The sequence below is a fragment of the Epinephelus lanceolatus genome, chromosome 7, assembly GCF_041903045.1.
Source record: "Epinephelus lanceolatus isolate andai-2023 chromosome 7, ASM4190304v1, whole genome shotgun sequence".
NCBI classification, from domain to species: Eukaryota; Metazoa; Chordata; class Actinopteri; order Perciformes; family Serranidae; genus Epinephelus; species Epinephelus lanceolatus.
This window is the reverse complement of record NC_135740.1, coordinates 16,172,225-16,316,403: the sequence shown is the minus strand read 5'-3', so window position 1 is coordinate 16,316,403 and position 144,179 is coordinate 16,172,225. Positions and strand designations below refer to the sequence as shown.

At 41.0% G+C, this 144,179-nt stretch overlaps 6 protein-coding genes across 8 annotated transcripts; 3 read left to right on the top strand and 3 right to left on the bottom strand.

The window, feature by feature from the left end:
- Positions 1 to 29,888: 29,888 nt before the first annotated feature.
- On the bottom strand, positions 29,889 to 46,032 carry lonrf4 (LON peptidase N-terminal domain and ring finger 4). Its single transcript, XM_033633298.2, has 12 exons — positions 45,205 to 46,032; positions 42,210 to 42,328; positions 41,532 to 41,654; positions 40,485 to 40,670; positions 40,248 to 40,374; positions 39,956 to 40,031; positions 39,619 to 39,733; positions 38,521 to 38,642; positions 38,215 to 38,373; positions 36,177 to 36,339; positions 35,898 to 36,047; positions 29,889 to 33,837 (listed from the first exon to the last, which is right to left on the bottom strand). The coding sequence occupies exons 1-12, from the start codon at positions 45,500 to 45,502 to the stop codon at positions 33,688 to 33,690; spliced, it is 1,788 nt and encodes a 595-aa protein (XP_033489189.1). The 5' UTR covers positions 45,503 to 46,032; the 3' UTR covers positions 29,889 to 33,687.
- Positions 46,033 to 47,178: 1,146 nt separating this feature from the next.
- med7 (mediator complex subunit 7) lies at positions 47,179 to 49,785 on the bottom strand. Its single transcript, XM_033632760.2, has 2 exons — positions 49,653 to 49,785; positions 47,179 to 48,201 (listed from the first exon to the last, which is right to left on the bottom strand). Exon 2 carries the CDS (start codon positions 48,190 to 48,192, stop codon positions 47,428 to 47,430), a length of 765 nt encoding a protein of 254 aa, XP_033488651.1. The 5' UTR covers positions 48,193 to 48,201; positions 49,653 to 49,785; the 3' UTR covers positions 47,179 to 47,427.
- A 2,518-nt stretch (positions 49,786 to 52,303) lies between these two features.
- On the top strand, positions 52,304 to 60,783 carry itk (IL2 inducible T cell kinase). Its single transcript, XM_033632609.2, has 17 exons — positions 52,304 to 52,562; positions 52,722 to 52,826; positions 52,947 to 53,028; positions 53,147 to 53,272; positions 53,473 to 53,510; positions 53,958 to 54,109; positions 54,250 to 54,315; positions 54,423 to 54,477; positions 54,943 to 55,022; positions 55,306 to 55,448; positions 57,133 to 57,207; positions 57,552 to 57,720; positions 57,806 to 58,022; positions 58,105 to 58,169; positions 58,288 to 58,406; positions 60,097 to 60,254; positions 60,361 to 60,783. Exons 1-17 carry the CDS (start codon positions 52,425 to 52,427, stop codon positions 60,424 to 60,426), a joined length of 1,854 nt encoding a protein of 617 aa, XP_033488500.1. The 5' UTR covers positions 52,304 to 52,424; the 3' UTR covers positions 60,427 to 60,783.
- A 3,656-nt stretch (positions 60,784 to 64,439) lies between these two features.
- Positions 64,440 to 91,744, top strand: cyfip2 (cytoplasmic FMR1 interacting protein 2). Of its 2 annotated transcripts, XM_033633133.2 has the most exons (30): positions 64,440 to 64,619; positions 72,549 to 72,698; positions 72,801 to 72,890; positions 73,638 to 73,715; positions 74,287 to 74,388; positions 74,561 to 74,742; positions 74,837 to 74,933; positions 76,845 to 76,973; positions 77,085 to 77,189; positions 77,283 to 77,371; positions 77,503 to 77,740; positions 77,902 to 78,054; positions 78,317 to 78,456; positions 78,560 to 78,707; positions 79,134 to 79,287; positions 79,387 to 79,543; positions 79,632 to 79,728; positions 80,056 to 80,132; positions 80,218 to 80,326; positions 80,460 to 80,579; positions 80,680 to 80,879; positions 80,966 to 81,053; positions 81,178 to 81,321; positions 81,459 to 81,549; positions 85,804 to 85,934; positions 87,435 to 87,507; positions 87,646 to 87,740; positions 88,549 to 88,787; positions 89,516 to 89,663; positions 89,759 to 91,744. In XM_033633133.2, the coding sequence occupies exons 2-30, from the start codon at positions 72,582 to 72,584 to the stop codon at positions 89,924 to 89,926; spliced, it is 3,759 nt and encodes a 1,252-aa protein (XP_033489024.1). In that variant the 5' UTR covers positions 64,440 to 64,619; positions 72,549 to 72,581; the 3' UTR covers positions 89,927 to 91,744. The 2 variants fall into 2 exon arrangements, with proteins under 2 accessions (XP_033489024.1, XP_033489025.1); XM_033633134.2 differs by lacking the exons at positions 87,435 to 87,507; positions 87,646 to 87,740; positions 88,549 to 88,787; positions 89,516 to 89,663; positions 89,759 to 91,744 and adding an exon at positions 86,350 to 87,295.
- Positions 91,745 to 92,761: 1,017 nt separating this feature from the next.
- Positions 92,762 to 101,825, top strand: hmmr (hyaluronan-mediated motility receptor (RHAMM)). 2 transcript variants are annotated; one of them, XM_033632578.2, is made up of 20 exons: positions 92,762 to 92,920; positions 93,190 to 93,288; positions 93,397 to 93,473; positions 93,603 to 93,680; positions 93,832 to 94,020; positions 94,103 to 94,189; positions 94,331 to 94,442; positions 94,530 to 94,595; positions 94,697 to 94,770; positions 94,857 to 94,927; positions 95,009 to 95,376; positions 95,681 to 95,829; positions 95,926 to 96,161; positions 98,349 to 98,465; positions 98,578 to 98,778; positions 98,877 to 99,602; positions 99,694 to 99,766; positions 100,684 to 100,860; positions 100,983 to 101,136; positions 101,305 to 101,825. In XM_033632578.2, exons 1-20 carry the CDS (start codon positions 92,875 to 92,877, stop codon positions 101,319 to 101,321), a joined length of 3,117 nt encoding a protein of 1,038 aa, XP_033488469.1. In that variant the 5' UTR covers positions 92,762 to 92,874; the 3' UTR covers positions 101,322 to 101,825. The 2 variants fall into 2 exon arrangements, with proteins under 2 accessions (XP_033488469.1, XP_033488470.1); XM_033632579.2 differs by lacking the exon at positions 101,305 to 101,825 and having other exon boundaries at positions 100,983 to 101,141.
- Positions 101,826 to 102,041: 216 nt separating this feature from the next.
- Positions 102,042 to 103,178, bottom strand: insb (preproinsulin b). The gene is made up of 2 exons (XM_033633788.2): positions 102,989 to 103,178; positions 102,042 to 102,318 (listed from the first exon to the last, which is right to left on the bottom strand). The coding sequence occupies exons 1-2, from the start codon at positions 103,176 to 103,178 to the stop codon at positions 102,173 to 102,175; spliced, it is 336 nt and encodes a 111-aa protein (XP_033489679.1). The 3' UTR covers positions 102,042 to 102,172.
- Positions 103,179 to 144,179: the final 41,001 nt, after the last annotated feature.

Here is a 144,179-nt window from a genome sequence, read left to right as displayed (position 1 = left end):
CTCGTCTCTCATCCATCCAGCCCTCAGGCCATTTCTTTCAGACTGGCACTCGCAGCAGGATGAGATCTGAAGACAGCATCTAACGGCACATTGCCATTGCACAGAAATTGCCTCAGGACAGTCTTAGTGCTTTCTTGATTTCCAAACATATCTAGCTACTGGTACTGTGAAGGAATTTTTAATCATACCGAAATGTTTGACTCTGTGTCTCATAAGAACGTGTAATTTGTGCATTGACATGTAGTTAACCTGAGACACATCAGCAGCCTTCGCACTTAGCATGTTTTATGTTGAGAGGCTCCTGCCTGTCTGGAAGATAAGATGTCGCCCTTGATGCTCCCAAGTAACACACACACTCTGTCTGACTCTTGTCTGGTGATGTGATAACACTGCATTAAGCTAAAATGATTGTTTCATGGTATTATCATGTCTCTATCCATGCACATGTGCTGTGCCAAAGGCTTCCCTTATATCAGATTTTTTTTCTCTTTTTAAAGAGGATTTTTTATGGCTTTTATTGCCTATATTATAGACAGCTGTAGAGTTACAAGGAAGGCTGCAGAGAGAAGGGAAGACACACAGCAAAGAGCAGCAGGTCAAATTCCAACATAGGTTGCTGTCGCTGCATGCTAAGGTGAGCTAGAGGTCGTCCCTCTGAAATCATATTTGTATTATAATTTAACTTATATATTCAAGTCAGAACAACTGAGGCTTGACGTTATTTCATTATTCATGAAAATGAAGACTGACAAGAGTACAAGTTTTTCCACATCACACATGCATGCTAATCTAACTACACACGTATATATATCGAAAATGTGAAAAGTGATGTTAGTGCAACTTTAGCATCTAAATGCTGCTTTCACTCCTGGACAAAGACTGTTCTTGATTAGCCAAGTCCGTCGCGCGACTTCAGTCTGACTGTACCAATGACTGTACATCAAGATGGATGACACATCTCCACTTCCTCCCTCTGTACAGAAATGCCAGAATATACCAGATATGGCAGCTGCCATCTTGTGTTGGGATGTCACTGGGAGGCAGAGTCTGTGTGTTAGCAATATCTGTGGTACTGAGGTCCCTCAGCCTGACCAATCGCTAACAGTGCCACTGATGGCGATTGCACTGATAGGCACCGAATAACTGCATCAGATAACTAATTAAAACCAAACTTATCAGAAAAGTGACGGATGCATACAGTACAGGCCAAAAGTTTGGACACACCTTCTCATTCAATGCGTTTTCTTTATTTTCATGACTATTTACATTGTAGATTCTCACTGAAGGCATCAAAACTATGAATGAACACATGTGGAGTTATGTACTTAACAAAAAAAGGTGAAATCACTGAAAACATGTTTTATATTCTAGTTTCTTCAAAATAGCCACCCTTTGCTCTGATTACTGCTTTGCACACTCTTGGCATTCTCTCCATGAGCTTCAAGAGGTAGTCACCTGAAATGGTTTCCACTTCACAGGTGTGCCTTATCAGAGTTAATTAGTGGAATTTCTTGCTTTATCAATGGGGTTGGGACCATCAGTTGTGTTGTGCAGAAGTCAGGTTAATACACAGCCGACAGCCCTATTGGACAACTGTTAAAATTCATATTATGGCAAGAACCAATCAGCTAACTAAAGAAAAACGAGTGGCCATCATTACTTTAAGAAATGAAGGTCAGTCAGTCCGGAAAATTGCAAAAACTTTAAATGTGTCCCCAAGTGGAGTCGCAAAAACCATCAAGCGCTACAACGAAACTGGCACACATGAGGACCGACCCAGGAAAGGAAGACCAAGAGTCACCTCTGCTTCTGAGGATAAGTTCATCCGAGTCACCAGCCTCAGAAATCGCAAGTTAACAGCAGCTCAGATCAGAGACCAGATGAATGCCACACAGAGTTCTAGCAGCAGACCCATCTCTAGAACAACTGTTAAGAGGAGACTGCGCCAATCAGGCCTTCATGGTCAAATAGCTGCTAGGAAACCACTGCTAAGGAGAGGCAACAAGCAGAAGAGATTTGTTTGGGCCAAGAAACACAAGGAATGGACATTAGACCAGTGGAAATCTGTGCTTTGGTCTGATGAGTCCAAATTTGAGATCTTTGGTTCCAACCGCCGTGTCTTTGTGAGACGCAGAAAAGGTGAACGGATGGATTCCACATGCCTGGTTCCCACTGTGAAGCATGGAGGAGGAGGTGTGATGGTGTGGGGGTGTTTTGCTGGTGACACTGTTGGGGATTTATTCAAAATTGAAGGCACACTGAACCAGCATGGCTACCACAGCATCCTGCAGCGACATGCCATCCCATCCGGTTTGCGTTTAGTTGGACGATCATTTATTTTTCAAGAGGACAATGACCCCAAACACACCTCCAGGCTGTGTAAGGGCTATTTGACCAAGAAGGAGAGTGATGGAGTGCTGCGGCAGATGACCTGGCCTCCACAGTCACCGGACCTGAACCCAGTCGAGATGGTTTGGGGTGAGCTGGACCGCAGAGTGAAGGCAAAGGGGCCAACAAGTACTAAACACCTCTGGGAACTCCTTCAAGACTGTTGGAAAACCATTTCAGGTGACTACCTCTTGAAGCTCATGGAGAGAATGCCAAGAGTGTGCAAAGCAGTAATCAGAGCAAAGGGTGGCTATTTTGAAGAAACTAGAATATAAAACATGTTTTCAGTGATTTCACCTTTTTTTGTTAAGTACATAACTCCACATGTGTTCATTCATAGTTTTGATGCCTTCAGTGAGAATCTACAATGTAAATAGTCATGAAAATAAAGAAAACGCATTGAATGAGAAGGTGTGTCCAAACTTTTGGCCTGTACTGTATAAATTAGCGTGATAAGAACTAACTTAGGGGCCGTACACATGTGTCGTCTTTAACCGCCTGGAAAACGCAAGGTTGGGCAATGGGTGCTACTTTTGTGCCAGCTTTCAAGACTGCAGTGGCAAGTTGCGTCTGAGGTTGCTAAGCAACCTCAACAAGCACAGTACCATAGCCTGTTTACCTGAAATCCTGAGTGTGGAGCTGATCTTCTTCAGGATGCTGTTTATAAGTGTGTAGGCCTATCATCCTTGGGAGAGATGTAAAGCTCAGGTAGTCCTGCACCAAAAAAACCTTCTGTTGGCTGTGATTGGTTGTTCCTCATCACATGACATGCATTGTGCACTGCTGCGTTGCAAAAGTTGAACTCGGTTTATCTCGAAGGGCAGCCGTCGAGCCCTGAAAAATGGGTGCTAGGGAATGTGTGTGTGTGTGTGTGTGTGTGTGTGTGTGTGCGTGCGCACCGCTCTGGCGTTACACTTAAAACAATGAGTTTGAGGGCGCAAAAAACATGGCATGTGTACGGCCCCTTTAATGACAGAAACTATCTTTGGGAAAAATTTATTTGACATGTACTTCAATCTTTTAGTTTGGCCTGTGTCGCATTTGGTAACATAAAGTGGACACAGTGTATGACCCATGCTCCGGCCAGCCACTAGGGGGCGAGACAGTTTGGTTTCACTATCATAATCTTTTGAGTGTTCATACCTGGCAACGTGTGTTTCTGTCAGCAGGAGTCTCGCCAACTGCATTACGACCTGTGTGTGCACACCACAAGATTTTAAGCCCTCGCCAAGAGATCAAAATAACGCGGTGACGTCACCAAACTTGGAGACGACAAATTGTAAAGGCCCAGTGTTGAATCAGGGCTGGGACTCGTTGTGGCAGACTATCTACCGACTCACCTCCGACCCAAGGTGGCTCTCAAGAGCCTCTGCGACGTCAAAATCGTGGTGAAAACTGTGTAATGTGAACTAGACTTTATAGGGAGCTGTCATGTCGTCCATCTTTAAATACGGTCCCTGAACTGAGCACAGTTGCACTTGCTAAAGACTTGACCACAACCCAGAAATGTTTAAATCCTACATATGTTGTCTTTGAAATTGTGTTCATTTGTAAATTACCTTCCGTCCCCGAGAAGTGAAGGTTATGGGTAAGAATGGGTAAAAAGTTTCAAATTCAAGCTACAAGTCAGAACTATAACCCCATTTTCATTGTTTCAATTTAAATTCATTGTGCTGCAAACACGGCTGGATTGTCCCGACCTCTCGTAAAAAAAAATCCACTTTTGTTGTTAGCTTGTCTCAAACAGTAGTCTGCTGTCTGCTGCTTTACAGACGTCTCGCCTAGGTGTCATTGCATCCACCATCCCATCCTCCTGATGAGAAACACAGCTCATACAATGTAATCTGAACATGTCGTATGTATGAGACGTACAAATGTAACATATACGTGTTTTGCAGAAACGCACAATGCCAACATTTTACTCTGGCGACTGGGCTCTCTGACTGCACTACACAGATACCACCCTGGCCTGAGGCAGGACACTCTTAAATATTGCCTCAGCACTTCAGTGGTCAGTACACACACCAAGGCTCACAGTTTGAAGCTTCGCATATCCCATTAGCTGCAGATTTATAACTCTTCCTTCTATTGCTCTTTAAATGAAAACGTATGAGGTTATGATGAGTTATTATCCAGTTGGCGCTTTAATCGTCCTCCCACGTCTCAGTGGTGTTGAGGGTCACCCAGGGACTGACTGAAAGGGACAGTCAATCACGAGACAGAGCCTGTTAGTCCGATGCTCTCAAGATTAACTGCCCCTGTTTGAGATATGTGCCTCCTCATTGTTGGGCGAGCAGAAAAAGTTGCTCTGCTGCCAGACCTCCTGAAGTTAAGGGAAAGCTCGTGCCCTGAACCCAACTTCTCTTCCTCTGTTTCCCATCTGTCCATCTTGGTGGACGGAGGCAGACGACGGCCTTGAGGGGAAGATGAATGGAGGCAGTAAACGGGCGCTGGATACAGAAAGAACAGGAGAGAGAGAGGGAGAGATGTATGGCAGGCCACATCGCCTCAGACAGAATGACAGATGAGGGGATTATGGAGCAGGGCCTCTTTCCACAGTGATCAAAGTTAGGGAGGCTCCCTGCACAACCCAGGTAGACTCCCAGCCAATCACTCTGGTGCATAGGGTCAAAATCCAAGCAGCAGGAAATACCCTCCATTTCAAAGTAATATTTCACTCAATAGGCCAGAATTCCCTACTTAAATCTCTTCACTGCAAAGCAATGCTTCAATTGTCATTTCCATTTGCTGAAAAGGAACAGCTTTTTGACAATAAGAGACATTTTTCATTCTACCAGTCAGTGCAAGCTGGTGCATTTGCTGGGAGCTGTGAGTGGGCAATCTCTTCAGTTTTAGCAGACAGCTTTTCTGTTCCCATTCTCAGTGCCAGAGTTCACTCGAAAGACACTCACATCACTATAGAAACATTCTTAACTCTGAATTTCAGCCTTCTTCTTCAATACGCTATGCATATTTAGTAGGCACACAAATCAAATTTGCCAAGACAGTCACATTACCTAAAATGCATTACTGCAGTAATGGCGCATTCAGACTAATGCATTTATCTGCATCTGTATGAATCTGTGTGTGAGCTCCTGGAGGGAGCATGCATATATGCATGCATGCATACATGAGTGCATGTGCAGGTGTGTATGCATCAGTGTGTGGAGTGTGCAGGTGTGATCGTGATTTTTGGTAAACACACGGTGTGAAGTAAACCCTGCATAATGGATTCAGCCCCAGTAAGAGTAATCAGTGAACCCTGAGCTCAGCCTATTGAAGTTTAATAACATTCTGAATGTCAGAACACATGACAGCAGAGAAACATAATCCCCTCTCCCTGTAGAGAGAGGCCACAAAGTAACTCTCCCTCCCTCTTTCTCTCTTTCTATCCCCCTCCCTCCTCTCTCTCTCTCTGTCACAAACTGTATACACACACACATCAACACTGCTAAAACCTTTCAGATTAGCGGGTGTGATTTAAACAGCATTTAAAAAGCAGTAAATAAGGGAGAGTTCCAGTTGAACAGAGTTCACATATCCCCTATCCCCTGCGGGGGATTGAGATATGTTTGTTGGAATGAAAGTAACACGACGCCCTCTGTGGCATCGTTGTGTTTTGGGCTGTGTGACTGTGTGGCTTGTATCAATGTTAAATACCTCTTGTCTGTGAAATCCTGACTTGTTGATAACCGAGCCTTGAAATCCCTGTCGGGTTTCTGCTCAGATCGTAATGATTGAAGCTACGCTAACATGGGACAACAAATCATAATTGACCCTTTGCTAAGCCCCGACCCCTTGTTTACTGTTGTCAAGCCTGTCAAGCTTTGTACCCGGCATTTTGGTATGGCATTTTCAACGATATCAGTGACAGATATTTCAAAGGATAGGGAAGCAAATTTCTGGAATAGAAGTTCTGAAATATCAGAGAGAAGTAGAAAGAAAGGATTACAAGGAGCAGGAGTATTGTGAATGGATATTTAAATATAAAGCTCACCACTCTTAACACAGGCATCAGGCATCACGTTTCGACAATTTCCATGACGGACAAACATACTATTTTATTTCATTTCATTTATTGGACTCACTGCCATACACGGCGTGGCTAAAGTACAACCAATGTTATGATGTTGTCTGATTGTAACAACAAAATTACTCCAAACATAGATGGACAGTTTAAAGGCGCTGTATGTAAGAATGTGGCCAAAACGGTTACTGCACTCAAATTCAAAATACTGCCGTGAGTCGTGTCCGCCCCCCCTCCCCTACAGATTCAAGGTTGCTGGACAGCGGCACGCTGGAGACTGATTTGTTTGCCCACAGGCGGCTGTCGTGGCAGGGCTGCGTCGCTGCATCCTTGATCTTCGGTTTTCCAGCAGACCGTTCGAGCAAGTCCGGCTTCTCTGCTGCTAACACTGCTGCCGGGATACAGCTGAGGAGACTGCTAATGCTATGTACCGGGACACTGCTAACACTGCTGCCGGGATACAGCTGTGGAGAAGCCGGCTGCTAATGCTATGTACCAGGGCACTGCTAACGCTGCTGCCAGGATACAGCTGAGGAGGAGCCGGCTGCTAATGTTATGTACCGGGACACTGCTAATGCTGCTTGCCGTGCTGCTGTAGCTCAGTCGTAACTGTAACTGATGCTGAGACTCTACTGACTGTGTGACTGGTAGACGGCGGTGGGTGGCGCAACAGGCCAAAACACAAATTCAAAACATAAACATGATTTGCGGACCGTAAAATATTTTTTTAAATGCGAATATTCTGGCTGTACTATTGTTGTCGGTGAGATCAGTATGTTATATGAACATTATTCCTTAGTCTCTGTGACATATTAGGAGGATTTTATGACTATTTGCTTTAGATTTCTTATATATAGCTCCTTTAAATAATACTTTGGCAAATACCTTTCTCTGTGAGTCATTAAGCTTATATTCAGACCGCCAGACAAAATATAATACTCATCTCCCACACAATTATCATCACAGAGGTAGATCCTCTGGTTTCTGTCCAGCCCTTTATATCTCCCAGTGACTTTAGGAATACTGGTGTTATTTAATCTAAAACTACAAGTGGCCTGTCTGTACGTTTGGTCGTCATGCAACAGATACGTCTCCAGTTTAAACTCTTGTTTGATTTAGACATATAATACGACATCATACTTCTGAGCTCATTTTGCCACTTTTGTATTATTGTTTAGCCTCTGTTCAACAGTTTTAACCATTCATCCAGTATCTGCTTAACCCACAAGACCCATGGTGACACATATACACCCGTAATAAGCAGACTTAGCAAATAGTAGTACATTATTCAACTGATTTTTCTTTACCCTCTGTCAGCCTCCCCAAGTAGCCAATAATTCCCTTTTTAACTGCAATACAGGGTGGATATCTTCCTAACTCCCCATAGACCAGATTATTGCAGGATGTCATTTTAACTTTTAAGATATATTCTAAAATTTGAGATGTAGTTTTTCCAATATATCTATTATTTCAAACCCCCACACTTCATATGCATACAACATAACTGGTGTCAAAATGATCAAGTGTGATATCTACAGGTAAATCCAATTTTCTGCATTTACCGAGAGTAGCAAACATTGCATGACAAGCTTGCTTATGCAGCTCCTCCATGGCAGTCTTATATGAACCATTATAATTCATGATGACCCCGAGATATTTAAAGCTAAATTTTTTTTACATACACATTTCAATTTGCTGACGTCAGCTTTTCCGTGACCAAAACGTGTGACTTTAGTTTTATCACTATTAACCTTTAATTTCCTTTTCTTGCAGAAATGACACATATGATCTAATGCTTTTAGTAAACCTTCTTTTGTTGTAGATATAATAATTATATCATTTGTGAGAGACCACGAAAATGCAAAAATAGCCAGCTTAGTTGTAACATTATAAATTATGACAGCAATTTTATCAAATCTAGCCAACACCTGCTGGGAGTTGGTAGTTCAAAATGATGTTTTAGGCAACAAGATGGTTATTAAGATGGTATATGGTTGGATTCGGTGACTAACATAGACAGCTCAGAAACCAAAGTCCAAGTATGTCAAAGAAATTAAGTTATATCGGCTGACAACAATCTTTGTTACTGAACTTGGCTGAACTACGTCCAGTCTCTGTGGAATTTCGTGGGTCACTGTTTGGCAGTATTTTGGTCAACTGGCCGGAAGCACGAAAGGATCGACCCTGTGTAACATGTCGGTGAAGACGGGAACTGCCCATTGGTCCGACAGCCCATTGGTCCGACATCCCATTGTTCCGACCATATTAAACCCACTGTTCCGAAGTCCCGTTGTTCCGAAATCATCATGATGCCCTGTGGTTAAGGTCTGGTTAGGTTTAGGCGCAAAAACCACTTGGTTAGGGTCAGGAAAAGATCATGGTGTGGGTTAAAATGAAAAAGAAAGTGGCAAACACATAAGCCGTGAGCCTGCTTCGCCTCAAGCCTTTCCCAGCTGACCCAGAGCCGGTCGCGGCACACCGTCAAGGCAGAAATATGCCTGCCAGGAGCCGTTCAGGACCGCAGACCGTCGGACTAATGGGCTGTCGGACCAATGACATGGACCCGTGAAGACATGGGTCATGGTAATCGTAAGGGCTATATCGTAGGCAACTGGACTTGCTTGAGTTTCTTGAATACATTTCGTCTCTCATCAGTTCTAGAGGACTATTGCTGACCCACGCAGCCATCTTGTTTGTCGTCAGGGTTAGATGGGTCCTGGTGATAATGGGTATTAAATCATCTGGGGAGGGATCTACCCCAGGGATCTTACAGTACAATTACCCTGCATTAGGAGATTTCCTGTGCTCCCCTACCTCCCTCTAAACTTTGAAGATATCTACTGTCGGACTTGCAGGTTCTATATATATACCGTTCGGCATTTTCCCTTCCTTGCATAGATGGTTGCCAATGTAAGATTGGAAAGTGGCCGTTTTAGGTAGGGGCTGAGTGAACGGTCAATTCTCTGTGTGGATACAAAGTGAGATCGTATCGGGAAAAGGACACATGCCTGGTGATGGTGATGTTACTATATATAACGGCAGAAACTCTCAGACACCTCTTGAACTTTCACTCTCTCACATACACACACAAGGTAGCCACATAATAACGTTCACACACTTCATCCCACACAAGCTCTTCATATAAAGTGGTCAGGTGGGTTTTTTTTGAGGACCTACAGCAGAGGTTTAGCTTCTCTTTGGGATTATTTATCAATAATTAATCAGCGGCAAAAGTTCAAGCCAAAGATGTTATTATGATTTCCCTCTCTTTGCCTCCACCTTTATTTCACCTCAAGTTTACACTTTCATCTGAGAAACAAATCATGATGTTTAATTTATAGGCCCCTGCGGTATATCAATCACACATGAGAGCTGTGAGAAGTTGCAATGCACACATTCAGTCTGCAGCCATACGACCAGCTCCAAGCTCAATCTCAACACTGCAGAGAGATGATTAAAGGTTGGAGGGAAAGATCTCAGCTTACATCACATTTCTAGCCATGCTAAATTTGTGCACTAATACTAGATATTGATCTAGTTTTAAATTGTTTAGATAGAATTATATCTTAATAAATGAATATAGATAGAAAAGTGGGTCCGAAAAACAGTTACCCTGGATATCCTGCATTGCTCATACTCAGAAGAGCACCTTGCTGATGCTATGCTAAGCATGATTGAGATGCACGGTGGAGTATTAAGTCAGCAATGTCAGCAGACTCAGATCTCAAATCAAATGACGACAACAATGAGGGGAAGTTTTGAGAAAACCTAATGATGATTTCCTGTGGTCTAAACATTAAAGCTGCTATAATCAGTATTTTATTAAGAATGGATCAAATGGCTACATGTATCTACGATAAGTCGCTGACAGATTATATAGAGTTGGCACTGGGGTCTGAAATTTCCTTCAACTCTACAGAGCATTTCAGCATCCTTGCAGCTCATTGTTTTGGTTTTGCTACCTGCAATTTCACTATTATAGTTTACTGTTACCACTCTTATTAACCTTGTTTCAAGTAGCAGATAGCTGTTTAAGCCAAAAAGCTCTTTTACTTATCCTTTTTTTTTTTTTAAAATTCATGCTTTCCACCAAGGCTGTAGCCATGGAGTCAACGTTGGAGAAGGCCAAAACATTGGGGGTCCCGGTAAGAAATTTAAAAAATTAAAATCTAATTTTCTACTATATTACATTATTTATCAGAAGCAAGTAAATCTCTACAATTTACTATATAAATATGCAATAAATATAAATCTACAACTGTAAATAAATTACACATTTTTTTATATACTTTATTGCTTCCATCCATGCACAAACAGGACCTATACATGCACTAAGTGGAGAGATATCAGAGTGAGGGGGCTGCCTTGGTCAGGTGGTTAGGTGGTTAGTGGTTAGGTGACTTGCTCAAGGGCACCTTGGCAGTGCCCAGGAGGTGAACTGACACCTCTCCAGCTACCAGGCCACGCGCCATATTTGGTCCGGACGGGGACTTGAACAGGTGACCCTCCGGTTCCCAACCCAAGTCTCTATGGACTGAGCTACTGCCGCGCCCAATTTTGTTGACAAAAAACCATGACAAAAATTACTTTGTCATCAACCTTGATGAGACGACAAGCTAAAAATTGATCTAAAATCTATTTTTCATTTTCGTTGACAAGACGAGGCAGGATGAAAATGTCCATGGTGGACTATCAGACATTGAAAGCCGACAGCGGTTGAGCTTAAAATTATCTTTAAATGCTGCAGGAGAGATGGGTTGGCAAACTTTAGTAAATCCTCTGCGCCAGGATGTTTCACTAGCCAGCAAAAACTCTCACACCGGTGCAGCATCAGCTGTTGGTGCAAGTGTAATTCAGCAGTAAATAATTAGCTTTGTGTGGCTGACTGTGGGTGGTGGAAGTGTGGAAAGGATTTCAAGTTTGTCAGTTGAAGCTTGGCTGATGGCAATTAGCTCCTCTTGTTAGCCACTGGCTGCTGGACTTCACAGCTGATCCTTGCAAGACTCCACTCAATCCGGACCTTCTATAGAGGGTCAGTAGTTTGATTGCTGTTTGACAGGCAAGTAGGCTCAGTTATCTGTGAGTGTAGCTGTGCTGTAAAGAAACAGTCTGAACTCAGCAGAGTTTTCTCCGACAGCTGAAAGTTAAGTTTTAATCACCAACTCTGTGAGAGGACACAAGTTTAAACCTCCTGACTAACATGTTACAGATTAAGAAAGAATTCAGGCTTTAATGAAGTTATTTTTCTGCTTCTTAACAATGAGATCGATATGTCAGAGTTTTCAGTGAACCTCAGTAGAAATCCTAGTTATCTCAGATTAGTTATTTGTGGTGTCAAAGTTTTTGAGGGCATAAATAGAGAGATGTTGAATGTTTTAAATGATAAGTGTGTGGTTATAAATCACTCCTTAAACCTGTCAAAAACTGCTGGAGGAATGACAGTTGGTACGTGTGCATAAAGTTTTTGCAGTTGTAGAATAACAAATGTCTAAATAAAATCTTTATACAACCTGTCACCTTGATTCTAATTTCTGACACATGAATTAGCCTAACTGGATTAGTTTAAAAACATAGAAAACATAATGACTAAAAGTTGTCTAAAATTTCATGCTTTTTTGTCGACTAAAACTATTAAGGACAAACACAACTAAAATGTGACTAGAACTAACAAACATTTATTTTATTAACACGGATGTCAGGTCGAGGAGGAGGAATAGCGACTATTTATAAGAGTCACTATAAATGTAAGCAGCTAGGTAAGATGACGTGTGCCGTCTGAGTGCCGTAAATCGTTTCGTCCTGGAAGCGACCTGGGGCGGACCCGGAGACAGTTTCCTAAAGGTATGGATATACACTATATAGAAATAGCTTATCTTCACACTGATGGTCTCATTTGCTGTTGACCACGCACAGACATCAGCAGAAACGAGAGACTTTTGCATATCCAGTTAAAAGTTCCTTGTAGTGGCTTTAAAATACTAAAGAATTAGCATCAAAATGTACTTGAAGTACCAAAAGTAAAAGAACTAATTATGTAGAGTGGCCCGTTACAAAATTGTGTATAATATATTACTGGATCAATGCATTAATCTATATTTTGAATCTGTATATTTTGAATCATTAACATTACCTTTGCGAAACATTGCCCGTAGAGCAAGTGTATCGCTGACATAGCATAACATTGGGCATAACTCCGGGCACTCCGGCTTCCTCCCACAGTCCAAAGACATGCAGGTTAATTGGTGACTCTAAATTGTCCGTAGGTGTGAATGTGAGTGTGAATGGTTGCCTGTCTCTATGTGTCAGCCCTGTGATAGTCTGGCAACCTGTCCAGGGTGTACCCCGCCTCTCGCCCAATGTCAGCTGGGATAGGCTCCAGCCCCCCCGCAACCCTCAAGAGGATGAAGCGGTTGGAAGATGGATGGATGGATGGATGATATTTGTACAAACAAATCTCCCATAAACTCTGGCCAGCCAGCTCCAGCACCTCGAAACACAGCGGTCAAGTTGAGTGGTCTGATGTGCAGCGGAGCAGACAGCCAGTCTGTCAAAGTTGCCACGCCCTTGATTATGCAAAACTTTAAGCCTTAATAACATTTAAACGGGATCGTTATAAAAAAAAAATCACCCCCTGTACAGTTGTTATAAATGAAATAAGCCATAGAGATCAAAAACATTTTTTGCACCAGGCTGTAAACATGTTTATTTTAACTGTAAAGTTGGCCGTTTTAACATGGGAGTCTATGGGGATTTGCTCTGTACTGGAGCCAGCCTCAAGTGGCCAGTCAGTGAATTACAGTTTTTGGCACTTACGCATTGGCTTCACTCGCCAGCCCTGGAGGTTGTGTTAGACACGTGACTACAAGTTAATGCTAATGTTGCTTTGTATCTGCTGGACATGTATAAGCAACAAGTTCACAGTTTAAACTTCATAAGGTGTCTTTACTGCTCGCTTCTGCTGCCCCAAGTGGCCAAACTCAGAAGCTGATCCATCCCCAGTGGACATAGTTTTTAGTCTTCAAAGTACACAGCCAAATATATGAACAATGCCGCTGAGTCACAGTCAGCTGTCTATGGATATCAGATCTTAATGTCACATTAACATGTGACATTTATAGGTAACCTAACTCAAACGTACTGTGGTATTTATCCCACTCACACTGGTGATTTCCATAATGCAATGCCAGTGGTTGATTGTTGACATTAAATAGGGAACGTGTAAATAAAGTTTACACAGGAAGACAGGAATCCTGAAATCATGGTGCCCTAATGATGCTGCTTGTATCTGAATGCCTCATTATCATGAGTTTGCATTAATTCAGTACTTGAATGGCTCTTTATCTCTATCCATCTCCCTCTCTCTCTCTCCCTCTCTGACTGTGCCCCCTCACTCTCTCACATCTATATCATCCACACTACCCCCCAGCTTCACGTTTTCTCACTCTCCCCCTCTAATCTGTAAAACTGCACATTTGGCTCAGTACAGAGAGTGATGAGAGAAAATGTCACATTCCACCGCAAGCAGCAGACCATCACACTGGAATGTCAATTGGCCAACTGGTGTCGGGGTGGAGGGATGGAGAGATGGAGGGATGAATGGGCAGAAGAGTGGAGGATGACAGGAGCGGCCCTGTTCCATTGTGTGTTTTTTAAAGACATGGCGTTTTTTGATGATTATTCTAATCCCACCAAGGACCTCTCAGCCCGAACCAGGCGCCTTATCTCCCCTCCGCAGTCATTCTCTCATTAAAATACAATCACAGGCCACCAACTCTAATAAACCTTCAACTTCCTCTTTGAAAGAGGACGGGGGAGGGTGGTGGTGAAAATGCAGATTACAGTAGGTCTGTCTGCCGGTCCCTCTGTACGTGACATGGGGAACAGGAATGCTGTTTCTAATCACTTCTGGTGAAAAAAGGCCATTTAAAAAAATCATTGGATTTGGTGATTTTTTTTTTTTTTTTTCATAAATCCATGTTGAAAAAGGTCACTCTTTAATAAAGGCTACGGGGGATTATAGAGCGCCTCGTGGGATTTAGGCTGTATGTACCTTGACTGTTTTTGGTTGCCTTGGAGACTTAGAACACATTTCTGAAGCTCTTGGGGCAAGTTGTCCAAAGTTAAAATCAAGCCAAACACTGGCAGGCACCGATGCTGCTGCCTGCAATCCTTTCTGACGACCATATCCCACCTTCTCTATCTGTGACACGCACACACACACACACACACACACACACACACACACACACACACACATGCCCGACAGGGTTTTAAACCCTCTTTAATCATGAGCTCAAGTGAATATTTCAACCCCTGCAGCTTGGCTTAAACTCAAACGTGGTGCAGTGAAGTGGGCCGGTCTGTCACTTCCCTCCCAACTTCTTTTGGGCATATATACGATGTGTATCTGTCTGAGACTGGACAATGAAGCTAATTTACTGGCACTGTGAATGTCTGGCAGATTTAAATTCACTTTTCAAGCTGTTTTTAAATAATAATTATTCTTTTACCTATTAAATTAAATAGCTTGAATAGCTCAACTAATTACATTTTCCTGGACATTCAACTAGTCAGCCTAAAGTTCAGTCAGTAAGTCTAAATCTTTGACTACTCATATTGTAATTAATCCAGACAAACCATTAGCCAGCACAGGGGGAACATGACATTTACTGATTTATTTCTGCAAAAAGATACCTGTTGTGAGATCTAATGTCACTGAGATAAGTGCAGTGCAGAGGAAGAAATATTCAGTTCATTTACTGAAGTAAAAGAATTAGAAATGCAGGATAAATGTACTTTTTGCTCCTGCATTTAAAATTGACTAAATAAAGGTATCGTCAGGAATTGATACAGATACAGATGCATTACATGAAAGCAGCTTTTCTGCTGTTGTAGTTGGTCAAAGTGAGGTTACTCTTAACTTCTTTGTAAGGTGTTTGGCAGTTTCCTCTATAATGAAGGGCCCAGGCTTCATTTGCCAAACACTTGATTTTGTGCATTCTGTTGAATTGTTATGCACCAACGTGTGTCTTCTCTGCATCAATTTATGGTCCCAATTTCCTCTGTCAAATTTCCTCTTGTCTGTTGTAACAAATCAATACCATCATTTCATATAAATGGAATGAAAATCACAATATTGTTCTCAGAAATGTTGTTATTGAGTATGTTCCATTAAAAGTTTCCATTTAAAGGGACGATTCCCCCCCCACCCAAAAAAAACCCCAACAACATATTTTCCTCTTATCTGCAGTGCTGTTTATCAATCTTGATTGTTTTGATATCTGTTGCTGAGTGTATGAGATATCAGCCGTAGAGATGTCTGCCTTCTCTCAAAAATAATGGAACTCAACAGTGCTTGGTTTGTGGTGCTCAAAACATAAAAGTATATATTTAAAAAAAAACTCAAAAGCAATGTCTCTGTCCAAAAATCAAGACCTAGTTGTGAGCAGTTTCATGTTTTCTTTCTACTAAACTACACCCACCAACCATAGGCTATCACTACACAGAAGGAAGTGTGCATCTACTCACGGACAAGAAGCTAATGCTTGTGACCGCGCAAGATGTAACTTTTAAAGCAATACTCCGACGATTTGGGAGTTCTGCCCTTTCTCTATCATTTTCATATTGAGACAACATGATCGATATCTTTTTTGTGTCTGTACGTCCAGTGGCTGGGTCTCAGCAGTTAGCATTGCAGCTTAGCTTAGCGAATACAATTGAAGTCTATAGCGGGTCAGTAGCCTACAGTAAAAGTAAACAAATAAATGTTACCGAAACCCTGAAGCTGGCATTTCTACACGTGCATTTAAGATAAACATGTTTAAACATTAATTCCAGAAACGAGAAGAAGAAGAAGTTTGATACAAGGAACTATAGTGTGTTTACGCCCTGCGCTGCAGTTGGCTCTGGGGCAGGTACGCTAGGTCACTTGGTAAAAGCAAACAAAGAGACGACACAGACGATATTACTCATTCAACTGAAAGGTGTCCATCGGCTCCTGCAGGCCTGGGGCGTTTTTTCCAGTTTATCTTAGGAACATGAAAAAATGTTCCAATCACGCCAGGATTAGTGATTGCTGCAAAGTTTTCACTCCTTGTGATGCACTCTCTGCGGCAGTTTTCCTCCTGATGATGATGATGATGATGATGATGATGATATATCTCTAGCCTCCCCAACGATGGTAGCACCGAATCCCATTCTGTGCAGCAAAATGATTCCACCTCCATAGGCATAGGTTGGCAAGCCCCGCAGCTACACCACCAATCCTCCCCTGACCTCCGTCTCCCCTTGGCCCCTTGCTGTTCCGCCGCTTCGGAGGATTCAGCCTCTCTTCTCGCCCGCTCAGCATCCAACACCTGGAGTTCCTCATCTGTGTACTCCAGCTCAAACAGGTATGGCTCTGGATCTGTGTCCGCTACAAGAAACTCTTCAAAATCACGTTCAAAGTCGTCCATTGCAGCTACTATAGATGAATTCGGCGAGCCACTTGTGTATGCTGCCATCTTGCGGCGGCGCCATTGCTGCGGTGACATGTGTCAGTCATCAGTTCATTATGCTGTCATTGTGAACTGACTCTCTACAATGACAGCCTCATGAATAGCTGGATTGATGATGTTAGACAGTGGCCTCCGGTAACTGATGAAGGTATCTTAAATGAGCACCGATATTAATTTAGAAATTAATCAATTGTTTGAGCAATAAGCATGAAAGATTAGAGTAATAGGGAGATAACAGACTGTATCATTAAACACTGTGTAATATAACGTTAGCATACGTTACGTGTGCTGATGTTAGCAAGCTAGCAGCGTGACATTTAATCATTGTGTGTCATCATGGCGGTGGATAATGGCGGCGGATGATGGCGGCGGATGATGGCAGTGGATGATGGAGGTGGATGATGGCGGCAGATACTGGTGGTGGAACAAATATGTTCACATATATGTGGGAGACAAAAAAATATACATGTAAACATTATTGAAGGGATAATGACACATCATTTAACCTGAGGCCTTGATTAGAACAAATATGTAATGTTTTTAATGTTAGTTAAAATAGTTAGTCTGCAATAGTCGCTTAATAGTGTGAAGACTGGTGAGCATGTAAGTCACACTAATAATGATCATAACATAATAATAAACATATCATCACCTTACTGAAGTAGCAATTTCTGCAGCAGCTCACTTTTCTCTGCAACACCATCTATGATGTTTACAGCAGAGCAGCATTTAGCTCACCAGCTTAAGGGAAATAAACAAGAGATAATGTTAGATCAGATGTTCAGCTATTTTATTAGTTACTTAGCCATGCTGATGTTGGCTAATGCCACTGAGCGCTGCCTGGCTCTAGTAACGTTACACAATAATGACGTTTTGACAGCCAAACTAGCCTACATGCCTTGTGCTGAAAGTTAACAAGCTAGCCAAATAATGTTATCACATTAGCTTACAGCTAGCATCCCCCTCCCGGTCACAATGTCCTCCTCCTGCAGACGGCGACGCGAGAGCTGCAGGTGCTGCTGCAGATGCTGAAGGTCCTGCTTGAAATGCAGCAGCAGAAAATAAATGTGTCAACTTTTGACACTTGGCAGCATCTGCCTGTAGTGCCTGCCTTTTTTTGTCTCTCAACTTCTCCGCTCCTCCTTTCCGTTTCTTCTCCATTTTTGCATGTGTGTATGATTGATTGATTGATTGATTGACAGATGCAGAGGGAGGAGGGACCGAGGCCCTCGGCCTTCGGCTGTGATTGGCCAACAGCCCCAGGACCGAGGTGAAAGGGGTGTGACACACCCATGTGGGCCAATGTTGATTAGCCAGACACTAGAGAAACTGTAAACATTGGTTATCATATTAAAGGCCAGCCCAACTGCACCAAAAGTCGTTTTTTTTTTTTTTCTCAGTCCGGCCGTACCGGCCCACTGACGCAGCGGCCCACCGGGAAAACTCCCGGTACTCCTGATGGCCAGTCCGCCTCTGGATGCACGCTACTTTCTGTGTGGTGACATAGTGAAGTCAGGTAATTTAAGACATCAGGTAAAATTGGACAAATAAGGTTTTACATCTGGGCTCCTTAAATATTATCAGCCAGTCACCAAACATGTTATTTTGCTGTTAATACAAATGTGCTTTAAATGAAACAATTATTGTTATTGTTCTGAGAGTTTTAATTCTTCACTTGTAATCTTTTCTTTTTCTTCTTCACACTACACTTGACTTTTTTATGGGAAAGGGTTTTGAGTGAATACTGAGTGCATTTAGGTCAAATGGGAACAAAAATGTAATCCTAAATAGGACTTGGCCATAAAATCATGACTTATGCTGCTATGTGCCTTCCTGAAATATGACAGACATTTTAGTAAAGCATTAAAGATGATGCAGTGAGTCAGTGTCAGCCACAATAGTACAGAATTAGCCATTATTGTTACACACACATAATTGCACACACACAAGTCCATTGTAGACAATATGGCAGCAAGGAAACAGGCCCTATCCTAATGGATAGCCCCAGGTCATATTAATGACTTAATGACTTCTTGACTGATTTAAAAAACAAACAAACACGACTGTCCCATTTTACCTGAACATGTCATCAGGGTGAGGTAGGGGTTCTAGATGTGTTTGAAGTTCCAAAGTTTCCAAATTATTTTACTTGGTGATATATATTCTTTATAGAAATATATCACTGATTCATAACAAGTTTTAAGCATTCAAGGCAGTCTTCAGAGTTTTTTGTAATCTACCATAAAAATTACCTGACTTCATCTTACAGTTGGTGGATGTAGATTGGTAGAAAGAAAATAGTTCCTACATGAAACCACACCACCATCTTGAGTAACTCAGTCATGATTATTGGAAAGAGAGATATTGCTGCTGAGTTTTTCAAAACTACATTTTTGGAGCTTTAAGCACCACGAGCTGAGTGCCATGTAGGTCCATTATATTTGAGAGAAGACAGACATCTCCAGTGTAGGTAGTATAGGCTAATGCTAAGGGTGCCATCATCCACAGGGGATGCCATTGATTTACATTGTGAAGAGTTCAAGCTTTATTCAGTGAATTACAATGTTCTCACAATGTGTTTAGTGTAGTCTTGCAAAATGTAGCTTTTGGTGAGAAATTTGAATAAATTCAGCTGTTTGAAGGAGAAATTGATGTTTTCACAACACTATATAATAGATATTAGAGAGGGAATTATGATGTATCACATATAGTAAAAAGGCTTTTTGCTTATTTTTTAAATATGTTTTTCATGTAAAAGAAGGTTATGTTAAAGGTTGTCTCATAAATGTGTTTTTTTGAGTTTGTGTTTATTCACTTCATTTATTTACTGAATGACTTTGAAACTTTTCATTTATTTTTTTATGGTATAGATTCCTTTGTTTCAAAAGAAGAAGAATTAACAGCAAAACAAACAAACAAACAAAAGAAACACTAATGTAAAAATATTGGTTTTGGCTATTGGCAAAATTGTTATTTCAAACAGTGGTATCAGTATCAGGCCAGAATTTCAATACTGGTGCATCCCTAGTTCAATTACAAAGTTTATTTGTACATTTCATAATCATTTTATAATGTCATATATTATTCTATTGTTTATTCTTCTGAGCAAGTTAATTTGTAATTTTTATTTTAATAATTATTGATTTCTATGATTATTCTAAAACATGTGCAACATGTTACTGAAAGCTAATTAGCACATATTTTTATCTTATCTTTTCTTGTTAGCAAAGTTGTTTATTTGCATGGGGGAGTGGGGGTGGGGTGCGAGGGGGAGGCTCGTCTAGGGCACCAAATGTGCTAGTGCTGCCATTGTGTACAGCCGATATACCCAACACTACTCACATCAAAACAATCCAGATTAATGAATAGCACTAAAGGTAAGAGTTAAAATCTGCATATTTGATTTTGGGATGAACTGTCCCTTTAATGCAATTTTAAACTTTATACTTACGTCACGTACAAGTTCAAGTCCTTTAGAATTATAACATTGTGGTAGTATTGGAATTAAAAACTTTCCCTGGATGTGACGTACAGTATCTACAGAAAGTTTTGCGTTGTGAGTTGTGTTTGCTTGTAACGTACTTCTGCCTGTCCAAAAATGACACAATAAACAAAGCTATTGTTCCCCAGTCGTAATGATTATACAGATATATAGGCTACATAATGATCTTTTTTCTTGTCTCTGCTGATGACGGAGATCAGGGAGCATCAAAGATGGTAAATTAGTAAAACATCTGGAGCTCAGACAGCATCTGCTTTTTTTAAAGTTTAAACACACCACTGATGTGTGGCTTGTTGTTGACTATCGCTGCCCCCTCTGCAATGCAGCAAGCACTTTTTAAACACTTTCCATCAGCTCTCATTTCACTCTCTCCTCCAGCCCTTCTCTCCTCCTCCTGCTGAACGTCCACTAATCACCATCCCCCAATTATATCTGACAGAAAATTGCAAATCAATAAAGGCTGTCTACTACCCTTTACAAAATGCTGATGATCTGAGAGTGAATCACTTACAAATCATTTTGTAATTTTAACCTCTACACTAACTTTGTAATGATGTTTATCTCCCATCCAGGTACGCCACACGTCCTCCTTTAGACGGGGAGGTGAGCCACTTTGGGATTTAATTACTTAAAGTGAGCTATAAGTGAAACCTTCCAGTGCTATTGTTTTCCTGAAGTCATTTTGCTTTGTCCCTCAGGCTATAGCTCCTGCTCGGTTGTTGGAGATTCACCATCATGCTCTTTGCGTCCGGACACAGCTTAGAGATGTAAGGAGAGGAATTTATGGAAATAATATGCATTAAAAAAGATGAGAGAAGAGCCAAAGTCAGAGCAGGCAGCTGTCATTGGTAGTGATTCAGAGGTCTATGAGGCCTCTCACTTTGTTCCTAAATTATTCATGCAATCTGTCAATGCTGCTGTCTAGGCAGACTCCTCTCCCCATGTGTTCAATGATGACAGAAATCCTGCGCTATGTTCACTGCTATCTTCTGCAAATCCCTCACAGGAGACACACACCGCACTCGCAAAGCCCTAGCATATGTTTTTGTGTGTGAGAGCATACACTCCCACTCATATATGATATGATATGGCTACATATGAACATCGCCTCTTGTGTTTTTTCCACAAGCTTCAGAATCATTTTGCATATTTGTTATGCACTTTAAAGTCTTTGTGAGTGCTGTCATATGTCTCTGTAAGTGTTCTCTCATGCAAAACAGATACAAAACACACAGCGGCGTATGAATATTCACACACAAATGTGCACGTGTACGCACACACGCATGCTTACAACCACAGAGAGTGCTTCCTCTTTCTCTCTCATCCCAGTGAGAAGTAGCTTTGCTGCAGTTCCACTTCTCTTTGTGGTAGACTATAAAAGACAGATATTCCTCAGATGTTGGAAAGCATGTATTATTGAAACTCTCCCTCATAGTCCCCTAAAGTCCCCTCCACCACATGGTAAAACTCTTAATATATATTTATATATATATATAAATATAAAAAAGAAAAACTAAAAGATAAACTTCCTTCCTGAACGTTCACACTGAGTGCACTGCGGTCACTTGTCGGGACGCGTAGATCTAATGAAGTATATCCAGCCCTCTATCACTGTGCCTGCTGCGTATTTGAGTGGGACCACGCAGCTCACACTGAGACAGATGTGACTGTGCGTCATGGTGATCCAGGCCGCTGTCACTCAGCATTAGGACGGATTGTCTCTCATCTATCAAGGATGACCACATTTTATTTTGTGTGTGTGTGTGTGTGTGTGTGTGTGTATGTGTGGACTCTTGAGTCTTAAAAACTTTCCATAAACTCATGAATTCAGTAAAGTGGTTTTGGCCTCACACTGGTGCATTTTCAGCATTCTGAACAAATATTGATAAATGAGACTCATTGCGAGCACTAAGTGCCTATTTAAGAAACGGGAGCACTGTTTGTTTCCATAGATGCTGACGTCAAGTGTTTGTGCAGCAGCCTCGGGGAGGCTCAGGGAGGATGTAGGCTGAATGCACACACTCACATGCACTGATGGATGGATATATGCAGATGTAAAGACAAACATTAATTTATTGCGCGCACACACACACACACACACACACACACACACACACCTTTAAATATTGTCCCTGAGTACACAGGATGTCTGCGTCCAACAGTGATCTAATTAAGAAATGCCCAGTGAGCAGATTATCAATGTAACGGTAACCAAGGCTGACCGCTTCGCCTCCATGACAACCAGACATCAAAATCAGAGAAAGTCCCTGTACTCAGTGATGCCGAGCTGCTTCAAATCAAAGCAGTTAGTGACTGCGCTGATGGTGTCTATATTTCATGTTCCATGGGGGACGAAAAATTATTTTCTCTCTTTCATCCACGTCACATCTGACTTTTCACTTCCCCCGTTGCTGTTTATTGTTCTTTTGTTATAGGACTTACTGTAATGATAAGACCCCAAAGGCTGAACGGTAACTATGATCTCATCCGCAGCTTTGGCTTCTGCCGTTTTCTGTTCAGACCTGCCTTATCTTCCAGACACACCTTTGCTTTGCAACAAACTTAAATCCCAAACTCACCCGAAGTGAGGCACGCTCTCCTCTGAGAACGCTGTGATGACTCGCCGCCGGGGAAATTATGACCACTAGGTGATGAGATGAAACAGACTGATATCACTGTATTTACTGAAATGTGCATATTTGTCAGATTGAGCCGGCCTCTGAATCACTCTGTCCTCTTATCTCGTTTTCTTCCCCTGAATGCCTTCTCCCCACTTCTTCTGCATCCTCTCACTTTTCTTCAACTACCTATTTCCTTCTTTCATCATCTTTATCACGACCATTATCCTCTCCGTTGCCTTCCAACTTGTAGATATGATCTTTCACACTGTTTTTCATTATTTAGATGGTCATTATTCAAAAGTTATCTCTCCCATATGTCTCCCAGCTTCCTGTCATCCTTTTATTTGGGCAAAAATGTCTCTTTTGCCTCTTCTAAAATTTGCTGAACTTTTAAGGAGCCTTGTCTGACTCTGTTCTCTGTCAGACAAGTCTAACGGCTCTTTTAAATGTAAAGATACTTCCTGTGAATTGTGATCTGTTGGTTTAATTTAACCCCTTGACATACAAATCTTCCCTTGAGGCAGTAATCTTTATTTTATTATTATAATTCTGGCCACTTGAGGGCAGCAGATCAAGCTGTAAACACAATACCTTATAAAGATGGCTAGCTTATAGAATACATCCTGTGGATGTGCTGGGATCATCGGGTGTTTTGGGTCTTTCCAAACATCAGACACCCTCACCCAGGCGACCCAGTCAGGGGTGATCAGTCCTCAGCTTGCATCCCAGCAGCAGTTAACCACAGGGTTTCCCTTCTCAGCCAGAGCCACTCGTTGCTCTCTTTGCGGCATTCATGATAGTCTTGATGGCCCTCTTCTTAGCCAGCCCCACTATCCCCAGCTTTGTGGGGACCCTGCAGAGTGACCAGCCTGCAAAGCCCCAACATCCCACCTCAACAGGCTCACAGTGGGTGTTCCAACCCTGCCTCCTGCACTGCTCCATCAGCTCCTGGTGCTTGGCACGTTTCTGCTCTTGGGTTTCATCCATGTGCTGCTCCCAGGGTACAGTGAGTTCTACTATGATCATTTGTTTGGTGGTATCAGAAAGATCTGTCTGGACGGAGGGTTGTTGAGGCGATGCTTTCTGGAAATTGCAGCTGCTTGCCAAGATCAACTCTCAGTTGCCAGTCGGCTGCTGAGGCGAGGAAGATATTTGCTGATCTTGGTTGTGGGATGTTTTTCTCTCCAGCCTTAAAACAGGTGATAATTGTCTTTGGGCGATGGTGTTTGCTGGTGGTAATGGCAGAGGTAACCATCTCTGCAACTGCTTTCAGCACTTGATCATGCCGCCAGCGGTAGCGTCCTCTGCAAGGGCCTTTGGGCAGCTACTTAGATGTGTTCAAGGGATCCTCTCTCAGAGCACATAGCACAAGATGGTGGTTCCCTCTTACCCCAGAAGTGGAAAATAAGCCGAGGTTGGTAGGCCATGGTACACAGCCTGGATCAGAAATCAGACGCGGAAGTTGTCTGCCCGCAGGATGTTATCCCATGTCCCAGATTCTCACTTCGTCCATGCTCCCTGCTGTTTCAGACCCACCATCCTGCTTACTCTTTCTTCTTCCATGCTTGCTCGAACTTCTTCCTGGACAAGAAGTTGCCTCCATTTGCCCATGGCTTTGCTGATCAGAGTCCTGGGGAAGTAACGAAGGCCAGCTAAGCCTCTGGCCACATTCCCGTCAAGCTAGCTCTGCCTCAGTCGAGACTCCACCACCTCAAGTGCCTCAACTGCTCTCCACTTCCTGCCCATCCTGACAACAACATGTTAGCAAACAGTTGCAGTTATTTTTTGTCATGCTCCTGATCACCTGATGAATGTGGGTCAAATATTAACTCCAGCGCCTTACGAAAGAAACATGGGACTCTTTACTTGCTGCTACAATAAGCTAGTTGCTAACTTTTTGGTGCAGGGCATATTGTGTACAGTAAGTTAATGTTCTGACAATAAAAACAGTTACCTACTAGGGTTAATATTTATTTTGTGAGACTGAACCAAAACAGTAAAGTTGCGAGCCGTGAAACCAAAAGTCTCATCTAAACGATGCTAATATGCCCTAGCTAGCTGAGGGAAACTGTAGAATTGAGCAATCAGTATCACATATTTTCTATCAGCTTGTTCCAACTCTTCACTGAAATTGATATTTACACAGGTTGAAATATTCAAACCCAAAACTCTAATGTTTTTATAGATACACCCTTCCATCAAGTGGAAATATTTGAGATGTCTTGTGCATCATTATATAGACATTTCTCCAAAAATTCAGCCTGACACATTTGATATCTTTGGAAACTTTAGGTTCTCCACTTGAATTTCAAAAACATATCTGTGGGTTTGAAAATATTTTGCTGCAGGGTCTGAGTTTTGTAATGATCCACCCATTTGTAGGTTAGTGAGGAATAAGTTTGAGAAATCAATAGGATGACAAAAATCAGGTGACATACACTGCTACACTGCTGGTTAAAAGATGAATCAGGCTGTGCAAAATTTGGTCTGGCTTGCTATTTTTTGGTCACAACAGCTTACCCATTTTTGTCTCTGCAAACACATTGAATTAAAGGTATATTACACAGGAACTGTCAGTTACTCTGATTGTAAACAGTACGGATGAGCAAGTACACTACCTGTACCTATATCTATTTGTGTTTAACCACCTAAATTATCTGTATCCGTATTTGGAATGGGCAAAGTTCTGTATGAGACAGCCATATAAGATGTCTGCCTTTAAAATATAACTACTAAACACCAGGTGCCTGTGTTATGTATCAGAATGCAACCATATCCTTAATTATGGCACAGCGACCAATTATCTTTCTGTCTTGCGTTAGTTAGCAATAATAAAACACAGAGGTCAGGGGCGTCAGTGGCGTCGGTGGATAGAGCAGGCGCCCCATGTACAAGGCCGTTGCCGCAGCGGCCCGAGTTCGACTCCAGCCTGTGGCCCTTTGCTGCATGTCATTCCCCCTCTCTCCCCCTTTCACACTAAACTGTCCTATCAACTAAAGGCAAAAATGCCCCCCAAAAAAATATCTAAAAAATGTAATATAAAATGTACATAAATGTACACTGACTCACCAATCTGTAGATTAAGGCTACTTTTAGATAACATCCAGCCCTTATAGGCGGGATAGCAGCACATTCGCTGACTGCTACTACAGCCATGTATAGTCTTGTAATCTTTTATTTTGTACCAGTCTGTTTAAAAACACTTTTCTGTCCCTTTTGTTGATGTAGCTTGGTTAAGGCTGAGGTCGTCCTCCCTCCTTCTGTTATTTCCTTTTTGCTTTGAAAATCCACTTTTGCAAAATCATTCAGTTTGGAGATGTCCATGGCTACAGCCATGATAATATTGTGGTTCACATACTTGAGCTACAATGAGCTCTGACTGAGTGATATCCAAATCCAACTGTGCATATTTACAGTGTGGAATCTTGATCATATGTATTATACCTAACAAAGGGCATTACTGGCATATTTACATTAAAAGGCACAGATGATTTCTGTTTCTTGACGTTAATGTTGTATTGGCTTGCAGTCACTGTAAATGCGGATTAAAACCACTGCCTTTCTCACAACTATTTCTGTAGTCCATGATGCGGAAGTGCTGCATTTCTCATCATAACATCCAAACTATTGAATTACCACACAAAAAGGAGATAGAAATCACACAATTAAACAGTAATATTACAAATAAAAGTTTATTTTATGAAATATTCTTAGTTTAGAAAATGTGATTTACAGTGGAGACACAGTTGGTGCTGCCTGCCTTGCCTGACATGACCACATGTCACTACAGAGCAGCTTCAGAATTTAGCTTCATCTAACTTTGATCACAAGAGTAATGGAATAGAGTTACCCAGATGAGGATTTTCCTTTGAGAGTACAGATTTTTTCACATTCTACTCAGATGATATTTGTGCACACAAAAGGTACATTATCCATGCTTGCTCAACTCAAGTAAACAGTGTCGTCAGTGAAAGTCTATATGGATGTGTACTGCTAACAGTCTGGCACCTGGTCACTAACTTTTTAGTCCTGACGTCACCTGTTCCTGTGCCCAGGACCGTACACCTTCAAACACATATTGTTTGCACAATAAAGCATTAAGATAGAGACTCAAAAATGCACACAAAATAAACTCATATTGTTTTTTTAAAACTGAATGTGGGCCTGACCTCCCATCATTACATCTGCCTCTCTGCCTGTGAGGACCACATGAAAGCAGCCCCGCAGCCAGGTGTGTGTCTCAGCAGGCGGTAACTCTACGAATCAGTGAGCCAGTTGCGTGACATGGTGTCTCCTGCAGCGCCCCCCTGCTTCCTGTTTCTCCTGTCCTTCATCTCCCAGCAGGCGATCCTTCTATCTGCTTGGTTTGTTTTTGGTATTTTTTTTTACTACAACGAACCAGAATATAAAAAGACCCTCATGTTTTTTTTTTCTCCCTCTCATCCACTCAATCTGTGCCAGTGTTGCCTTCTTTGTAGTGGGGCAAAGAGATATCTCATCCATCCATTCTGAGATGTTAAACTGTCAGTCATGCAACGTGGAAGGTCAAATTCTTTTGTGCGCCTCACAAATCATACATTTAAGGCTTGAATCATCAAGTGTCTTTTTTAGAAGAAAGACAAAGAGCTTTCAGAAGAACAAAGGAACTTTTTGGGGGGCTAATCTTGCAACACAATTGCTCCTTCTTGAGCTCTTTGTTCTTTTGAATGACTATGCTTCTTTATATCAGAGTATTCATGATGTGTCCCGTGGTTCTAAATGTGGCAGGTGGCCAATGTGTTTACCTTGGCTCTCCGAGGCGCTGTCACATGAGAGCGCACTCATGGGTTTATCATTGTGTTGACACTCAGGGGGATTATACAAAGACAGAAACAAGCAAGGTTTATCAGCCTCAGACCTGCACAGGAACACACACACACACACACATACACACATACACATACACACACACACCATAAATACTGACACCAAAAAAAAAAAAAAAAAAACTCCAGTCATCCAAAGAAGAGGGGCATTGAGCACTGCAGAAAACACACACACACACACACACACAGATTTGGCAACTTGAGCTCTTTCCCACTATCTCCCTCACCCCTTCACTCTGCCTCAATTCACCACACTTATATCTGCGGGAATTAGCTCCCCGTGTGTTGTCTTTCAACTGTGTAAGGTAAACAAAATGCTCACTTCAAAGACAAAGTTTCTCAGTTTCCTAATTGATAATCCTGCTCTTGACATCCAGCGCTGACAGGCTGGGTTTTGTTTGCAACATAGCTGCGTTCATTGCTCTCTCGCTGTTGTTCCATACTGCACAGACTAGTCTATTTCAGTGGAGACCCCAGTGAGTTGTTGCATAAATATGACGGATTATTATTATTATTAAAGAATCACCATTTGTTGTGTGCTTTTAAGGACCTTCACTGAGACTATTGTTGCAACTCTCAGCTTGACCTTTACCTAACATAAATTCTAACTTTAATCCTACACTCGTACTCTAAACTAACCAAAAATTCCACTGTGTAGATTCCCTTCCTCTTCCTATCCCTGTGAGGGAATGTGGTCCTCTTAACAGCAGAAATACAAGAGCATGCACACACATCCTAACACACACTAACACACACAGCCACAGCCAGTTCCCCCCTTTGCGATAACTCCTACAAAACGCCTGTCATCCTTACTCAGTCATACACAAGCAGGGAGTCAGCGCAAGCCGATGGATCAATTTAGTACAGAAAAGCTGTGGCATTCTTCAAATGTAATGGGCTTTGATGTAGACGCTGAGCTGCATTACAGAACCCTGCTGAAGCCACTGAAACCTCTTTTCATCTGCCTGCTTCCTATGCAGAGGACGCTGGCAGGAAACGTGCCTCACTTCAGCTACGCCGGTTTTTTTTTTTGCTTTCTCTTCTCGTGCTCAGAGGAGTGCAGTTCATGGCATGCACACACTTACACTCACACATCCTCTTTTACTTTCACTAATTTGTGTTCTTTTCAGCAGCATGGGAAATAACTACTTCCTTCCAGTTTGTTTCATATGATTGGTTCTCCCTGAAAGCCAGAATCTCACTTTTGACCCTATTGGCAACACTAACATGATCATTTTGAGCTTTTATGAAATGAAAAAAGCTGAAGTCTTATGAGATTTCTTCCCTTTTATAAAGTGTGATCCCATCTGTGCAGGATTGTACTGTTCTTCCACAGCTACAGACTGCCCCCTGGTGGAAAGTTTGTTCATAGCATGTGTTTGCATTGTATTAATTTCCTGTATAGGAAGGTTTGTTCACATGTTTTTTATTGTGTTGTAGTGAGGGTGACACTTAACAGCAGCTCCATCTCAGATCACACGTTGGTCTGGGTTGGGCAAAAAGCAGTAACTGTTTAAATCTCAGCAATTATGAATCAGATAGATAATATTTCAGATATGTGATCCACGCCAGACCATAAGAAATGTTGTGTTTCTTTGATATCATAACCCATGCAATTTCTCTGTGGCTGTGCAGTCAAATATAATCATCCAATTGGACCCTCGCTGGGAATACCCATTCTAATATCCATCCTAATTTTAATTTCTAACCACAAGAGTAAACCCAAGGCTTCTTTCACTCCGCAGCAGCTGCAGCACTTCACAGTTCTATCAGTAATTATAACTGTTTCATTGCCAGTGTGTGTTGCTATCAGTATGTGAGGCACATTCCACTTCCATCAGCCCTCCTCTCTACCAATTTCTGTCATGCTGTGAATTGCAATAGATCCCGTCACTTCCATTTGGCTTGTTATGCCACCTTAATGACCAAAGAAATTGCTCGCGTAACATTCAAATGACTCAGACACAAAACAGACACATTAAAGGAAGATAATGCTGATTTTGCTTTGAAAAGCTTTATTTATAATAACATTTAAAAAGTCATCCAGGGGGCAAGCGAATAAACAATAATCAGATTAAGATAATTTGCTGCTCTTGGCTCGGAGGTGAATACAAATGAGTCAAACAGGAGTTGCTTTAGTGTTCCGTGGGTTTACATGTACTTGCTCCTAACAACAAAGTATGCGAGCACAGAGTAGTAACAATGCACATCTCTAATTCATACTGTCTCTAAACCACTGACCACCAGACCACATCAACCAGCATTTCCTGCAAGCTGCAGCACATGGCAAGAACACGCCACCATGGTGCTGTTCACAGCCTTTCCCAAGTTACACAAGTGTAAGACTCGTTCTCACGGGGGAGTCGCTGCCAAGAACGGGTCACTTATTATGCTCTGTGTTCTGCGTTCGAGGCAATGTGGATTTGGTGCAAATTGTTTGAACTGCATTGGAGGACATTTTGTGATAGTCCAATTATACTGCAACTATGGCTAATGGGCATCTGCCAGAGTAGGAGGGGCATAAAGCTGCAGGCTAGGTGAGATGAAGTCATGACTGTGCTGATAAATATTTCTGACAAATTAAACATTAAATTGACCAATTAGTTGGATCAAAACATGAGGGTACAATCATTCATTTTTTAAAAACATTTTTAGCATTTTATCATGTAAAATCGCACACTGGTGCACAAATTAATTTAAAGAGTAAACCAATACGATCCCGACTTCTGTGATCAACATATATCACCATGTTACTGAAAGTGACATCTTTACGTAATAAAAGAGACAGAAAAATGCGCATGATGTGAAGAAGAGAGAAAAATGTGACAAACTGCAGCTGAGCATCAGAAAACAAAAATGCAACAAGTTATTTCACTGTTCAAAAATATTTTCTTCTCTGATAAGGAAAGTGAAATTCAGCACAGTGGCTGTGGACTCGCGTTCACCACGAAGGCTTTTTGAGGCTGGTCTTTCAAAAAATTCTATGAGAATCTCGATCCCTTTTTATTTGCGAGTTAGCTTTAATCCTGTCTGGTAGCAGCAAGAGACTGACCTTTATGATACACTAGCTTTGGAGACATGGTGTGATAACTGGCACATTTAAGTCTTTGACGACAGTTCCAGGCCCCGATGTCTTCAGAAATGACAGCATAATAACTGAAGTCGATTAACCCATTTTAAAAAATGGTAATAACAATGTTTCTTGCCCTCATTCAAAGTGTAAATTCCCAGGTCAAAGTTCAATGGTAAGCCAGTCTATTAGGTGACCAATGCAGCTTCAGTATCCGTCTGTCCGCTGCTTCGCCCTTTAGTGGGACATTTTTGTGCATATCAAGTCTCACAATTACCGCTTTTATTCTAAGCCATATCTACAATATCACACTGGCAGGGCAGCAGTTCTGTATCACACAAACTGTATCTATGAGTGTGTTTGCTGGACTAATTCTGATTGTTTAAAGCTGTAGTGCAGAACTTCTGTGTGAGAGTAATTACACAAACACTGTCAATGCATGCTTATGATGTATGAGGATGAGTTCAGCCACAGGAGTGCTCTTTTTTTATTTATTTATTTTTACCCTAAATGTTCCAGTGTGTGGGATTCAGGGGCATCCATTGGCAGGGATGGAACACGTTATTCATAACTAATAGTTGTTGTGATTCTGTTACCTTAGAATGAGCTGTTTATATCTACATGCAGAGCAGGTCATCTCCCACAGAGTCCAAACATTGGCTCTAGACAGCGCCTTTTGCGTCTTTGCATCGGCCACCATAGTTTTCCTCTATGCTTCCATTGGTTGCAATCTGCAACCTCACCGCTAGGTGTCACTAAATGCTACGCACTAGACCTTTAATCCCTCTTCTACACAAGTTTGTTTTTTATCAGGACCATCCATTCCAGAAACTTTTCTTGGATGTTACTTAGGATTTTCTGCCATACTCCTAGCCACTGCTCCATTGCGATGGCTCCCTCCCTTGATGTAAAACACATCACTTCTGGTTCACCAGTCCACACTGACATCAGACACTAAACTCTAATAGACACTAGACTCCTGCACTCCAGCTTTAAAGTGATATGTTATATGTTGGCCGTGAGAAGGTGGTAGTTCAATGCCCACCATACAAAAGGCATGAGGCTTAAAGTCGGACTTCAGAGTCCATGATGTAGACAAACATAAACACAGTGACTATTTCGCAAACTATTCCTACAAAACACAGAAATATCATGGCACATTTATCAAAGTGAAAAAAAAAGCTCTAACGTTTCACCCAGTTAAGCCCGTATTTGTAAGTAAATTAACTTTAACATCGCAGCTTCAACATTCCATGGAATGTAGCACTATATCAATAAAAATCAATGGTAAAAAAAATTATCACACAGTCCATCCTAAATGTGGCATATAAGACTTGCAGGTCTCGTGGCGAGTTGGCCAAGGCACTCAAAGGCACCATGACTGGTGGTAGAGGGGCCAGACAGACCAGGAGACGCAGCAGGAGCCAGACAAAGGTGATGTGGCCTACACACACAGGCACCACACGGGGACTCACCCCTAGTCAGACCCTATTACTTTATCTCTGCCCAGGAGATGTTAAACTCTCTGTCCCTGGACTGACGCTTCATCTATAACCACTGCACCTCGAGGGAGTGGACATGACAGTAGCTCTTATCAGTGCTGACACCACGCCATGTGGAATTTAAAACATAATGAAGATGGCAACTGAGAAAAATGACTTCATATTTACAGCTGACACACACACATACAGTGCTGCATCCACCACCATACATAATCACACAGGTTCACACTGTAAAACTAAGCTGGTACACCTCCCATCCACTGACCGCCTACGTCTCCTCATTGCCATAATTTCAGAGAAGACTCTTCCCACCAGATGATGACAAACAGCATCCAGAGAGACATCCAGCAGCCACATCGGCAGCTTGCATTCATTTAAAAAAAGATTCTCCAGTTGCTGCCACTATAAATTATTATTGCAATATTTAATACTAAATAGGGTTTTATTTTTTCAAAGATTATTCATCAGTATAAAATGAGCCATTCTCAATGGCTGCCAAGGCCAATAGATGCAACTAACATGTAAGCCTTACAACTAGTGCCCCTCAGCAATATCCAAATAACCTCTGATGTGCATAGTCCTGAAAAATAGCCTACAAATCTCTACAAATTGTGTGTGCTATTAATGTTTATTCTCACTCCAAACTAAGCTTTGTTAATGCACAGAGTCTGATTGGAATAGGCCACACATGACAGTACAGTGTGCTGCACTGGCTCAGCTGATGCTGCATGTTCTTCATGTTTATAATAACTGGAGAGAAAACAGTGACATCTAGTGCTCATATTCAGCAATATTCTTCGAGCTGATTTAGTTGATCAACAAATAACAATTTACCACTTTTGATGGACCTAAACAGGACGTATCTTTGGTCAGTTTTGTAGTTCTTGTTGCAGCGAGTACAACATATATGCACAAACTACTCTGAACCCTTGAATTCCTGGGGAAGAAAACAGTGTAAGAAAGAGAACACGTGCAAACTCAAACAGCAAAACCCCGACTCTGTACACTGTGTTTTCTAATAAAATCACTCTCTCTCTGCTAGTGAACGGCTTTGAGCTGTGACTTTAAGATTCAGAGTAGACCCAGCCCCAAACTCTGTGGTGTGAGTGCATTCATTGGTTTCACTCTCATGTGTCTGTGTGTGTGTGTGTGTGTGTGTGTGTGCAATAATCAACTCTCAGCTGGTTGTGGTCACAGCACCACTGAGCTGTGGAGTCTAGCTCTGAGAGAAGTACTCAAGGACGAGGCGGAGGTGTCCCAGGCGGTCTTTGAGTGATGTCAGGGACAGGACAGTTGTTTGATAGGCAGGGTCCAGCTGGAGGACAGACAGCAGCCACCAGCACCAGGCCGGACCATCAGACGAGGCCTAGAGGATGGTTACAAAGAATTAGAAAGAAATATGTGTCTCATGAAAATGGATAAAGTACCACACCATCCCATTAGCCTGTTCAGTACAAATCACTTGACATTACTGCTTCCCATCTTTTCATGCATCTTGTCATCTTGTAATGTAATGGTTTGGATTTCTACATTATGCTTGTCTAACATGCTAGCCAATGTTTTCCATTCCTTCAACTGCAACTATCTCTATGAACATAATGTCTGTTTTTATTGTTGTTATGTTAATGGTACCACTGAGCAGTAACAGCAGCCTGGGAACCAGACAAATCTGCAAGCTTATGCTTTATTTGCTTTGACAGATTTGCAATTTGGCCTGGCGATGTCAGGCTACAGTAATGGAGCTCTGAGTGCAGTTTGAAAGGAAAACTCTGCACTGCATTAGCATAAAACAATAACAACTTTTATTTTCCCTGTGAAGAATTAAGGCTCGTCCACGCTAAGAACGATAACTATAACAATAACCAAACATATATTGTTTTAAAAGTCGTTCTAACTCAAGTGGATGGCGGAGTCCACACAAAAAGTATAACAACAACAGTGGCAAACGGTGTCATTGGGATGCCTTTCAGAGCGATGAGCGACTGACAGCCAATCAAAATCAATCTGAATTTACAGAGTGTCATGTTCAACATGGCCGATGACATTACTGAGAGACTCTTCACTGTAGTTCAATAATAACACCTCTGTTTGATAAACGAAACAGTCTTTATAAAGACGCTATCACCAAGGACATCTGGGAAGCAATCTGGCTCACCCTTAGAGACAGTAGTAAGCGTTTTATTACTATTATTAATGGAGATGAAGAGACAATTATGAATAGCTACGGGTCATCAATATCCATTTCCTAAGCTGCCAATGCAGCTGGGGCATACAGCGCGTGCTTGGTGCCATTTTTAGCAGCTCATATCGTTATTGTTACAGTTATCTTTCTTGGTGTGGACGGCTCTCTACTTATTAAAAGCTAGTTTTAAATACTTTTTTATTACTTCCTAACATTAAGAGATGGATGATGCAGGGACAAAACAGAATTCAAAGCAAAACAAAAGAAAAAATAGGCTTTTCTTGAGGAAATGTTTGGTAGGGCTGCCCCCTGAAAGTCAAAGAGTCGAATCATCAGCCAAAGACCCTGCAGTCGACTGAGATTCTACAAACTGTAGTGTAAAACTTTGTAGTGTGCTTCTGGGGACATTTCGGTCCCCAGCTGCAGAGTTTAGCTGCAGAGTGAGCGCTCTTAGCTTGCACACTGCTCTCTGGTACAGGGAGCTGCAGACCCAGACCCAGGGTGAATCTGAGTAAGATGGAGACAGCTGCCCAGAGGAAGAGAGCCTTTGTCGGGTCAGGCTCAGAGTAAATATTATCTTCTGCCTTCTGCTTAGAAGTTATGAATTTACAGCTCACAGGAACTATCTAGTGTCAGAAAAAAATGTTGTAGCACATTTGCAATACGGTGTTAGTGTAGTTAGCATGTATTAGCTCAGAGCGCTAACTTGGCTTGTTTGCTGTATTACATGAAAGTCGCTTTCACCCTTAACATCCCACTGAACCCCGTTCTCAACCTCTTAGACCCAGCATCCTCATATGTCGACATCACATTTGGGTTTACTTGACTTTATACTTCATTCTTCTTACCTCAGACCTGTTGTCCTCATTCATGGACACTCTTTTGTGCCATCTAGTGGTAGTAAAAGGACAATACACTAAGCCGATCCCAACTCAAAAGTGGACAAGGTTCAAAACCTGGTCAGATTTTGGTTGAAATTTTATGGTGGTTTAATTTTGTTTGTAGTTTGATATGGCAACAAATTTGACCAATTTTAGCAACAGTGACAAGCTAAGACTAATTAGGAAGTACTCATTTGAGGACATTGGGACTTTACTGTTGTCTCGTTTGAGGTCAATGGGACTTAATTATTGTTGACAATGTTACGTGTTTTTTACTTAATGGGTCCTACTGACCCCAAATAGCTAGGAGAAATAAAAAATGCATACCAAACAAACAAAACACACTTCTGCTAAGGTCCCTACCTGAATGTCTTCCTCCTTATCTGGCATGGTGCCATACTGTCTGTTGATCTGCTCGCGAATGCGGCTGCCGAGGCGCTGGTACCAGTCCTGAGCCTGCTGATACACACTGTCATGGAGATGCTCCAAAAGCTCCATCTCACTACCATCAACCTGAACGAGGGAGGATGCAAAGACAGGAAACAGGTCAAGAGAGAGAAGAGGTCCAGTGATCACATTGTCATATTTTCAGTGTGTATCTTCTTGAAGTACTGGTGTAGTTAGTGATCTCTGCATACTGACCTTGAGGTCCTCCAGGTACTCGATATCAGCAGTGTGGTAGCCATCCCGCTGACCTCTCTTAAGCACCCTGAATCTGCTGCCACCCACTGTGTCCACAAAGGACCGCCCATCAGGCAGCAGCTCCAGACTGAGGATCTCCAGCATGCAGCCATAGTCTGCAAACCTGAGGGACATTATTTCATACACATTTATTTACATCTTAATGTGATTGTTGCTGTATTAGTCAAAACAAAACTGAGTAGAATTTCTTATATTCATCGTAGTGCATGGACCAGGGGTAGGCAACATGTGGCCCCGGAGCCACATGCTGCTCTTTAGCCCCTCTCCAATGGCTTTGACCAAATATTAGGCGACATGGAAATGAATGACGGATATTTTTGAACATTTTATTTGTCATTTATCATTGTTGTAGGCCTACAGTGATTCTTACATTATCAAATTGTAAAAATGTGTAACCTATAGGCCTCCAACAAATTTAAAAATTGTTTTACCTTTTTTTCAACTAAAATGTGAGCCATAGCTATGTCTACAGCCTGGCGACTTTTCACTAAATTTTGCCAAACATCAAGAGTGGTGGCTTGTCTTGAGTCTCCTTAGCGAAGCTAGCTGTGGATTCCAAATCCAAATGGAAAAGTCTTGGAGGAAAATATTGATTTTAATAGTGCATACAGATTAGTTTACTTTCTTTTTAAAGATATTTTTTTGGGCCATTTTGCCTTTAATGGACAGGACAGGTAAGCGTGAAGGGGGGAGAGAGAGAGGGGATGACATGCAGCAAAGGGCCACAGGCTGGATTTGAACCCGGGCCGCTGCGGCAACAGCCTTATACATGGGGCGCCTGCTCTACCACTAAGCCACCGACGCCCCAAGATTAGTTTACTTTCTCTGCAAGGTACCAAATATTCACAGATACTGCAGAGTAGCTACCTTATGATAAAACATATTAATGATTAGACCTATTAGTGGTGTTGATAAGCTAATTTAGATTTAATAAGCTTGGTATGCCTTTATTAAAAGGTTCAAATATATTTTGAGGGTTCAGACAGATTTAATTAATTTTTTGGACCAAAAATGTCTGTCTTCCTGTCCTGTCTTCTGGTAGAAAATGTTGCCCCTGACATAAATACATTACTTTTGAGCCAAAAATGTATTCAAACTTTTTATATTTTATGCCTTTTTTTCTAGGGACCATCACATAAAATATGAAATAGTTCATGTACATAAGTTTTGTGTCTAAAAATAGCATGGAAACTTATATAAAAACAAATTCAAACCTTAGGGATAGGGATAAAATGGCTTGGAAATCACTGAGGTCATCAAACTCTCTTACATTAACCACAGAGAGCTAGGCAGGCCTGCTACCTTTTATTCACTGACTTTAAAAACATGTTAACAACTACTTTATCTACGCTGTCAACAAGAAATGCCTCATCTTGGTGTAAGCTCAGCAAAGCATCTTCTCATTGCCATTTATGTCATTATGTGAGTGGGAAACAAAAGCTTTATAAACTTGCACAATCAAAATAATGAGCTGCAGAAACAAAATGCTTTCTTAGAACATTATTCTGCAAAATATTAGCATATTTTAATATTAGTTTAGATAGATATTTATCAGTAATCATGTTAGGAAATTCAATACCATGACAACATAAAGTAAAACTAAGAGCAAATATCTGGTGGAGGATGAAACTGTCCAGCAGATCTCACACCAGATTGGTGACCATGCTGCTATTGCTCGCCCACTCAGGGTCACTTATGACTGGGTTAAACTTTGCCCACTGTGCTGACAATCCCATCAGGCTCCACCTCGCCTGCTGTGAGCTTCATGGTTAGGGAAATGTCAAACACAGTCTCTCAATGCCAGTACATTCGGGTCAAAATAACTGCCCACTTGCGTAGATGTACAGGGTCTTCGTCTCACCTGGGTTAAAACTGGCTATATTTTTACGCCACTTAAGTTTAATATCTACGCAAATCCAAATTTTCTGATTAAATAAGATGCTATGGATAATTAAAACAAAAAAAAGTAACTGCATACCCCTTGCCATGCTCATAGCTGCACATGCCAAACTTCTTGGTGCCAGTCTCCATGCAGCGACGCATCATCAGCCGGTATCGAGGCTCAAAGATGTGCAGGGGGCAGGGCACTCCAGGGTAGGCCACCGTGCAAACGAATATAGGGATGTCTTTAGTTAGACTACAAAGGAAAAGACAAGATGGGAAAGAGAAGACACAAAAATAAGTGGGAGGCAGGGAGAAAAAGAGAACTGTGGGAATACTGTAAATTGCAATTAGAGTTGCCAGAATGAGTCACAAGTGTAGACTGTGTGAGGTGGGTGCCTACTTGGACAGTTCAGCCATCTCAGCTTCATGGACCTGTTTCCTCTCGGCCAGCTGTGAGGGGAAAAGGCGGGTCATGATGTCCTGAAGCAGAACTGTGGGGTTATACTTCCTGTTTTTGAAGTACTGGGAAGAGAAATGTGAGAGCAATCAGCCATGATGCCAACATTATTGCACACTTATATGCAATGATACATAATACATGTTGCAATAAAACAATTCAGCGGATTACAACAAAGAAAGTATAACAGTTTGTACTTTGGTGCAACAAAGCCCTGCAATGCATCATGACATATAGGTTTATTAATGAAGATCCTATTTTAATGTGGTCTCAGCTGTATGTGCATGAAGATAAATGCATACACATAGCTGTTACAACAATATTGTTATTACAGATCATTCATCACAACCAAAACACTGGAATGAGGAACCAGGAAGTTCTATTGTCCCATAGCTTTATGCGACAGGGTTCCCACACTTTCTAAAGATCAAATTCAAGGACTATTCAAAGACAATCCAGGCCCGATTCCCTTTAAAATTCAAGGACCCAACATGACATAGTTTTAAGTACTGTTACAACACTAAGAATTTTTATTATGAGAAGTAGCAGGTTGTACAGAAGCTCGCAGACAACAATTAAAAAGACAGAGAGGCTTGAATGTGTGAAGACGTCTCAGCTGTGCAGTGTGACAATATCAAAAGAACTTCAACTTGCATTCTTGCACCAAATATATAAATTCAAACTGTTTCAACAATTCGTATTTATGTCTGTTTTCAAAAACTTGCTTTCTTGCCTCAAATTCACAAACTTCCAAGCGTTCCAAGCACCAGTGGGAACACTGATGTGAAATTGGTCGCAGATGAGGTGTATGAAAAGTCAAGTATGATTAGTAGAAAACTATTTGTTCCCACACTTCCACAAAGCTGCTGCTACATCTCAGCATGCCTCGACTAAATTTGGTGTTACAGCCACAGAGCGGAGGCAATAACGAGGCATTAAAAATCAAGCATCTTTTAAAAGTGGTCAAAAAACAGGATCTGGCGCCCTTTTTCTCCCTATTAAGCTTAAAATAGATGTATCGGAGTGTCTGTAGGTGGTTACCTCTTGTAGTGGCTGTTTGCAGAGTGGACAGCGGAGGTTGTGATCCAGACTCCGCTCTATGCAGTTTTTACAGAAGGTGTGACCACAGGGAGTAGTGACTGGCTCGAAAAACAACCTTCAGAGGACAGAGGAAGATGCAAGTTAAAACTACAAGTTAAAACAGCTTAGCCGAGGATGTATGTTGAAGCTATCTGTGCAACAGTAGCTTTAAGTCTAGTGGGTGCTTTGCCAAACAGAAAGAGAGGAGAATAGGATCAACCTGACATATGACACTACAGCAGAACCAGCACAGACAGCAATGCATTATTGATTAGAGCGGATACTCCAGGACACTGACCTGATGCAGAGAGGGCACTCAAAGTCTGACACAGTAAGAACGCTCAGAGTTTTCTCTCTGCTGCGCCCACTTTCACCTAAGACACACAGAGAGAAGAGACTTTAAAGCTTTATGACGAGTTTGTCCCGCTGAGGAAGAAAAAGCAATTATTATGCATTTTCAAACCATCTGGTGGGTGTTTCAGTAAAAGCTGTTTGTAGTGACAGTGACAAAGATGATTCATGACGAGGACAATGATGATGAAGATGGTAGTCGATTTATAATAAATGTGTGTGTACTGGTGTGTGCATACCCATGCCATGCCCATCTTCCTTCCTCATCATCATCTCCTCGTCCTCCTCGGCGGCAGGGAGGAAGGAAACAGCTTGGCAGAGGCTGAGGCAGCACTCAGTACCCGTGTCATGCTTCACCTTGGAGCCCTACAGACACACAGTTGGACCAGTTAGGATGTGCAGCGTGTTTACACTTCGAGCATTAAAGTGCATGTAAGAGCTGTTAACATTCTCCTCGCCTTCTGTACAGAGCTCACCTGGTGTGACTCTCTCCTTCCTTCTCCATCTCCATCATCCCCACGATGTTTGAGGCCCTCTGGGTGAGTAGGCCCCTGGGAGCCGCTGAGGCTGGTGATGGGGCAGGGCCCTTTCAGGTACTCAGACACAACTTGCAAGATGCACGGCACCTCCTCCGGCACTGCCATGCCCTCCGTCTCCAGGATCTGCCATTTGAATCCAATCATAAAGGTATTTAGATAAATATATTTGTTTTCAGTGCTGCAAACTAAAATCCAATAAAAAAAGTTATTGAAGGCAGAAATTGGAAGTTGGAAAGAAAATAAGATAATGTGCATGTAAAATGCATATAATCTAAAAGTATCAATACATCTACTATTATTAACACCACTACTACTTATGATAATAATACCATTAATAATTATATAATAAAATATAGGTAGGAAGAATAAATCCACACTGTCAAAACTCCACACAGACTGAAACTATACTTACAAGAAAAACTTTTTTAAGCAAAGAAAAATTAAAATCTAATGGAAAAACTACATAATTTGGCTCCTTATCATATGAACCATGATGTGAAATAGAAAAATCACACACTCAGACCAGATTCCATCTTTTTAAAATTTATTTAAACTCATCATTTATCAAACTGAGTTAACCGATCACCTCACAGAGCTGTAGCTGATGTGTGCAGGTCAGTTGTAACCTCATGGAGCAATCTGTTTATACTGCGGCACTAACAAGGTGGCAGTAGCTCAGTCCATAAGGACTTGGGTTGGGAACTGAATCATGTCCCTGTTGGGACCAAATACGTGGAGTGTGGACTGATAACTGGAGAGGTGCCAGTTTGCCTCTTGGGCACAGTCGGGGTGCCCTGGGGTGCAAGGCACTGAACCCCAACCAAATTGAAACATGTTATTAGTCAGTCTGTATCTCACAGCGCTGCTATTTTTTCAAAAAAAGAAAAGAAAAAAAGGCATATGCAACTGTATAATCCCACATCTTTCACTGAAATTCTCGGTGTAACTTTACACTAAACAATTAATGAGCGGTCATTGACAAACCTTCTTGATCTGGCTCTTTGCCGGAACAAAGTCAGCTTGAAGTTTTAGGCAACGATGGAACTGGATGAGGGCATCTGTCTGCTGACCCATTTCCAGCAGTACATTCCCTTTACGAAAGAAGCCCTGCACAAACAGAGGAGTGACATCAGCACATCACTGCCTGCAGGAGCAAATGACACGTCTAAATGACTCACCACAGAGAACATAACAATCTGACACTATTAGTGTCATTAATCCGTTTATCTGAATTAAATTGTAGCATGATAGCACTTGTTTTTTCCTACTTTTGCTGTTGGCTAAATGTTAAATGGTGAAAATTTTAAGTGATATTACACATCTCTGGAAAATAATGAAGCAATATCAGTGATTACATCAGTGTGGATTTCTGCATTTGCAGTGAGTGATGAAATGACGTCATGACAGAAGTAGCTGTTTGCATAACTTTGTAAATGACATAACATCAATACAAGCAGAGAAAATCGCTCTCTAAAGGGGGTCAGCTTCGCACACTAGGTTAAAAACTAAAATAAAATAAAAATGCATGTTACAAAACCAACAAGTGGTGTACATGTTGGGTTTAATTCAGCACAGGAGTGAACTGACGTAGGAGCAGCTTTAAATCTGGCATTGTTAATAGAGAATTTTAACAGATTGGTTTGTGTTGAAAAAGTCTCTCACCTCAGTCCAGTTGGGACGAAGGCAGCAGAGGTAGTCGAGGTCCGTCAGAGCGTCAGAGAAACGCATCAGGCCCCAGTTAGCTTCAGCTCTGTACAGTTTCAAGCTCTGATCGTCTGGGACTAAGGATGCAAAAAAGGAGAGAGGCGAGAGAGTAAGAAAAAAAGAGAGGAGATATAATTTGCTCAGACTCTATTTACACACGTTTCTACATAAAAACATTCACCATGTCATGACAGGCATGGAGCAGCCTGCATAACAAGTGGTTCTGCTTGCTTTGAAACATAAAGGGAAAACCAAACAGTGCACAGCAAGGCCTTACTGATCTGCATTAAAATTTGCACAAGCCTGTAACAGTGTTACAGGTACAAGAATGGCAGAAATATCAGTTAATGGTGAGTTCAGGTGACATGAGAGAAAACTGCAACAGTATCCAAAGAGATATTTTTCTTCAATGAAGCATCAGGTTAGATTTGTAGTTCAAACTCCTAAAGTTAACACTGAATTGCAACTGCATAAATGTCGTCCGTTTCTGTTGATGTTTAACTGTGCTTCTGCGTCAGGTAAAATAAATGTTTCATTACACCTGTCGACACCAGTATGTGCACGTGTGCATTCAAGGTTCAAAGCGTTACCTAAAGCTGTTGCTCCAGTCAGGCCATGTTTATTGACAGTGTACAGGTCTTAATGATTACATAAAGTGTTTGACAATGCCCACATTATGATATAACAAATTAAAAAGTCAAAACACGACCTCAAACCTCCAATGACAAGAGAAAAACTAATGTAAACAAATCTGCCCGGAGATCATTACACAAGAACCGAGAGGGCAGGAGCAGCAGCGTTTAATTGGGTTGGCAGGGATGGCAAACATGTAGGTAATTCAACAGTATGCTGATTCACTGTAGCACAAACACTCCTACGATCCCCAGGACACCTACTGACTAGATAAACTCATCTAGGGCAGAAATTGTCCCTCTTACCTCCTCGCTGCTGCGTGAGGAAAATAAGGTGAAATGCACACACAGAGGCGAGTGCAGAGGATCAGTGACTGTACAGATAAGGTCGTAGAAAAGATTTGTTTGCAGGGGTGTTTCTAGGAAAATGTTACAACACATACTCTTAGCCCTTCCCTCCTTTTCCAACCATGATTTGACAACAGAAAGGTACAGAAAGCTTGCTCAAAAAACAGGAATTGCCTCAGCTTGTGTCCTGTATTATTTTCCAGTTAACAGCTGTTACAGCTGCTATCACTGCCCCTTATACTGTGTGTCACAGAGAGAGAGGCATGTTAAACCAGACTAATGCAGGTTAACTTCATTTAAAGCCGCACAAAACATTAGTGTAAGTGTTTGCCCTCCTGCCTAAATGGTTCAATATGCAAAGTTCTTGCTATAGAGGAAGGAAGGAGCATCTGGAGACTGTTTACTGACCCAGTTATAGGGGAGACTGGGGTTGGTTGGCACGCTTTTCACTCTCTGCTGTGTTTCTCTGACATAATCTATGTTAGAATAGTCAAACCAGCAGCAAATGAAAGGTTAAAGTCTTGGCTTTAAAAATGTTTAATGTGCATAAATGGTTTTAAAAATTAAGTGATTTGTGATTAAAGTCAAGTTGTGCTTTTGTGCCAACCAGGCCTATCACGGGGTTGGCTGGCAGACATTATGGACGTTATTAAAAGGACACAGCCAATAGAAACAGTTTGAACATTTAATTTAAACAAGAAACAGAAAACATTAACATCCAATAGGATAATTCTTCCTTTCAAAAAAGTTAAGCAATCCATCAGTAGGCATGTCTAATTACTTTTACCACTGACCATTCATAGTGATAAAAAAATCAATGTAAACATTGTTTTTAATCTTTAAAAGTAGTTGTTGTCTTTAAAATACAGGCACAATTACAACTGTTGATTTTATAATTGATTTACACATATGTCAAACAACCCAAAAGAACCAATAGTAAATCCGCAGGGCGGTCCTTCGGTGGCTCACTGAACTCTTGTGCTCGTAAACATAGTCCGACTGCGTTAAAAGCTTTAAACAAAGTCGCTGTAAGTCCTTCAATTCCACAATCTTGTGGACTGAGCACACGTTTGATAAAAGGAAGTAAATCTCAGCATCCATTTTCAAGCTCAGACGAGAAAAGGGGGAGTGCACATTTCCAGGAGGTCGTGTCCTTTTAGAAAATGCAAGAGGTGTTGCTTTGTTGCCGGCCGTTTTCTCGGGTGTGTAAGCACACTTTAGAAAGGAGTGTCCCCAGACTATCAGAAGGTGGAGATCTCTGATTGTCTGGTGGCAAGACTAGTGCCAACCAACCCTGCTCACATTGGACCCAAGTCTGTGATCAAATTATGTGAGTCAGCTGCCATCATTATCACAGACTTTCAAATCTTACATCAAAATAAAGCTGGTTCCTTTGTCTATTAACCAGGAGTAACACTTTTCCAGTATCTCTGTCTAACACAGTTTTATAAAAAATTTAGTCCACAGACCACTTTTTCACTTTCAGTACTATTTAACTAAAATGTCACCCTCACCAAAAAGTTGACTTTCAGATGTTTCAACATAGTAGATGAGTGCAGGTGAAAAAAAGAGAGAACATATTTATGTTATTTTTTGTGTCTGAGCTATGTGCCAACCAACCCCGGTCTCCCCTAGACTACATTCAGGTCATCAATAGCCTGAGACATTGGATATGTGCTGAAGACACCAGCTTTCCTCTTGTATTTCTCATCACACCTCACTGCTGAGCACCTTATGAGCGGATCAGGATGCACCACCAGTCATCATCACTGGGCACCAGTCCAAACTGTGTGCAGTGCGTAAAAGTGGGACTCCAAACTGCCTGCCTCCTTATCAAAGTGTCATCTTAGGTAACTGTTCAAACAAGCAGACCTGCGGGCACTCCCTTCAACACTGAACCTACATGCACACTGAACTAACCTGTGTATTGTTTCTGCTGTTGTAATGATGTTGTGCAGGTAGCCCTTACTTACCTAAATGCAGCCCCTCGTTCGCGATGCGAAAAGCTTCCGAGAACTCGTTGGCCTTGAGCTTCTCCAGTATATGGCACTTGGTCTTTGTCTCGTCGGGGCAGCACTTCTCCACCACGCTGATGAGCAAGACGTTGTTCTTCACGCTTTTCACCTCTCGTTGTTTTAACCTCTCTTTGCACGACGGGCATTTGGACGGGAGGTAACCCCCGACGCATCTCCGGCAGAACGTGTGGCCGCACGACATGGTCACCGGCTCGCACATCAGAAAGAGACAGAGCGGACACTCCAGCAGATCCATGGTGGATGGATTATGTCACCAGAAACAACGTCCCGCGGGAAGATCTGTTGCTTTTGTCGTCAAAGCAATGCGGACGGAGAGGCTCGTCTGTGTAATAGTATTGCATGGACCATTTAAATAACACACTTGACAGCTAAGCGATACAGTAAACGTGTCCCTTCTTGTGATCACATCTGCCCGAACCCGACCGGTTTGTGTCTAGCTAGGCTACTGCTAATCTGAGCTGTCATATGCTCACATTACAAATTCCCTTTGCAAATCAAAATGCGCCCATTGACACTATTTATTTCCAGCCCAAACTTAGTCTTTGGATTGGCACACATAACGCCTTCCCTTTACGAGCAGGTTAAATCAAACAAAAGTCAGCTTCCAGTGAAACGCGCCGCTTTCCTCGCGCTCCCTAAAGTCCTTAAACGCAACACGAAGCACGGCAGAATGTGTTCCCATTAATATTATTCTTTTTTAATACTCCGTGGCCGCTTTTAACCCCTTGCGACGTATCCACAGCCACGAAGCTGGGTTACTGTGTAACACCATTACATTACATAAATAAAGACCACGTGACGCAGCAGCGCGCCATCCGATTGGACGGCAGGATGGCTTTCCGCCCTGTTGTGAAACCCAAGGATGCCGAGTTTCATAACATAATTCCTGCGACAAAAGTTGTTGGCATTTTTAATCGGTGTTACAGAAACATCTGGGCGGGAAACGAGTTAATAGACATGTACTTCAAGTCACTGGAGTATTAATAATTCAACCCAAGACGGCAGGATATGGAAATGACCCTGTCGCTGTGTAGGGAATCCCAGCAGAGGATAATAACAGGCAGGGGGCGGGGTGGCAGGATCATGATATGAACCACGTCGTGCTCATCCTCGGTTTTTTGCTTACATACCCGAAAGATTAAGCAACGTTTAAACATAGCAACATTTTGTTATGTTGTATATCACTTGCTGTTAATGTTGTCTGTGGTGTTACACACACATGGCAGGACAATGCTGCAGAGCAGAGCAGTGGATAAAATAAACCTCTGAACATCTGTTACACAAGTCAGTGCATGTAAGGTGGAACCTGTCCCTGGGAAGCCATTCTGGGTCAGTGAAATGAGGCTGGAGTCTGCTGTCGGCCACACACAGACACTTCTTTGACTCACATTATTACAGCCTGCTGCCTGTGTAACAAACATCCTTTGTAGAGCATGTGCATAAGGAAACTGAACTTTGCTGTACACAATGTGCACATTCCTATGATAATTTCTCTTACATCACATTAGTCATAGAACTATGTATATTTCAATATTCAAATACACCCCAAAAATTTGGCTCTGTGTTTCAATATGGAAATTAGGATCCCTCTAAGTAGATGCATGCTTTGTCATCATTAAACAAGAGCTGCAGCTGCTGCTGCTGGAGGAAACTGTTACACAAACAAGGCCACAAAACACTGGTTATTATATTATATAAGCGCTTCTACAAAAAGCTGGAGTGAAAGGCTTTAGGGAGGGGTGACTGTAACTACAGTCTGTAAACACTAACCTTTCCATAACCACTCTTACTACATCAGAAGTGTGCAAGGTGTGTGACAAGGCTAAGATGCTTTGTGATCCTGATGAAATGTCTACACAAATAATGGATTCGCTTAAACACTGATGGTTTAATGAACACTTTCATCACAGCTCTACTGCAATAGGAATTTTCTTTATTGGATTTATTACAAAAAAAGATCGGTGTCATATTTACATTCTCCAAATACCTTCACAGAAACTCTTAATAATATCTACATAATGGCTTTTAAAATAAAATACCATTCAACTCCAGGCCCAGTGAAAACACAGCAAACGTTTTCATACTTAGACTCTTAAGTACAGCATACAAAAAAACAAAGAGAAACACTGAAAAAAGAAACACAACTACGCATCAGAAAACTTAAGCAATTTCATCAATAATACTGCACATGGCAGCATCCTTGTCCCATATTTTGTCCCTCTTAGAAGCAGGGGCGCTCTTGTCCTGGTTACCTGCTGCCATACAGCTAGCACCTGCTTCCTCTACATCCATTGGTTCAGTTTTCAGTCTAGGGGCCTGCCCAGATGAGCAACCAACACTAGCTGCTGCAGGCACACTCCTTGTCCCATCGCTAGCACCATCCGAACCCTCCATCTGTGGTAAGTCATCAGGTAAGGACGCAAGGCACCCCTGGATCATCTCCACCACCCTCTCCAGATGTTTCTGGAACCTCTCAGCTGTCTCTAGCCTCTGTCTCTTCTGCACCTCCATCATCACCCTCAGTGTCTCCCTGGCTTGATGTGGCCTGTACTCATTTATCAGATGGTGCATATGAACAAACAGAAGCTTCAAGTCCTCCAGCTTCTCTTCACGCTTTATACTGCCGGGGCTTTTGATAAGGATGTCCAGAAGGTCCAGAAAGTTCACGAGAATGGACATGTTGAGCTTCTTAAGCTCCCTTTTGTGGTCAAACTGCATAGGATGGAGCCTCTCAATACCTTGGCTCTCTAGTGGCCGGATGATGAGGTCGTCACACTGGAACTGGTTACCAAACATCATGTAGTTGTCTCTGATGGGTGGAGGTGGCTTAGGAGCCAGACCTTTGCGGATGTTTTCATCTGTGTATTCTTTGATGTACTGCATAGGCGGAGGGGGCAGGGCACTGACCTGCTGTGGTTCACCCATGATGCTGATCTGAAACAGTAACAGTAAAATATTAATCTCTTTGCCAAGCAAAACAATGCCTTTTTAAAATAAGAAATAAGTTAAAATGTGTGCACCAGTTGTGAGTTTAGGACCACTTAGGGTTTCCTCTGTACATGTTAAAAAGTAACACGCATAGTAATAAGTTCATAGCTAATAGCAGTAACAGAGTCAGTCTAATGCTTTACAATAGGTGGCAATACTATCATACAAAAACACTGTATTAAAAGTATTTAAAAAGCTAAGTGCGTACCAGTTGTGCAACCCTGGATTGCTTTAGTCAAGTACAGCAAGCCAAGGGTATATGCACTAATTACAAAAAAATAGGGCTTTTCAGAGTACTGAAAACTGTATTAAAGCAGTAATGTGTATGTAAACTTAACTTTTATACCTGTGGCCAGTCCAGTGTTTTTTTTCCATCTTTCAATACTCCTATACTGAATATTTTGATTTACTGTAATGCTATGTGTTTAATGAGATTCTCATGGTATTGTATGTAAAAGTATGGACATACAGATTAAGCTGTAACTGCAGTTTTCACAAAACAAAGAAGAAAAAAAACACATTTTTCACTTACTGTGTGATTCATTTTGCACAACTGGAATTACATATCTTATTCAGCTAATGTACCAGTAAAGTTACCTTAAAGACTGTGACCTATTTAAATGCAGTTATTATGTTCAGTTACTTCGTTAGTTTCCACCTCTGCAAATAAAGTTGTATATTTTTTCTTTTTGTCGACAATCGAGGCAACATTTGACTCCTCCATCGGAAATCAACACCAATAGAGCGGTTGCCTCCATTGCTCCATCATAGTACACAGTGTTAAACATGCACTATCACTGCTACTGCCATTATTTCATTAATATTTTATTTTTTTTACTGACACTTTAACTGCGCTGACACCTTCTATTGCTGCTGCTTTTAACTTTTTATGTGTATGTACATTTCTAATTGCTCTTACACCGAGGAAAGCAAACTGAATTTCATTGTACATTCTGTGTAATGACAGTAAAGACTGATTCATTGATTGATTCATTCATTCAGAAGCGGCAAGATCTTCCCCATGTAAAATATGAAAGAACAAAGTTAGCCTGCTAGCTGTCAGTACGGGTGAGGGCTAACATAACAAGCGAGCGATGCTAGTTACGTTAGCAACTGTTTGCCATACAACTTGTAATCAAATATCATCATTAACTATCTAAAACGTGTATTTACGTTAATGGATGTGTAGCTCCTCTCCTCCTCTTGTCTACAATCAGATGTACCGCTAGCCGTTAGCAGAACCACTGCGCTCTAGAGAAATACGCAGCTAACTAGCTATGTGGCTAGTGCTAGCAGTAACGTTACTTCTGCTAACCTCTGCTAACTAGTTACGTCGGAACCGCAAACTGTCTAACAAAATAAGCGCATTAAAATACAGCAAATGTACTTATACACACCCCTTAAATGGTTCCTCTGTTGCTAAATGTAGACTGTAGATATGAAGTGTCACAGAGGTTTCTAACCGGACACTTAGCTCATGACTAGCTTAGCTCCTTCCATCCACTGACAGGAACGTTTGTCTGTGTCCCATTTTCATTGGCTGAACTGTCCTCGTGACATTTATTTGGCCGCGCGGATTGGACCGTACCAGAAGCGCGAACTAAAAGCTGATTGGTCGTAACAGTCGGAAGTATGATAAATGATTTGTTCGCTAATATAGCTAATATAAAAATAGTTTTGTAACGTTTGTTAAAGCATGACTGTTCAAAAAATAGTGTTGTTAGAGATATAAAGTGAGAGGTAAGCTTCTTTTCACGGTATAATTTGTGGCTTGGTGATTAGAAATAATTTCTGTCCCTTATGATATCAAAAAGTGCATTTAACTAAACTACGTACCTACTGAAATAAGTTCTGACGCAGGTTTTTAAACCTCATTCATACCAGTATTCTACGCCAAAGACTTTTCCAGCAAAATTGCCTTCTTATAAAAATGTAAAAACCATGATTATAACAATAACCATTTATCCATAGAGCATTCTGCAAGCAAGAAGCACTAAGGGAATGGACTGGAAGCCAAATAAAAAGCAATGGCAGAACACAACCATCATCAAAATTAAAACAGTTGCCTGAGGTGAGCAATTACACAACATAACTTTTAAAAAAGCCAACTGACATTAAACTAATCTAAAATGCAAAATTAGCTAAATCCACATGTTACATTAAAATGTGAAAATGTATTAGCTGTCAAGAAAAGCCATTCTGTAAAAATGAATAGCCTATTAAGAGACAAAAACTAAAATTGTGTGTAGCAGTCCTGGTTTTACATAATGTATAGGTATTAAGGCCATTTCAGTTCACATTTAGAATCTAATTTATTTAATTTTCTGACTTTCTTTAAGCAGTCATTCATATGATACAGCTTAAAAGAGAGGGGGGATTTTTCAGATACTGCAGTCTAGTGGATATATGAAGTATAAAGTCCATCATTCTGATTCTGCCAATTCTCCAAAATAAAATTAAAACTTTGCACATTTTTAGAGCTATTGTTAATGATATTGTAGACTTTAAAATACTCAGACAGGACTACATTTATTAACATTCCGCAGTCCACATCAGACAGGCTCTGTCAATAAGATGCTCATACTTTACTTGTACATTTAGTCACATATTTGAATTTTGTTCTGATTTCATAATGGAATTCAACGAGTATATGTGATGTAAAAAATATTGCACAGTTTAAAATTCAGGGAAAATAATAAAAACATTATATAGGCTAGAAATACTGAAACCACTGCTGAATGTATTAAAAAAAATCCTCAACCCTGATTTTCTGACATTGTCTTCATGTTCTAAGTATTTTTTCTAACAAAATGTGCCCCTCAGTGAAAACTGATGTAGACCAGAAAGTAGTCCATTCTCATCCAAAATTCTAATGCAGACTAAACTGTAAGAGTGCTTTTCCTGATGGTGGTGCTGTAGCATCCATATACTGTAAATCTCCCAGGTTTTGTGAGAATTGCTTCTTGAGGATTGCTTCAGTCTTTAAACTCTCTAACTTTGTAATAATAATAATAATAATAATAATAATAATAAACTTTATTTATAATGCACTTTACATTCCAAGAAATCTCAAAGTGCTATAAAACAAATGATAAAAACAACAGTGTAGTACAATCAACTACAATTAAAACAGAAAAGGGCACTCAAAAGTGATACAAAAGAAAAGAACACATGATCAAAGCATTACATGGGATATATAAGGATGAAAGTGACATGAAAAAAGTGGTCAACGGAAAGCTTATAAAATTATTAAATTATAAAGCTTGTAAAATTCTACTCTCTAACTCAAACTACTATGTCTAAACAAGATCCCCAAACCACCTTTTTAATCTTCATGATTACTGGAACACAACTCTAACACTGCTTGAAGCTATAATCAGCATTATTTTTCTAGCATAGCCTCAACATTCCCAGCACGATTACAATCTGTCTCTGTGTGTCTGTGAGCATCATATGGGAGAGAATAAAAAAACACAAGGAAACTGAAACCATCTCACAAGTGCTGTATAAAAGCAGGGGCAGGTGTGATGACAGTGGGGCTTTTTCAAAGATGCAATTTATACATATACACAGGCAACACAGTAAAACACCTCCCTAAAATCTTCATCGTGGCTGTAACAATGTGAAAACCCAAAACCTCAGTCTTAGTACATAGTTATTACGTAATTTTTGCCAAGTGTGTTTTAAAAGTTCAGCAGTTTTGATAGTGAAATTAATGCCCTTATTTTTGTTAAATGAATACTCCTGTCTAATATTTACAATTTTACCTAAACTTTGTGTCATTACCAGGATATATTGTCACCTTCAAGGTGTATATTTGGTGTTAAATGTACAAAAGTGCAGAGATTAAATAATGACCCTCCCACTTCTGCACAGCTCTCACTGACTTATTGCAACATAGTTAGCGAAAGTACATGTGAGCGCTTGTAGTGTGTGTGTGTGTGTGTGTGTGTGTGTGCTTGGGTGCCTGTGTGTGTGTGCATAAGCACAACCCATTTCATGCCGTAAGGATGTGGTTTACCGAGTGCAACAACTTTATGCCGGAAGCTCCGCAGCTTCAGTCAAGTTATCATCTACTGTTTTCTTTTCTGTCACTGCGAGGTACTCAGTCTCTCTCCGTCAGCCAAAAGCCACCATTGTTTTTCATATTGTTGTTCATAGCTGTCACCATGTTCCCCAGGGTGATTTTGAAGGGAACTATGATTAAAAAATCTCAGCAAAAGAAGAGAACATCACCTTGCAACTACAAGGAGAGGTTTTTTGTATTGGACACCCAAGACCTGAAGTATTCTGAACGCAGACCGGGGGTAAGTACGCACCTTACGCATTAATACACTAGATTTAAATTTGAAATGAAGCAATCTGGATGCTTGGTTTGTAAATATGGCGTATAAGGAAACAACTACAATATGAATCATATCAATGGTATGTGTAGCACACTGAAAGTAAAGATCTTGATCTTTCAGAAAAAGCCCATGCAGAAAGGCTGCATCGAGCTGTCCAGGATCAAGTGTGTGGAGATTGTGTGTACTGACGTCCCCATACCATGCAACTATAAGTACCCTTTTCAGGTGAGCTCATACACAAAGATGAAATATTTTGTTATATGTTTAGTAGTGTGTAGTATAACCGTTAATGACGTAACACAAGAATATAAGTAGCACTTTTCTGAAATGCAAATGTCTCTACAGGTTTTTCACAACAACCACTACCTCTACATTTTCGCCCCAGACAATGATTGCCGTCAGAGATGGGTCAGAGCTCTTAAAGAGGGTGAGCAATTTAGAACACCATGCTTAAGACAATAATGGCAGCACAACATGTAAACCCTTGATTGTATTTCATAGACTTGATTTCTGAAACTACATTTATATCATTCTGTCTGATACAGAGACAAAGCATAACAACTTGGTTACAAAATACCACCCGAACTTCTGGATGGATGGAAAATGGAGATGCTGCCAACAAACAGAGAAACTGGCGACGGGTTGTCATGTGTATGACCCCGTGGGATATGGTTTGTATTATTTCATCTTGTCTCCTTGTTTCATTTATATTTCCATAAGTGTATTTGATCCCGCCTGACATTGTCAAAACTTGATCTACATTTAGTAGTGTTTCATATTTTAGCATCCTACAAAATCTAGTGTTAAAGTGTTATTTTGTACATTTGGATGCACCTAAACATTCTCCAATCGCATTTTTCTGACTCCACAGCTTCTAAAAAGCCGCTTCCTCAACTCCCGGAGCCAGAGGTACCCCTTTCTAAAGCATAAATAATGTGTGCTGTTAAAATATTATTGATGTGTTAGTCAATACTGCTCAAATTAGTGTGGGTAAACAAAATTACTTCTTGATATTCATTCTGTTGCTTCTACCATTGCACCTCATCACAGATGATTTTTAGCTCCGTTGGTTTGTTAAGTAAGGGCGTTTACATCGATTTCATATTTGTCTGCTCTGTGTCTTTTTAAAAGTAAACGTAAAGTTGAAAAACCCCTGCTGTCTTTATTTTCAACCCCTTTGTGTGAAGATACACGACTGTAAAGAATTTTAAATATAACACAGTAATTGCTCTCGTCACAAAATATGTTGCTCAGACAGAAGAGTTTGTTACTTTGAAATTCATAGAGCACATTAATATCCCATATCGTGTTGGGGTTTTAGATTTTAGATGGTTTTCTTTTCTTTTTCTCTGGTAGATGGCAGTGCATCATGCAGGACAGAGGATTGTCATCGCTCTGCAGGACTACACACCGCTTGGAGATGATGACCTGCCCCTACAGAAAGACCAGGAGTACACTCTGATTAACAGCTCCCACTCCGACTGGTGGGCCGTACAGGATGACAAGGGGTAAGGCACATAAAGATGCCCACCTCAGGCTTAGTAACAAAATTCACTTAAAATAAAAGCACAAATAATAGCACTTTATCTATTGTAAGGATGAATATGAGTTTACGATTAATGAATATTTTTTCCTGACCCCTCATCAGGAACACAGGCTTCGTACCCAGTACTTACGTGGCTGAAAAATCCGGCAGCAACTTTGAGAGATTTGAGTGAGTTTGATTTAATTGTGTTTCCCATTGTTAACACGTGGATATATGCAAATCCATTCTGCCCTCTATACAATTAATTTACTTGTCATTAATTTGTCGTCTCACAGATGGTACAACAAAAACATAACCAGAGGGGAAGCAGAGGATTTGTTAATGAAACAGGTAAAAACAATGTCAGTGTTTCAGGATCCAGGTGATTGTTCCATTTCCATCTGTTTGTGCCTCCAGCCGAGTTTTGACAGAACAAAATAACTTCTGCAAATAATAATTGTGATGACAATTAACAGGATGTCGCTCCCACGTGACGCAGTGCACTTTTGCTGTGACTGTACCACCTACAGCAATCTCGCATCTGCAAAAATGAATGCAAATGCACCTGCATGCACGACAAGAATGTGACATGACATGGGACGTGAAAAATGCCTCACAACCACAGTGTTTCCTCCAATGTTGAATTTCCTGCTGTGAAGTTGCTAAGTTTTGCAAGTGGGAGGTCGAGAGCTATCCAACATTTATTACCCAAAATGACTGTTGTAACTGCAGATTGAAAAAAAAAACAGTGTCTGACACTACAAATGTATTATTTACCTTTGATGATTTTATCTGGTTTCCACTTTTTACTTTTAGGGGAAAGAAGGTGCATTCATGGTGCGTGACTCGAGGCAGGCAGGGGTCTACACAGTTTCAGTCTTCACCAAAGCACCCGGGTAATTTTATTTCCTTCTTACCCTTTTAGCTGGTAGAAATAAAATATGATTAGTAGATAATGTGGTACTAAATATACATACATCTGATATACTTGATAGCATGTGACTGAGCCTTTGATTAAATAATAAGATGTTCCAGAGCCACAGCTTGACACGCTGGTGTATATTTAGAATGAACATGACCTGAAACCAGTGGCATTTTTTCCTCATCTTACACTATTTATTATAATTTACAGTGAATGTTTCACCCATGTTGCATAAGCATCTCTTTGTTTTCCTTTAGATCTAATGGGGAGAAGAATCCAAGAGTGAAACATTACCAAATCAGACAGACAGAAACAGGAGAGGCCACATTTTACCTGGCAGAGAAATACTTGTTCAGCACCATTCCTGAGCTCATTCATTACCACCAACACAACGCTGCCGGTAAGTGTGTCGACCTCTGGCACCCAGCAGTATTAAAATGAAAAGATCAGGTGCCACAAGGAAGCTTGGTTCATTAAAAACTTCTGTCTCAAAAAACATTGTGACAAAGGGCAAAAGAATGTGCTCAGATGCCTTATATAAGATTAGTAATTAAAGGGGAGCTCCACCTAAATTAAGAATGCCAATATGTTATTTTCCATTGTCTACAAAGGTTCAATCAATATTTGTCTACTCTTCCTAAAAGGCAGAAACCAAAGACCTAAATCTAAAACTTGTGATGTCGTCAAGTATAAAGTCTGGAGCTGCTTCATAGACAATGAATGGGGGACCGATTTTGTGGCAGAGTAGAAACACGTCTCCTCAGACCTCTGATGAACAACAGAAAGTCGCCATCTTTGCCTATATGAGTCATGTGACATACTACACCAAATCCACATCAAATAATGGTAAAAAATACATTACATATTACTTGTATACACCACTACCATACCAAGACTACATGTATATAAGGTGCAAAAAGGCACATAAAGAAAATATTGGTATATACAAAAAGGAGACTATCTGTATACAAATCATGTATTCCCCATAAGTTAACTACTCTAAGGTCTCTTGCTAAATAGAAATGATATAGACATGCTAAATACATACAACAAACACCGCTGTGAATCATTTGTCACAACACAGCAAGAAAATACATTAAAGTATTACTCATATACACAAATTCAGGCCACATATATATATGAATAAAGGGTACATGAAGAAAATCAGTGAGCAGTATATACATATATACGAATGCTGTGCCCCCAATTATCCCAGCTGGCATTCTAATGTTTATTCACTGTTGAATCAACATCATATACCATATTTGATTCATTGCTGAATTATGGTTTGATTTTGAAAGATGAATCAATGTTGATTTCGTGGTGTTGTTTCAGTGTTGTGTCGTAAATTTTAAACGTTGTTTTAAAATGGTTTCGACATTGAAATGGGTCTTTCTGAAATTTCAATGTTGATTTATGAGAATTTTGTTGACTTTTTTACAACCATTGGAATTTAATGTTGTTTCAGTGTTGTTTTAATGTTGAAACAGATCTTTCTGAAATTTCAATGTTGATTTATGGTATGAGAATTTTGTTAACTTTTTTACAACCATTGGAATTAAATGCTGTTTCAGTGTTGTTTTAATGTTGAAACAACTGACCTAACCACATTTCAACATTGAAAGTTGGACGTGTGCCAGCTGGGAATTAGTATTACAAAAGGACTCTGACTTTAGCTGTTATACGTGTGCTACCTATCTAACATTATGAATTGTTCTTACCGAGTTACACTGATTTTGTGGACCCACAAAATGTTTATTTTAGCTTTATTCTTATTCATGAGCTTTATTCTATTGTAGTGTTCCCAGTTCTGAAACTAAAAGTATACCCATATACTCAGAACATTCACCTGGCTGCTCTCAGTGTTATCTCTAACATCTTTTCCAACTCATTGTCTTTGGAGCAGCTCCAGACTTTACACTTTATGACATCACAAATTTGAGTTTTAGCACTTGTTTTTGGATTTGGCAGATAGTTGTTCATGTTTCCTATTATTTTGGACTGTCTTACCATAGAAATAACGTGTTTGAGTTTTGAAAATAGGTGTAGTTCTTCTTTAATATGTCTGTGTGTCATCTGTGCAGGTCTGATAACCCGTTTAAGACACCCTGTCTCTCAAGATGGAGGCTGCTGTCAGGAAATTGCCGATCCCTTGAAAGGTTAGAGGATGTACTGTTGTGTAAATGGGTCAGCTCAGCTGGTTGAACTGGATCTCTCTCTCTCACACACACACACACACACACACACACACACACACACACACACACACACACAAAAAACTTACTGCAGAAGAACTTGTTTTTGCTGACCTCTAGTGGTTCTCACAGAGGCATACTCAGGGTGCATTCAGTGCTCCCAGACAGTTATGTGACTGTTTGGTGTTGTGCAACAAACCGGGCACTTTCATAACTCTTTGATTACAATCAATAAATCAATTTTTCTTATGTTATCTGAACTCAACTACATTATCAGTGTTGCTCACCACCTGTTTGCCGCTCGACAGATCAGTGGGAGGTGGACCCTGCGGAGCTGACACTGGGTCAGGAGTTAGGCAGTGGCCAGTTTGGGCTGGTGCTGGAAGGGAGATGGAGAGATAAGAAGGTGGCAGTGAAGATGATACGAGAAGAGTGCATGTCAGATGAGGAATTTAAAGAAGAGGCAAAGGTCATGATGTAAGTGCACTTCATAGAGTTGCTTCATATTGGTCAGGTGATCGAACCACTCAACTTATGTGTGTGTCTGTGTGTGTTTTAACAGGAGACTGTCCCATTGTAAGCTGGTTCAGCTGTACGGTGTGCGTACCCAGTGTACTCCCATGTGTCTGGTGTTTGAGTTCATGGAGAATGGTGCACTGTCAGACTACCTGCGAGCCAGGAAAGGGTGTCTATCCCAGGACACGATGTTGGGGATGTGTCTGGATGTCAGTGAGGGGATGGCTTACCTGGAGAGCTCCAACTTCATCCACAGAGATCTGGTAAATCAACAGATAGAGCTTTTTATGATGTACTGGTGCTGTGTTAGCAGAGTTAATCCATCTGTTCCTCTTTCTTCCACAGGCTGCCAGGAACTGTCTGGTTTCAAAGAACAATGAGGTGAAAGTATCTGACTTTGGTATGACAAGGTATGCTATCCACTGTATCGTGAGGAACTTTTAAAGCACAAAATTTATTTTGTTTTTACTGTAGCTAAATGTCACTTTAGTGCCATTTAAAGGTGAGTGTCTGCTCTCTGTGCTGTAGATTTGTGCTTGATGATCAGTACACAAGCTCCCAGTGCTCCAAGTTCCCTGTCAAGTGGTCGGCCCCAGAGGTCATCAAGTACTGCAAGTTCAGCAGCAAGTCCGACGTCTGGTCATTCGGTTTGTTCATCTGTCTATCTCTGTGCCTTTCAATTGTTTTGTTTGTGTCTGACTTGCTGTCTTTGGAGTCAACATCCTTCATTTGTCTGGTTTTGAAGGGTAGGTTCACCCCAAAAATCAAGGTACATATTTTTCCTCATACCCATAGTGCTATTTGTTGATCTAGATTGTTTTGGTGTGCATTGTCAAGTGTTGGCGATGTCAGCCTTCTCTCCGACATAATGGAAATAAATGACACTCAGCTTGTGGTGCTCAAAGCACCAAAAAAATACTTTCAAAAACTCAACAGCAATGTCTCTTTCCAGAAATCCTGGCCTGATTACTCAAGATAATCCACAGACTTTGTTGTGAGCAGTTTCATGTAGGAACTATTTTCTGTCTCCTGAACTACACCCACCAACCGTATCACCATGCAGATGGAAGCATGCATCTACTCATGGACGAGAGGCCCTTGCTCATGCCAGCATAAACATTAATGGCGTCGTCCTCAGCTGAGTTGTAGCATTAGCTAGCTCAGTGGTGCTAGGTGAGCTAGCAGTAGATGCATGCTTCTGTCTGCACAGTGATTCGGTTGGTGGGTGTAGTTCATGAAACTGCTCATAACAAGATCTGTAGATTATCTTTAGTAACTGGGTCATGATTTATGGAAAGACACGTTGATGTTGAGTTTTTCAAATGTTTTTAGGTACAGTAGGCACCAAAAGTCAAGTGCCATCTACTTCTATTATATTGGAGAGAAGGCCAACATCTCCAACACTCGGCCACTCACACCAAAACAATGTTAATTGATAAATAGCACTACAGGTATGAGAGAAACTGTGTACTTTAGATTGCAGGGTGAACTGCCACTTAATCATTCATATTGTTTTCAGATTTTGTGTAGTTTTCACAGAAAAACAGCAGGTCTTGGGAGTTCTGCTGGCTAGCTGACAACACACCACAATCATCTGTGTTTCACTGATAGTACATTGACTCTGGTGTTCTGTGCTATAATGTACTAAACTGGAAACCTAATAAGACTACAATAATTTGAAACCACTTTTAGAAGCAAAAAGAAGACATTTCAATACACAGATGTTTGTAACTACTGAAGAAAAAAATGATGCAAGGGTAAAAAGCACTGGGCCTTCTTTTAATTGATCATAGTCATTGATTTAAATCCATGTACATGTGTGTACAAGTGCCAAAAACTGTATTGGTAGCAATGTTCATGGAGCAATGCCAACTCTTGGATTTGCAGTGACCTTCAAGAAGTTAAATTTGTTGGGAAAATTGTGAAATAGGAGTTTAAACAGGCCAGCAACATATTGACCTGGCTTGAACAGTTGCCCAGGACAAGTGTTCTGAAGTTGTGACTTGCTTGTATCTAACAGATGCAGAAAATAAATAATATAGTAAGAAACTGTTTTTAAGAACCAGGGATGATTTTGCAAGACTGCATGTAGCTAAATAGTAATGCTGAATGGATAAACACATGGCTCTAAAATCAGTTTATGATTAAATCACTTGAAGCTTGTCATAATCATTTAAAATACTGTGTGCAAAAGAGCTTGTATGGAACCACCACAACCATGCAAATGATTAACCAGACACACGGACAGATTAGAGGATTAACTGACCACCAGCCAGTCTCCTTATAGGTGTGTTTATTCAATAATAACTGTGAGTCTCCCTGTCCACTCCTGCTCAGGTGTGTTCATGTGGGAGGTGTATAACGAGGGCCGTCTTCCTTATGAGAACCGCACAAATGCCGAAGTGGTGGAGTCCCTGAATGCAGGCCTGAGGCTCCTGAAGCCACGCTTGGCCCCAGACGCTATTCACCTGCTCATGGAGTGGTGCTGGAAGGAGGTGGGGACAGGAATTTGAACGTAGTAAAAGAACTGCCGACATACAAAACACACAGACATCACAGCTGTTTGCAATAATGCTTTTGTTGTCACGTTTTCATTCTCAGAAAGCAGAAGATCGTCCATCCTTTGCTCTCCTCCTGCACGAGTTGGCCTCCCTCGCAGACCTGTGAACCAAGATGTGATTTGAGGTTGAAAATATGAAAATAGCTCTATTTATTTTATTTATTGATTTATTTCCAATTGCTTGTCAAATGTTTTTTTTTAAATGTCTTTAAAATTATTTCATGTAAGGTAATTACAAAACACAAGACACTTTCATATTCCTAGATTTTGCAGTTTATCTGTTTCATGCTGTACCTGTATACCTCTGTAGACTGTCTATTCCTGAGAATCCTTACACAGTTCATTCAGACAACTTACTGCAGGTTTATGATTATGTTTTAAATACTCCATAAGGTCTCTGTACATTAAATAGGTGAGATGGCTATGTTGTTTAACTCACTGTTAATTAAATGGATCCTTTGTCATTCTTGTCGTTTTAATTTTCAGGACTACAACAATGATAACTTTCAAAATATGACCAAAAGTAGGTGATACATTTACTTTTCAGAAATGGAAAAAAAATGTCTCTGAAGATGTCACAAATTGTAGGATTTAATAATTCAGATTTTGAACACAGTTTGACCCCACATCTTTCCTTTGACAATTAGTCATTACCTGTAAGCTTAAAAGGCAGCTGTAAAAAGCCTGTTTGCCTCTATATGGAGAATAGCAGCTATAGCCAACTTAAATTCAGGTCATTTGCAATGGATTCCAATTGTGTTTTCACGCAGACATTATGAAAATGTCAAAAGAAACTGTTCAAACAACTGCTGCAACATAACCCATTCTGCTGCTGTTCAACTGTGTGCTCCAAAAGGTCATGGTTTTGGCATAATGTGGCTACAGATAGGTCAGCTTTCTTCAAAGTTACCACAAAAATGCAGTTTAGATATGGTTACACATAAGTGGAACTATTGCTATCAAAAAACTATTATTACTGGTACCAGTGTAGCAAGTGTGTGGGATTACAACGTACCAGTTGAATAATCCGTTTCAGTCAGTCAGTCAAACAAGCAGGCATTCTGCTGTGTGGGTGTAGTGGCCAAAGATGGAACTACAAGGCATGCAATGCTCTCTGGTCCAAATATACCTACAATACACACTGTCCCAAAATTTCTACAAGCACCAAGTCAGAGGTGGATTGAAATATCCATTACAAGAGAAAAAAAATATGCTGAAGAAAATGTATTTATTCTAGCCTATTGTCATGAGGGCCAGCTGTTAGAAAAGTGGAGCCACAGAAAAATTCAAAGCATAAGCCTGGTTCATAGGCGCATATGTAGTGGTAGGAAGATTTATCATTTTAGTCTTAAAGGGACAATTCACTCCAAAATTAAAATAAAAATACTTCTTTTTTAAAAATATCTTTTTATTAATCTAAATTGTTTTGGTGTGATTTTGCAGAGTGTTGGAGATGTCTGCTGTAGAGATTTCTGCCTTGTCTTGAATAAAATGGAACTAGATGATGCTTACCTTGTGGTGCTCAAAGAGCCAAAAAAAGAAAAAAGAAAATTAAAAACGTGACAGCAATGTTAGAAATCATGGTTGGGTTATTCAAGATAATTCACAGACCTTGCTGTGAGCAGTTTCATATGGGAACTATTTTCTTTCTGCCGAACCACACCCGCCAACTGTATCACCATGCAGATCGAAGCGTGAATCTACTCATGGATGTGCTCATGACAGTGCAAGATGTAAACAGTAACGGCATCATCCTCGGCTGAGCTGTAACATTAGCTAGCTTAGTGGTGCTGGGTGACTTAGCAGTAGATGCACGCTTCCTCTTGCGCCATGATACAGTTGGTGGGTGTAGTTCAGCAGAAAGAATATAGTTCCCACTGCTCACAACAAGATCTGTGGATTATCTTGCTCATGATTTCTTGACAGAGACATTACAGCTATGTTTTCTTAATGGTTTTTTGTGATTTGAGCACCACAAGCTGAGGGTCATCTAAATTAGTTCTTTTATGGAGAATGTGAAGGTATTTCACTCTATGTTAACATTTAAGAACTCAGGGTTCCCTGAGTTTCCCAAAGTCAATGGGTTGTTGGTTAGATGGCTCAAATAAGGTCTGCGGTTAACACAACCTTAAGATACTTTTATGTTTTGATCTATGATATAAAATACATGGGTAAACACCTCACTTGTAAATTTTTAAGCGATTATGTGTTCTTAAAAAGGTGGTTGCTAATGGGTGGCTAAATGTGCCTACAGAGCGTCATCATACTAAACGCAGCCTCGTTGCGGTGGTGACGCTTAAGTCATGCGTTAGCTTTTTACTTCTGGTGATTGTATTTACACTTCAAAAATTATAAAAATGTTTTTAATCTGTGAAGATTGTCTTGCTAAACAAAACGTGTAAGTGTCATAAACTTGTGTTTGCCACAGATCTTATTTTCTGCAGTACTTCAAAATCCAATGGGAAAGTCCTGTTGGCTTTTTGACAAGGGAACCAGGGCGATGCTACATTTTGCCTACAAGAAAACGTCATCCCTACACCACTCTATTACCAAAGTGTATGTACTTAATCCAAATATCAGATAGTTTACAATGTCCAGCTATGTGAGTGGAGGTAGTGCATCAGGATCTGTATTCCAGCCTTGGCCTGTCAAGTCATGTGGGTCTTGATATTCATGCTTAGTTTGTCCAAATACCGTTCTTTGACCACAAAAGCAGGCACAAGTAAAAAAAAGTGCATCCCTCACAAAATGGCACCCCTGTCCAAAAAAATATACATAATGTAACATCAACATTACTTTCTCTATATTCGAGACTAGGCAGACATCTTTATGCCACATGTCTCTAGAACTTGTCAACTCATACCAAATGGTAAATGGATGGACCTGCACTTGTATTGCGCTTTTCTAGTCTTAGGACCAATCAAAGCGCTTTTTACTCTACAGGTCACATTCACACACATATTTAAACACTGATGACTGAGGCTACTATACAAGGTGCCACTTGCTACTCAGCTTTTAACACACTCACACATTGATGGAACAGCCATCGGGAGCAATTCGGGGTTCAGTATCTTGTTCAAGGATGCTTTGACATGCTGGCTAGAGGAGCTGGGGATCGAACCACCAATATTCCAATACCACCGCAAAAACAATCTAGACTGACAAATAACACTGCACTTTGAAAATGAATTTGGTTTTTAAAATATTGGTATTAAGCATTGTGTCCCCACTTAAAGGAACAGTTTGACAATTTACTTTAGAAAGGAGAAACATTGTACAACCCCAATTCCAAAAAAGCTGGGACGCTGTGTAAACTGTAAATAAAAACAGAATGCAATGACTTGCAGACATAAGACTAGAATGAAAATAAAACAGTCAGTCAGCCAGCCAGCCACTTAACAAACAATGAAAACATCTTAATAGTAGCCTAATAATTGAACATGTGGATAGCAAATGGGCCTCCAGTGCATGCATGATATCATTATACATTATACATTTATTTCACACATTTGAAATTATCAAATGTCTTTTTTTTAACAAACAAAATCACAAGCTTATTAAGAGTAAAATTTCAACTGGCCCTGTACGGCCCCATAGACATCTTGCCACCAGGGGTCAGAGATGACTATTATTTAATTTGCCTGGTTTCATCATACATTTGTTTTCTGTTTTAATTGTAACAGTATTATCTCTGACATATGGGCTATCTTTAAAAAAACATTTATAGCATCAAACAAATAAACAAACAAACAAAAGCAATACCACCATGAGCACCACAGATAGGCATTCACTATAGTTTCAGTGGCAGTAATATAAAGAGTATATTTTCACTTTCTTTCTGTCTTTTGAGGACAACAGCGTTTGGCCTATTTCTTTAAAGTTCACTAGATGACTCCTTCCCCTTATCTCTCTCTCTCACACACACACACACACACATAAACACACTACTTTTAATATTTGTAATAAAGTGAAAATAGTGTATATTCTCCACTGGCACAAACTGAAATATACATACATACATACATTTAAAAAACGTACTAGTGTGGGCTCAACATGTCGGGGCCCCTCATCATCACCCATCACTCCGCTGTGACTGTCCCTTTAAGAAAATGCACTTGCAGCCATTTTCTGCTCTTTGTGTGGGGTGGATTAGCACTGGGTAGGTACGGGGCGAAACTAGAGCATCAATCGGCACAGAAGACGAGAAAAAAAAAAGATCAGCAAACATTACATCGCCGTCGCACAACGCGACACCGGCCGCCCGCCTTTGGATATCGCCGGACGGACATGCAATTGACAGGTATGTGGTAATGTAGCGATGGATGCAGCCGCAGCGCTAAAGATGAACGGGGCTGGTGATGTGCGCTGGGTAGTGATGATGGCTGGAGACTGGGGGGCTGTTTTTTTTTCCCTTCCTCCTCTCACTGTGCATCACCCCCGTCACTTCTCTGCCCGTGCATTAATAAGATAATAAGGTTGATGGTTGGGGAAATCGGCCACCGTGAGCCGGATGAAGCGTCCCGGTTTTTCCGCGGATTATTCTGACACATGAATGGGATCCCCGTTAGCTTGCATCGGCATCGTAGCTCTCACTGAGATGGGTGGGGTGAGGAGAGGGTTTCTGTGTAGCAAGTGCACTGATGAAAGATGGATCACGGAGTAGCTGGGCGATTTTCTGACCTGATAACATCGTTTTCACCGTACAGAGAACAGAGATGTCTGCTGTGATAAGGACGGGAGCGAATTTGATGCTCCAGCCGGCTCGATTTCACATCCCTGCGTTCACACTCTTTCATCATTTTGTGCCTTTTTCCTTCCCCTGTATCCCCCCCCTTTGACCCATCCGACCAGCAGGGCACAGCATGTAAATGCATTAGAGACGTTTCCACACATGATGGCAGACAGGCCTGTTACTGATGCACAAATGACAGGTTCACCTACTTCCGTTTCACAGCAAGGTCTGAACACTGCTCTTTCATCTCATGCTCAACTCTCTATTTAGATTCCTTATCGATCCTGTGATTATTATCGGCCCATCTAGTGACTTGCAGTAGAAATCTGACTGTGCCACTGTTGCAGACTCACTGAGTTGTAAATCTGTATGCCAGACCCTCACCAGCGAGCAGTGATGTAATGACAGGCTGTGGATGTTCTGCTGCTGCTAATACTGATCCACACTAAATGAAAAACCCTCAGTACATTTCTAGTCAAGCCATTTTCTATTCACACAGCACCAATTCACAATTATTTCTTAAAGGGTTTTACAATCTGTGCAACATATGACACCCTCTTTCAGTAGACCTTTGGTTTTTGGTTAAACCTTTGGTTAAACCTTCAGCAACAGAGGAGGGATTCATCTCCGAGAGCAGGACAGGCATGCAGTGAGGTGTTGTAGATGTGTAGATAACTGGTTGCTCATGGTGCAAGTTCTTCTCAATCTTTTTTCAGCCAAGGACCCCTTTACAAGCAAGAGTATACACAAGAGACCCCCAGTGTAGTACGTCTCTTAGAATAATTAGGTGTAGTCTGTATTTACGCTTTTATAGTCCTAGTTATGTTAAAGAACAACATGAGAGAATAATTGTAGATTTGTTAGATTAGAATTAGAATGTAGGTGATCTATGAGCTATTTTAGATTTAAAAATCAAATTATTCAGATAGTCTTGATAATCTGATGAATCAGAAAGCTTTTCATGGACCCCTCTGGCAGAGCACCACTTTGAGAATCACTGGTTTATGCCACTCAGCCTTGAGGTACCCCGCAGTGATATCACTGTAATATCTGGTAGACTCATTCACTGATTAGTCGAGCAGTAGAAAATTATGAATCACAAACCAAGCAAACATGCCAAATATTCACTTGTTTCCTGCTCCCAAATATGAGGATTTTCCTTCGTTCTCTGTGTTGTATCATTGTAAATGGAATGTCTTTAGGTTTTGGACAAGAAAAAGACATTTGAAGACTTCATGTTGAGCGCTGACAAATCGTGACGGACGTTTTGTGACAGTTTATAAATGAAGGGAGGTTCGACTCCTTTAACTTACTTGAGTTTATGTGAGTCGCTCACTAAAGAGAGTCAGGTTGTCTAGTCAATCAAGTAACCAGATCAGCTTGGTAAACACCCACCAGCCCCAGCACCCATAGAGCATGCACACCAGAGACCGGGCGAGCTGGCTAACTCAACCCTCCACCAACTTGAATGGAGATAAAATAATTTAACCGTGCGGCTCTTCTAGACTTTGCAAATGTTATCGGACCAGATGGATCAATTCTAATAGTGAAACGAGTCATTTCACAAGGTTTGTGGCGCTTAAAAACTTGCATCCTCCCTTTTACTGCTTCCATAATTTGTGCGAGACAAATTATTTTTTGGCCCCTGTTGGACCGGGAAGCGATCAGAGCTTACAGACTGTTGGATTTCATGACTGATCAAGCAGAACTGAGGCTTCAGCGGGGTCAAGGTATAAGGATACCAGGATATTTAAAAATTCCAAAAGTATGATTTTCAATGCTGTCAAAAATACAGGCACTCCTCTTTCTTTTAAACTGAGGTCAGTCTCAGCTGGTGGAACATGGAGTTAAGCTGAGACAAATGGCGACTGCGAGTGGTGGGGATAACGTTACAGGACTGGTAAGAAGCCAGCCAGCAATGGCAGAGAGGGACAGCAGAGCAAAACAGCGGTAGAGACAGTTCGCAGTTCGCACTTGCTAGAAGCACGTTGGAGGGGTAAAGCCGTTAAAGAGTTAGTGAACATTAGGACTTGTCACTCCCGTGTCAGTAATAAGAGTTGTTTGTTTCAAACAATTGATTCATGACTTGCACAGCACTACACTTTATATAGACAGTTATTCGATAATGAAAATAGACAGTGTTATCAGCCCTTGTTATATCTCCATAATACTGCTATTGGAATTAGTTTTGTTGTAACATCTGTGAAGTATTTTTGGAGTTATATTGTACCATAATACAAAGTTTAGAATAGCTGCTTCCTCATGAGCAGCCATTAGCAGCTGGTGGTATTGTTGCTGTTTTCGGTTGAGTAAATTCAGAGACAAAGCCAGAGAGACAAAGGCCTGTAGACATAAATAACCAAGCAGCCAAAGAAAAGAGAAGTAGAGGTAAACAGCGCAAGTTGAATTCTGCATGCTATCATAAGTACCACAAATCTATGAAGAAACTTTGATTAAAAACCTAAAAGAGTGTTTTGCGAATTCAAAGGTTGGTAATGTTAGTTTAGATTTTTGTTTACCATCTTCTCTACCTGTGTGAAGCTTGGTTATGTGAGCCATGCTTGTGTTTTTTCCCCCCTCCATTGCATATTCATGTGACGGTCATTGTTGTTGGTCTAAAAGGAGAGTGTGACATCATCGGGATCATGAGACGACAGCAGTTTTGCGGTGCTGGTCTTTGAAATGACAATCAGTGTGTCGAATACCTCAGCTAGCCAGCATCCTGCACGTCATGACACACTGTAGACTGCACAGATGCTGCTGGAACACACATGTGACCGTTGTATGTGTTGGTCAGTGAACGTGTCGTAAGTGATCATGTGGGTGCCCGTGTCTAAACGCTCCTTTTTCCACGCTTATCGCATCTCATCTTATTGTGAGGATGAATATATATTACAAAGCTAGCCTTGGGGGGGAGATCCCATTGAGTGGTGTGACCCTGGAGTTGACACACTTTCTCTCTGTCTTTCTCTCAGGCAAGATGTATTACACACACACCTAGCAGCACATACTAGTCATGCTTTTCTTCCACAAATGCTGCTTTTTTTGCCATTTTGGTACTTTTCCTACTCTGCTTCATTCCCATTCTTCTTTTTTGTTGCAACATTTTGAGCGCTTCCTCAAAGCCCTTGGATCCTCGTGGTTAAGTGTTGTCATGAGGAGATCCGACCCAAGCTCATTATGTATAGTGGCTTTAGTTATAATGTCAGGAATAGCCAGGGGGAGTTTTGCTATGCATATCATAGACATTCAAGTCCAACAACTGTATGGGATTTCTAAAAAGAAATGCCTTGTGTGGTCTCATTTGGTCGTTCCGGTGTAAAGCAGGCCTACAGCTAGGTTACTAAGTGTCCAGAAGGGAATGAAGGGGCCCTTTGCTTTGTAAAGATGCACACACACAGACACACCAACTGTTGAACAGAGTCGGGTACAGGGTGGGAAAGTTTATTCAGCCAACCCAGGCTTCAGTCCCCATCTGTATTCCCAAGCACAGATGGGAGTTTAGTTGCACTGAGTATGTTTGTCTGCGTGACAGAACCCCTTGTAGCGAGCTGCATGTTTCATTTTCTATAAGCTGAACAGTTAAAAATAACCGGCTGAGTCTTCAAAGAATCAGAGTGTGTGAATCCAGGTTGTAAACATGGCAGTGGAAAGAATACAGGAAACAACCGTTTTTCATTTTTAATTTAAACATCACGGTGTTGCAGCAGCACAGGGATTAAGTCTTCATCAGCGTACATTGGTATCATTTAAAATCTGCTGGTCCTCTTTTAATGTTTTAATGTTTTAATGTTCGTACTTGCAGTGTATCAAAATTAGTCACGTCTTCATTGTTACACAGACTACTGAGGATTAAGGACTACAACTCCCAGCACGTCAGTGGTATTAAGTCCGAAAGAACTTGACAGTATCAGTCAGGCTATGCACATAACGGCAGAACAGGAGACAGAACAACACACAGATTTGACAGAAGATTCCAGTAGACCTCACTATAAGGTCTACACTATCACTATGGGGTAGTGATAGCTCAGTCCATAGGGACTTGGGTTGGGAACCGGAGGGTCGCCTGTTCAAGTCCCTGTCCAGACCAAAAATATGGAGCGTGGACTGGTAGTTGGAGAGGTGCCAGTTCACCTCCTGGGCACTGCCGAGGTGCCCCTGAGCAAGGCACCAAACCCCCCAACCGCTCAGAGCGCCTGTCATGGGCAGCCCACTCTGACATCTCTCCACTGTGTGTAATTGACAACAGAGTGAAAAATTGAATTTCCCCTCGGGGATTAATAAAGTATATTAAAAATAAATATAAAAATAAACAAATCTTATTACCATCTATATGTCTGTGCCAGTACACTGAGGTGTCGTTCACTGATGCATCATTACAAGTTTGATGACTCAGCCATCTGTCTCAAGACTGGTGGTTTACCTCATGCAAATATAGCCTCTTCGTATGTTAACTATAACAGTTTGATGTGACAGGAAACTCCACCCTCCTTCTCTTCATGCCGTTTGTGATCGTATAGTGTCAGTGTACCTGCACATGTGCAGTGGGCATTATTAACAACGTGTCTCTTTGGCTGTAGGTGTTGGTCTACGTGTTTTATAATGTCTTTGTCATTGTGATTGTGATCAATTTTGTGTAAATATTTGAAAGTACATAATGATATTGCACACTGACTGTGTCAACATACAGCTGCTTTGACATATACATGTGTTGACTGCCGCTTGAGTGTCATATTACTATGTAAGGAAGTAGATAGGTTGCCTATTTGTTTATTTGATCCTGTCTGTGGCTAACTTCCAGGACGAATAAGAAAAACTGTTTGACTATAAGATCCCAGAACCCAGCTTTATTCTTATTGAATCTGAAATGACTGTATTCATTATCAATTTTGCAACTTGATGCAGCACTTTACTTTCTTTTATTGCAAGCTCTTTGTCTACCTTGAGAAGAGAGACAGCCACATTTAATTTTATCTGCCTCTTTTCTCTTTGTTGTTTGGCCCCTGGCCCTCTCAGCTCTGGCTGTGCTCTCTGGCTGTGAATATTAAGCTGATTATCGGTCCTGTCAGCCCTGTCTGCCAGGTCAGACGTAAAACACACATTTCTGAGAGGCACATGATACACGGGTGGGCGCATACACACTGCTTTGGCTGGGCTGGTGTTTTATAATAAGAAAGAGGGCACGGCAATGGCAGTATTGTTTCAAGGGGGTCTAGTCATTTATTCCAAGGTGAGATCAGACGGAAGACAGTCATTATAATAGCTGTGGATTTTTAAGCAGTATACATGGAGTCCATGTACATTGTGTGTTCATGTATATCACTCAATCTCAATTTTATTTCAAATACAAAATATCAGCTCGCCTAAAGCTTCTGTGAAAACACATTTGCCAGTGGGTCTATTGCCTGTGCAAGGTAGCACATTTTGTGTTTGTCAAATGTCATTCAGTGCTAGATCATTCTGTGCCTCTCTCAGATCAGTGAGATCTCTAGGTCTCAGCATTTCAAGAATTATATGCTTATATGCCTCTAGTCAAATGAAAAGGAAGCAGTGAGGGGCCCCTGCCCTCTCTCTCCCCTGAGCGTGAGTCTGGAGAGGATACAGGTGCAGGGTGAAAACACAGACATACTGCACAGTGCACCGCAAGGCCAGACAGGGTTTCATAAGAGGAAGTGGAGTCTAAAACGCGTCAATAGAATAATGGGTGTATTTGCATCAATTGACTGTAGCAGATATAAATATTGATATGTCAACTTGATACTCCTGCTTCCAGTGGAACATCACCCATTTGTCAATTACAATTTAGCTAACTATTTTAATAGATAATCCATGACTTTTAGGTATATATTTTAAATATTTATCCATTACTTTTAGGTAACTGTTTAGCTACCTGTTTTTAACACATTATCTATTACTTTTAGTTATTTAATTGTTTATTCTTGACTTAGAGCTAACAATTTAGCTAAATATTTCAACAGATTATCCATTGCTTTAAGTCATCTATTTTAAATATCTATCCATTATTTTTAGGTGTAACAACTGTTTTGCTCATATGTTTTGCCCATTACTTTAATCTATTTCAATCACCCATAACTTTAAGTCATCTTTGACAGTTGGAATTTGACAGTTTTACCATTAAATTTAGCTAACGGTTTAGCTACCTGCTTTTAACTCATTTATTTTTAATTGCTTATCCTTAACATTGAGCTAACAATTTAACTACTTCAGTCAATTCCCCTTAACTTTAAGTATTCTGACAGTTTTACCATTGCTTTTAGCTAGCTAAGTTAACTATCTCAACCGTCTTCCTATACCTTTAGCTAACGTTTTAGCTACCCATTTTAACATCTTTATCTATTGCAGTATTTTTAGTAAACTACTCAAACTGCTTATCCTTTACTTTGAGCTAACAATTTAGCTAACTATTTTAAGATTATCCATTTATTTTAGTCATCTATTTTTAAATATTTATCCGTTACTTTTAGCTACCACAACTGTTTTTCCATTACTTTAAGCTAACTATTTCAATAATTTTCCCATAACTTTTTATCCATTACTTTTAGCTAATGGTTTAGCTACCTGCTTTTAACTCATTATCTAGGCTATTTCTTGAAGTTATCTATTTTAATTGTTTATCCTCAACTTTGAGCTAACAATTTAGCTAACTATTTCAGTCATTTTCCTTTAACTTAAAGTCATCTACTTTTACAGTTTTACCATTATGTTTAGCTAACGTTTTAGCTGCCTCTTTTAACACAGTATCTATTACTTTCAGTTTCTCCTTCAACTGTTTGTCCTTTACTTTAAGCTAATGATTTAGCTAACTCTTTCAAAATTATCCATTACTTTTAGTCATTAAAAATATTTATCCATTGCCTTTAGTTAGTTTGGTTAGTTTTAGCATTGCTTTTTACTTTTACTTTTCTATCACAATGGTTTTTTCATTACTTTTCACTAATTGTTTTAACCATTCATCCATTAACATTACTTTAAGCTAAATATTTCAGTCATTTCTCCCTAACTTTTAGTCATATATTTTGACAGTTTTACAATTACTTTTAGCTCGCTAAGTTAACTATCAAGACCATTTTCCCATTACTCTTTAGCTAATAATTTCAACTGTGTTCTGTTACTTTCAGCTAACGGTTTAGCTAACGATTTAAACAGATTATCCATTACCATACTTTGAGATATCTATTCCAGCTTCTCTGTTTGATTGATAATTATTTTAAATGCATTCTCAGTTGGTGTATAGTGTTCAGCTGTTCTGACTCACTCAAATTATATGTTTATTTAACCAAATCACATTCTCTATTTGATCAAATCTACTACACAATCTTTCCGCATCCCCCTGAGCAACTGCAGAACAACCCCTTGGCGTACAAGTACCCCTGTTTACATATTCAGCCCCATGTCGAATCCTCTGACATTCTCTAATAGAGTCTCTTTTGCGACCTTATCTCATACCCTCATTCTCTTTTTCTCTGTTTCTCTCAGACTGGGGTGTTGTGTGAGTGACGCCTTGTTACCATGACGACCCATGTGACCTTAGAGGATGCCCTGTCCAATGTGGACCTGCTGGAGGAGCTGCCCCTCCCGGACCAGCAGCCATGCATCGAACCCCCTCCCTCCTCTATTATGTACCAGGTACACACTTGCACCCACTGTCACCACCACCCACCATCATCCCCCGAGTTGTTCGGACATTTTCAATGTACCCCTTTGACCCTTTTCTCCTTCCTTCTGCAGGCTAATTTTGACACCAACTTTGAAGACAGGAATGCATTTGTGACAGGCATCGCCCGTTATATAGAGCAAGCTACAGTCCACTCCAGCATGGTGAGAAATGTGCTCCAGTTTAAAAAAAAATACCACATGCCATGGCTTGCCATCGTATTGGTTTTTACATCTGATTGGTTGAATCAATTTTTGTTGTCGGTCTTGAATAGTTGCTGATCCCCTTTCAGTAAACACAAAGCCGACTGTGGGAAGCAGCGTTACTCCCTTAAAGAGAGCCTTGTTTTTTGTGAATTGATTATCATTTGGCTCTTTTGTTAGGATTTGGCTAGACCCGTGGCAGGGCACACACATACACATGCACACACACTCATATAGACACACACTTCCCTCACACACTGGTGAATCAGGCACGCAATGGACCACTAAACCTCTTTCCCCTGATGGTGAATGAGTGGAGAGTGTGATTTGACTGGCAAAGAGGGGAAGTAGCGCTTTATTTAACCTCATTTAGTCAGGAAGTCCCATTGAGGTTGAAGCCGGTCTATTTGAGGACTCTCCTCTCTTTAGCCAGAGTGATTGAGAAATATGTCTCACCTACTTCTGAATGGGAGAAATGTTCCCCTGCTAAAATATTTATCAAGCTCCATTCATCCTGGAATATGTGACTCGTCTGGGATGTTGGAAATATTTGTGATGTCTAGAGCCTTGGCAAAATTTCCATTTATAACACCCAGATATTTAAAAAGTATGAGACACAAGAAGTAAAGGCTTTTGCCAGCTGAATATTTGCTCTAACTGCATTAAGACTGTGCATTAAGAATTGTTGTATTTTGTCTATTTGTGCAGAATGAAATGCTGGAGGAGGGGCACGAGTATGCTGTAATGTTGTACACTTGGAGAAGCTGCTCCAGAGCCATTCCCCAGGTAACACAAATGCACCCACGCACACTTCTTCCTAATAAGATACTTTATCTCTCAGTTTTTATTGCATCCCTGTCAAATTGTGTCGAAATGTTTGTGGCTTGAATTTCTGTTTAAGTTGTCACATTGTTTTTGACAACTGGGACGTTCAACCAGCAAGTTCCTCATTACTGGCACCCTGATAATGCAGACAAACCTCATCGAACCACGGCGGCGGTTTCTGAGCACGAAATGTGGCTGTTCTCTTACCAGACTTGACATTATTTGGCCAGTCAGCATTTTTTTCTGCACTTAAGATAAATCAGAAGTCACTCTGGGTTGTGCGGTTGTCTTCATTATTGGACATAATATGATTTCCACAAATTTGACAGCTTATACATACATGAAACGTCCGCCCACATACAATGAAAAAATGAACAATATAATGAGCAAGACTAAACACCTTATTAAAAACTAATTTTTGTATCATGTTTACCAAACACAAACTACAATGCTGCATGAGCCAGCTGAACATACACACTGTATTTCTGCTGCAGAGTCAAGCTGTATGATGGCGCCCTCTTGTGTTTGCTAGGTGAAATGCAACGAGCAGCCCAACAGAGTGGAGATCTATGAGAAAACAGTGGAGGTGTTAGAACCAGAAGTGACCAAGCTCATGAAGTTCATGTACTTCCAGGTAAGTTCCAGTTGCATGACATTTACTGTTGTAATGATGAACTAAACCTGTAAATTCAAGAGACAAAACCCGACACTGTGCACTACATTTCAGAGTTTGCATTTTCTGGGTCTTTTGGGATACTACTCACAAGAAACAATTCCATATGTCCTTTTTTTTTTTGTCTTCACAGCGGAAAGCCATAGAGCGGTTCTGTAGCGAAGTGAAGCGTCTGTGTCACGCTGAGAGAAGGAAGGACTTTGTGTCTGAGGCCTACCTGCTCACTCTGGGCAAATTTATTAACATGTTTGCAGTGCTGGATGAACTGAAGAACATGAAGTGTAGCGTTAAGAATGATCACTCTGCCTACAAAAGGTAGTGAACCATAAGTCAAGGAATTCTGATCCTAATTTGTAGAATCGTGTAATCAGAGCCAAGTTAACATTTCTCTCCTGCTCTGCTCCTTCAGGGCAGCTCAGTTCTTGAGGAAGATGGCTGACCCTCAGTCCATCCAGGAATCCCAGAACCTCTCCATGTTTTTAGCCAACCACAACAGGATCACTCAGGTTGGTGTGCAGACTCTAGACTGTCTTTATAGTGTGCAGTGTGCATTTTACATCTGTTGTAATACAGGATGACGTTCTTCTCTCCAACGTACTACTCCAGGCAATGACTTGCAAACTGATGACTCATACTTAAACTCTTTACCTGTGACGTGGCAGATTGTGCAGTCAGAATGACAGTGTGTGATGGAACAATTTAGCAGTTAACCTCGACATTAACATCTGACCTTCTAAAGAAGGAGTAGTCAATCTACACATTTGATCTTTAAGGTCAGATAATGATGGCAAAGACAGAAGACAAGAACTAGACTTAGTAAGATTGTTTTGTGTGTCAGTGTAAACCTGGCAGTTCATTTAAGCTTCAGTGAGTGCAGTCCAATGACAGACACTGACTGATGTTAGGTGAATTAAAAGATTGTATATTTTGCATTTTTCATGACTAAAATGCCCTTTGAAACCCATTCCGCACATGATGAAAAACATTGCAGTTTCTCTTTAAAATATCATTTTTATGCCTCCACACTGGCAAAAGCTGTGGCTGGAGGCATTCTGTGTGTTCCAATACCCATACTACCAAACCAAAAGATTTAGTATATCCCAATACATAGTATGTCAAATGCAGTATGCCAAAAGTACCAGGATGTTCTACTGCATCTGGACGTATTTTGCAGTATGTAAGCCAGCATGCCTTTCTTGCTATTCTGACCCACAATCCTTTGCGCAGCAGAAAATACATCACGTCGACTGACCCGCAAACAAATGACAGCCTGACAGCTGATTGACAACTCTCAGAAGTCGCAATGACAGATGACAGCACATTCAAGTAACCGATGACCAGTCAAATAATAATGATATTAGGAATATTAATTGTTTAAAAAACAACAACAACAAAATAATTATAAAGATTACAAACAACAAAAGGACAAATGAGAGAAAGGAGAAATGCACATGTCATTTTATTCTTGTGAATATAATATGTTAGGATCTACAAAGTGTGCATTTATAACTTAAAAGTTAAAATTACATACATTGCAAAGTAACAACAGCAGTTGTCTGTCTGTCCATCCTTTCGTCCCATTATCGTAACTTGCAAGTACACCTGAAGATAATTTCCTCAGATTTGGCACAAACGTCCACTTGGACTCAAGGATGAATTGAATAGATTTCGGTGGTCAGAGGTCAAGGCCACTGTGACCTCATGCCCATCCCATTCCTGTGAACTTGATATCTCAGGAAGGCCTGGAGGGAATTTCTTTAGATTTGGCACAAACGTCCACTTCAACTCAAGCATCTTGATCTGGTGGTTAAAGGTCACTGTGACCTCACAAAACACTTTTTGGGCTATAACTCAAGAACTCATATGCTAATTACAACAAAATTTTACACAAATGTCTAACAGGATAAAATGACGAAGTGATGACATTTCAGATCCAAAAGGTCAAAGGTCAGCTTCACTATGATATCGTGATGTTCTGCAGAAACACTTTTCTGGCAGTTTTTCAGGAACAGAAGGAGAAACATTTGGTCAGATACTGAATTGGTGACACTAATCTTGGGTGCTGATTGTACAGATCTCCTGAGCTGCTGGGTAGAAGACATTTGTGAAGCTTCCATGTTTGAGAATTTGTAGCATCTTTGCAGCAACATCCATATTTGAAGTATTGTCTACTGTCATGGCTACATATGAGTCTGGACAGACACGGATGTAGACTGAGCGTTGAGTGGTCAGCGGAGGCGGCAATTCTAGTTCTCTGTTTGCATTAAAGATTATCTTAAGTTTCAAGGTTTTCATGCAATGCTCATACTTATCTCTATATATGTCTATTTGCAGGTTAGACTGAGCCCTCTCTGGCTTTTGTCTATAAATGAATTTATGTGAAGGTGACCTGTTGTTCCTTCTCTGTTTCTGTGTAGTGCCTGCACCAACAGTTGGAGGTGATTCCTGGCTATGAGGAGCTTTTGGCAGACATTGTCAACATCTGTGTCGACTATTACGAGAACAAGATGTATTTAACACCCAGCGAGAAACACATGCTGCTTAAGGTACATGCATCCTCTTCTGCTGCCAGCCTATAACAGTCAATAGTGTGATATTAAGCTGGCTAAATGTCCTTCGCTGGTGTAAAACAAATCGCCTCTGTGTGTGTGTGTCAGGTGATGGGCTTTGGTCTGTACCTGATGGATGGGAACGTGAGTAATATCTATAAACTCGATGCCAAAAAGAGGATCAACCTGAGCAAGATCGACAAGTTCTTCAAAGTGAGGCTTTTGCTTTTTCAGCGTCTCTTTTATCCAGCGTCGTGTTTGTATGCATGACATGAGTGTGAGACATTTTTTTTCTGTGGTTTTCAGCTTCAAGTGGTGCCACTATTTGGGGACATGCAAATAGAGCTGTCGCGCTACATCGAGACAAGTGCCCACTACGAAGAAAACAAGTCCAAGTAAGAGGACGTGTCTAGCCATTTACATTGTGTACAGAAATGCTCTCAACTACAAAACCAGCATTTCTTGACCACCGTGCCATCTGCTCCCACCCGCCCCCAACCCTCTGTCTTCTCCATTTTGTGCCCAGGTGGACGTGCACCCAGAGCAGCATCTCGCCACAGTATAACCTGTGCGAGCAGATGGTGCAGATCAGGGAGGACCACATCCGCTTCATCTCAGAGCTGGCGCGCTACAGCAACAGCGAAGTGGTGACAGGCTCGGGCCTGGACAGCCAGAAGTCCGACGAGGAGTACAGGGAGCTGTTCGACCTGGCTCTGAGGGGTCTGCAGCTGCTGTCCAAGTGGAGCACGCACGTCATGGAAGTTGTGAGTGAAGCGAGGAATTGATTGTGTCTTTGTGTGTGGGCGGGGGAAAAAAAATGCTTGTGCAGCAGCCAGCATGAGTGGGTTTGAGGCGTGAAAAGTTTTTGATACGCCATTGATCGTTGTAGCTTTGATCTATTTATGGCTCTCCTTGTCTCTTTCAGTATTCGTGGAAGCTGGTCCATCCCACGGATAAATTCTGTAACAAGGACTGTCCAGGCACAGCGGAGGAGTATGAGCGAGCCACGCGATACAATTATACCAGTGAGGAGAAGTTTGCCCTGGTGGAGGTCATTGCCATGATTAAAGGGCTGCAGGTAAAACAATGGTCACCCTGAGTAGCTCATCATGTCCTCAATATCTGATGGTCATTTTAAAATTTATGATATGAGATATGAGAACTTATGATATGATATATGATACTGATATGAGAGTGGTTTGAGGCATCTCATCTAACTGTCTCCAAGGAAGCAAATAAGTGCATCAGTGTCAAATTATTTCTTCAATACCGATCTGAATTTTCATGGCCCATATGACCAAGATGATGATTATCATGGCGCTGTGTTATGACCTGTGTAGGTTCTGATGGGCCGAATGGAGTCAGTGTTTAACCAGGCCATCAGGAACACCATCTACGCAGCGCTGCAGGATTTTGCCCAGATGACCCTCCGAGAGCCTCTGCGCCAGGCTGTACGCAAGAAGAAGAACGTCCTCATTAGGTGTGTATGCGCATTGATGATCTGTAAGAAAACGACTTTAATCTCATGGCTCCTGTCCTAAATACCTGAGGCACTGTTATAATCCTGTTTTCTTTGCCTGTAGTGTTCTTCAGGCTATTCGAAAGACTGTCTGTGACTGGGAGGGGGCGAGGGAACCTCCAAATGACCCCTGTCTGAGGGGAGAGAAGGACCCGAAAGGTGGATTTGACATCAAAGTGCCCCGCAGGGCTGTCGGCCCCTCCAGCACACAGGTGGGACATGAAATATATTGTGGTGTGCAGGGAAAGAAGCCAAAACAGAATTGTGTTAGTACTGACTGTAAACAAAATGTTTCACTGAAACCATTCCCATCTGCACAATGTTCTGAGGCTCTAATGTTCACACATCTTCTGATGTACTCAATTTTTGTCCTCTGTTGCTTGCAACATTTTTAGCATTTGGAGTGTCTTTAAGAAGGCTTTTATTCTGAAGGTTAAAAATCTTTTATTTCGTTCCATTTCCTCCCAAAAGAGTGCACATTTTTCTCTTTAATTTACTTAGTGCTACATGCAAAGTATAATGAGAAAATGCAAGTCATGTTTAATAATGTGGTGGCAAATGATTAATTGTTTCATTTGATTTGCCACCTGAAACTTGAGTTATGTTTTTATCTTTTTACCTCTGTCTTCCCTCGGCAGCTGTACATGGTGCGCACCATGCTGGAGTCATTGATAGCAGATAAGAGTGGGTCTAAGAAGACTCTCCGCAGCAGTCTGGATGGACCCATAGTGGTGGCCATAGAAGACTTCCACAAACAATCCTTCTTCTTCACACACCTGCTCAACTTCAGTGGTGAGTAGAAATTCTCAGCAGAGATTGCAAAGGCCATGAGGAAAGATCATACTGAAGCCAAACGATCTGATCTGTGTTTTGTGTCCTTCCGCCTTCCAGAGGCCCTGCAGCAGTGCTGTGACCTGTCCCAGCTGTGGTTCAGAGAATTCTTCCTGGAGCTGACCATGGGGCGCAGAATCCAGTTCCCCATTGAGATGTCCATGCCCTGGATCCTCACCGACCACATCCTGGAGACCAAGGAGCCCTCCATGATGGAGTAAGACAAACTTCCAGCCACAGACTCAGGTTGTGTTTGTACCTTGAGAAGACAGACTGCATTATAACTGCCATTCTCCCTCCTCCAGATATGTGCTGTATCCTCTAGACTTGTATAACGACAGTGGCTACTACGCTCTGACTAAGTTCAAGAAGCAGTTCCTTTATGATGAAATCGAGGCTGAGGTAAGGTCTTACAGCCATCACTTGAATCATGACTCATTTCCACTGCATGGTGCGATTCATGGTCCTTTCTCAATTTCGTTTTCCACTGCCAATGGTCCTCAGGGTAGGCGGGATTCTCAGCTGATCAACTTGACATAATCTTCAATGTGACACTTGCTGGATCTTTTAATCGGCAGCTGATGAAAACCAAAAAAGAGCAAGTCAAACTGAAAAGAGCTGTGTCATAACATGCAGTGAAAATGCAGCATTAGTCTTATTTAAAAATCAAATTTAAAAGTGTTGCTCTTTAAAAACATATTGTTGTCATATTGTTTTTCTTGTTCTCAGGTAAACCTCTGCTTTGACCAGTTTGTCTACAAGTTAGCAGACCAGATATTTGCCTACTACAAAGCAATGGCTGGAAGGTAGGAGAAATGACATCCTCTTTTTGGAGTTATTGGCAGATAATGTTTGCAAAATTCATCTAACTAAACCATATGTGTTTCACAGCGTCCTTCTAGACAAGCGCTTCAGAGCGGAGTGTAAAAACTATGGCGTGATCATCCCGTACCCTCCATCAAACCGCTATGAGACGCTGCTCAAACAGAGACACGTACAGGTACTGGAAACATGAAAACAGTCTTCTGTGGCTCATTTAGAGTGTCTTTGTTTCTGTTCTGTTTCTCGTATATAAAGATACAAACCGTCAGCCTCATACTGTATGTCTTAACCATTTCTCATGTGTCTTGCAGCTGCTAGGTCGCTCCATTGACCTGAACCGTCTGATCACCCAGAGGATCTCAGCAGCGATGTACAAGTCTCTTGACCATGCCATCAGCCGCTTTGAGAGTGAGGACCTCACTTCCATAGTGGTAAGACGACATGTCAGGGGCACGCACTCCAAACCTAACACATACCCTCATCAAACCAACTTTGTTTTCTCATACAAATCTTGTATCCCCCCCTCAACAGGAGCTGGAGTGGCTGCTGGAGATCAACAGACTGACCCACCGGCTCCTGTCTAAGCACATGACCCTGGACAGCTTCGACGCCATGTTCCGCGAGGCCAACCACAACGTCTCCGCTCCCTACGGACGAATCACGCTCCACGTCTTCTGGGAGCTCAACTTCGATTTCCTCCCCAACTACTGCTACAACGGATCCACAAACCGGTCAGTTTGTTGGTGTATATTTGCAGATACATGTATTTTGTCTAACCGCTTTTTTCTTAAGGTTTTAAACATTGTTTTCTCTTCAGCTTTGTACGCACAGCCATTCCCTTCACCCAGGAGCCTCAAAGAGACAAGCCAGCCAACGTGCAGCCTTACTACCTGTATGGGTCCAAGGTATAACAGCTTGAATTTAATTATTTTCCTAAAATCTTGTAGCAGTATGTGAAGAACAAACCCATCTTCCTTCTGTTCCAGATTAACACAGCTTCTGTTTCTCTGTTTCCTTCTCTCTTCTCAGCCTCTGAACATTGCCTACTCCCACATATACAGCTCCTACAGAAACTTTGTTGGCCCGCCCCACTTCAAGACCATCTGCCGTCTCCTTGGTTACCAAGGCATTGCCGTAGTGATGGAGGAGCTGCTTAAGATTGTCAAGAGCCTGGTATTTATCCACAATTCCCATTCATGTTCCCTTTCTCAGCTTGCTGGATTCTCACAGTGATTTTTTGTTTTCTCTCTTTGTGTCCTCTCTCCCCTTCTGTCTGCTGCGTTGTATCTATCCTCCTTGTCACTGTGCAGTTACAAGGCACCATCCTGCAGTACGTAAAAACACTGATAGAAGTCATGCCCAAGATCTGCCGCCTACCGCGCCATGAGTATGGCTCCCCAGGTGAGCTTGCAGTCCCCACTGTTACAGTGAACAGAGAGCATGTGTGGTTATATCTGTAGAACATACAACACCAATTTTTTTGCCATCTAAAGCCCAGTTGAGACCAAAGATTTGCGACGAGATGAATTAAAACAGGCAACTACTTTCATTGCGCTGTTCTGCCATGTTCTCACACTAATGCAACTAGAGGAGACAGTGTATCATCTCTATGCAGCAACTCTGTACTTCCATTCTGATTTCCAGCCTTTCAGGCGTATTATGTGGCTGAATATAATTTGTAGCTTCTTGAAATATGAATGAAAATAGTGATAGCGAGATACTGGCTACAGCTGCATTTGTAGTAGTGATGAAACGGTGAAAAACACAAACAAAACAAACATCAGATGGACTGTATTCATAATGAATACACCACAATAATATGAGTGACCAGCACCAATTAATCAGTCAGTAAGAATGTGTGTGTATGAGGGGGCATAAGCACATACAGTGAGAAACAGCAGCGACTTCCTGCCCAACACCGGCACACCGTCAGGACAGAAACAGAGGGCTCGGCGGAGACGGAGCACCTGCCGCAGCAAGCGTTCATGCCATCTGCGGTCATTTTGATGTGACCAGCAGACTAAAACCAGCTGCTGACGATTTAACCAGTGGAGTTGCAGGTGACACCATCAGCCGGCTTAAGTCAAGCTCAGACCGGCCTCTTCACACCGCTGCAACTTTCTCTGCAACATTTTAAAATGGTTTCGTCTGGGGCGCCGGTGGCTTAGTGGTAGAGCAGGCGCCCCATGTATGCATGTATGCATGCTTGTCTGTCCTATCCATTAAAGGCTAAAAATAAAAAAGTCCCAAAAAAATATCTTTACAAAAATGTTTTCGTTTCCTCACGAATCATTTGTCTAAGCTTGGCGTTATACTATTACATTTAGATCCATACAAGAGTGGTGGATACATTCAAGACAAAAATGCTTTTACAGATTTAGGGTTGAGTAGTATATTATATATCGATCCTGTCATATGAGACTAGATATTGTCTTAGATTTTGATATCTATGTCTTTTCCTGGTTTTAAAGGCTGCATTATGGTAAAGCGATGTAATTTAATGAACTTACCAGACTTTACCCACTTAGGCATTATATCCACACTACTGTCGATTACATAACAAAAATATTGTCTAATCAAGAATTGATTATTTGCACAAAACAAGATTTGAAGATCCAGACAGAGCCAGTTTCACTCGATGGTCATCGTGTTAAACTATGGAAAGTTTTAAATTCCAATATGAACTTCTCTGGAAATGCTGAGTATATTTTCCAGAGATGCTCACAGCAACTTTATCTTCTTCGGAAACTCAGTAGCCTCAGTGTTAGTCAGCAGATCTTAGAATTAGTGCACAAAACTATGGTTGAGAGTGTTTGAACTTTTCACCTTCCTGCCTGGTACAGTCCCCTTTAACTGCACATTTAAGAATAAACTCTGTAGGATTGTGACACTGGCAAGTAAAATAGTTGGCAGGAAGGACAAGAAAGAAAGAAAGAAAGGCATATCTTGGAAGATAGTTCTCAAGCTCTCTTTGGCCAGTTTGAACTCTTGAACTCTGGGAGGCGCTATTGTGTCCCTCTGGCAAACAAAAATGTATTCTTTCATCTTTCAATCTTTCATCCTGAGTGCCATCAGTATCATTAACTCAACCACGTGATTCTATTCTATTCTAAATATGTTGCAAAAGCACTTATAGTCATTGATGTATTTGGTCAGAAGTATTGTGATATGCGATTTTCTCCATATCATGCTGTGCTGATTTTCAACTAGCTTTGTATTATAACACTGTGGGTAGTATGAGTAAATGAACAATGGTAAACTTCCCTCCATCTTACCAGCACCCAGATTTTCTCGCTCATTTGCCAGAAAAAGTTTCACTGGCTCTGGGGCTGTTGCTTGAACTACAGACTGGACTTCCTCATTTTTGTCAAGGAGGATAAGAAGAGGAGAAGTCAAGGCAACATATTGCCTCATATCACTGGGGAACAACGCATCCAAAGTAATTCTGGCTGGCGTGGTATCATAGAACATGGAGGTGATTGATTTGTTTCACTGTGGTGTCTGCGATCCAAAATATATTTTGGAAGATGTAGATGAGAATTACAATTCAAAAACAGATGCTTTCTATAAAAAAAAAAAAACATTCTACTGTCTATTAGCTGCCGTCCATTCGAACATATCCAAAAAGTTCTGTCAGTCCGAAAACATCCAAGGGGGCTAAAAATAGTGCACCTAAAGGAGCACCTGGGTGGACTTCGCCTATTTATTTCTAGCGCCGTCTGCTGTAACCCTCCAACATCACAGCTCCACTTACATTGTGCATGTGTCATACTCTGCAGCTTTCATGGGGTCAAGGAGCATGTCCCAGCCTCTTTTGAACAGCCTTGATTTTTGTATGCCTGCCACCATGGACAAAGAGTATAGCTGAATCAAGAGAAAGACTCTCTCTCTCAAAATGAGACCAAAATCAGATCAGTAAAGCTAGACGGTGCTGATTAAACATTAACCAAGATTCTGTTACTGTGTTGACTATTTCTCACCTAAAATGTTTTTATGAACATATTTTTAGTGCACTGTTTAGCTGTAATATGAGAGTTTGTAAACAGGAAGTATAAAAAAATGGAGGCTGAAGAACGGAGATCAAACAGTAAAGCTAGACAGTGCTGATCAAATATGAAACAAGATTCTGTTACTGTGTTGCCTATTTTCTTGCCTAAAATTTTTATGCACTGTTTAGTTGTAATATAAGATCACTGGTTACCAGCCAGCCCTATATTGTTTTCGGATGAGCAACTCCCATAACGTCACCCACGTGCCAAGAGCGTTTATTGATCCGGTGCTGTGCATTCTGTAGATTCTTCTAGGTTTTCTACCTCTTGAACAAAAGCAAATAACATAGCCCTTTTTTCTTTGTTCAAAAGTATATGCGTCTTTCTGCTGCATAGGCACAGCCCTATTTTATGAAAAGACCATCTTGCCTGCAGTGCAATTCTTCTTTAAGTCAGACAAACAGTAATGCAGTAAGTAATAAATAGTAAGGCACTTGGGTCTTTTTTTTTATTTGTTGCTACATTCAGTACATTTCGATGCATACCATGCAGTTCATTCCCATTAAGTACTCGCTCAGTCCTCCTCACTAACCACTAGAGCATTTTGTGCACATGCTGCCTCTTTGAGTGCAGTCAGGGCTGGGAGATATTACTGGAATAAGATATTACTTGGAGCAGCAGTTAAAAATCTGCAGCACACAGCCAGCAGAAGAAAATGCTGACAACATATAAACCACTACATCAACAAGAATCAAACAGCCAGCACAGTTTGGGAAAGGTGGGATAATAAAATATAAACATAACACGCACGGAAAGAGTTATAAATGATCTGTTTGTCACCATGTTATACAGATAACATGTAGATCAAGCTATTTTACTTTTTTTTACTTACCTTTTATCTCCGTGTACTTCCTGACCTGGCCCTGTGCATTTTGGCCAGAGCTGTGTGTACAGATTAGAGTCCAGTCAGATGGGATATCCCTATGAGGAGGGCTTAGTAATCTGTAGATTACTGATGTTCTGTACCCTGAGTTCTGTACCTGGCTTACTGCCTGTGATCTTACTGTCAGCAGTTAATGACCCTCCCGTCCTCTGCTGTGAGGGCCTGATGCTCGGATTAAATGTGGGTCATGGCAGCCGGGTGGACCTGCTGACATCATCCTGATTCCTCCTGGTTGCGATAGATTATCAATGACATAATGAGGCATTAGCGGCCGCTTACTGCTTGGCTGCACATTTTGATTGTTGGAATTAAAATGATGTTTCAATGATGGATTTTGTTAAAACAAGAATGTGGATTTAGGGAGGTATCATGGCGATATTTTTTCCATTTAAGATTCTGTTTTTAAAAGACAGCTCAGTATTATGAAAGCCATCCATTATGTGGTAGTTTTAAAGAGCTAAGAAGCTCATTCAGTGCGTGACTTAAGGACGCCTCAGTGTTCTACTGAACGAATTTCAGATGTGACATTCAGCTGTTAAGTACGTCTCAAATGGTTCGTCATGGTCTTATATATTAGTTGTACTGTATATTTGTATTTTGTGTGTACTGTAAATGCATTTTCTTTATATTGTTGTTTTCGGCTTAAGTTTGCTTTGGTAGCACATGAGTTTCCCGATTAGGGATTAATGCAGCTTTCTGATCTAATCTAATTATTTCTACCAGGTATCTTGGAGTTCTTCCACCATCAGCTTAAGGATATCATTGAGTATGCTGAGCTGAAGACAGATGTCTTCCAGAGCTTAAGGGAGGTTGGAAATGCCATCCTCTTCTGCCTGCTCATCGAGCAAGCTCTGGTAAGATACTTTCTTTAGTTTCCATTTCATACTTATATATTGCTGTATTATGCCCGTCTTCCTGTCTTCCTCTTCTTGCTTTTCTGTGTTTACAAGTTGTTTATCTCTGTTCTTTCTTGCCACATTAGTCGTCTCCGCTTATTCCACTCCCTTCCTGACCTTTCCACCGTTAATTCCTTATCTGGACCCTGAGCATGCCCATTGCTCAGGGTCCACCAATGTGTAGCTGTATTATCTGCTATATTTTAACCTGGGTGCCTGAAGGTTTCTGCCCAATTTACGGATTCACATCCTAAATCTAATATAACGGACAGAAACCGTCAGGACCCCAGTGCCCTCAAGTATGTGTGATCTTTGATGTTTTCTCTTCTGAAATACAACTCTATTTCTCATTACACGCTGGCAACTACCACAGGTGGTAAGGATTTAGGTTTTATCTTTGGTACCAAAATAACACAGAAGCAGAATGCCTTTTTTTTCTCTCTTTTATCTCTTGGTTGGTTTGGGCCGCTGTGTTTCTGTTTCTTCTTTTTCTGCTGTGTTAGTTTGGCATGGTTTCACCTCCGATCAGCCATGGAAGCAAAAGGGACGGAGACAATTTTTCTTTTTATTTTGGCAGGAAATAAAAAGAGAGTGAAAATATTGCTTTGAAACAAAAGCCTAAAAAAATATTTGTGTGGCAACTGAAAGAAAAAGAAAGACATTTGGCTGCTGTATTATAGAATCCTTATGTCCTTGTCTTCCATGGAAGAGGTGATAGTACATTTCTGGTTGGATGGTGGTACAGTTTTGTCTTTAAATCTGCACTTCTCCCTCCGTACTTTCTTCTGGTTCTGGGAGCTTGTGATGCCTGTCTACACAACACTACTCAGCTGTCACTCTTCTACCATATCTGTCTGACTGCACTGACCTGTGTGTGTATAGGGTGTTTGTGCGTATGTTGGTTTGGACTGCCTGTAAGTGTGTGTGTGTCTTGTTGTTTTTTAAACATCATTGCATGGCTCTATTATCTTTGCATTTAGTTTGATTTCTAGCTACTTGTCCTGACTAACAATTACCATGACAACTACCTAAATAAATACATGTAGAATACCTCTAGCATGCTGACACTCAGGGATAGAAGGGATAGAGTTTATTAAGATGGATGTAAACGTGACCTCTTGCTGCTAAACCAGATTAGATGGGATGTTGTTCTTAAGAGTGTGAGTAATGTATAATCCTGCCAGTATTGGCCTGTCATCATGGCTTGATACACACAGCCTCGTGATAAACATAGACACACACTGGTTCACTTATCTTCTCTGCGTAAGCTGAAGATAGTGGAGAATTAATCCATCAGAATACTCATGGCATTTTTCTTGCGGGCGGGTGGGGGTGGGTCCTTGAAAATAAACATCTCCTCATGGTTACCTGCAGGCTGTGTAAGGGTGTCCATAAAGCAAAGTGGGTGGTGTTCTTTGGATTTAAATGACCCTTTCTTGTGATGTGCTTGAATCTTAGTCTCAGGAGGAAGTGTGTGACCTGCTTCATGCCGCTCCCTTCCAGAACATTCTGCCCAGAGTCTACATCAAAGGTATACAAAAGGGTTAGAAGTACTAAATGTAAGGCAGATGGGTAAAAAAAAGGACTCGTCCAGTCCAGTGCCTGCTGATTTATCTGTCATTTTTGTTCAGTATGTACATGTTCCTCCTTGTGTTTGTGTGTTATATAGAGGGAGAGCGTCTGGAGGTGAGGATGAAAAGGCTGGAAGCAAAGTACGCCCCTCTCCACCTTGTGCCTCTAATTGAGAGGTTGGGAACTCCACAGGTGAGTTCAATGACACTCTGTCTTGTAGCATATAAAAATAATGGATGTAGCTGTTGTGACATCACCTATTGGTTTGTTGACTTGTTGAAGCCTTGAGGTTAGCACTTTAGCTATTGCCATTTTGGTGACTAAAGGGACCATATTTGGACAAGAGGGTGGAGCTAATCCTAGTAATAGCTGCTAGCTTGGTTAGCATACAGTCTGGTAATGCTAATTTTCGCTAGGGAAAAACAGGCTGAGAACCAAACCTGAACCAACCAAAAACAAAATGTACTCTCTGGAAAAACTGAACATCCGACTCCTTAGAGGGTCTTTCAGTAGAACCAAATGCTGAACACGACTTTTTTAGGCAACCACAATGTTACAATTTCATGAAATGAGAACGGCAACAGCTACGCCTATGCCTATGCTCTGTGAATTGCGGTTATGCCATAGTTACATTCCGTAACCAGGGTTGTTGCTGTGGTAGCGTCTTGTCAACAAACAGCACCCGTCTGTCACTCAAAGCATCCATGCCTGTAATTATGTGTAACTTAAATTGGGCATTTTGACATGGGGTTCTATGGGAACTGACCTGGTTTTGGAGCCTCAAGTGGCCATTAGAGAAACTGCAGTTCTTGGCACTTCGCATTGGCTTCTTTTTTCAGACCTGAAGGTTGCCGCTTGTCTTTGAGAGGTCTGACAGAAACAAAAGCAGACAGATGATCTTTTGTTTCTCCTCCATTATGAAGTATTTTGTATATGTAATGATTCTCCCTTAATATTGTAACACTTAATAATAAAGTATCACGGCTGTTCGTTTTACCAGCAAATCGCCATTGCCCGTGAGGGGGACCTGCTGACCAAAGAGCGCCTGTGCTGCGGCCTTTCCATGTTTGAGGTCATCCTGACACGCATCCGCAGCTTCCTGCAGGATGGGGTGTGGCGCGGGCCTCCGCCCACCAACGGTGTGATGCATGTGGATGAGTGTATGGAGTTCCACCGCCTGTGGAGTGCCATGCAGTTTGTTTACTGCATCCCTGTGGGCACACACGAGTTCACAGCAGAGTAAGTGGCACCTGGCTGGTTTGTGTACCGTGGGAGTGCGTTTGTAAATGTGTACTGTTTTGTCTTTTTTAGCTGTCAACCACATCTGCAACCAAACATGATGGTTTTTTGTGAGTTGGTTAACCGATATGGGTTACGAATACTTTGTACCAAAAAAAGGTTAGATTTTACCATGACTTTATTCCTAGAGGAATTTGTTTTTTTTTTTGTTTGTTTGTCTCTCAGTTTGAATGCTTGATTTGTTTATCCAAATGCCAGACATCTGTCAAAAATCCAAATCAAAACATTGTGAAAGTTTTTACTTGTGACTTTGATGGAAAAGTTTGGATGCGTAGAAAGAGAAAATATGATAAAGCTTAGGGTAAACAGACTTTTTCAGTACACCTTGATGTCCCCTCTGCTCTTTCTGCCATAAGCAAAGCATTTGTTTCATGCTGACATTTATGACGTGGCTCTGCTTCAGAAGGAGAAAAACTAAAGAAAGTTAAATAAGAAAAAAGAGGAGAGTTGTGGCACGTTCAAGTCTAGACTGGGAACATTTTTACTTATTACTTCCTTCTCTGTCACCATCAGCAGCAGATACACTTTGATCAGAGGAGATGATTTACTGTTACAAAGTAAATTATGAAATCTGATCACATCTTCTGGACTAATTGACTGAAACGTGCACTGAATGCCCCTCTTTAATGGAGACATAGCTCATGTGTTATACATGCTTTGCTTTGTAGGCAGTGCTTTGGAGATGGGCTGAACTGGGCCGGCTGCGCCATCATTGTGCTGTTAGGACAGCAGCGTCGCTTTGACCTCTTTGACTTCTGCTACCACCTTCTCAAAGTCCAAAGACAGGACGGCAAGGATGAGATCATCAAAAATGTGGTGGGTATACTTTTTTCAACTACGTTTACCCTCACCCATGAACACACCTCATGATATTATCTGATTCATTCCTCTTCTATTGTTTTCCTTGGCAGCCCCTGAAGAAGATGGCAGACCGCATTAGGAAGTACCAGATCCTCAACAACGAGATCTTTGCCATCCTCAACAAGTACATGAAAGCAGTGGAGACAGACAGTTCCACTGTGGAGCACGTTCGCTGTTTCCAGCCTCCTATACACCAATCTCTGGCTACCACCTGTTGAAATAGACCCTTCACACATAGTGCACACACACACACACGCTCAAACACATATAGCTGTGATGCTAATTTCTGCCTCTCCCTGGTCTCGTAGAGGTATAGATTACCACGATGGCTTCACGCCGGCATTAAGAATCCAAAGACAAATCCTCTCAAACTGTTCCTCTATCTAAAATGTGACTGTCTTTGAATTCTTGAACCCCTAGAAGTGGACCAGGCCAGAGGCAGAAGTGTATATTCACGCCTTGTCTTTTTTTTTTTTATTTTACTACCTGTGTGGCTCTCACTCAGACTCATGCATGCCTTCTCTAACTCCTTCTGCTGCACACCTGTGGATCGGACCACTCACACAAATGCCAAAAGAGTATCTCTATCCGATAATCTCTCGCCACGTGTTTGAAGTCCCAGCCGTTGGGACACATAGACGCCTTTCAGAATTTGCCACCGAGAGCGGAGACAAAAGTAAATCTAACAAGGTTTAAACGAATGACTAAATAATGCAACAAGATAACTAATTTTCTAAGTTATATAAAGATCTATTAACATGGTGCTCTTAAGTGCTACTACAGCTACTAACCGTACTAGCACAGGCACCAGTACACCTGTGCTGCCGTTATGACCGTTATGATCCTCTAATATGACCCCCCGACCTGTTTATCGTGACATATTTCAAACTCTTCACTCATTTGTATAATAATCTGGTCTGCCCTCGTTCATGGTACATAGTGTCTGTCACGCATTTGAATACTTCCATCGGCTTGCTTTCAAAGGAATTGAGGCGCATCGCATTCTTGATTTGCTTTTATTTATCTCGCTCCCCTCATCTGGTTTTCTCGCTTCCTCCTGACACATTTTTATTCGGTACCAGTTCCACTGTAAATTTCACTGTTGAACTAAGTGAAGTGTTGAGTGTCGTAATTGTTCTTGTTTTTAATTCTTAATATTTTAATTTACACATCCTTGGTATACTCGCCTCTCAAGTACTGGCTGGAAAACCTCATTGACAGTTTTTTTTTTTCTCTTTCTCTCTTTTGTCCGTTGGAAAGATTTTTTATATTCTGTACATGATTACAGTGATATTATTTACAGTTTGGAAAAGGCACATCTTCATCTGGGTAAATGTGTTTGCTTTTTTCAAGAGTAAAAAACAAACAAACAAAAGAAACAAGATTAGAAAAATACCTCTAGGTTGTATAAAGACAGTGCTGTACTAGATTAACCTGTTCTGAGTGTGAATGGATGATGTTGGTCTAGCAGACCTCTGAAATACTCTGCACATAAAGGAGAAAAAAAATCATAACTAAAATGTCAGTTATAATTAAAGGGCAGTTTCCTAAATATAGTCAGTATTTACTATTGTTGGACTTTTGCTTTAGATTTAGCAGTGTTATCAAAATATGCAAAATTTGTCCCTATTTTTTTTCATATGAAGGAAAACAAATGAATTATTGAGAACCCTCCCCAAACTGCCCTGTGATCTTTTTCTGCTCCGTTTTGAATGAACAAACTTTCTTTTGTAACTCCAGTGTCTTTTTATCATATTTATTCAACTCCGACGTATTGTTCATTTAAAGGTTAATCTAGTAAAAATGACGGTACCAATGTATCATCTCAAAACCTTAGCATGGCAAGTGTAATTTATTGTCATCAATGGCTCCATTTGTGACATGAGGCTTTGTTTATGATATTGTTGTACAAGTGACCATGTTTTGAAGTACAAAAAAAGTGGAGAAAAAGAATATAAAATGTACAACAATGGTCCTGCAAAGGATTTGAAATTATGTTGTATTTCCATGAAATAAAAAATGTTTAACTGAAAAAATGAAATTGTGTTTACGTTCAATGGGTTCTACCTTTACATGCTCATCATAAACTCATTCTGAGTATTGCAGTTGTCAACAGACTCGTTGCTGTCAGGTGCCTCTGGGCCTTTCTCCTTACAGGTAGATAATTAGGTGGCTGACTGACTGATACATGCAAACAAGGTCATTGTTAAATGACGAGCAGAATTTTTATGAAGTTGAATTCCATGATCAGGCTAAACATTCAATATTTTACACATTTTGTTTTTTAGACAGACTTGTCTATTTTTAGACTAAATGTCTTAAGATCAGGTCCAAGAAATAAACAAAGATTTAGTCAGTTATGTAGTGAAGAGGAGGTTTGAAAAAATGTTTTGACCATTATGTAGAAAGATATAAGGAATATGAATTTGAACTACTAAATAAGAAAAAAGGTGTTGTATTCCTGATTCTTTTAATTACATTGAAAATTTCACAGTAAAATTTTAGGGGCATAAGAAATAGCCTGTTTATTTTATTTCATTTTATTTTTAATTTATTTTATTTTATGTCATTTTATTTAATTAATTAAGTTAAATTCAATTCAATTCAATTTTATTTTATGTCATTGTATTTTATTTATTATTTTATTTAACAATTTAAGAAATAGCCTGTTTGTTTTATTTTATTTTATTTTTTATTTATTTTATTTTATGTCATTTTATTTAATTAATTTAATTCAATTCAATTCAATTCAATTTTATTTTATTTTATGTTATTTTATCATTTATTTTATTTTATGTCATTTTATATTATTTTATTTTATACTATTTATTTTTTTCAGGAATATATGAAGCTCTCACCCCCTGCACTCACAGTATGAATAATACAAATACTTTACAATACTTCCATACATGTATTTCACACACACTTTTTAAATCAGTGATTTCCTTGTTTACAGAAGCCTTTAGGCGAAGTGGGCGGGACGGCGTTATCCAGGACTAGATGCTGGACGCCTATTGGTCCAACCGACGCAAACGTACGTATGACGTTAATTTGAAATTTCAGCGGTGAAGCGTCAGTTGTTGTTAGTGTGTGTAATCCGGTGCTGCACTGCAGCTTTGTCGGTGCTGTTGGAAATTTAAAATTAGTCTCGTATAGTAGATTAAAAATGTCTTTTTCAAGAGCCCCGTTGAAAAGGTTCAACGAGAACGTAGGTAAGTGACGTACAATAACTAGTAGCTAGTAGCATGTTGGCAAATTATCCTCTTAAGTTATTCAACGGTAACGTTAAGTGACGTTAGCTTATGTTACCGTCTGCTAACATACGTAACGCTAGGTAACGTTATGTGCTAACGTTAAGGGTTGTTGGTTACATCTGTTAAATTCATTGAAGCTAACAGAACCCAGTTAAAGCAAAGCAGGTCGACGGTAAAAAGCAACGTTAGCGTTAGCATCTGTAACTTGGCTAACATTGTGTCCGTAGGTTGTGCCCCTCCACCGGGGTCCTATGAAGTCAAATCTGGAGACCTGAAGGGAGCTGCTTCCTTTGACAAGTCTGATCGATTCAAACAAGTTAAGGCAGGTTGGTAAATTTGATAAGCACAATGCAAACAACGGAACAAAACTACGAATTAATTTTATCTAAAACAACGCTTTGTGACAACAGTTTTTTCATTATCCTCTTTTCCAGCTGATCTGCCACCACCATCGCCCTCCAGAAGTGTCCTTGCGTCACCAGTCCGTAGGACTATGTCGGTTGATGGACTTGTAAGTTATATTTTATTTCAGCATGCAGTTTGCCACTGAGATGGCTTGCAATTTACAGATCTGCTAGTCCAACAACTGCTCCTGTCATAAAACTAACCTGCTCTATTTTTATGTCTTGTGAAAACCTAGATTGATGGTTCAAGTGTGAAGAAAGAGAAGAATGGCATGACCGTGGAGAGGAAGCAGCAGAAACTCTTGGAAAGAGAGGTACGCTTCATTAGAGGAACATTTGTGCTATAGCTCTGCCACGTGAAATGTTATTATAAGCAAGTAGTGACTTGAGTCCTTACGTTATAACTGAGCAACTACTTGCTACTACTGCAGGTAAAGTCATAGCCTTTGCTTTGTTTCCTTCCAGATAAGGTCCCTGGTTCAGCAGCGTGGGGAGCAGGACCGTCGTGTGCTGGCTCTGGAAGAGGAGCTTAAAAAGGTGGAGGCCAAGCTGCTGGCAGCAGTCAGGGAGAAGACAGGCCTTGCTGCCAACGTTACCACTCTGGAAAGACAGCGGGCTGAGCTCAAGAAAGTCAATGAGTTCCTAAAAAACAAGGTGTGCTTGGTTTTTAATTCTATTCATTTTTTAATTCTAAGCAGTGCCTCATGAAGTATGCGACTGAGTACATGTCTTTTAGGTTTCCGCTGACACTACAAAAAAGAAAATCAACTCTCTCACAATGGAGCTGATGGAGGCCAGGAACACTTTGGATGTTAAAAACAAGGTATGGCATGAGTACACACATTTCCTGTATTATTTAGTAAAAAAAATCTCCATTGGTTTAGTCACATCTAAAATGTTGAGTCAGAGTTTACGAGAAAGTGTTCGGCCCCAGTAGATGCTGATTCAGTGTCTGTGTGTCCAGGAGTTAAACGTCCTGCAGATTAACACCGAAGGCCAAGTGAAGGCACTAGAAACTGACCTGCAAGCTGCCAGGGCTGCTGTCACTGCCCTGAAGGACAGGAATAAAGACTTGGGTAAGATCTGACAGCAAAACATACTTACATGTTTGAGGAATACAACTGAAGTAACCAGGGCTGCACTGTGATTTTTATCTTTTACAGAGGACCTTTATCAAGTGACCAAAGACCAAAATGAACAGTTGGAAAATGAGAATGCCAGATTGCATGGTGAGTTCTGTGCCAGTGGCTTGCTTTTTCCTTTACTTGAGTTGTGTTGACCCATCACTTCTAGAAATAATAATCTCTGGAGTGCTTGTGTTATTTTCCAGCTGTGATACGGGAGCTGAGGGAAGAGATCAGAGTCTTGCAGGGATACCTGGACACAGCCAATGAAGAGATCCAGGTATAAACTAGGCGTATAAAAACAAATCTTCCATTTCTTAATCATACTTTGTGAAAGACATGCTTGACATGTTTGTGTGTTTGCAGGATCTCCGCTTGAAGCTCAGAGAGAAGACGCAGGAGAACACTGTGGCTGGTTCCCAGTTGGAGAAAGTAAAGTAAGCAAATGTCTCATGGTTCCTCCAAGTAAGTTAGATTAGAACTTTATACCATGACACTCATTTGCTACTTCTCCACAGGCAGCTAGAGAGTGAATTGGAGCAGCGTGCTACTGAACTAGAAACCATCCAGGATATGCTGAGACAGAAAGAGGAGGCGGCACAGAAACTCCAGCAAGATCTCCAAGTGTCAAAGGATGCTTTAGAGGAAGCAGAGAAGAGGTTGGAGAACCAAGAGGTGGAGCTGAAGTCTTTGCAAAGGTCAGTGAGTGACATGGAGAAGCAAATGGAGGTGGCGGACCAAGAAGTTCAAGACTCTCAAGCAACAGTTCGACAGCAGGAGGCAGAGCTTGCCAGACTGAGAGAGGTTCTCAGAAGGACGGAGAAAGAGCTGGACGAGAGAGTGGCGCATCTCGAGCAGAGGTGTCTGTTCTCTGAGGAGGAGAGAAGTATGTTACCCAAGATCCTGTTATGATGTTGATATAAATGTATTGTGTATGTTTTACCTATTAATGTGGGGATTATTTTCTTGATTAGTTGTTTGGTCTTGCATAACATTTAGAGAACAGTGAGAAAGCCTGTTACAATATCCTGGAGCCTAAAGTAGATATTAAATTAATTTACTATATTGTAAAACAAAGGAAAGTGGCAAATCCTCACATTTGAGAACCTGGAAATGTCATATTTTTGGCTTTGCTTTGCTTGTAAAATAATTGATTAAACATTGAAGCTCTAATATTCTTTTGATTTTAGGCAAGACTCAGGAGGAGGGGATGAGGAGAGTGGAGGAGTTGAAAGCAGAGCTCACCGTGCTAAAGGAGGCTAAAAGAGACGAGAAAAAGAGACAGATTCAGCTCCAGGAAGAACACGCTGCTCTCACTGAGGAACTGACGAGAGAAAAGGTTACACAAACATTTTTTGTCTCACGTGGTACGTTGTTTTTGGATCGTAGTGCAGGATCACCTAAGCCGCAACTGGCTCTTTCTTCTGTTCTCCAGGCACTTGTGGACTCCCTGTCTGTGCTGGTGGAGCAGCAGAGGGAGGAGTCTGAGGAGCAACTCAGACAGCTTAAAGAGGAGATGGAGGAGGTGCTGGGAGACCTTGCTGCCTTGGAGGACCAGGAGCAGAAGAAGCAGGAGATGGCAGAGAGGAGTCAAGAGGCCCTCCAGAGGCTGCAGGAGGAAAACAGCGAACTGGACAGACAGCTGGGTGATACCAGGGCGCTGCTGGAGAGGTGAGGTACCGACCAGAGGTTGCAGTAGATCTTCTCTTTGTCAGGGTTGTAAAAATTCCATTATAATCTATTACCTGTCATTTAACTTTTTAATGATTATAATTTATATTTAATAGCATTTTAATTTTCATGTTTTAATAATTAATATACAGAACAAGGTTATAGATTATGCATTAATAATAATGAGAAGAGAAAAGATGAATTGAGACACTAAGCTGTCGTGACATTATGCACATGGGAGAAGTTTTCTTTGTAGGCTTTCTCCCAGAAAACCCCTTCTGACAGAAATCTATTCCTTTCAACCCAAACCAAGTCTTTTTTTTTTTCTTAACCATAACCATGAAATCACTTTCTGGTAGAAATCCTTCTTGGGAACTTCTCCCATTTCAAATCATTTTTGCAATATATTGTTGTGCTCTCTCTCACAATAAATAATCGATACACTGAAGGCAAATATCAATATTTTATTACAACACACACTCAATGGATTTCCCCTGTTGTCACCATCAGTACTTAATGTCTCCTGCCCTGTTTGAGGGGGCCCTAATCCCGTAAATGTGGGTAAAGACCGTAAAGTGGGCGTAAGCAGCGGCCGGTGAAGAAGACGAGTCGAGCAGTTAGATGCAAAAACAGAAGAAGGGAATAAATGCATAATTACAGACGTTTTTCTTTTTAGGAGTATTTTTTCTTTTTCAGTCACATATTTTGTGATATATTGTTGATGAAATTTCTTGCAATATATTGAATATCACGGATATCGTGTATTGTGATATTATCGTTATCGAGGGCCAAATATCGTCACAGTATCGAATCGTGAGTTACTTGTATCGTCCCACCCCTAGCAGTGATATAGGCTACCAATGCCATGGCTGAAGCCAGCTAGACAATGAGGTCATGCACATACGATCAAAGACAAGACTAGACAATTGATAGTTAATATGCGCACACACCACCAACTGGACAGGGGTGTGAATTTCTTAAAGTTCCGGTAGATCGCCCTCAGTGTTCTAATAGGTGAAAATGAGCTCCTTTTTTTTTTTTTTTTTGTCATTGATTTAAAAAAAAAAAAAAAAAGTTCAGAAAAAGAAAAAGTTGAGGATGGAAAACATTCAGTTAAGGCGATCTCCGGTGTTGTCAGACACGAAAAGATACAACTTGCACATCCAACCATTTTAATCACAAGTTTGAAAGTCATACTTACATGAAAGATGTCCTCCTCACTGCAGTTGCAAAACAGCACCTTTTTTGGATTTGTTGCCGCTGCCTGTTTGCTACTATTTAGAGTCACAGGCAGCTGGGAGCGTGTCCTAGCATACCCTGAGCATAAAGTAAAGAAAAATAATTGACAGGTTGCCAGTCCATCACAGAGTTGACACGGACGGTGGGTCATGGTCTATTTCTGTTTATGCCCAATTTCAAGTTTGCAAGTCACCACACCAACTTATCTTAGGAATCTGAGGGGAACCGGGGCGCTTGGAGAGGCACATTTGTTCCTTTCTTTTATTAGACAGTTGAAGGTGGAGACAGAGGGGACAATAGTAGGCATGACCTTCAACATCTTGTACTAAATTTGAACCAAGAATGACAGACTAATGATGTGCACCTTACAACTATGGCTGCAATTAAACAATTATTTTCATTATCAATGAATCTGTCAATTATTTTCTTAATTAGTTTATGAAATGCTAAAGCCTAAGATGACTCCTTTTTTTAAAATGTCCTGAGGTCAAAAGTCAAATTTATTCAGTTTACTGTCATACATTACAAACAAAGCAGCAATTGAAATGAGCTGAAATAATTAATCTATTAATTGTCAGCTATTAGATTAATCGCCAAATATATTTGGGTCATGGAGAAAATAAGACATTTGAAGATGGCATTTTGGACTTTGGGAAAGACTTTGACCATTTTCTGACATTATATAAACTAAACCGCTAACCCTTGGTTGACTGTTTGATGAATCGGCTAGTTAGGTCAACTCTGCTCACAAAACCATTTTACCGTTGTGCAGTTCGTCATTGACGGGAAACTTTCAGATTTTGTTTTGATTTATTGACAGGGCCAGTATTTAGGAATTAAGGTACTTTCAGAAAATGATTTAAAATGGTAATCTTATGACGATGCTTTTATCAGTAAAGTCAAGACTACTTACTACTTAACATCTAAAACTGTGCTTGTCATTTTTAGTAAGAGCAAAGATGTGGAAGCTTTGAAAGAGGAGCACTTAGCCGCCATGAGAGAACTCCAGGAGGCACACACAAACTCACTGAGCAAGATGGGAGACATTGTCACGGAGCTGGAGAGGTGAGTGCTCGAGTTGTCAGTATTCCTGGAATGCGAGTTGGAGTTGTGTTCGTGTTTGGGTCAAAATTCTGTCAATGTGTGAGCTTGACAGACTGCTTGTCTTACTTTTCAGCACCAAACAGGCTCTGCAGGGAGCAGAGGGAAGACAGAAAGAACTGGAGGCTGAGGTGGAGAGAGTGACGCAGCAGATGAAGGAAGAGATAGATAAAGCCGTTCAACAGAAAGAGGAGGAGGTCAGCAGAGTGATGGAGGGGTTAGAGGAGCACCAGGAGAGGCAGTTAGCTGAAGCAAAAGCCAGGGAGGAGAATTCAAGGTATGCCTCGAATTCACTTTGAGTCTGCGTTGAAATAACTGTCACTTTTGCACCTTTTTATATATATATATATTTTCTCTTTTTCCTTGACTTGATAGAAAGTTGCTGGAGGTGCAGACTCGTCTTGCACAAAAAGATGAGGAGATAAAGGCCATGGAGGCGAGACACGCTGCCCTGATCAATCAGCTACAGCAGGAGTTACAGATTCAGACAAAGCAGAGAGAAGAGGCACTGGGGCAACTAGAGGAACAGAGAGGTCAGGGTGCAACTCGGCTCCAAAATGAGAAGGAAAAAGCCCAGAAAATGCTCGAGGAGGTCCGCCAGGAAAAAGGGGAAATAATGGAACAGCTCCAACGAGAAAGACAAGAGAAAGTTAAAATTCAGACAGCTCTTCAGGAGGAAAGGGGAGCGTTGGAGGCTGAAAGAGAAGACCACCAGCAGGTCAGGTCAGAGGTGCTCAGACTACAGACTGAGCTGGAGAGGATAGATGAGGAGAGGAATAGTCTTCTGTCTCAAGTAAAGCTCAAAGACCAGACCAGGCTTGTTCTCGAAAATCAACTAAACATAGCAGAGCAGGACAGAAATCAGCTTCAGTCTCGCCTGGATGAGGTCGAACAAGGGGGTTTGAGCTTTCAGACCCAATTAGACCTTATGGAGGAGAAAGCACAGGCTCTGCAGCATGAGTTGGAAGAACAACGACAAGACAGACGGGCTTTGCAGGAGCAGGTGGAAGTACTGACTCAGGAAAAGGTTACACTGCAGTGGGAGATGGAGGAGCAGCGACAGGAGCTCCAAAGACAAATTACTGAGGCGCAGGAGAAAAGGTGAGCAAGACTGGATTTCTTTTGTGTTCGTGTAATTTTTGTTTGTTTTTTACAGTTTGTACATTTTAACTCATTGTTCCTTTCTTCTAAGCTCCCCAAGTTCAGAGATGGAGCACTGGAAGAAACAATATGAGGAGCTGTTTGCAAAAGTCAGGCCCTTCCAGGTCAGTCATTTCCAATAATATCCCAGATCAACTTTCGTTAAAGCCACACTTACCAATGTGTTGCTACAAATGGTGGAAAAAGTACTATATGTAACGTGAAAGGTGTTGTAGTAATGAAACCACAGAGTTTTAAGAAGTATTTTAGTGTCTTTTAGTTCATTCAGTCAATCAATCAGCCGTAGAGCTTTGATTTTGGGCCCGACCCACTGGGCTCTGGCTGAGCCTCTTAACATTCCCCCGGGCCTGAATTGGATTGGGATTTACACTAACATCCCTATTTCTGTATGAATTAACAAACACTTTAGTTTCACTTTCACTGCCCAGTATATTCCGACAGCGCTCAAAGAGTGCTCTGGCGCCAAATGTTACTATCTACAAATGCACCTGTGTTACTACACTGAAAACACTTGAGTTGACCTCAGCTTGTAAAACTTTATTACAGCCCCAACCAGATATGTGTCTGTTGTGTTCACAGGTTGTTGCGCTGCCCCCAGGTGGCCAAAAAATTAAATTCATAAAGGTTTAAAGGTCCAGTGTATTAGATTTAGGGACATCTATTGGTAGAAAGGGTTAATAATCACGACTACGCTGTCATTAGTTTATAATCACCAGAAAATAAGAATCATTATGTTTTACCTTATGATGACATGTTTATATCTACATATGGAGCGGGTCCTCTTCCATAGAGTCGGCCATGTTGTTCTACAGTAGCCCAGAATGGACAAACCAAACAGTGGCTCTAGATAGAGCCATTTGTGGTACAGTGTTTTCACATCAGCCACCACAGTTCTCTCATAGTTTCACTTCTGTAACTTCACTGCTAGATGCCACTAAATCCTACACACTGGACCTTTAAGTTAAAATACATGGATGACCTAAATGCCCCTCTAAATGTCCATGCTGGTGTGTACCCACAGGAACAGCTCAATGCGTTTGCAGCCGAGCGAAATGCACTACTCAATGAGAACGGAGTAAATCAGGAGGAGCTGAACAAACTGGCTGATGCTTACGCTCGTCTGCTGGGCCACCAGAACCAGAAGCAGAAGATCAAACATGTGATGAAGCTGAAAGATGAGAATGTCACCCTAAAACAGGTGAATGCACGAGAGCGGTACTGTCTGCGTTTTTTTTTTTTGTTTTTTTTTTTGGTGTCCCCCTCAATCCGCACATGTTTTGTCTGTACTTCATCCCCACTTTCTGCTGGCTGTGTGTGCAGGAAGTGTCGAAGCTTCGGTCCCAGGTGGCCCGGCAGAAGAGTGATCTGGAGCAGCTGAAGTCAAAGCTCCCTGGTGCTACTTGCCGCAGGTTTGATCCCAGCAAAGCTTTCCAACACGACAAGGAGAACAGGAGAAGTGAAGCTCTTCAAGAAGGTTAGTAACTAAACTGCAACAGCCTAAGCCTCAATAAGGGCAGAGCTTTGGAGATATAATGAGATGTGATGATAATTGAAACTTGAAATAATTTTAGTTGATGATTTTCATCTTGTCCAGTTGCTGAGATATTTGTGTGGACGCCTAATTGTTTGTTTGTTTTGTCAGGAAATCATTGTGTATAATGGAGCCCCTCTGCCAGATGAGACCTGACAACTGATTTCTGTAGTTGTATATTTTTTAATATGTATTAACCTTTTACTTGGATGCTTTTTCATCGGGATTTGTACAAATAATTCATTGTTAATGTTTTAGAAATGAAATACTCGTAAAAGTGTTAACCAGCTTATTACATGCTGACATTTTACAGCCTTTGTGTTAATTCATGACAGAGTGAGGATGTATTTATCTGTTTTGATCTTAAAAAGTAATGTTGGTAGCAGGTGTGTGTGTGTGTGTGTGTGCAGGAGCAGTGTGTTAAAATAATGAGGAAATAGATAACTGCAGCTCTGCACACCATTTGGACAACAACAGCTTAGTCGGCATTAAAATGTGGGATGTGGATTTCATCTTTTTAACTTCCTTAGCAGTTCTTAGGGTAGCAGAACCAGTAAGCATTTCATGTGTGATACCTGTTTATAAGTCTCTCTTATTTGTAAATAAAGACAGATTTTAATTCTCTTTTTAAACCAGTGTTCCTGAGATTATTTACCTCCCAAGTGCCAAAATGATATGTACAAAGCCTTTTTTGCTTGGATCTTCTCGGTCATGTCTGTCCTCTGCCAGTAGAGAGCACTCTAGGACTGCAGCCACAGGTTGGAGCGCAGCAAAAGGCTATTACAGCCCGTGTTTCATCTACACTTTATACCCGCTACAAAGAACACAAATTCACATCTTTGCAGAGAGGAGCCCTGGGTTATGGGTCATGAAGCTTTATTTCCTTCAGTTGATAAGACATGGCCAGCAAGTACTAGGCCAGAAATGGACTTCTGTTTTTTTAACAAGCTAGGAGTGGTGCTAGTTGTGGAGTGACGAGTCAGTCGCAGTAGCCCTCCAGGTGGTAAATGCTGCATGGCTTATGGCAGCACTGCTCCACGATGCCTCTCTTCACCTTGAGCTCTTTGCGGCCAGACAGAGCCCTCCACAGCCGCTGCTCCTGTCTGGCCCTTTTAGACAGGAACCCTTTGAAGTAGAGAAAGTTTCCATAGCACCGTGTTAAGTCCTGCTGCTGCTGCTGCTGCTGCAGTGCAAACCTCCAGTCCCTCAAACTACCATTTAAACAGTTCACACTTTAATGGAGACTTAATGGCTAGGTAATCTGATCTCCTCAATCCATTTAGTCTTGTTAGTCTCTACTTCAAGAGGAGATATGATGGAGCTCCAACAGAGGAATATCATAGCTTACAGCCCTGAAGTTAACGTCAGAACATCAATAGAATATTTAAGGCAGAAGATTTCAATAATGTGTTTTGGGAATAATGTAATGAGGAATTTGCACATCTTGTAAGGTCTGTGGTCATTGGTTTTGTCACATCATAGATAACAATATTACACCAAAAGCCTGGCCATGCCACTGAATTCAAAGGCCAGAGATGGGCTTTGCACACTAATGATGGCTCGGTCAAACATAGATTTAGTTTCCAGCATGGTGTCTCTAAACATTTTTCTTCCAGCTTGGATCCAAATTGGCATTCTCATTAGACTGAGTCTAAACTTTGAACATGGTGGGCAGTGGCTGCAGAGACACAAAGCTAGCCTGGCATGTCCAAGGCAATGTCTGAACTCCTACCATCAAAGAGGACAATTAGAACTTGATTTACACAACTCGTTCCCAAAGTTAACATGGTCTTACCAAGCAGATGCTCCAGATCCCGCTTGTGGGCTCGGTGCGGACCGGAGAAAAAGCCCCGTTCTCCACATACGAAGTACAGGGTATCCACCAGGTGGGAGCCACACAGGTGCTGGGCGGGGGTGGAGGTCACCCCAGGGGAGTAGAGCGCCAGCAGTAACAGCATGGACGCTGCACATGGTACCCTCGCCATAGGAGGCAGACCTCTTGGACAAAACACATAAAGAAAAGATCACATTTTTATTATGCTGGCTTTGAAAGACAAACAGAAGAACTGAATCCACCTATCAATACTTAATACCTTCAGGCCAGATGGTTGAAAGCTAGAGGATGAAGTGCTGTTCAAATTTGATCAGACCTTTCTTGATGACACAAGCATTACAAGACCACTTTCTTTTAATAACTTTTGATACAGATATTTTCAATGTTCCTGTGAAATTCCACTAGATAGCTCCAGGCTTTGAGTCTATATACCTCAGAGACGAGACTGAAGGCGTGCAGCAATACCCCGACTCAAAATAAGGGCTTTGAAGTGTGCAGAAAACTGAACAATTCATTATTTCATTGGAAATCAAAGGCCAGGGATGAAAAGCTGCGGTGAAACAAGGTCTGCAGAAAAGTCATTGGATGATATTTGACTCAAATCTCTAAATCTGAAAAATTAGCATGAGCCTGAGCGGGCAAAGTCAAAGATTAAGAAAAGTGATGAGTGCAAAATTTCCATCTTGATGACCCAGGTTGGCATCAAGCTGTTATTTACTGGGGTGATTTGGTAATTATACCTCCGAATTCCTGAAAGAACTGGGTGGTTAAAATTAACTCCAAGACTGTATGCTATCTTTCTGATGTTGGACATTTCATGGTTCATATTTATAAACAGCGTTTTAGTCATCAGCCGTCTAAGGTTATGTTCATAATGAAGTAAACAGAAAATTTATTTTGTTTCGATTCCTTTTATCCCCACGGGGAGTCTTATTTTATGAAAGCACCATCTATTACAAGCTAGAAAGACTGCCTATGCCCCAACATCATCACTGTGGATACTGTCAGTGTATCCTCAAGGTCAGCTCACACCTTGCCCTCCAGCTTAGCAACTATAATACTCAAGAGTAGGAATGATCTGTCCAAGAGTACAGATTTGTCATTAATGTTATTAGTCAAATCCCATTTGTGATGGATACTCTCCTGAGTTGGAAGTTCACCTCCTGTTTCAAGGTGAAAAACATATTTAGCAGTCATTTGGAAACTATATAGACCTTTTGTGGACATCTTATAGTGTACTGCAGATTATTGGATTGAAAATGAATCATTTTAACAGTGTCTTTAACAATGCACCTGTGCCAGGCATTACAGCATTGGCAGAGCACTCTATCTGGCCCGCCACTCCTCTATCCCTCTTGGCAGTAAGCCAGGCTCCTTGGCACGGTAGATTGGTTGAATTATAGATCCTGCCTGTGCTACTCTTTACTTTCATCCCTGGTTATTATGTACATCAATTTTAAAAGTTGAAATCTTGAGGGAATACAGAGAAACTTGCTTACCTGTGTTTGAGGCCTGAGTGCAGCAGAGCAGCTGGTAGTTACAAATGAAAAGGGCCAAGGCCTACAGGACTATAAAGGTACAGAGAACATCTCCACCTGGCTACCTTTCCCCTTTATAACTCTCCACCTCCACCTGGCCTTTGCCAGCCTCAGCGGAAAATGCTAAGGTCCTCTCATTAACACCCTGACCTGTAAGCATGTTGATCTGCTCTTGAGTGGCACTAAGTCATTTAACTGAGTGTGGACCAACAGCAGAGTTTGGATAAAGTTGAGAAGTTCAGTCACCCTCAGAGATACCCTATTTAACCCCTGCTGTGTGGTGACCTGAGTTGCACCGCTTATATGCTGAAAGACAAACACCATATGTCACATTTTGATCACACAGTGTAGATTAGCGGACTTTGAGGCTTGCTGGTGACAGCTAGTGGTGGGTTTAAGGTAGAGCTGTGTGCATAACTTATGAGAATTAAGTTATTTATTACAGTCTACCTCTATATTACAAATCCAAAAATCAACTCTGACAATAAGTTAGAAATGTTATTAAATAGAATAATAAAAACATGCAGTCTAAATTTCACCCTAGAATAAAAAATTACACATTTCTCCTCTTAGTCTAGATTGTTTTGGTGTGAGTTGCAGAGTATTGGCGATAGTTGCCGTAAAGATGTCTGCCTTCTCTCAAATATAATGTAACCAGATGGCACTTGGTTAATGGTGCTCAAAGCACCGAAAATACACATATGAAGAACTCAACAGCAATGTTTCTTTCCAGAAATCATGACCCAGTCACTCAAGATAATCCACAGACCCTATTGGGAGAATTTTCATTTAGAAACTATTTTCTTTCTCCTGAACTAAACCCACCAACCATGTCACCACAAAGAAGGAAGCGTGCATCTACTGCTAGCTCATCTGGAACTTCTGAGCTAGCTAACGTTACAGCTCAGCCAAGGATTACGCCATTAATGTTTACATCTCCGGCTGTCAAGAGCACGAGCCTCTCGTACTTTAGTAGATGCACGCTTTCCTCTGCACGGTGATATGTTTGGTGTTGTGTAGTTTAGTAAAGAGAAAGTAGCTCCTACACGAAACTGTTCACAACAAGGTCTGTGGATTATCTTGAGTTACTGGGTCATGATTTCTGGAAAGAGACATTGCTGTTGAGTTTTTCAAATGCTTTTTTTTTGGCAGTCCAAGCACCACAAACTGAGTGCCATCTAGTTCCATTATATCAAAGAGGGGGCCGACATCTTTACGGCCAATATCTCCAACACTCAACAACTCACACCAAAACAGTCTGACAAATAGCACTACAGGTTAGAGGAAAATATCTTACTTTGATTTTGGGATGAACTGTCCCTTTACGTCAAACAAAATTCCACAAAAGCATCATTCAGATTCATTTGGCGAGTTTTCACTTTCATGGGATGCACTGAGTATGTATGTTGGTCATTTGTGCATGATGGGGCATTGTTGTATTAATGTGGCAATATGTACAGATAATGTGTGATGTGCCAGTAAAAACTGGTTCGGTCCCCCTTAATACAACAATCTAAAAAAACTACTGTGCTGCAAAATATATGAATGCAGTTCTTCTGAGATAAAGTTATTTACTTTTATCTTCTGTCGAAGGCTTGTTTTATTGCACAGGTTTTGACTCGTCTCCTGTCGTGTGCAGCAGCTGTTCTTTTTAATTGTAGTGTGCCTACTGTATCCGAGGGTGGGCCAATTTTAGATGAGAGGTGACACGCTGTATAATTTTATGTCAAATGACGACTCAATTGTCAGGCCTCTTAGGAACCAGCACAGCTCTGTACTATCACCTCTTTATGTCAGTGGTTTAATTCAGCTTTTAACATTTATAATTGATAGTAGGTACCGTTCTGTGGATGTTGTGTGATGTAATGTAATGCCTTGTAAAAGAGCCTTTATACTATAGTGCACTGGAGACAAGAAAGAGGACAATATCAATACTTACTGAACATACTGATATGAATAAGCTAGAATCAGTGATGCCGGGGTACACTGATTTTCTTTTTTCTATTGATTTCCATTGTCCATTTTTTGCCTTATGAAAATTAGGACATAGACAGGACATAGCAGGAGCAGGAATCATTTCTAAAAACGTGTCGCATTCCCCTTTTAGCTGTCATTGAATAAATGTATTCACCAGCTTGCTCACCTTGAAAAAGTCCACTGGTCAATAAATCCACGTCCATTTCAATAAGTGAGACAGATTATTGTAATTATATGTAACCTGAAGAACTTTTAAAACCACAGTCTTGAGATTGATAGAGGTATCATTTGTAATAGCCCCACCACCAACTCCCGAAGCTCTTGGATCATGCTACAAGTTTATTTGTGATATTCTTCATGTGACATATGCAGATTGAAAATATAAGTTAGTCTCAAACAGACAGGCTTAGACATAACTGTGGGGACAGGGGTCAGTATTAGGTCCCAAACTGTTTATTTTGTATATAAATGATATATGTATGGTATCCAGAAAAGTACAATTTGTTTTATTCGCAGATGACACCAATGCTTTTTGTTTTCGGTAAAATCTGCAGCAGCTTTTGGAGGAAGTCACAACAGAAATGAGAAAATTAAAACAATGGTTTAGCATAAATGAATTGTCTTTAATTTGAACAAAACTAAATGTATGTTGTTTGGAAACCGCAGTAAAGACACAGAGGTACAGATGATTGATAATGTCAATGTGGAAAGAGTCTATGAAGCTAAATTTCTGGTTGTGATTTCAGATGGCAGAATCTGCTGGAAACCTCAGATCAGTTATGTAAGAACAAAGCTGGCAAAGAGCATTGCAGTTCTGGGGAAAACAAAACACGTACTGGACCGTAAATCACTGAACATTCTGTATTCATCACTTGTACTACCTTATTTGACTTACTGTGTCTGGGGCAACACTTACAAAAGCCACTTACAACCATTATACATCCTTCAAAAGAGCAATCAGGACAGGAGACAATGTGGGGTACAGAGAAAACACGAACACACTTTTTAAAGTCACATGCATTGAAAATTTTTTATCTGGTCAAATTTAAAACTGCAATAATCATGTTTAAAGTGAGAATCTACAATCGGGCAAAAAGTGTTATGTGACAATTTAAAAAAAACAATGTGTTCGTACAACTAAGAAGAGTCTGTATTTCAGTATGCAGGGTGGACGTGTGAAATGGGCTGCGTGATGATTTGAAACAGATACATAGATGAGGAAAGGGTGTGTTAGGGGAGTGCATATTTATTTTGTAACACTGTGTGGTACTTTGACTGTAATTAAACTGGGTTTATTACTTATTATTTAATTGGGTGGTAAATAGACAGGGGAAATGTATGTTAGTTGTAAATAAATTTGGGAATAAGAGTTAGAAGAAGAAATGTAAGGAAGGGCTAGGGACACATAAGTTTTATTTCTACCTACTCCTTTTCGGACACTGTTATCTTTGTCTTGTTTGGTTTTTTATTATGTTTTTTTGGTTCCAAATAAAGTCATTCATTCATATATTTGTATGCTGCTGTTTTTGTCCTGTCTTTGTATTGCAAGGATCTCATAGACTGGGCAGCTTTATTACACAACTAAATATTGCAGTTTGCTGCTGGTTGTATCCTCTCTATATATTTTTCATTGGAAGCTGTCCACTAACAACAAACATGCTCTACAAATTTCTTTTACAGAAATGCCAGCAGGGGTTTACATGCTTTTAGAAAGAGATGTTAAAAAATCACAATTCTGCTGCGTTTCACACAGTGGAGTGTACATACCCTTTGAAAGCCTGAAAATGCAATATACTGATACATCCTGATCTTACCGAGATTAATTTGCAATCCAGTCTAAACATTACAGATGTAAAAATGCAATATGAACAGCAATTTAAATGTTACAGTCATGTAAAGACAGCTCCCACTGGTATTAGTACTTCTGGATAATGTCACTTGTTAATACAGAGCTCATGCTGGTGTTTTGATCCTGTAGATGCACTGTTTGATCAAAGATCTGGTTTTTGTGTGTGTTGTTTTTAGTCAAAAGGAGCTTCACACTGCTTCCCCCCGAATGGATGAGACAGGGAGTCAAGCCCCATGATTTTATGGAAATTACAACAGCCTTAAAGATGTTAATTTGTTGTCTGATGTGTGTTAACGTATTAGTACCGGGGGCTTTGCAGAGCCAACATACAGTAGGAAACACTCACTTCGAATGTTATTGAATGGGTGCCATCAGCTGTTATCAGCCTCAGAAATGGGTTAGAAGACAGGAAACCTCCAAAACGTTTTAGTTATAGAAAAGTTGACATACATTTTGAAGGTCAAAGAGAATACATTTAGAAAGAGCTGGGAAAAATTTTAACATCTACATGAGAAATGACACCAATGCCTATCTACAGCTATAAATATTTAAACATTTCCACACAACCGATCATTGCAACTGTACTTTTTATTTTATTTTTTATCTGTATTCTATTTTGTTTGTGTATTTTATTGTATTATTTATGTGTTGATGTTGTTGCACTGGTCTATTTATATCTCTGTGAAAACTCAAGGAAAATTGAAGTGAGAAAGACATCCTTTTGGCCTGCTATATCTACTAGTGGGTGCAGAAGTTGGCTATCACCCCATTAAATGGTCATATTTGTTGTTGGGTGACCTCGAGTGGGCGTAGTAATTTTGATGGGGGGAAAAGGAAGTCAGGTGAGGTAGTAGGAGCAAAACGGGAGGTCTTGTTGTGGGATGGGTCAAACACACAAAGGACCTTCATCCAGGAGACTGCTGTTTGTAACCTGTGTGACACCACAAGTTTAAAACCATCCAAATTATGAATTCTAATATATTATTTTCATGGCCTAGGAAAGTTCAATCAATATTTGTGAACATGAGCTACTCTCTTAAAGCCAGAAACCAGAAAAGAAGTCTCAAACTTTTGGTCCTCAAGTAAAAAGTCTGGAGCTGCTCCACAGACAGTGAATGGGAGACTGATTTTTTGGACCCACAGTATGTTTGTTTTCTTTTTCATACCCAAATGAGCTTTATTCTATTGTAGTGTTCTGAGTTTGGAAACAGAAAGTGTATAGTCCACTTGACTCTTGTATGCTTTCATCTGCTCACGGTGTAATGTTAGTAACATATGGAGGTCTGGAGTTCATGGCAATTTGTAGCAACGATTGTGTTCACACCAGGTAAATTGGTCAAGTTGTGGAGAAAAAAAAAATCAGTTTCCTAATTTTCTTCATTTTGTGTAGATTGCATTCAACTTGAGTTTCCTATCTTCTAATGATACCAGCTGCCTGCAGGTTCATTCAGCCCTTTTATGTAGTCACTTTTCTCTATATACAATTCACACAGTATATGGATTTTTCACCTTCTGCCCTCCGTCTGAATTTTGCACGTCAGAGGAGTCATGTGATTGCAAATCAGCTATTCATTGTCTATAGATCAGCTGGAGATTTTATACCCTATGACATCACAAATTTAAGTTTTAGTACCCTAGCTTTTGGATTTGGGAGAGACTTGTTCATGTTTACAATAATTTTTGGACTGTCTTGGACCATAGGAATGTAAGACATGTAAGAATTTTGAAAATGGGCATAGTTTCCCTTTAATGTTAACTTGTTTTTTTCTAACTGACATACGTTAGTTCATCATGTTACGTGACAAAGTTCTTATTTTAACGCAAACCATGATATCTTTTTTAAACCTAAGAGAATTGAAAGTGGACTTCATGAAACGGACAACTTTGAACATGCATTTAATGTGGTGATAGCGGCCTTTTGAACCTACAGTACTTGTACATGTATCAGGGACCTTCTAACCCTTATCTGTGAGGCTGATAACCACCGAGAACGCCCATTTGATCCAGTGATAACATTCTGAGTGGGTGGTAATAGGAGGTATACAGTGAAACAAGATGAATCAACTCAAAGGTTTAGTCTGATGTAATAAATTTGACTGTAAATCTCTTTTTACAGTAAACCTACATTTACACTCTGGTCATGCATTGGTTACCCCTGGGTGCTGATTTAATCACTGGCCTCTCAGTATATTCTATATGTGGTAATTTTATGCAGAAAAAAAGCCAGAAAACCAGAGTGAAAGGTTTTCATGTGGAAATTTCCCCCAGCATCGTCAGAGACTAATTAACCCCAAGTTCAACTTGTTGTTGATTTATTTTCCACAAGGGGAACAGAAGCTGTTTCTAATGAGTTGACAGTAAAAATCTTGTAACTTTTTAGTGTTTCTGATGTATAATAATATTTTATCAAGCTGACGTGATCAAATACTCTTTTAATATACAAGACAAAGAACATCATATTAGGATCCATGTGTGTTAAAGCGGCTTTTTGGGCACTCCCAAAAATGATCTGATGTTAACGTCCCCCAAATGACAAGTTTTAGCTAAATGACAGGAGGAGGGAGGACAGGTCTTTCAAAACCTTGCAAATGAAAGGAGGGTCTTTGGAGGAATGATAAAAGGGAGAGGAAGAAAGACATCCAGAACCTTGGCACTGCGATTTGAGAAGGTGTTAAAATGTAGAACCAGGAAAGGTCCAACTTTGCCACGCTTTGAAACTCGTTCCTCCAGGGAACAGAGCACAGCGGCAAGAGCTGCAAACAACAGGCACATCCTTCTCGCCCCGGTCACATGGCTGCTTCAAACACGCACATCAAATAGCAGAGGACTGGCAGATGCCCTAGACATGCAGAGACAGACAGAAGTTGGGTGTAAAGTCGGCTGGGTCCCTAAGGTGGGAGTTGCGTAACTCGTCTTCTCTTCTACTGCGTTTGAGGAGATAAAAGGGAGTGAGGAGTTCAGCCCAGTGAGATGTTGTTAATCTGCTCTGATAGAGAGCCTTTTTACTCCCATAATTATCCCCGACTTTCTGAGGATGGAAACTGAAGAGACTTAGAACATAAAAAAAAAAGAAGAAAAAAAAAAAGAAGATCGTTGACTCACGCAGCAGACAACAGAAACAGCTTGGATCATTATGTTTTTATGTGAGAGTTTGAACCGTAAGAAGGCAGAAGTAATGAGACAGATTTCCATAAGTCAACTTTGAGAACTGGATACTGATACAAAGGCTCCATGAAGATTCATCTGTGCTTAGTGGGAAGCAAATCTTTGAATACCGAAAGACTGCCATTAAAAATTACGGCAGGAGGAGAAGAGGAAGCATAAAAAAGTATAAAAAAAACAACTTTTTTGAATCTTTGGCAAGGGCAAACAGTTTGGATTTTGGCAGGTCAAGCAGCCCTGTCATATGCAAACATAGTGTCATGCATGTGTGCGCATACTCACAAAAGACTGACTGGGCACAGCCGCCTGTTCCAGACACTGCCCTCCGTGTGTGTCACGGCCTGCTGGCTCAAATCCATGACACAATGCCACAGAGTTTCAGAAATCGTTGCTGTGTCTGTGAGTGTGAGACTGTGAGTGTGTGAGACTGTGTGTGTGTGAGAGACTGTGAGTGAGAGGGAGAGGGCTGCCCTGGTGCATGCACTCTCCTGTCCTGCCAGTGACAGTCGCTAATCCAGTACTAACCTCTGTCATGACCTACTTTGCTGAGCCACCTCTGTCTGGACCCTCACAGAACACACACACAGTAATAACGAATAAAATGAATAAAATCTTGTAATTCCAGACATTTTTTAAAGCTGTACTTAATTCATAGTGAACACACACGCGTGCACGACACACAGAGAGACATTCGAGCAGATTAGAATTAGAAGTTGACAGGTTGGGTTGGGGAACAGAGCTTGGTAAGAGCACGGTTTGACAGCTGAGAAAATGACTACATGTTATAAATGTGACAAGTCCCCAAGAGAGAGGTGAGGCAGGACAGAATGATGGCCAGTTTGATTTTCAGGCCAGAAAATAGATTTCTATTTAAACCCTCATGTGACCGGCCTTTTCAAGTTGAGCTCAGCGCGAGACAAGAGAATTTCATTTAGAACTGGCATTTTTCTAGTTTGCGTGAGGCGTCCTTTAGTTTGATGGATTGATATGAGAGCGCCTTGCCTCCTCTCTAAGGGGATTTTTTTTTTTCACACTACATCTGAAGGGAGAAGGATGTTGTGTCTCTTTGTATTGCCACCACCCCAACTGGGTATTATAACCCTTCGATGCGCCAATAAGAAGTGGGATCAGCTTGAAATGTGCCTGATCGCTTACATTTCTCATTGGAAGAGGGTGTTGATTCACTTTAGCTTGGGATGACGTGATGCAGTCTTTGTCTTGTTGATGCTGACAGCGATCAAAATAAGTCCTAAGACTGTATCCATTTTAAGATTTAAGAGACTGCAGCCATGCCAGTGACGCTTTACATACACTGTATGCAGACTACGAGTGACAAACCAACAGGTTCTAAGTAATATTAAATGGAAGCCGGTGACATGAAGCTATGAACTGATGCCCATCACTTGTTGCCGCCATAGTTGTATTTATTGGAGGTGGGGTCCTGTTCATTCCCGTGGAAGTTGCTCAGTCGCACATTGAGCAAAAAAACTTCTGTGCTCAAAAACTGTTCAACTGCTGTGTATAAAAATTATCTGGATGATCGGCACTGCTTCCGCACTGCATGGCCCATAGAGTAGGTGCACTAGAGACGTATGACGGCTGAGCAGCCTGGTTCAGTGCTATGCTAGCTTACATGGGGACAAAATCATTTAAATGTACAGCTTTACTTGAATATCCAAATGTTATCTTAACTATATAATGACGAAAACTCTGTCTGTGGGTGTGTGTGTGTGTCTGTTCCATGTTTTTCTCCTCACTGACTTGGTCAATCCATGTGAAATTTGGCACAGTGGTAGAGGGTCATGGGAGGATGCGAATGAAGCAATATTACATCAATTGGCCAAAGGGGGGCACTATAGCAACCGATTGAAATTGCAAACTTTGAATGGGCATATCTCATGTCCCGTATGTCATAGAGACCTGAAACTTTGCACAGAGATGCCTCTCCTCATGAGGATCAAATCTGCCTCAAGAACCCATAACTTCCGGTGATACAGATTTTCCGCCATTTTGAATTTTTTGAAAAACACTTAAAATCGATCTCTTCCTAGGAAGTTTGACCGATCTGCATGAAACTCGATGAAAATAATCTAGGGACCAATATCTAAAGTTCCCTCTGGGCAAAAGTTGGAAAACTTACTAAAACTGAGCTTCTATAAAGCAATGAATATTGCAGAGGGCGCGGCTCATCACATAAAGGTGTATAACATCTCAAGGGTTTCACTGATCACCACGCAACTTTGTAGGCTTATGATCACACATAATCTGAGGGGACCCCTCCATTATTGACCCCATCAAACAAAATGGGGGCGCTAGAGAGCTAATTTCTTATCTAGGCCTAACCACCATATTGATTTTTACTAAACTTGGTAGATATGTAGAACAGGACGCCTCAGGGTGACTGGAGAAATTTAACTCTAATTGGCAACTGGGTGGCGCTGTAACAACATAGAAATGCTGAAAACTGGCTAAAATGCGACCGATCGCTGTGGCTCCCCCTGTGGCCCAATGGTTGGGGGTTTTTTTTCTAATTTTTGGTATGACTAAGTCATGGTATGGTATGCTGTACATAATAATAATAATCATGGAAACTGTCAGTGTGTCATTCTGTCAGTCAGTCATGTCTGTCCCACGTTTTTCTACTCACTGACGTGGTCAATCTCTCTGAAACTGCACATAGACATTGAGGATTGGCATAGGTAGAAGGTACCAATGGATATGGACTAGTCAAACCAAATTGATCAAATCCAGATATTGAAATGAATCGCTTCATGGGGGTTTTGATGCTCAAAAACATTTAGTCACTGATCTACATACTCTTTCGCCATATACAGTACAGGCCAAAAGTTTGGACACACCTTCTCATTCAATGCGTTTTCTTTATTTTCATGACTATTTACATTGTAGATTCTCACTGAAGGCATCAAAACTATGAATGAACACATGTGGAGTTATGTACTTAACAAAAAAAGGTGAAATAACTGAAAACATGTTTTATATTCTAGTTTCTTCAAAATAGCCACCCTTTGCTCTGATTACTGCTTTGCACACTCTTGGCATTCTCTCGATGAGCTTCAAGACGTAGTCACCTGAAATGGTTTCCACTTCACACGTGTGCCTTATCAGGGTTAATTAGTGGAATTTCTTGCTTTATCAATGGGGTTGGGACCATCAGTTGTGTTGTGCAGAAGTCAGGTTAATACACAGCCGACAGCCCTATTGGACAACTGTTAAAATTCATATTATGGCAAGAACCAATCAGCTAACTAAAGAAAAATGAGTGGCCATCATTACTTTAAGAAATGAAGGTCAGTCAGTCTGGAAAATTGCAAAAACTTTAAATGTGTCCCCAAGTGGAGTCGCAAAAACCATCAAGCGCTACAACGAAACTGGCACACATGAGGACCGACCCAGGAAAGGAAGACCAAGAGTCACCTCTGCTTCTGAGGATAAGTTCATCCGAGTCACCAGCCTCAGAAATCGCAAGTTAACAGCAGCTCAGATCAGAGACCAGATGAATGCCACACAGAGTTCTAGCAGCAGACCCATCTCTAGAACAACTGTTAAGAGGAGACTGCGCGAATCAGGCCTTCATGGTCAAATAGCTGCTAGGAAACCACTGCTAAGGAGAGGCAACAAGCAGAAGAGATTTGTTTGGGCCAAGAAACACAAGGAATGGACATTAGACCAGTGGAAATCTGTGCTTTGGTCTGATGAGTCCAAATTTGAGATCTTTGGTTCCAACCGCCGTGTCTTTGTGAGACGCAGAAAAGGTGAACGGATGGATTCCACATGCCTGGTTCCCACTGTGAAGCATGGAGGAGGAGGTGTGATGGTGTGGGGGTGTTTTGCTGGTGACACTGTTGGGGATTTATTCAAAATTGAAGGCACACTGAACAAGCATGGCTACCACAGCATCCTGCAGCGACATGCCATCCCATCCGGTTTGCGTTTAGTTGGACCATCATTTATTTTTCAACAGGACAATGACCCCAAACACACCTCCAGGCTGTGTAAGGGCTATTTGACCAAGAAGGAGAGTGATGGAGTGCTGCGGCAGATGACCTGGCCTCCACAGTCACCGGACCTGAACCCAATCGAGATGGTTAGGGGTGAGCTGGACCGCAGAGTGAAGGCAAAGGGACCAACAAGTGCTAAACACCTCTGGGAACTCCTTCAAGACTGTTGGAAAACCATTTCAGGTGACTACCTCTTGAAGCTCATGGAGAGAATGCCAAGAGTGTGCAAAGCAGTAATCAGAGCAAAGGGTGGCTTTTTTGAAGAAACTAGAATATAAAACATGTTTTCAGTTATTTCACCTTTTTTTGTTAAGTACATAACTCCACATGTGTTCATTCATAGTTTTGATGCCTTCAGTGAGAATCTACAATGTAAATAGTCATGAAAATAAAGAAAACGCATTGAATGAGAAGGTGTGTCCAAACTTTTGGCCTGTACTGTACGTCAATGGGAAAAAGTCCATGGCATCCTGTGATGGTGTAATGACACTGTTTGGCCACTACAAAAATTGACTTCAGAGCATGGCGTGCCACCTGGGGGCCTGGCTGCTAGGGGTGGGCGGATCAATCCTAAAATATTGATACTCTTGATACTACGTTTTCATTTTGAAGATCAATCAATCCTCATGTCAGTAGGATCAATACCAAAAAAGGGATCTCTTTCTGTCTTCTATGTCGTACCTATTTCAAGTGTAAAACTGTCAGTGCAAACAATGTTCCAATGTTTCACTTTCACCTGATGTCGGCAGTAGGACGATGGTAAGCTCTCCTCCCAGCCCTCCTGTTTACTACTGTGGGCTAAAGTGGACCCTAAATTGTACTATGAATCGAACCACGCATGTATCCGCGTGACCGTAGCTGAGCTCAGACACAAGAATTTTCTTTGTGACCAAATACAAACTTTTGATGATGTTGAGTTCCTTTGTTGGAAATAGACACACACAGGCCAAGGATGACATAACTTCGTCAATGAGTGCTTGAGCAACATTTCAGTGGCAACTCAGCAATAAGCAGGACACTGTGGCTTTGTTGCTTATAGTGTAAACAGGGCATTAGGCATTGTGGTGCTTTGAGCTAAATGCTAACATCCACATGCTAACATACTCACAGCATTAACTTGCTGTTGTTTGGCAGACAATGTTTGCTATTTTCACCAATTTAGTTTGATGTGTTAGCATGCTAACTTTGCTAATTAGCACTAAACACAAAGTACAGTTGGGGCAGATGGGAATGCCATTACTGTGCAGGTGTTAGGTATTGGACAAAATGAAATTTTGACCTGATGATGGTGCAGGAAGAAATGTTATGGGATCACCAAAGTGATAAAAATCCATCCTGAGGGGAACACGATTGTCTGAACCTAATTTTCAGCAGCACCCTCAATAATTTTTCATAATGGTGGCCAGATGGGGCCACTGAAAATCTTAGGGTGGCACACAAACCTAAAGCCATGAGTTTCAGAATTTCTATTGAGCTGCTTTAGCATATGCGCTAAAAAACTACATCCATTTAAGAGTTGATACTGATATACTTTGGTTTCTTATTTTACAGTTTATATTATCAATTATCTGATATACACGGTACAGTTAACAGTTTGAGTTCCCCAGCAATCCTCTTTTAATGTTTTATGTATTTGTATATGTTAGGTGATTCTTATTATGCACACAAGAAGGGGCCAGCAATTAGGGTGGCCTTGGCCCCTCCTATGCTCCCCTTGGGGGCACTATTGCAAATTTCATTATGATTCCTCAAATCAATATTGAGATATTTCAGTCCAGGTCAAGGTGGTCAACCGACTGATTAGCAGATATTGCCATCCGCCATGCTGTTAACATGACTAAAATAGCAGCATCTTTCCAAATAAGAGTATGGCAGAGGACTGCTGGTTATTCTGCTGTCAGTGTGTATAATAAGAAATAGTTTTTATTTTTATCACGAATCACATTGTAGTTGTGGTGTAGGATAGATGGAGTTCAATCTTAAGGATTATAACAAGGCTGTGCACAGCCACACATAAGGCATGATTATGTGTGTGTGTGTGTGTGTGTCAGTGCAAGTTTGTACCAATCGATACGGCTGGTATCACCCCCCTGAGTCTGCCTCCCCCTTGCTCTTAGAGATAAAGTAGAGAAAGCAGACCTACAGCCAGACATATGAGTAGGATTAACAACAGGCGCTTATTTGGGAGAAAGAAAAGAGGCCAGAGCTAAAGATAGAGGGATTTCAACACTTTTCATTATTTTGTGGAGAATGTGTAGAGCAGGTACTGTCAGGTAAAAGGTCAGAATCAATCAATCCAATGTTCTCTGTCAACCTGCCTCAAATTGCATATTGACTCGGTGTAAGGGTCTCCAAACAGATGGATTAGATGCATGTTGACAACTTAAATGCTACAGTGAAGCTTTTCTTGAGAGGTATCTATATGCTGTTACTGGGTATCTCAGGGAGTTTGAGTTGATCTTACTAAGCCTGAGCTGTTCATCTCTCTCCTCCCTGTGCTATCTCTTCCTCTAAAACTTTCTCTCATGCATTGTGCGGGTGCATATGTGAGCGAGAGAGGCGCGGGTGGTTGTGGAGCAGAATGCCAAACATGTCCATGTTTGTGTGTACGGGCATGTATACCTGACACCTGAGACTTATCTCGATCTGTAACTGTCTGCTATCTGCAGGAGCTGTCAGCGCGATGTATATAAGTGGTGTGTAGTGTGCACAGTGAGGGGCTGTACTCGCTGTGCTGGCTTCCCCTGAATTCGCATATAGCATGTTGAACAGGAGGCACTACAGCTTTGATATGTTGATGAGAACCTTTTATGTTGTGTGTGTCTGAGAATGTGTGTGTGTCAGTGCATGTGTTTTACTCTTTTGCTCCAGAGGAGGAAAGAGATGCTTCAGATGTGTTGTCCTTTCATTCCAGAGTCCTCCTTTGAGGTAAGAGGATCCCATGGAAACTTAACATTTCATTGTGGCTTGCCGCAGATAAAGATTGAATTATCTGTGTTCTCCTTAAATCCCCATTCAATTTTTTTTAACAGGGATGAAAGATTTTGTCTGTGGCGCCCGAGGAGCTGTGTACCCCGCTGTTTGGTAATATCTGAAATTAATTCCTCCAAGCGTCCCAGTTGTGCCTAAACAATTCAAGGGCAGTGTTAGATCCACAAATTGAGAATTTACTGAAAGGCCTTTGTACCACAGCCAGTGATAGCATTTTTTGTTAAGCATAATTCCATTTATCATTACTGTGTCCTAGCACAAACTGGTTTGTACTGCCCAAACAACAAACTATATGTGACGCTCGATCACAAGGGTTGTTACCCATTAATGGAAGTAGATTTAGGCCCAGCATTAGAGAGAAAGAAAGGTTTAGATAATTCTCTGAAGTGAAAGCTGAGGACTCCCCTTTGAGTCGCCACAAAGACAAATTTCAAGGAACAGAAGGCAGGGTGGGAATGAAGAAAGGTGAAAACAGAAGACTCTGAGGTTTCTTGATACCGTGCATGAATACTTCATTCTTCAAGGTAAGGTGTGCTCCATAATTCAACAGTATCTGGACCTGAGATTCACACAATATTTCCACCATACACACACGTGCACATTCCACCTGTGCAGTGTGGGTTTGGCCTTTGCCCCGGCTCAGTAGATGGCTACCTCGGGATGTGATTCCTTCTGAATGCAGATTCTGCAACATGGTCTTCATTTAATCTGAAAATATAACTAAATGTAGACATGGTTAATAGAGTTTGGCAGTTTTGCCTTTGGATGAGGTTAAAGGGCTTCCTTCCCAACTCTATATTATATTTGATGGGTCTCTGGTGATTAAGCCAATGGTTCCTTGCTGGGTTTGTAGAAGGAAAAGTTTTTAACACATCCGAAATCAAAGTGATGCAGTGTGACCTTTGGTATCCTTTAAAAAAGTTGTCAACACAAACAAAATCACTTTAAAACTGACACTTTAGATAAACCTTCATCAATATTTATTTAGTTCTTTCTTCTTTTTTTGCTCACTTGGGGGCAGCACAACAAGCTGTAATCACAACATTGACATATTAACACTTTAAAAAATTGGTATGGGAAACATGTTAGCAAGCAGGGGCTTATTTACACATCCACAAGACATGAGCAACATTAGCATTCGTTTGAAGTTGTGTTTGTGTCCAGCTGATGAATGTTAGTCCAATAATCAGCTTTGTTTCAGTGAGCTCCTGTGAAAAATATCTGACTCTTAAGCCACTAAACGCTCCACTATGTTCACAGGCTGGTTTCTAGCTTCGTCAGTCTAATGTTTGGTGCTGGTTAGATGGCGCACAGTGGGTTTATCAGTTTTTCTGAACTTCTCAGGAAGGCGCTGGTGACGTCACTGCTGCTCCTTTTGCTACTGTATGGTACGTTATTCAGAAACTAAGACAAGAAAGACAGGGAAGTGTGGGAGCTTATCACCATACCCATTGTAAGCTTGTTGTTACCGGTGGAGTCAATCCTCTGTTAACGTAGCACCACGTTAGCTACCTAAGTAATGTTAGTGTCAAGATATTTTTATCACATCTACATATAGCACGTCATTTAAAAAAAGTGCTGGAGAGCTTTTTTATGAAGTGCTAAAAAAAAACAAAACGCTATATCGACACAGGCCCTTAAAGTGATACAAATACAGGAGTGACGAGGAGTACTACAGCCATACTTTCGAACGATTTGGTGTCATCACAAAATTGTAACGCCTTGACGTCATCTCACCACAGACAGTAGCCATGTTTCCATTAGCCTGTTTAGATGCGCATTTAGAAGTATCGCATCGGAAAATTATGATGGAAACAACAAAATTCAAATTAAAATCCCCTGATTCGCACAAACTAAAATATGCTCTCTTTAGCTGGGTTTAGGTTGATTCGAAAAAAAACTTGATTCGCAAAACGGGGGATGGAAACAGTTATGTTCGAATTAAGTCTGACGTAGAGCACCTCTCTCCATGGTCATATCCACACTCCGGATCAGGAAGGTGGTAATGTATTTACAAGCTGGTTGCCAACCGCCAGAAAACGTAGAAGAAGAAGAATGTGAGACTTGTTTTGTTTCCGGTTCTGTGGAAAACTCGCGCGAGTTCGTAGTTTTCACCAAAGTCAGTACATTTAATGAAAACACACAGGATTCGTATTTCTTTTAATGCGCATTTCCCAATGATTCAAATCACTTTTGGATGGAAACATAGCTATTATGGTTTGTAGCCCCTGCTGCGGGAGTGTGAGCTCCATGTCAGGGAGAGGTGTGAGAGTCTTCCCGGCCACACAAAAACAGTCACATGGCTAACCATTAGCATCACATGGGCAATGTTACTGTTACTAACAGGTTTAATGACAGAGTCGTTTCAATGTTGCTGTGAGTTTGTTGGGACTGTTAAAGGCTCAGTATTAGATGTTAGCCGCTGTTGCTGTGTTAGCTCATGCTATCCGGGCAGAAGTTGAACTGAGTGTTCACCGGAAGGGGAGCAGTTCCAGAGACAGCAACAACAGGAATATTGCTGATTCAACGGGGAGTCAAGGTGGTCTAGGATCAGACCCCTGGCAAAAAAAAGATTGAATAGAGGTATAGTTTGACTGGAGATGTTTTGATACAACTTGGTACTGGGTTACTTTAGGCTGATACCTTTAAGGTATCTAGTACCGACACCCAGCTTTGGGTGAGAGTGAACCAGAAAAGTTAGAGTGGGGGACCCAAACAGAAACAATTAGTTCAAAGATGTTATAAAGCTTTGTTTATCTGAGAACTGCAGGATTGGGGTTTAATTCACTGTTGGTTTGTCACTACAACTGACAACTTTCACATACACATAGTCATTAGATCCATTGTTAACATAAAAAAAATATTGATTAGAGCGGCTTTAAGTTTTCAGAAAATGCTGGTTTCATGATGATGGTGTTTTTGTGAACATTAAGACTGGCACATTTCCCATTTTTGGACTTGGTGCTAAGTGTCTCTCCGTGGGTGGTGACCTTTTCAGCTGACAACACTAATAAAGTGTCTTCAAACCCGAGAAAATTACACAGGAAGTGACTTTTGTAGTTTCACACACAATCAATCAACAGCTTAAAGCGACAGGAAAATAATATACTTTAGGGGCCTCGATGTATTTCAACATTTGCAGTAGCTACAGGATTCAACACATTCTGCTGCACTAGATGTAAACAAGAGAGAACATCTATTTAAGGCGAGCACAGAATCCCAAAAGTGAGAGAGACAGAGCTCACTCAAAGACGAGGGTAAATATTAGCTCAGGAGCCTTCACACTTGCAACTGGCTAAAGGACAGGAGGGGATTGAAATATGACTCAAAGTTAAAGATTCCAGCTTTAAGCATTAAAACGGGCAAAAAAGAGCTTTAATAAAGCAAACAGCGCTGATGATTTAGTGTGGCCAACCTGACTTGTCACAGAGGCAATCCTTCTAATAGAGCCCCGCTGATTTATCACGGAGACTCTCTACAATGGAGACCGTAATGGGCTTTATTCATATTTTTATTTTATGAAACACGATGAAAGGGGTCATGGTGGCCATTAAGTGGATTAATGGTATGTGTTGGGTAAAGAAGATGCTATAAAGTCTTAAAAGTTAATGCTGTCATCTGCGGACTGCTGTCCTGATGGAGTGGGAGGGGCCACGCACAGCTAATAGACATAATTCAGCCAGGTAATGTCGGATCACTGGAGGACAAGATGGATATCACTTGGCAATGTTATGGGGCGTGTCGTGGTGTGCCGGCACATTTACGCAGGTTATTTATGCTCCATAATGAAGAGCATAATGAAAATTGGACACAACTATAAATATGAGCAGGGAAAGCGTAATGTGGGGGGATAATCATCGATGCAATTAAGGTGTCGTACACATGCAGTGTGAGCCTGGCCTCCCCTGACTTTCTCCTCTTCCTTCCACCAAGGCCGTATTTTATCTGGAAACATCACATTTAATCAGCCGGCGGATGTCAGTGTAAATCCCTTGGTCTTGCACAAGGAGGCTGGCATTTTAAATATGTTAATGCCAAAGCAATAAAGCCTTTGGGTAATCTATCTCAGAGGTTATTGACAACTACTGTTACATTGTTAGCGGTATTTCTCGGTCTTAATTGGTGGGTGGATGTGTCTTCGTGGATGCTGTTTCTCACTGCATGTATGCATATATGTGGGAGCATGAAAGAAAAGCAGCACTGACTGCATATTTTCGTGCTCTGTCAGAAATGTCATTCTATGAGAGAGAGGGAGAAGGGACGGAGGAAGGGAAAGTCAGGTCAGGGGATCTGGAAGGGAGAGAGATGGAGACGGATGAGAAAGGGAGTCCGGGAGCTGAAGTGACCCTGCGGACCAGATGCTGATAAACTGCCATCACTGAGCGCTCTGTCAGCTCCAACTCTCATCTGTCACTGTCATCCTGCTGCATTTCACCCTTTTCTCCTCCTCCTCCTCCTCCTCTTCTTCCTTCACCTCCTCTGCATCATTTTCTTCCCTGTGTGTATCCCTTTACGTTTTCATGTTACTTACACGCATCTGTACGTCAATATCATTCGCCTCTTCACATGCTTTCACACAGCGTCTTTCCTCCTGTAAGGATTTCTTCACTTATCTTCACTTCTGTTCCTTAAATACATCGGATGCTTCACAGTTAGCATGTCCAGCTCATTATTTTTGATGGACTCAGACAGGGCAGCAGACAGGGAATGGATGCTTTTCACTGAATTTTTGGAATTGGTTGTTAGGTGCCAACCAATAGTTGCTCTGTGTTTATATGAGAAAGAAGTCAAATGTTTCAGTTTCTTTCAAAATATGTTATGAGTAGTTACACAGGGTCATGTTAGGAGACAGAAAAATACATACACTTTCAATACAAAGCTGTATTGAGTTGATTATATAAGGAACGGTAGTGGTACTCAACTGATGGCTGATGGGCTAAATCTGGCCTGTGACTTGGTATCTGTTAGCTCGCTGGCCATTTTCTAATTCACAATGAAAATAAATGGATCCACACTCGTTTTTTTTGTACTCTGAACGTAAATAAAGGCCAGCATTGTGCAGTGGTTAGCATTGCTGCCTCACAGCGAGAGGGTTTCTGGCTCGAGCCCAGGGTGGGGGAGCCCCTCTGTGTGCATGTTCTCCCCGTGTCAGCGTGGATTTTGTTCAGGTACTCCGGCTTCCTCCCACCATCCAGGTTAGGTGAACTGATGACTCTAAATTGGCCGTAGGTGTGAGCGTGAATGGTTGTCTGTCTCTATGTATCAGCCCTGTGATAGTCTGTCAATCTGTCCAGGGTGTACCCTGCCTCTCACCCAATGTCAGCTGGGATAGGCTCTGGCCCCCCGCGACCCCCAACAGGATGAATAAAATAAGTTAATGAATGTAAATAAGGTGCCAGAGTGCATAAAAAAAACATATAGACAGACCCCTCTGAGGAGGTCCGGGCTAAGCCCCAAAAGAAATCCTTGAAATGCCCCTGCGTACACTTGACCTGTGCAGGACTGCTGCAACTGGATTTGTCTCTCGTCAAAGATGAGTGTGGACAGCAATCGACAGGTTATAAAGAGGTAATGCATTTATTATATATACTGATAAATATTAATATTTGTTTCTTAACCGGCCATCGGCCTCCTGTCATTTTGCAAAAGCGCCCCCGGGCAAAGCAAGTTGAGTTTCCCTGAGCTACAGAGATAACAAGTTATGATTTTTATGTTCTGAGTCTTACTGCAGAGAGATCTGTGAGGTGAAGTTATCCAAGTGGGGATGTCCTGCACATACAGTTCTTTCACTTTCATCCCTTGACCCTTAACCTCTGGCATTAGTAGATTAATAGCGACTGGCTGGGGTGTCCTGTGTGTACGCGGTGTATTTTTAATGCAAGCGTGAGGTGAATGCTTGAGTGTAAAGCAGCCTTATCCCCACATCTTTCTTTGAAGCAGCAATCTAATATTATGTGACAAAGATGATAGAGAGCAGAGGATTCCAGGTATTTCTTCTTGAACGTATAATGTAGTGTGGGGGTGTAGTGCAATTTTAAGATATTAAAAATCAAAGATTTGACATAACATCTGACAAAACTGTTATCTTTTCTCAGAGGTTTTTTCTTCCTTTTATAATAACGCAACAAAGGCACAAAACTCAAAGATCGTGAACTTTTAAATGAGCCCATTTTGCTCACATATTGGAGCCGTGTACCCGTCAGTCTGAAGCTAAAAAATGTAAAGGGACAGAGAATGCTGTGTCCTTGCTCTGCAGTAGGGGTTGGGGAGAAATCCCTCAGGTTAATCTGTCTAATAGCAACTATCCTGGCTGTCACAACCAGGCTGGGACAGCCACTTGCAGGCTCAGATGACTTTGTTTTGTCCCTGTCTGAGAAAGCCCAACTGATTGGGACTGTGTGTGTGTGTGTGTGTGTGTGTGTGTGTATTTGTGTGTCTTCATGTGTGTGTGTTTCGAAAATAGAGCCACATAGACATTGATTTGTGTTTGGTGGAACAGATCAAATTGTCCCCTCTTGCTTGTACCCACTTTCCATGGCAGAGTGTGTATGTCTAGTCTGCGTGTGAGGATTTTGTGTGCGTGTGTGTGTATGTGTGTGTGCATACACAACATGGCATCCTGATTCCTGGGCCAAACCGTCATTTTGCGCCTGTCACATTCTGTTAAGTGTAGCTCACACTCCTTCCTTAATTCCCCACATTCCCTTGTCGCCTCCAACGTCAATCCAGACGCTCATAAACAGCATTTCTCAAAATGGCATCTGATTCATTACACCCCACCACACACAAAGAGGGGAGAATACAACCACCTCCTCCCACACACACACACACACACACACACACACACACAGACGCAGTTTCTGGTACAGTGCCAAATCTGCTTAATTTCTCTCCCTGTCTTTCTAACACTTTGTGTTGCTGCTGTCTGCCAGGCGCTCAATGCTATTCGGTGGACATTTAAAATGTTATAAGTGTATAGATTTTACCACTGCTGATCCCATTAGTGTGAGGTGAACAACTTACCCTAAGTGTGATACATGTAGTAGTACTTGAAAATCAGTGGGCAGCACATTGTGATCAGAAACAATGGGTATATATTGAAACTCTGGTTCTAGTACCACAAAAGGAGACATATACAGGGGATCTACAGCCTTTGTTACGATATACTGTGTATCTTTACACTGAGAATCTGTGAAGAGGCTCGGTAAAAAGATTGAGTCTCCAATCTGCTCAAGGACTGCTGTCACTGTGAAACAGCAGTAGCTACCCTCCACTGTCCTCAGTGACAAATGCAAACTTATTTGAGAGGTCTGTCCGTGACTATAGCGTGCTTCAATTAACCACTGTAGTATTTCACACAGTCTTAGCATGGTGGTAGGGACTGTAGGTTTAGAAAGCAAAGCCCCATCCTCTGTTTCACATTTACACAACAGCATAGCACCAAGACGAGTGACAGAGACAATGTTTAAAATGATAATTCTTGAGGTTGTCATAGAAAAATTTATGTTTGACATTTTCCCTCCAGCAATAGCCATTAAATGCAACCTATCCTCACAATTTAAGCCTGGATCCTGTTTTTCCATGTTTTTGTGTCAAAGTTACGAATAGCAACAACCATTTTTGAAACTGGTCCATTATTGGGAGAGAGCGCCAAAGCTAGCAGCTGCAAAACAGGTTGCAATGTAACCACTCTGGGCATTAGTGCACCGTCAATGTATGTCCACTAAAAGTGCTTGTGTTTGCTGCTGACAGGCTCAGATTGTTGTCATGTGTGTCTGACAACAATGTGGAAAGAATGCCTGCAGAGAAATAAAACATTTATCTCTACCTTACACTTGATCTAGTTTCATTGTTAATGTCCTCCTGCAACAACTTAACTCGCAAGACTTACACGAGACCACGGCGTAAGGATAAATGTTTTATTCCTCTGTCAGGATCCTTTCCATAATGTTTTCATACACCTATAATAATAATCTGAGCCTGTCAGGCAAAAACAAGCACTTTTAGTGGCCGTACACTGACCCGAGTGGTTACATTGCAGCACATCTCATGGTTTCTGGATGCAACAACAACATCATGGGAAAATAGGGTTCAGTTTAAAAATACTACAGTTGAATTTAAAGTAATGTAACTGTAATTACTGCACATTATATTTTTAGGTTATTTTTATTACTTAAGTTATTGTGTCATTTTGTGTCTTTTTTTTATTAAGCAGTACAGTACATATATTATTAATATATTTAAGTAATAGTATTTTTACGGCATCATTGAGTTACTTGTTAATTATTATTTTATTGTCATTTATAGTACTTAGTATATTGTTTCATTTATATGTTCATGTGCACTTCTTTTTTTAAGTAGTTATTGTATTCCCTTGTATGAGTGAATTGGTTCCTACCTGCCCTTGTTTTGTGGGGACAGGTATTACTGACGCACGGTGAGTGCCTCGTGCTGAACGAGTAAGAGAGAGAAGTTGTTGTACCCTGAAGTTGGAGCATGCTGTTACTGTCTACTGTGTTGGCGATAATTAAAAGAGAGAGAGAAACAACAATATATTGTAGCCTGCTTTATTACCCACAGCCCGGAAGAACTGGGGAACGCTAGAAGTCAAGAAAAGAGGGTTACAGTAATATTAAGGCTTAACCTTTGTATGTTACACTCATGAAACTATAAACCTCTTCCCACTGAAAAAGCATAACTTACACCATGCATGATGATAAACCAACATCCAATGGCTTGAAGTCTATGTGTGTAGGAATTGAAAATGTTTGACTACTTGTAGTTTAAAAAACGAAAGGTGGGAAACTTCAGTGTTAAAAGTTACATACAGTTCTTTTTTACTGCTGCGGACTGATACATGAGCATGGACGAAATAATTAGTATGTATTATAATCAATTTTTAACCATAACTTTTCTAACTGACTATAAAACAAGATGCATGATTTTTTTGGCCATAAGAGGGCCAGAAAAACTATAAAGCAAGTGGATAGACACATATCCCAAACATACAGAAATTTCATCTTATAAAGTCAATATGGCAAAATTGTTAACAAACAGTTGTCTACTTTCATATTCAGCAAACACAGAGAAACCATCCTGCAACTTTAAGTGGAAAGCTGTCTCTTAACATATGTAGTCATGGTGGCTCAGAGTGATTACTGGCTCTGCTGCACCTACCCCTTTACTTCCATAATGGCTATCTGTCTGAACTCTAAAAGCCTGACCATAGCAGCTGTAAACACAGATACATGCAGCTCCTACTACCTGCTGCGCATGGTGCTCTTGTAGTTGATGTCCAACACCAACTGTGTCAGGTTAACCGCACAATCAAGTCAAGAACGTTTTTATCCCTCCATCCATCCGTCCATCCATCAATCCATCCATCAATCCATCCCCTGCTTATTCTTTGCAGCGTCCCAGGTGGCTGAAGTCTATCCCAGCTCAAATTGGGTGAGAGGGAAGGTCAGTTTTATATATATCACCTAAAATCACAAATCACACATTTGCCTTTGAGGGCTTTTCAATCTGTACAACATATGAGACTCTCTATTCTTAGATGTGGCCCACTCTTTGAACTGGGGCATGAGAATAAGGTTCTACGTACTTTTCAAAAGTGCAGGGATCTGGGGAATAGTTGATCAGTAGCCATGAAGGATTATTAGTAAAGCTGCCTCGCCATCTGGAAATGTCACGAGCAAAGCATGAACTACTGATATTTTACCATCTTCTATTGCGGACGCAGGAGAGATAAGATCGGTTGAAATAACAATGATATGTTACAATAACTTTAAATGCCAGGCTTGTGGAAAAATACAAAAATAAAAAATGCAGTCCCAGTTAGCCCCTTAAAATGTCCACATGTACTCTTGCAGCGAGCGCTCATGCACACCATCGTGAGCTGAGTGGCACTCAGCAGCCCTAAAAGAAGAAAGAATGTGATCACAAGTGACACCCCCCTCAATCAAAGTTTATCAGGACTCAGCCACCTCAACTAAAACCCCACTATACCCTATAAAAGTGTCAACAACTTACAGGCTTTAATGCAAGTCGTTTGTTTTGGTTATTTTGTTGCAGTAAATTTTGTTTTTTGTGTTTGGTACTTGTGCAGTCTGCAGGTTCACTCATACATATAATTTAGTTTATTTTGGGGGGAAAGCCAAGGTTGCAGTGTTTCTTCATTTTATTCAAACCCCTCCTGATTTTGTAATATAATCCAACAATAACAACTTCAGTACACCAACGCCTCACTATATTGAAGTTGAAGAATTAAAGCTTGCGAGCATGTGCATGTGTGCGCTTGGAAAGGCATTTCAATGAAAGGAAGGGTCGCTCCATTCATTCTCATGAGGAGGTGTCAGGCAGTGGCATCAGCTTCTTTCTGTATGCTAAATATTTGGCTGGCGTGACCTTTGGTGCATTCAAACGAGAACAGTAATTCTCACTCAAGTGGTGGCAAATTTCTTGCTTCTTGTGTCACTCACTGTGTTTCCTGACAAACAATATGTAAGAGGAAATGAGAAAAACTCACTTGTTATCACTCCCATGCTAAGCTATCAAAACAGGTGGTGTTTTCACCAATTAACCCTTGTTCACACATATATGCAGACACACACATGTGACAGAGACAAGCTAATAAGTCTGCTTGCCAGCGAAGCACTGTAAGGCAAGATGCAACTATTTTCTGAGCCACTCTCCAGACTTGAGTGGAAAAGCAGAGGGAGGCCATGAAGACACAATGAGTATTTTGGTCAGAGGAGACTCATCTCACTGCTGGGCAAAGATGTGAGACAAAACATTTATATACCACTTACACACCAGTGGCCTGAGCCAGAGGAAATGAAGAGGGTGGACTGGCCACGGGAGATCTGGCTAGACTCATACTTGAGAGTTTCTGTCTCACCCACAGGGAAGTGGGACAATGATTACTCTAAAAATCATGGCCATTGCTATACGACAAGAAGAATGTGCCAGTTCTCAAGTTGTTCTCACGGCGGGCGGCGCTCGGCAGTCAATGTAGTGTAGTCGGTGCTAAAGTGGCTTTCACTGCTATTTAATCCATCACGAAGTCTGTGTGTAAAGTTTTCTGGTACTACAAGCAAGTTTTGTACAAGTGGTAAATCAGGCTGAACCATTAAAACTTACGATATGATAACAGTGACCACCTTTCAAGGACAGATTGTGATTTGATCGGCCAAACCACCTCCAGAGGTGGTCAGGGACGCATTGTGATCACATTGAACACAAGTGTTAATATAATGATGTTTTCAGTCCTCATACAGCAACTACATAGTCATTCATACCTAATCATGTGCAACTTCTCTAAACCAGCGAGGTGGCAGCCATTAGCCAGTTAGCAAACCAAGCTACAAGCAGGAAAGCTTATGGATATTCAAGACACTCATGGATGGAGTCAAGACGAGATCAACTGTCTGCTTTCAGTTTGGTGTGACAAAAGTAAAACTTGTCAATTCATACCACAACCGAGCTATTTATGAAGCTGCTCAAGCAAAACTGGAGAACGGCTACAATGTCAATGAAACAAGCAAACAGATCTCAGTCAGTCACAAAGACACATGTAATTAAAGGTTAAAACATTTCCAGATATGAGACACATTTTTAGTGCTAGGTATAAAGGCGGTAAATGACTTTAGCTCTGTCCACTCATTCATTCATTCACCACTTATCCTGTTGGTGGTTGCTAGTGGGCTGGAGCCCATCCAAGCTGACATTGGGTGAGAGGCAGGGTACACCCTGGACAGGTCACCAGACTATCACAGGGCTGACACATAGAGACAGACAACCATTCACACTCACAATCACACCTACGGACAATTTAGAGTCACCAATTAACCTGCATGTCTTTGGACTGTGGGAGGAAGCCGGAGTACCCTGAGAAAACCTATGCTGACACAGGGAGAGCATGCAAACTCCACACAGAAAGATTCCCCCACCCCAAGGTTCAATCCCCCTACCCTGGGTTCAAACGAGTGAGGTGACAGTGCTAACCGGAAGTCACTCTAACAAAACAGTTTTAAACATATTTACATAGAGAGATCCTTGTGTCTTATAGATAGTAGTCACCCTACAGTTTACATTTGATGAACAGATGTGCAAACAGTTGCCTATTTATACATCCTAACATTCTAACCGATCAATATTTGTGCCCATCCTGCACAAAATTATAGTTTTCTCATTTTAAAACAGCCATATTGTAAATATCTATTATGTTATAGTGTATTTTGTCAGTGTATTTTTCATATTTTATAGTAATCTCCATGTTCTTTATTCTATATTTATGTCCTTTACTGTTGAGGTACTTGGCCTTAATTTTTATTTCCTCTTAGTAGGTTTATTGTATGTTTATTATGTGCACCAAACACCAAGGCAAATTCCTTTGAAGTGAAAACCTACTTGGTAATGAATCTTGTTCTAAATTCTTATTCATTTGGAGTCATGTTTGTGTCCACCTTGTGAAAGCACTTTCAGTTTTCACTCACCTCGTAGCTCTGTTTTGGTCTCCACCAGCTCCAGAGGGAAGTAACGGGCTCTTTAGCTGCTACATGCTCCACCAGCGAGTTGCTTACTTCATCCTCTGTTTAAGTAGCATATAGTGGGTGGGTCAGAGCACAAAACAGCCACTTGCTTCAGCTGGAAATGAGGTTGATTAAAGTGGTGAGACTGTATGAAAACAAGTTGGAGGTCATAAGGGCAAAAACTGTCTGAGAAAAACAGAATGATGAAACGTGAAAGAAGAGCAATGTGAGAGCAAAGTTGTGCAGGAGAAGGACGATGTTGCGACTGCAGAATAAACAAATGAGTTAGCATACATTTTAAGCCATTTATAAGTATACGAGCTGATAAGGCAAGTGTCCTTGATTAATTAACTGAGAGTGACTTTCCATTTAATCACTGCTACAGATGCTGTAGGGCATAAACTCCTTCCAATGGCCTGTGTTTTATGATAGCGATACATGAACCTATGCCAGGACTGAGGATAAACTAAACATATTTTTGGGGTTTGTTAATATTATGATGACACACCGCTGTAAACATCAACAAATGCTTTGAGGATTTGGAGGTAATCATATCATTATTGTTGATAAAGATGCATGACATTTGCTGAAGTTCCCTCAAGCCTCAAGAGGCACACAAAGTACACATAAAGTTCCCACTGATCTTTAATCAATTTATCCTGCAATAAGCTGCAGAAATAGGTGGTGGATGGCGCTGCATTAAGATTCAAATTCATTTCACTTCAAAAGAGGTTTTTAATGTCTGACATATTTACCTTTGAAAATGGACCTCTTTGAACAATTACTTTATTGGGATTTCCTGCTGTATGGTCCTTGGATATACGTATGTAGGAGAATACTGAGCAGTCAGTACTGGAGCTTTGCTTTAACTTGCTCTCATGTTCTGTTTGGGATCCTATTGACCCCTGCCACTCTCTAACAGCTGCTCTCAAATACATCCGTAGCAAAATTCATGACTTTCCCCAATTGGTAATAAATATGATTTTACACTCACGATGTGTCAAAAGTCCAGAAAATGACATATTTATTCCTGTGTAGGAGGACTCCAGCGGTAAATCAATCCCAAATAAGTGTATCTGAATTTCTCTTATTGGATTTTGACAGGAGGAGTTAGACCTCTCTGGGGAAAACATACTGCACTGTTATATTCCTTTATTTGTGAATGACTTTTGGCAAACAAAAGGACGGCGGTGTATGTGGAAGCATAGCATATGCAACATATAAAACAATAAAAAGAATTACAATTATAACGATGCTTTATGGTTATTTCTGTGTTTTGTCACTTCTTTTCAGGTGTGGTAGCGCAGTGTGTCAGGGACGTCAGGAGAGCGTTACCACTTCAGGGGAGACAATACAGGTGAAATTTAACTAGTGGATATCATGATTGCTACATTATATGACAAGGTTTCTGAAATATTATGTTTAAACATGCAAGATAGGCATTATTTAATTAAATATGCACAAATTTGCATTCAATTCCAGAACAGAAATCTGAACATTGGATAAAGTTCAATATTCTTATCTCATTTTGTTGACTTCATTCATATGATATGATATGGTATTATCACTCCATAAATCAGAACATACTGTCAATAGTCATAAAGGAAAAAAATCAGTCTTTGACTTATATTTAAAAAATAAAATCTTACATAAATCACGTTATGAATGATATATGAACAAACTCCTCTGGAAAAACCTTCAGAATATAGACAGGAATAAAACTACCTTGGTGTTTGTAAGTCCTATTGAAGTTGAGATTTGTGGCTCAGAGAATGAAAAAAACTCATTTTGAGGACATGACCTGTGAAATTCCATACATTTTTAGACAAAAAATAAGACACTACAGATTGTAAGGTAAAATTTTCAACTAGATATCACCATAAAAACTCGCCAGTGGACACCTTACATTAACACAATATTCTTTTATATTACAAATTTTCAAATTTTTTATGTATACACATGCCAATGAGGCATGATCTAATTAAATATGTGTTTACTAAAAAGATTTCCAGAACAGAAATTAATTCAGACCTAAAATTAACACCAAAATGTGTATTTTTCATTTTCATTTCAAAGAAGACACACTATTGAAGCAAAATCTCAAAACTCCCCTCCAATACCCTTCATCATATACGCACACTCACTGGGTTTGCATGAGGTCAGAGGAAGAGAAAATTTTCAAAGGACAAAAAACACAAATGGTTTGCAATTAGGTTGCCGTGATAAAGAATGCCGCTATGAAAGTATTAATATTAACAGATATAAGAGAATATGATAATAATGCAAATAAATGGTACAGAACAATAAATCAGTGCACAGAAACCAGTTTGCTAGTGCATCTAGAAACTGACTAATGAGGATTAGCCTGTTCAGTGTTATGTCTGAAATGTATCTGTATGTTCAGCATCAGACTGGATTTCTATATTTTTTTCATGGGAAACAAAATCCGCCTAATTCTTAATTCCACTAACAGATTGCTGCAAAGGTTGCTGGCAATTGATTCCAACAGTACCAACAACATTTAATCCATGTATCCTGCATAAATCATACACTAACCTTGAACGTGGCTTGAGCCAAACGCTCCATCTCTATTAAATCTGTGAATTTTAATTAACATTGCCGGCGAGTCCAGTATTAGTTACTGTGGCCATATGCTCATCTCCCTCAGCTTCACAACAGCTGAATCAGTGGTCGTCTCTTTTAACCAGAAAACACAATATGACAGCATTTGGCAAGGCCTGTTTCCTCATCTTAATGCTGCTGTTGGTGCCAAAGCCTTCTTTACTTTGTGATGAATTGGAGCAGAGCGGCAGCAGGTGGCAGTGTTGCTCTTCTGCAGTTCTTGTGCAGGTTTCTTGGCCTCTGCTAAAGGCCCAACATTGATTAATTAGTTTATAGAATGTTGTGTAGACTTTGGTGTATTGGCTCTTGTCCGCTTTGGCTCTCCACCTCTTGGTCGCAGACGGATTAACAGATAAATGGATCACCATAGAGTATTCCAATGTGTGGTGGAATCAATATCAATTGTCCAGTAATGGCCTCAGAAAAGAGACAAGACTCTCTCTTTCTCCTCTTTTCAAGCCTCCACCCCCTCAAAAAACCTCAGACAGTCATGGTTTAACATGCCAAAGAATGGATCATTATAAGAAAAAAAAAAGAGTTTTTATTCATGTTAATATCTAGAATAATGAGTCATTGTTCATCAAAACACTTTGGACAAATCAAGGCATATTCACTGCCAATAATATTTAATGAATATACTCTTTATTGTGAGGGAAAAAAAAATCGAGCTTCAAAATAGTCATATGTGAGGTGATGGAAAACCTTTCAAGCTTTGCTAAATTGCCATTGGTTATTAAGCATATTGTTAAATTCAATGAAAATTAATTTCCTTTCATTTCAATTTTGTAAGGTCAACTAACTTTGAATAGCTTAGTGAGAGTCCACCATTATCATTAAATGTGTGCTGATTGGGACTGGCCTTGACTGAACAGTTTATATGGTTGAAATAGAACAGGAAATTGTGGGTGCAAACCTTCTGGGAAAACGATAAGGAGAATCCTCTCTTTTTAATGAATCAATTGTGTTTCCTGCAAAAGAAATTAATTACATACCTAAATATCACTCATTGAAATAGACAAAGAAGTTAAACACTCAGCAATCAGTGGTGATAGAAAGGCACTTAATTTGCCATATAAATGAAATGCTGAATGAAACATCATTAATTAGCAAGAACAATAAGAGTAGTTGTTTAAAGGATACAGCGAAGGGTAAAGGCATGTGCTCCTGATCAAAGCTCTTGAGTTGAATGAAACTTTCACATCAAACGAAACACTTAAATTAACAGCTCCATCAATAATGGATAAACAGTACAGTTATTCCCGTGCACATGCAGATATGCAGTTGTCACGAAGACGGCAGAGAAGTTTACGTGCTCGTAGATGTTAATCAAAGTTGTTTAAATCGTGTTGACTTGTAAAGGCATGAATAATTTCTTCATCGTTTCATTGGCAGCCCTGATGTTTACCAAAGTCTGTTTCTGTTTCACAAATGTGTTCTCTCCCTCCCTGTCAGGATGGGATGATATGAAGATGTTAAGATTCTGTGAGTAACATGGACTGCTGAGTTTATCCTTCCTTCTCTAAGGAGAAAAAAAAAATATTATGACAGATACCAGGACTGTGTTTTCCTTCTTCCCCGACAACGTGTTATGCATTTTATATATAAAACCTTCCTCAAGTGTTACAGCAGGACTGGAGATTCTACAAATCGGGCTCTTCCGCTGGATTGTTGAATAATTGCTGAAGCACCATTTATATTAGTGGGGCAGAGTGCCCTCTTAGACCTATAGGCTCTGACTCTTAGACAGCCTCTTTAGGAGAGTCACGCCATGAATGTCATCACTAATTCAACACTCTGCACCCTGACCAAGCAACAAAAATGTCCCCAAGAAAGAAAAAGAAAGCCTCTGTTTAACATATTTAATACCAGCCGTGTGTGTGGATCTAATCATAGCCATTCTCTTTGAAACCCAAGAAAATGGTAATTAATTTTTCATGGTGTGAATTAGAATCCTAATTTGGAAATGTGAGATCAAAAGAAACAATTTCAATAGCTGGCTAGTGGAAGTAATCCTTAGTGGCCAAGGACAAGAGGCTGTGGTGTTCAAGATATCCCCGGTGGCAGCTTCACAGCAGAAGGCAAGAGGGATTTACTAGTTTTTGCTGAATCACATTATGTACCCATTAAACCATAACAGCATTCATAGGAGGAATGAGTCATGCTTATTTTTTTATATTCATTTCTATTTATTTTCTAAAAACTGCCCGCTTTTTAAAATCACTTTTATAACTGTGCATCCCCACACTGATGAGCGCACATACCCATAGGTTGCAGTACATGTTTGACTAGCTGCTAAATGAGCATTGCACGCATTCAGTACATTGCAACAGGAGCAATTGCATTAGGTCAGGATCGGTTCTGCAGGCTGGATGGAAAGGTCGCCGAGGTTGTGAATCACAGAAGAATCCTAATCAGGCCTTGTTGCAACTCTAATTAATTACAGCCCAGAGGGCAAGAGATCATACAAGCTAGCACACATGCAAACACTGCCTCACACACACACTCAGAAACACAGCCATGAAAAAGGAAAATTGCACCCATGGTTTGTCTTACACTGCTGTACACATATCAGTCTGTGATGTTGAATGCTTTCCAAGGGTTAGTTGATGAAGTGTAACTTAACCTTATATTCTACCACTTTTCCTCAGCTTGCTGTCACAGTTAGAAATCTCCTATATGTTTCCAGATAATGACTTTTGACAATCTCCACAGCACTTGCCCAGACTTGTTGCATACAGCTGTTTAAAAATGTGTGGGCAGCAACGAGACAGCAAAAGTTTGCACTTGAGAAACCACGAGAGTAACGGCTGCTGTATATAGACAGGAATCAATTCAGAAATCAATGATCTGTCAGTGTGATTTTCATTGGGCGAAATAGTGAGTCCAGAGAGAACATTTCTTATCAATTTTGAAAAACTGACACTAATACTCAACATTTTTTTTATATAGTCTTCTTGTATTAGGTTCCTGTCATGGCTGCCATGGAACAATGTCAACATGATGTCACATCAGCTCCTAGCTGACAAATAAATACACCACAAATGGATCCAGAAAAGCACTGCTAACTGCAGCTATCAAAAGGAAAGTTTGGCAGTTTGGGAAATACTTGTCAGTTTTCTTGCTGAGAGTTAGATGAGGACATCAATGCCACACTAATGTTTAAGCAATAAATATAACCCTGGAGCCAGCAGCCGGTTAGCGTAGCTTAGCACTGGAAAAAGAGGGAAACGGCTAGACGGCTAGATGTCTCAACATACTGTAGCTCTCCCACCAGCACCTCTAAAGCTCACTTACATGTTGTCTCTCCTTTGCTCAATTTGTACCAAAACCAAAGTGTCAAGACGACAAATTGTGATTTTACAGGAGTTAGCACATGTACACAGGATTTTTAAACACAGATAAACCCACTAAAAAATAGGTAATAGACTCCTTTCCCATTGTCAGCAGATCAGAGCTGTGTACACGGCTCTGTAACAGACAAGTATGTCTTTCTGTGTGTGCTTTTCTTTTCTTTTTTTTTTTTTGGTGTTCACGTTTGACGTCATGGACAGGCCAGGTCAATAAACAGTAGAGAGAAGAATGGTTACGTCTTTTTATATATCTCTAACTTATTCAGTCTCTCTCGGATTCAGTCCAGATTAATTTGGATCAATGTTTGAATGCTGTTTGGGCAGAACCGGACGGTATTTCGTGGTTGTATTGTCATTGCATCTTGCCGGTTGGGGAGCTAGAATTAGCGCATTCACTCGAGTTTTGTGTTCCAGTCAATGGCGATCGGAGTGATAAATACCCTTAACTACTGCAGAGTCGTTTGACCCGGGTGTGATTGCTGATTGCAACTTTTCCCACTGCATTAAAAAGCCAGATGTTAGCAGGTGCTAGTGTTTTGTTTTGTGCAGTGGGAAAGGAGATATAGTGATGCTACAACATCAGGATGGCTTTTGTGTGGATTAAACAAACAAGATAACATGTTAGTTAGTGAACGTAAGAGGTGCTTGTAATTTTGCTAACGTTGGATGGAATTAGGCTAGCTGTTTACCCTAGTTTCCTGTCTTTAAGCTAAGCTAAGCTAAGCTAAGCTAAGCTAAGGTAAGCTAACCGTCTCCTGGCTGCAGTTTGTTATTTACTGGACAGATATGACAGTGGGACCAACTTCTCATATGACTTTTGGTAAGAAAGTGAATAAGCCTATTTTGCCTAAATATAGGACTATATTGCCTAAACAGTGGGGGGTTTATTTTACATGTCTCCTACTACCCACCGCACATATTCTATACCTGGATGAAATGGCCCACAAAGAGCGGAAACAGACAACTTTTCAACTCCTCCTTCCATAGAGTTTACAGTTGATGTTATTGTCGGTGTCGCTGTTGCAAAGAAAACTGGATCACTAACTAAAACAGTTTCCACAGTTACTTCCGTTGTTCCACCATTTACCATTTCACCACTGGTAATAATAACTGCAAAGGACTTATATTGATGCTCCTTGGTAACAAGGGATTGCTACCAATAGTTACTTGGGTGAAGGCATGACCCTCCCTACTCTGCCTTACTCTGCCTCTGATTGACTTACCCTGACATTCTTATCCTAACCCTAACCAATCTCACACCTCTTGCCTAAACCTAACCAATGCAACCAACGAAGGCAATGAGTACTAGCCAGTCAGAGGGAGAGTAGGTGCGACATGCCTTTGCCATCCTAGGAATTGTAAATCTGCACAGGGGAACATGAAAGTGCTATCCTCTTCCTGTTTTGGTTGCAAAATATTTTACGCACTTCCTTTGTGCTGTAAATCAAGCTTCCATTTCCCTGGGAGACTGGACCCGGTGGCAGCCAGACTTGCACAGTGAAAGCGAGGTTTATAGGGAACCAATCTAAATGCCGATGATGTCGTTACTCTATAACCATTACACTGTGCAATTAACATTTACTTTGTAATTATAAGTTACAGCAAAATAAAAGAAAAAGGTCTATTTCCACTTTAACTCTAAAAGCACATTTTGACCACGTTTAAAATTTCTTTTCAGAAGGGTTATTGTCTGTTTCAATATTGGATTCTGCTCTTGTGTTTGTGGCAGCAGCATTAGAAAGGACAGTGTGTGGGAGCTCTGATTAGCAGCGCAGAGGCCAGCCAGAGGCTTCCAGGGCAGCTCTGTTTGCAAACAGTGAGAAGAGCAAGGGCAAGCCAAAGCAGGAGATCACAGGAGGGTGTGTGTGTGTGTGTGTGTGAGAGAGAGAGAGAGAGAGAGAGAGAGAGAGAGAGAGAGAGAGAGAGAGAGAGAGTGCGTGTGCATGCATAATGACAGTTTTTTTTTATAAATTAGACAGTGTTGAGTAAAACTTTGCTGACTCAAATTCTGGAAGTCACGTCCAGATCATCATTTGCCGTAAAATCGTGATCTCTGACAGGCCCCAGATCAAAATAGACTGATCAAAAAAAAATTACGGCGATAAATCATTGACTAACAAAAAGGATGGCCACTATGAATATGTTAACCTTGAGTTTAACATTTTTGCTAATGTGCTGAGTAGGTGAAAAACACTGACTTAACTTCAATAATGCCAAGTTCTCAAACTCATACTGATGCAGAGTACATATTTTCCTAATCGATTTGGGAGCAAATCCTCCACTGAAGGCAAACAGGACTTTAGTATTCATGGGGGCACGTATGCCTCTCACTATGTTAATAATGCTGTCTTCAGACAGGCTCAGGCTATAATGAGGATTTGCAAATTCAAATCACAGTCTGCTACATATGTCAATGCCATCAATATACCACAGCTCGAGCTCTACTGTTTCCTCTCCATTTCTGACACAGGCCGACTTCTTGACCCTTCCCACCCCAACAAGGAGGCAGTAAGGAAGTTATCGGTGCTCCCATCAGATAATGACAAGATGACGACAAGATGATGACTGGCCTCTGGCCCCGGCTTCATGGTTTACAGGAGAGCTGTTGGCGAGGAAAGGGCATAAAAGGAAAAAAATAGAGCGGGGAAAAAAAAAAAAAAAAGGTCTGAGCACTACTGCTATCTACTACTTGTCAACACATCAGCAAGTGTGACGCAATCAGGTCGGCGGAATTCAATTCCCTCCTCTTTTCGAGGACACACTAGCAGTCTTTATTTTCTAAATGTCTGTTCCTGTTTCGCCGTACGGCTTTTTAACTGTTTTCTCACAATGAGACCCAATCTCTGCTTTAACTATGTTTAATAAATGTTTAATAGGATGGGTACATGAGAGTCAATCTACTTTAGCCTGCCCGCGCTCTGTGTATTGAACAGTAAGTGTTTATGTAAATGAGAGCTGGCTAGCAACTCTCCCTCTGGTCTGGTCTCAATGGATGCCATTTATTCGCATGAAAAAGAGGGAGTTTAAAAGGGGATTGTTTTTACATCAAGTCGGGCGTTAGCGTGAATTGTGATTCATGAAGCTGCGGTGTTAGCATGTTAGGTAGACGAGCACCTGGGCAGCTCAAGTGCATTTTCCTCATATACTCCATATCATCATTATACAAAGACACCGCGCTGCAGTGTTTATTTGCTACAATATCCCAAGGTCTCCCTTTCAGCTTCCCAAGCTACTCCTCTCTTTTACACTTTCCTTTCTAAATAGTTACTTTGAAGAATGAACTTCAGGTCATTATAGCCAAAGTACTTGATTAATTAAGTAGTTAAAAGAGAAAGCGCAGAGCAATGGTTTGCTGCCTGTTGGTCAACACTTGTTTGCTACTGTTTATTAAAAAGGATCCTTTGGGTGAGGAGACCTCTTAAATGGGGTTAGAGCTTGTTGAAAGCAGCATTTCGCGGTGAATAATTGGATTGCGGCTTTGAGCACGCGTGTGTTTAAATGTTGGGATCGAACAGCGCCTGGGGTGTGTTTACCTGAGAAGGCTCTATCCCCCCCTCCTATCCTTCTTTTCTCCCTCCCACCATCCATCCATCGCTTCTCTCCTCCTCTCTAATCAGTCTGATAAAGGATATCCTCTGCAGTCCCCCAGCCATAGCTCTGCAGCAACAGATTAGGCAGTCTGCACGTACGCACACACATCGTCTGCTGCGGGGAGACACTGGGCCTCTGGAAATGGCCAGGCAGAGGCAGACAGAATTACAGATGGACAATGGTACAAGCAGCGGGCTGCAAATGTAAAGTGCACCCACACAGACATGCGGATTGGCGATTTTTTTTTTCCTTTTCACATACAATAAAACACACATCCTCAGGTTGCATGCACATACAATAAAGGCACAGGCTTGCACACACATGTAAAGCTGGCATAGACACTAGAGTTAACAAACTCAGAGCTGAAGTACTCTGCTAACAAGCAGGAGTTGAGCGACTCTGACAAATTGGTGTGTGCTGATGAATTGGTGCGTGTGTACTTTGGCTAACAACACTTGGAGTAATGAGCAGGTTGCCCCTAAAGTAACCTCTGCACGCTGAGTTACAGAGATGGATGCTGCCTCGGACGGCTGCGGCGCAAGCACACATCTGGGTGTGTGAGTGTGTGTATGTGCATATTTGTAAGTTTGCAGAAGAGCTAGGAGGATGAAAGGGCTTTATATTTGAATGCATGACCAGGATCCTCTCGGGGTCATAACAAATGTCCCGGACTTTTATGTGATCACTCCAGCAACCAGGCTATTTGTGTGCCTATAAACACAGAGTAGGGCAGAAGAGCTCGTTCAATGGGTTTTACTATTCTAGGGATGTTCTATGGAGACTGTTTGCTCATCCACGAATGGTGCGCGAGATGCCAAGTCACAAACATTAGTAGATGGTGTTGCTGATTTCAGACACGTTTTTATTTACTCTAAGCATGAAATTACACCACTCAAGCTGTTTGTGGCACTAGAGCTTCTGATTTTGTAACCTCCTGGTGGCACTCGGAGGTCTCCAAACCCATTGTTCCCAAAATACACATGCCCACACTGCTGCCTCTGTGACAAACCTACCATGCTTTACTTGCAATGGCTTTTATAACTTCACGGAACAGGGCAGCGGAGAATACTTTACGGCAGCGTCTGTCTAAGGCTGTACGTTCATTAAATGTGCCAGCTTGCCGGTTTATGCGATTCTTTATCAAAACAATGAATGCAGGCATATTTTTTTTTTGCGAGGTATTTATATTGGACAATGCTTGTTCACTCAAAATACACTCTCTCCGTGTTGGCTCCCAAGTGAGACGACACTTGCTCTGTGAATCCTGCGTGTGCATCATTGTGCCCTCATTTAGCCTTCCCTGTTGCTGAATGGAAGCTGTTACAAGCCCAGATTCTCACAAGCAATCAGCTTAAATCACACACTTTTATGAGATGGCATCCCACACTGACACACAAGACTGAGTTAGACGACATGCTTTATAATTGGAGAAATGCTGCACCTGAATCACCTCTCAGCAAAGTGTTGTGACTGCAGGTGGCTTTAGATTTACAGTTGACGGAGTTATTAAAATACAAGTCAGTGGTGCCTTTAATGCATATGGCCGTTTGAGGCTGCAGGAAGGACTAAACACACTGATTCACAGTGTTGGCAGTGATGGTCACGCCTCTCCTTGACCGCTGGTTTATTTAAGCTATAAAAATGTACCGCAACCGTTAGAGGTTGTCATATTTAGAGAGTTACCTTGAAACAAAGAGCAGGCAGGTTATTGGAGCTGGGACACAGAGTGAAACCAAGCAGAGAAAGAAAGTTTCTGTTGTCGATACGGGCAAAAAATTGGAAATGTACAATTACAGAATCCTGTGGAGAAAGGTTAAACCTTTGGAGGATCATGAGGTCGCTTTTCTCTTGTGAGTGCGCCTGCATTTACACACGCATGCGAATTCGCTTTAATAAGGTCCTGAACTTCATCAAGACACGCAGCATGGTGCCATTATCTGCACCCAGAGAGCCACGCGGGGCCCCAGTGGCTGATGGGATTAAGCAACAAAGAGAATCATGGGATTAGTCGGGTACGGCAGAGGCACCGAAGTCTGGAAGGCAACCATTTTGTTTACCTTTGTCTTTATTCTTTTATTCCATTCCCTCTATGTTGTGTTGTGACTCCCTGTCGGGGGGCGGGTGAGAGTGATATCTTGTTTGGCTCCTGACAGCACCACTTGGAGAGGAAAATGAAAAGAGATGGTGATAACACGGAGACTCACGCATTCACACACACCTCCTGCCGGCCTGTCCACCCCACGCTGTTCATAGGGCAATTCAGGCCTGGCAATTTAGGGCCGAGTTAAAGTGGAGGGAAAAGCCTAAAATAGTGAGGCAAGGCGAAAGGGGAGAAAAAAAAGGAGGCCTGGGGAGTGATTGGTGGAATGGTGAGGGACGGGTGTAATTTTCAGACAACGGCAGGGAAGTGATGTAATTTTCTGGATGCAATTTGTGTGTGCGCGTTTGCGTGCATGCATGTGTTTGTCTGCGCGGTGTGTAATGCGGTACAATGCAGATGCTAAAGTAGCACTTGGATGGAGGACTCATCAACCGAGAGAAACAAACCATCTCATTTTGGCACTTAGATTTTTTTTGGGAGACAAAAATTGATGCAAGTTTTTGTGATATAATGGCCACCTTCAAAATAAAAGGAGAGTTTTCATCTTGTCTGCAGGCTGAACTCGTTTGGTCACAGACATATTTGTCTCCAGACTTTAGTGAATGAGCTTTCACTGAAAGATTGATGATTGTCAAGTAACTAATAATTTCCTTTTTTTCTTCTTGCTTTTCATCTTAACAACCCCGTGATAAAACAACATGCACAGCAACTGTAATCTCCAGCAAATGAGCTTTAAATTTTGAGAAGGACACAATTGATATTGCTATCAATGTAAATTGTGACTTTTATTTTGCCTTCTCTGTTGGACTTGCCAAACTAATGTTGTGCCGAGACAACACTGTCTGATGCATTATGCTCCTGGCTGTCTTGGTATACAATTAGTCTGACAGATGAATTAAAGAATACGAGGCCATTTTCTGCAGGAGATGAATCCCTCCTGCCTAAGCACATATCCATTTATGGGGGGGCCTATTTCATATCATAGGAAGGAGAAATATTAAAATTTTAGCGTTTGGTAATTGAATGGTTTAATGGCAGCACTCTCAAAGTGAACCAAGGACATCTTTGTTTTTGAATTTGAACTTTGAGAGCAAACTTTGAATGCAATGACACTGGAAAAAAATCATTTTAAAGGGGACTTATTATGCTTGTCTGTGTTCTGTGTCTTATATATATATTGTTACAGTGATGGATGTCCATGTTAAACATGACCAGGGTTTTTTCTATTTTATTTTTCATCTCTTTATTTCGAACATGTACAAAAAAAGACATGAACAAACAACAAGCAGACTGACAGACAGAAAGTAATATTTACAAATAATGAAAAGTATATTGTAAGGCACATGTCAACGTCAGTGTATAGTTAGTTTGATTTACACATCTGAGAAGCGGGGAGAAGTATAAACTTATTAAATCCCA

Bases quoted from the DNA above. Each gene is read 5' to 3' on its own strand.
- lonrf4 (XM_033633298.2), bottom strand. From the start codon at position 45,502: ATGGATCTGCTGGAGTGTCCGCTCTGTCTCTTTCTGATGTGCGAGCCG. The intron at 40,671-41,531 runs GTTTGTCAATGA...TTCAAATGGCAG, and splicing joins CAAAGAGCCAGATCAAGAAG to ATCCTGGAGACGGAGGGCAT. The intron at 36,340-38,214 runs GTATGCAGTTAC...AATGTCCCTCAG, and splicing joins AGCTATGAGCATGGCAAGGG to GTTTGCAGACTATGGCTGCA.
- med7 (XM_033632760.2), bottom strand. From the start codon at position 48,192: ATGGGTGAACCACAGCAGGTCAGTGCCCTGCCCCCTCCGCCTATGCAG.
- itk (XM_033632609.2), top strand. From the start codon at position 52,425: ATGTTCCCCAGGGTGATTTTGAAGGGAACTATGATTAAAAAATCTCAG. The intron at 52,563-52,721 runs GTAAGTACGCAC...TTGATCTTTCAG, and splicing joins ATTCTGAACGCAGACCGGGG to AAAAAGCCCATGCAGAAAGG. The intron at 53,029-53,146 runs GTGAGCAATTTA...TGTCTGATACAG, and splicing joins GGTCAGAGCTCTTAAAGAGG to AGACAAAGCATAACAACTTG.
- cyfip2 (XM_033633133.2), top strand. From the start codon at position 72,582: ATGACGACCCATGTGACCTTAGAGGATGCCCTGTCCAATGTGGACCTG. The intron at 72,891-73,637 runs GTGAGAAATGTG...CTATTTGTGCAG, and splicing joins CTACAGTCCACTCCAGCATG to AATGAAATGCTGGAGGAGGG. The intron at 79,729-80,055 runs GTAAGGTCTTAC...TCTTGTTCTCAG, and splicing joins ATGATGAAATCGAGGCTGAG to GTAAACCTCTGCTTTGACCA.
- hmmr (XM_033632578.2), top strand. From the start codon at position 92,875: ATGTCTTTTTCAAGAGCCCCGTTGAAAAGGTTCAACGAGAACGTAG. The intron at 92,921-93,189 runs GTAAGTGACGTA...TTGTGTCCGTAG, and splicing joins AAGGTTCAACGAGAACGTAG to GTTGTGCCCCTCCACCGGGG. The intron at 94,596-94,696 runs GTGAGTTCTGTG...GTTATTTTCCAG, and splicing joins TGAGAATGCCAGATTGCATG to CTGTGATACGGGAGCTGAGG.
- insb (XM_033633788.2), bottom strand. From the start codon at position 103,178: ATGGCGAGGGTACCATGTGCAGCGTCCATGCTGTTACTGCTGGCGCTC. The intron at 102,319-102,988 runs GTAAGACCATGT...TCTACTTCAAAG, and splicing joins GGATCTGGAGCATCTGCTTG to GGTTCCTGTCTAAAAGGGCC.